Source organism: Glycine max, chromosome 15 (assembly GCF_000004515.6).
Source record: "Glycine max cultivar Williams 82 chromosome 15, Glycine_max_v4.0, whole genome shotgun sequence".
In the NCBI taxonomy this organism is placed as follows: Eukaryota; Viridiplantae; Streptophyta; class Magnoliopsida; order Fabales; family Fabaceae; genus Glycine; species Glycine max.
In genome coordinates, this window is record NC_038251.2 from 15,252,130 (window position 1) to 15,396,308 (window position 144,179).

At 32.6% G+C, this 144,179-nt stretch overlaps 3 protein-coding genes and 2 pseudogenes across 6 annotated transcripts; 1 reads left to right on the top strand and 4 right to left on the bottom strand.

The window, feature by feature from the left end:
* Positions 1–4,720: 4,720 nt before the first annotated feature.
* On the bottom strand, positions 4,721–18,180 carry LOC100802309 (receptor-like serine/threonine-protein kinase ALE2). 4 transcript variants are annotated; one of them, XR_001385128.3, is made up of 23 exons: positions 17,453–18,180; positions 16,046–16,171; positions 15,777–15,902; positions 15,443–15,703; positions 15,223–15,351; positions 14,976–15,101; positions 14,728–14,853; positions 14,490–14,630; positions 14,115–14,201; positions 13,113–13,241; positions 12,856–12,984; positions 12,009–12,194; positions 11,841–11,912; positions 11,641–11,742; positions 11,433–11,540; positions 10,936–11,307; positions 10,566–10,856; positions 9,787–10,176; positions 9,452–9,695; positions 7,828–8,768; positions 7,192–7,285; positions 6,214–6,342; positions 4,721–6,133 (listed from the first exon to the last, which is right to left on the bottom strand). XR_001385128.3 is itself a non-coding variant. In XM_006597755.4 (20 exons), the coding sequence occupies exons 1-20, from the start codon at positions 17,559–17,561 to the stop codon at positions 8,123–8,125; spliced, it is 3,876 nt and encodes a 1,291-aa protein (XP_006597818.1). In that variant the 5' UTR covers positions 17,562–18,180; the 3' UTR covers positions 7,647–8,122. The 4 variants fall into 4 exon arrangements, 2 of the variants coding, with proteins under 2 accessions (XP_006597818.1, XP_006597817.1); XR_001385129.3 differs by lacking the exon at positions 6,214–6,342 and having other exon boundaries at positions 4,909–6,133; XM_006597755.4 differs by lacking the exons at positions 4,721–6,133; positions 6,214–6,342; positions 7,192–7,285 and having other exon boundaries at positions 7,647–8,768; positions 16,046–16,147.
* A 25,345-nt stretch (positions 18,181–43,525) lies between these two features.
* On the top strand, positions 43,526–44,921 carry LOC102670321 (pathogen-associated molecular patterns-induced protein A70). Its single transcript, XM_006598333.4, has one exon. The coding sequence runs from the start codon at positions 43,897–43,899 to the stop codon at positions 44,710–44,712; it is 816 nt and encodes a 271-aa protein (XP_006598396.1). The 5' UTR covers positions 43,526–43,896; the 3' UTR covers positions 44,713–44,921.
* A 1,229-nt stretch (positions 44,922–46,150) lies between these two features.
* Positions 46,151–50,200, bottom strand: LOC100306708 (putative translation machinery-associated protein). The gene is made up of 7 exons (NM_001248332.2): positions 49,881–50,200; positions 49,663–49,749; positions 49,400–49,452; positions 49,209–49,290; positions 48,825–48,892; positions 47,799–47,882; positions 46,151–46,416 (listed from the first exon to the last, which is right to left on the bottom strand). The coding sequence occupies exons 1-7, from the start codon at positions 50,026–50,028 to the stop codon at positions 46,360–46,362; spliced, it is 579 nt and encodes a 192-aa protein (NP_001235261.2). The 5' UTR covers positions 50,029–50,200; the 3' UTR covers positions 46,151–46,359.
* A 1,064-nt stretch (positions 50,201–51,264) lies between these two features.
* LOC100802837 (cytokinin dehydrogenase 2-like) lies at positions 51,265–86,015 on the bottom strand (annotated as a pseudogene).
* Positions 86,016–99,852: 13,837 nt separating this feature from the next.
* LOC100803897 (cytokinin dehydrogenase 2-like) lies at positions 99,853–113,590 on the bottom strand (annotated as a pseudogene).
* Positions 113,591–144,179: the final 30,589 nt, after the last annotated feature.

Consider the following 144,179-nt stretch of genomic DNA (forward strand, 5'->3'; position numbering starts at 1 on the left):
CTAGGGTTGAGCTTTGAGTTTAGGGTTTAGGGATTATTTTAGTGGTTATGGTTGAGTTAATGGTTTAGTTTAGTCGTTAGGGTTTAATATATATGTTGGTATGTTATTGAGAGTTTTAGAAATGGTAGATATGTATGGGTAGGGTTAGTGGTTAGGGTTTATTCTAGTGCCTAAGGTTGAGTTTTGGGCTTAGTTTAGTTGTTAGGGTTTATTTTATTGGTTAGGTTTGAGGTTTTGGTTTAGTTGACTTGTTAGGTTTTAATATATATGGTGGTATGTTATTGAGTTTTAGAAATGATATATATGTAGTGGTTAGGATTGAGGCTAGGGTTTAGTTTAGTTCGTAGGGTTTATTTTTAGAGGTTAAGGTTGAGCTTAGGGTTTGGTCTAGTGATTAGGGTTTAGGTTAGGGGTTAGTTTAGATGTTAGGGTTTAATATATATGGTTGTTTGTTATTGGTAGTTTTACAAATTATAAATCTGTAGATATTGCTTAGGGTTTAGTTTATGTAGTGCGTAGGCGTTATTGTTTAGGGTAGTGCGATTAGGGGTTATAATCTAGGGCCGAGGAGTTAGGGTTATGTAGGTTTATAATTATTTGAATAGTGAATTTGACAAAAAAAAACATGTTCGTCATGATTTGCAGATCATGGTTAGAACTAGAGGTTTAGGTCGTGCATTAGGTAGGGTTATAGCCGGAGCCCTGGGTAGACAGGATGATCATCATGCAGATGATATTCCCCAGGGGCGTAGGCCTTCCACATCCGCATGTAGGCAACGGGAAGCTGCCCCTGTTGCTGAGGATGTTCCAGAGATCACTGAGGACATACCTGCACATGGTGCAGAGGGATTAGCTGGTGATGGTGCTAAAGGATCAGCTGCTGATGATTCTGAGGGATTCCCAAGTGGGCCACATGACTCATTAGTGCTGACTTCGTTTGTTGAGCATGTTATACATAACATATGGATTGGAAAGGTATTATAATTTTTACGTAAAGTTATTTGTTAATTATTTGTTATTGTTGAGTTGTTTGTGATAATTAATTTTTGATATACTGTAATTTGGAATCATCTGTGCTTCAATTCAAGAACGTCCTGAATTGAAGTTGGTCTCCCACGGAAGCAAGGTTAAGAAATTTGGGAGGCCAGCTCCTTAGATTGAAGGGTTAGTCGTTGCCACAGGATTAACTCCTTTGATCGTGTGTTCAGTAGTCACCAGCGATACGAGAGTTATATCCGCTTTTGTCGAGAGGTGGCACAAGAAGACTAGAAACTTCTATCTTTCAGTAGGAGAGCTGACCATCACACTGGATGATGTGGCGTCACTCCTCCATCTGTCGATCACAAGTGCCTTCCACAGCTTCGAGCCTCTACATGTGGACGTTCATCATGTTGGTGGAGTTGCTTGAGGTCTCGGGTGAGGAGGCTAGAGCTAAGATTGTACAGTGTCATGGGGCATATATACGCCTGTCATGACTACGTGATATCTATCAGAGGAGATGCAAGGCCCGATAGTGGATTGTTGCAACTCGTGCTTATCTCTTACACTTGGTTGGTTGCACTCTTTTTGCTAACAAGAGTGCAACACATGTTCATGTAGTTCATTTGGACGCTTTTCAAGACTTGACTCAGAGTGGGAGCTATGCCTGGGGAGCTGCCGCGCTGGTGTATATGTATGAGCAGTTAAATGAAGCTTCTCAGAGCACTAGACGACAGATTGCTGGGTACCTTACTTTATTACAAGTAAATATTGTGTTTGTAATATGTTAAATTGGATTATGATGTAAATATGTTTTTTTATGTGTATTTGACATTGATTTGATGTTCATCTCATGTATGTAGTATTGGATATATGAGCACTTTCTCAATGTGCATGACAGTGTCATTGATGATGGCTATGATGAGACGTCTCCACGTGCCTGCCGGTGGCTTACTACGAAGGCTTATATGAAGGGATTAATAGCATCGCCGTACCAGACACGTTTAGATGCTTTGACGATCACTGACATGTGCTAGATGCCTTATGGTTACCACCGAGGAGTTAGGGCGTTTGACCTCATTTCATGCTTCCAGGGTCAGCTTAGATGGGGTCCTATTGTGGTCACACTTCGACCAGAGAGAGGGTGGTGTGACAGTTCAGCTACGTTCAGACCATCCCTCCACCGCCTATTAGTGCCACCTTGTCATATGAGGATATCGACGACAAGTGGATGCACTACTCAGACCATCTAGTAGTTGCGGGTCAGATTTGTCTTGTGCCTGGACAGGTTTCGGGAGATTACATGGAGTGATTCTTCCTAATATCTCATCCGTTCATGACACCCACACAGGCAGGTGATCAGCCCAGACATCCACTTGTCCCATAACATGAGGCATACATGGAGCCAGATATCCCGGAGGTCCCTGTGACAGTAGAAGGTAGACCGTCACAGGCATCTAATCCCCCCAGACATGCAGTGGTAAGATTAGTTGCTTTAATGTTTTATAAAATGTTAGGGTGTGTTTGGTTTACATTTTCATTTTCTGTTTTCATTTTCTGTTTTCATTTTCCGAAAACTGTTTTCATTTTCAAAAGATTAAAATTCTGAAAACATGTTTGGTTTGACTTCTTAGTTTCTGCTTTCAAGAAATAGAAACACTGAAAATGCGTTTTCAAAAGGAAATGTATTTTTAGATTTGCTTAAAATTACATTCTTTGCCACCGCGTTTTCATTTTAACCAAAATGAGGTTCCTGGTTTCAACTGAAAACGAGATTTTATTGTTTCCAGTTTTTGGTTCGTTTGGGAAAATATTTTCATTGAAAATGAAAATAGAAATCCAACCAAACACTTTTCCATCACCATTTTCTATTTCTAGTGAAAATGAAAACAGAAAACAACCAAACCAAACACCTCCTTATTCATTTTAAATGTTATATTAAATGTGTTTTTATGAATGCCATAGGATGCTTGTGAAGCGATCGCAAAAAGGTTGAAGCGTGTGCTCAACCTAAGGATGATCACTTAAGGCACAGAGTTACATGAGATCATGGAAGACTGCCTCAGGATCGCTAGGGGTGTCACCTCAGATGGAAATGTGTATGTTAGGGCGCGACGAAAACAGTGCACAGATCATTCATAGATCATGTTTATGTCTTGTATTTGACAAAACTTTTGTATTTGTTAAATTATTTTGGTTATAACTTTTATTGAAAGTATTTGTTACATTATTTTATTTTTTGTGCACTCTATATCACACACCTTCCAGAATTGATAAATTTAATAAATAATAATATGATGATAAAATTATCTTAAAAAGAAATATAAAAAATATAATGTAAAAAAGTATATAATAGAAATAAAATAAAATAAAAAGAGGTGTATGGTCCTCGAATGGGTAAACCTAACATGATATGTATCATTACTTTTCTTTGGTTACATTTTCTCGTGGTGACTAAATTATTAAATGCAACCTAACATGATATTAAATACATTTCTTGAAAGCAAGTTCATGTGAAACATGCGAGCTTAATGCACTCATGAGTCATTAACCTTTAAGTAACCCTTTAATTAATACAAGGCAAGGTAAATTCGTGTTAAACTATCCTTGAGATGAAATTTAGTTTGTTAAGTAAATATTTAAAAGAGACAGTCTAATCCGCATTGAATCATGGGTAAAACAAATAGTGAAAATAATTACTGAACAAGTACTGAACAAATAGTGAACAATTTAGTTGAAAAACTAGTGAACAACTTATCGAATTCAAACATTACATTAACTTCAACATGCTGGAAAGAAATAAAATTTGCATGAAAAACTCAGAAATAAAACTTATATTCAATCATGTCGTGACATAGACACGTCATCTTCCATTTCCATTACCTGTTTAGTAAAAACAACTAAAATTTCTATTGGCCCAAACTGTTTCCAATAGTTAGATTGTACTAAGACCTTCAGCACGTCATCGTTAGTTTTCAGCTCAATAATTTCAAATCTGATAATTTTGTCTGAATACTCAAAATGACCTGGTTGTCGAAAAAACAACCGCCTTACCATTTGTGATTCATGAATACCATGAGGGGGAATCCCTTGAGGTGCAACTTGCTTTATCAAATCCTGAAGGAATGTCAAATTTTTTTTGGATTTTTTTCCTGTGAACGCGTAACCTACAAAGTTGTTTTGGCGTGGCATGTTCCACCTCCCGTTGTAATATAGAAGCGCTTCATGAGTATGGGTCATAGTGCCTTGAAGTAAGTTTAATATTCCATCTGGTGTTCTACCAATGGTGCATAATAACTCAATCGGACCAACACATGAAAATTGATGATTACACATTAACATTGTGTTGACATCGTCATCATTTTTCAATTGCATACATTGAAAGAGAATTTGGTTACCTATATCTGGGAATGACTGCCGGTAGTAAATTTCATCCAAAAATTGTTTGTCGGTTAGGTGAAGGGTATTGTGTATTCTGGTTTTTAGCTTTGCAAAATCACAAGTGTTTGGTACTCAAATGGGTACTGGAGTGAAAGTTTGAAAGTAAACACCATTATCGTTGTGAATAATCGACCCATTTAGAAAAATGAAACCTAAACTTGAGTTCACAATCGTCTAACTGCCGGTTTCTCCTCAAAATGACATACTTTGTTGTAAAAATTGGGAGAGAATGTGTGATTTTTTAGCGTGTTGCAGTGTCTCATATATATAGATGGTTTTCACTAACATTGTTTCACTTTTTTTTTAAAAAAAATAGAGACGCATGTAGATGTTTCGTGTTTATGTTTCCAACTAAACCAATATGGTGTCAAGCTGTATCATGCATCAGAATGTGTTGTCAATTCTGACAACGATGTATCATACATGCGTAATTGATTTTAGTTGCACCAACTAATTTATTTCTTAATGCAACAATTACTTAATAATTAAGGATAAACGTCTGACAACAAATAATATCACATAATGAATAAAATTAGATAAACAAGTGTCATAGTCCATAACAACGATGCATGTTCAGTCTTCATTTAGGTTGACATAGTCTCTTTTCAACATCATGAAGCTTGTGTACTACTGCATTCTACTAATATTGGCCAAGGTGAACAAGCCATTTGAAACTTCTGAAGGCACTCAGCGAACTGCTATTCGGAAGGACAATCAACCAGACTACCCTAGGCATCCATGACATACTCCCAATCATTTTTCTGACCGATTAAAAATTTGCACTTGGCCGTCACGTTCTTATCAATGTGAAACCTGCACAACAAGTTTGTACACTCGGGGAATACAGTTTTCACTGCATTCATCAATGCTAGGTCTCTGTCAGTGACAATAAGTACAAGGAGGCAATCGCGTCTTAAAAATAGACTTCGACATCGTTCCAAAGCCCATACAACATTATTAACACGTTCACCCTCCAGATATGCAAACCCAACAGAGAATGTCATTCTCGCTGGTGTCACCCCAGCAAAGTCAAGTAATAGGAGTCTGTACCTGTTTGTTTTGTAGGCATTGTTTATCAAAAACACCAAATGACATGCATTGCATAACTTCACTGCATCTAGGTGACACCAAAACAGATCACGCACCACAAATTCATCCTTTAATCTATGCCAATGAATATATTGATCACGTTCAAAAAGCTTCATTAGATGTTGCATTTCATTATCACTTCCTCTAATGGAAGAGCAATATGCACTTCTTGCATTGTATATTTGTTTGTTGTGGTGCAACTGTTGGCATTATGCTCCTTCAACGTTTGCAGGATGTTTCTTGGTTTCACCATTGACTTTGTCATATCAACAATAATATTCTTCTCATCCTTAGTCAGTTGCCCAACGTATGGATGTCCAACTAAGGACTTGGCCAATTCATGATTGTGAATCCTACAAATCAACTTCACCATCCAACCTTCCCCTCCAATCATTGGTTTCCCACTAAGCTTGAAGGGATAACCACATTTCCTACTCCCAGTGTCTCTTCTAAAAAATTCTTTCTTCCTACACTTATACTGACTGCTCCTTTCACAACCAATTAACACAAATGAACTTCTTCCTCTACTACCAGTATGTGTATCAGACCTCATAATGATTGCAACTCTGTTTTCATGGGCAACCGATCGAGCCCACTGCAAGACATCTTCTCGGGTACCAAAGACCTACAACGCAACCCCGACAATTTATTTTTTATACAAAACATACATTCAATCAAATGACTCAAACTAATGAACATTATTACCTGAGAAATATTAAAAGCATCCGAACAATCAACATGTGGTTCATTCACACTATATTCTTGTTCATTTTCATAATCCATATCAACTTTTTCAGACATTATATTGTCATACGTCCATTGATCTTCGTCCATCTTAACAAATCAAAAAATTATACATCATACACAAGTCTACATAATCTTTTAGTGCACACCATATTAGCAAAACTAAAATTAGTCCCTCATAGTACTTTATATTTAGCCCTTAACATCATAATTTGATAAATATCATAAAAAAATAATAACTACATACATATTACCAACTAATACAACTACATTCAAAATTTATAACTAAATAATTTACTAAATAGAAATTTTGGAACTAAACAATTTCAATTTTGACTTATACTATATTTAATTTGTAATAACTAACTAATTTTTAATTTCTACAAGAAATTACACAATACGGACTACAAAAACACAATAATAATAAATTTTACGAAACATCTAATTTAACATAAAAATACTTCAAATAAATACAAATTTTGCACCCTAATTCACAATAAAAATATATAAAACTATAACTAACAACTAATTTAACATTTTGCTACTACAACAAAATATAATTATTATACCTAAATTATTTAATCTTTTACATAAACTATAGATAATTTGTAATAAATCAATTATCCACAATTTTAAAAATATGTAATAAAAATTTAACATACTAATAATATTATTAAATCTAAATTATTCACAAATTTAAAAATAATCTAAAAAAAATTATAATATAAAAGCTTACGGAAGAAGTTCTTCCCTATGACTTACACGGAAGAATTTCTTCCATAAGAAGTAAATTACTAAATACGGATGAAGTTCATCCGTAAAAATCATACGGAAGAACTACTTCCGTATGATTCTTACGGATTAACTTAATGTTATAACTTATGAATTTAACATATCTACTAGAATACCAGTTATCCAGAAAAGTCAGAAAATGTGTACCTCCGTCGAAATAAAAACACCACCAGTAAGAGTTTCACCGAACCGAACCGCTACCTCTCTCAACACTTACGAAAACCACCACCAACGACAGAAACTGGACCGCAATGAAAAAAACAAAGCTTTAAACGCAAAAGAAAATGCATAACCGGTGCCAATTTAAAGAAAAAACAGGGAGGGGCAGAATTAGAATTTTCAAAAAGTGCTGGGTGCACCAATAATATTGCTGAGTGCACCTAGCAACACCCTTTTAAAAAGCCTTAACTTAACCTCCTTAATAAACAGATTAGGCCTGTCAGCACAATTCCTCCACAGGAAGCCTGGAATAGTCTAATTTACTTATTTTTGTTATTTTGCCCCATTTCTAAGTTGCTTAGTTCTTACACTATTGTCATTTATGTTATATACATCCGATTCCAAAACTATCATCATAAAGATATTTTCAAAAATGAGTGGCCTGCGTAAATTCAGATTTGTATTCGTAATATATCTTGTTCTATACAACTAATTAACCAGATTCCATTCCATCCCCTCCTCCTCTAAATGCATGAGACTTTGACAATTTGAACATTACATTATTGATGCTGCAACTGCATAGACTATATCTTGTATGTTTGTATTTGCAATTGGAGGTCTTACTAAAGGTCATCTTCAGTCATCTTCTATTTTCAAGCTAGATTTGCATTGCTTCCCCTCTTCAAAGTGTTAGTACCAGTTACATACACATGATCTTGCAGGTTAGCAGAAAAAAGCATGTCAAAACCTATTTACAACTTGCTTGTATTCTCTTGTCAAACTTCAAATGGCTCAGGCAGAGAGGTGCAATGCCTCTAGCAGAGTTGTGAACTGCACATTAACAAAGTGAGGGAGAGCAATATGCACAGAAGAAAGTTCAAAAATTGCAATTTGGTTCAATGGAACCTGGTCATAAGACTCATAACTTAAACATAGTTCCATGTTCACTGACACTACCCCCAGAAAGCTTTCTAATTATCTGCCACAACCGCTTGCTTCTTCCAGTATTTAGAGGACCTGAATAAGAATGCCTTCTAAATGATCCGGACACTCGCCTTCCATATCTCGCTGATGAGCTGAATAACTCTGATGCTAACAACCCATTTTCAATATCAACTCCAGAATCATAGTTAGTGGCTGAGAATTGGCCTTGTAAATTATCTGATAGTTGTCTAGAATGACTCAAATCAACAGAGCTAGAGCTTGAACCTGTTTCTCTTGCCTCATCACATTCATTGCACACAAGTTTTAGAGCCTGAACAACCTCCCCCATGAAAGGACGGTCCGACACCTCTGGTTGTACACACATTGAAGCAATGGCTGCAACTTTAGCCACACTATCAGAAGGCACATCAGGTCCAAGAGATGGATCTATCATTGCTTCCAATCCTTCTTCGCTTGAGAGTAGTGGACGAGCCCATGCAACGAGATTTTCTTGACCAGGAGGTTGTGACATGTCCACCGGTTTTCTTCCAGTCAAAAGCTCAAGGAGGACAACACCATAACTGTAAACATCGCTCTTCACAAGAAGATGTCCAGTCATTGCATACTCTGGGGCCACATAACTGAATAGTTTTTCAAATATGAAAGAAAATATATATCAGGGAGGGCATAATAGTAAAACAACAAAGAATTACAATAGTTTTGAAACAATAATTAGTTCAGATATTTCCATGGATTGAAACTTTTAAAGAGTTGGTTATAATGACAGTGGCTGTATAAAAAAATTGGACAGAAGTTAGATAAAAGAATTAGGGATTAAATGTCATTATGCATTCTCTCAACTTTTCTTTTGTTTTTGTTCTTCTGAAACAAACTTATGCTGGAGCGGTTAGTGTGTTAGTCAATTTTGGGAGGGGATGATTATTTTGGCACAACTTAATATTAGTCACTTTGCTTATTGGATAATCTAGAAGCAGCATATAGGTAGGCTTCCAGTTCCACAATAAATTACCAGACACAGCACTGGCATCTGTCAAGGTTAAAAAATAATCTCAATCAAAATTATTTCAGACAGTATACAAGTTGTAGATTCTTAATATAAATGACTACAGAAGCAAATGTCTTTAGACATGATTAAGAAATCATTTTATTTGACTAAACTGATAGAGTTTCTAGTTTTAACTTGACTGATCAACCTCTACAAATTTATTATGTTGGAGCAATTAGAAAAACTTAAAGGGTACTGAGGTGAAGAGATGACTTGTAGATAAAACTTTCCAAAATAGAAACAGGAAAGAACTATTACCCGAAAGTTCCCATCACTCGTGTTGATATGTGTCTGTTCCCCTCATCAGCTGCTGTTCGGGCCAATCCAAAATCGGATACTTTTGGTGTAAAATCATTTTCCAGCAAAATATTGCTAGACTTGAAGTCCCTATGTATGACATGGGGACTTGAATCTTCATGCAGATAAGCCAGTCCACGAGCAGAACCAAGAGCTATCTTTAACCGAGCACTCCAATCAAGTGGGCTGTTTTCCTTGTCAGCTCCTACCAGAAGACCAAATATAAGAAAACCATTATCTTAAAGCACTAAACAATTGGAATGGTACTCGAGACTGAATCAAGAAAAGTTAGGTACCATGTAAATGGGATTCCACACTGCCATTTGGAATGAGTTCATAAACTAAACAGCGGAAGCTGACCTCTGCGCATATACCAATCAACTTAACCAAGTTTCTATGGTGAAGGCGGCTAAGCATCTCAACTTCAGATAGGAATTCACGGTTGCCTTGATGATCCTCTCTTTTTAGAACCTTGACAGCAACTTTTGTCCCATCTTCAAGTATACCGCTATAAACAAGCCCAAAACCACCTTCTCCAAGTACTCTGGAAGCATGGAAATTATCCGTGGCTTTCTCAATGTCATTCATGCTTAAAGTCTTAGCAGATCCTGTGTAAGCAGCAATGCTAGATCGAAATGATGTCGAAGCTGAAGCAAGCCCACCGCCAACTACTGATCCAGCAGCACCTGTAGATTCCGTATGTATGTTTCTTAATCAAAAAGGTTGATAAAGGATAAAACAATCAAACTGGCAAGGAATTGGGTGATATGGAAACACCCAAAATTATGAGTCATCAATTATTTAATTTCAACTATTGCGACTGAACTTATTTGTTTAACTTACTGCAACTTCTTTTCTTTTTCTTCATAGATTTCTGCCAACCATTGTTTTCCTAATGCTATTACATGAGATAAATACTAAAAATATGGTCTATAATTTGTAAATACAGAGTGTTTTCTCTTTCTCTTTTTGGGTTAAAATATAATGCCATTTAAAATGATCAACCAAGACAGCGTTTCTTATAGGGAAAAATGCACTAGTTTACTAGATTATAAGACACTTCCATTTGTATTACCTGGTGCTTTGGTAAGAGGAGGTAAAATCCGTGGGGTTGAAGGTGTTTGACTCACATGATCTCTGTACTTGAACGATGCCAAAGCAGCAGCAAAGCATAAAGCAACTACTAGAAAAACTGAAAGAGCAATGACAGCAATTATGCCCTTGCTAAGTCCACCTCTATGCTGTCTCTTTGATATGTCAACCCCAAGGGGCTTTATTGTCCTACCATTATTGCCACCACCCGAATACGGACCACCATCGATTATGGAAATGCTTGAAGGAGGTAAAGGAGGAGATGGAGGCAAACCTATATTGAGAGGACCCAAATAAAATTTCTAACCGAAAAAGTCATGAAAAGGATCAAGACATTCAAAATTTATATATACCTGGATAGGTCACATACAACACGACATAATCACCAAAGTAAGAAGTCTTTATAACCACTTGTTTATGCCAAAATCTCTCAGAAGTTAAAAAGGCTGTAGTGTTATCAAATTCTTCCCCAAGTGGTACCAAGTCAATGAATACAATAGTTTTATCAGGTTGCTGGTTTGCTGCATCAGCTCCCATAATGCGAACTTGACTTTGCTTCATGAAAACCCCAGTGGCAATTTCAGAAGCAAACTCTGAAACCAAAGGGAAGAAAGTATACAGAGAAACACTAAGGCGAAGACCAACTTTCATGGGCCACACACATTTGCAAGGTGCTCCAGGTGGAGTACTTGTATAGGGTTCTGAGCAAACCACTGATATACAATCTAAAAAATGAAGAATGGACATGTATATTTCAGTTTGATGAATACAGTCAGAAAAAGTACATATATTAGCTGAAATAACTCCTTTACTACAGAAAAAACAAATAAAACACTGACTACTGACTAACCTTCATTTGGAGGTGGGGGTGGCAGTGCTTGAAAACGAGGCCGGACTGGCTTCTTAGGGATCTTGGAAGAAGGCCGAGAAGGAGACACTTTAGGAGGATGCAATGGAACTTGCAATAACAAATACAATGAATATAAGTAGATGATAATAAAAGAAAACAAGATTTTCTAAAATACTTGTAATGACTATGGAAGTTTAGCCTGTATTACTTTTGGTTGAGTGGGGGGATATGTTGAATATCGGAGAAGGAGCAGGTGAAACCTGGTTCACAGGTGACTGAATATGGAGGGAAGATGGGGAAACCGAGGAACCTATTAGGCAGAAAAGTTTCAGTAATCAAAATTCCCTTATTTATTTATCAGTCAAATAGAAGCAACATCTTATAAGCTCACCAAACTTTTATAGGTACCTGTGTTCATTGGTGGTGGAGCATGATGTCTTTGCCCACTTGTTGGCAGCGGCGAGGGAGGATTTGATCCATCTGCATAAAATAACCAAGAAAAAAGTAATAAATTCAACTGCAGTGAAAATCTTAATTTTTGCGGAACAATTCAATAGATCGGTTAATAAACCTAACCTTGGTGTTTTGAAGTGGAAGGAGAAACAAAATGTGATGATGCAGGAGCAGGGCTGGTGACTGTGTTCCTTGTATAGTGATGCTTATAGAATGTGGTTGAAGGTGAAGATGCAGGAGGATGATCTTTGTTGAAAGGAGATTTGGGAGATGAAATCAGTGGCTCAGGAGCATGGTGAAATTGTCTTTCTTTGTGTGCACAAGAAGGAGATACAGAATAAAAGAAAATAGATAAGTTAACTCAGTATGTATGTATACATAAGTATAATGGTTTAGTGAGTCTTTCAATAATTTTAATATTTACATTCCTTACTCGTACGTTTTCCATGGGCTAAAACTTTAGGCTTTGTATAGTAAATAATTGAACATGATACAAAAGAATGGTGTGCATAATATCATTTTAAATATGCTCAAATTACATTTCCAAAAGAATTCAAGCATGATGTCAACTCTGTATTTGTTATATTTGAAAAGTAATTCCTGTGCCTTTGCCAAAAGAACTTGATACTTTTCTGAGAGTTGGTTTTTCACATGATATTAGAGCCTTTATGACAAAGTGGTCTTGAGTTCGAAATTGGCATCTCCATTCAATATGACCATGTAGAATTTCAATACAAGGTAAAATCTTCTTGTGTATTGTCCACTCTTCAAGCCAAATGAATTCTCATATGCAGGAAAGTGTTAGAGATATAAAATCTTTCTTGGTCCTTCACCAGCTTTGGTTTTTGGGAGAGTAGATCTTTGACAGTATTCTTAGGGAAATCTTTTAATTTCATGCTGTTAGTACAATCATCAATTCTCTAGTTAAGAATTTGCAACTCATCAAAAGTAGTTTAATGTTACAGTATACCTTGAGCAGGGGAATGTACTATAGCTGGTAGTGGCTTTGGTATTTTGTACGGAGGTGCAGAAACTGGTTCTCCACCTTTTGTCCAATTGAAGCTTCTAGAAGGTGTTAATGCAGGAGAGACAACAGGTGCTGCATCAAATGTTTTGTGCCAATTAAGTTTCCATCAATTGAAGAATTATTGATGCTGTTAGCACAATGAGCAATCCTTTAGTTAAGAATTTTCAACTCATCAAAAGTATTTTGATGTTACCATATACCTTGAGCATGGGAATGTACTATAGTTGGTGGTGGCTTTGGTGTTTCATACACAGGTGCAGAAACTGGTTCTCCACTTTTTTTCCAACCAAAGCTTCTGGAAGGAGTCAATGCAGGAGAGACAACAGGTGCTGCACCACATTTGTTTTGCTAATTAAATTAATTAATGCACAATAGCATTAACAAGAAATCATAGTAATCAGATGCAGATGTTAAACACTCCAGAATGAAAGTTTCAGGAGAACATTTATATACTGAAAAAAAATCAATAATTTTTTTGAAGAGTTTCTTGGTAAAAGATATTTCATTGTTAAGCTACATGCTGATAGTTGTAACTACACTAAATTTATTTTATGACTACATATTCTTTTGAATGTTTAGTAGCAACTTTGTGGATTTAGCTCCTTGAGAGTGAGGAAGTAAAGGAGAATCCACCCTTGATTTGAATTGAAGTATCCCATAATTTAATCCACTTTAAAATTGAGGTTGAATGCACCCTTTTTTTAACCTTTGGAGATCCAAATCCCAATGTTATCATGATTAATTCTATTGAATATCTTGCATCATTTTATTATCAGTTAAGCATCCTCATGATCATTCTTTATTATTCCACGTTGCATGTAGCAAAAATTAGGCGTGTTAAGAAAACATTAGATGAGTCATGATTGTCATTTTTAATCTCAATTCAATTGTTGAGATATATAATCTACATTTCCTAACTCATTGTCAAATTATTATGTGACACTAAACTGAGAGATATAACATCTCTTTGTGGATCATCAACAGCAATAGTAATTCAACAGCAACAAAGTATACAATTGTACATAGGATTGGGTTTTAAACCTTCATCATTTGAAGTGCAGAACGACTATAGATGTGGAATTAAAAAGATTAAACGAATTAACTGAAAAAAACTACTACTACTGTAACTTGTTTTAAAATAAAACAACAAAATCAACTGGGGTAAGGGGGATGATACAACAAAATCCTTTCTCAATTTGCACCTGGTGATTTGGGTGGAGATGCTGCTGGTATGACATGGTGGGCCAATGGTGGATCTACTGGAAATGGACTTGGTGGTGTAACTGATGCTGTATGGATACAATTAAAGAAAAATCAAGGAGACAAGTAAAAGGGATGATCTGATAAAATCAATACTAGATATTTTAACTTTCTCCCTTCTTTCATCAAAATAATGTAAAAAGGCTTTATGTGGAAGGAGTTTTTTTTTTCCCGGTAAAATAGGTGGCATATTGGATGAATATTTTCCATTTTCCATGAGAGATGCAATAGATTTTGTGCTTTCATGAAAAAAGAGAGTTTATAACCATAATAGTTGAATTCTAGAGATGATTAGATAATAAGATTATATAACATACGTGGCATTTCTGGTGCTGGGGTGTGACTGTGACCATTATTTGCAGTTCTATTTTGAACATCAGGTGGGGAATTTCCATGATGAGTTGGTTGACTGACTGATGAATATTTTGGCAAATTTGCAGGAGGCATTGCAACTGGGGCTGTTCAAAATGCCATAGAAAAACAGATATTTGAAATTAACATCAGCTAGAAATAGCAATAAATAAAAAACAGTTATAAAACATCATGTAGAATTACCTTGGGAAACTGGCTCCAATGTGTGACCAGGGTTGATATTCCTTCTGGGGTCAATTGGAGGCAAACTTCCATGTTCAGTTGGCTGACTCACTGGTGAATGTTCGGGAAAACTGAATACTATAGGGGCTGTTCAAAATGCATTAGAAGTGCACACTTCAGTCTCAATACCAACTGGAAGTTGGTGAAGAAAAAAAAGTAAATTTCAAAAGTAAGAAATCAGGTGACAAATTTTTACTTTCATCACATGCCTGGTGAAATTGGCTCTGGTATGTGACCATTATTTTCACCCTCTCTATGAGGCAAACTTCCATTTTCAGTGGCTTGGCTTACTGGTGAAATTTTGGGCAATTTGGTAGAAGGCATTGGAACTAGTGCTGTTCAAATATTCAATAGAAGAGCATATTTTAGGTCAATACCAACTGGAAACTGGATATGATGAAATGGAAAACCATCCTTAAGATTTCCAACAACATAACAAGACTTTCTATCTCATACCTGGCAAAGCTGGTTCTGGCTTGTGACTCTTATTCCTCTCATCAATCTTAGGAGGCAAGCTTCCATGTTCAATTGGTTGGCTGATAGGTGAAGTTTTTGGCAAATTGCCAGAAGGTATTGGAATTGGAGCTGTTCAAGAAACATTAGAAGAGCTGAATTTGGATTATAATCAAGAGGAAGGTCCCCCCCCCCATGAAAAGAAACTTCTCAGTCATGTTACCTGGAGCAATTGGTGTGGATACAGGAGGCCTAATAGCAGGTGTTGTTTTGCTTTGAGACGGACTTGGTTGTATGGATGGTGGCACATTCCCTTCAGCAGTTGATGGTGCATGAGCATCATTATATGGTGCCGGTGGTGATGATGCTATGGTGCTTGTACTAGGACTAGGAGATATAGATGGTTCAAATCCTTTTATCTTCTGAGGAGTTGGAGCTGATGTAAGAGGTGGTAATGTAGTAACTAGAGGGGGCAAGAATGACACTGGATGGTGCAAACCCAAGTTTTTGATCAGATAATCCCAATATGGACCAATGGACTAAAGGAGTGAAATTACCATTTGGTACTTCTGGAGGGATTGGTGCAACAGTTCTCCATGGTTCTCTTGGGTGTAAAGTACCAGGTGATTCACTGGGGGAAGGATCCACAGGTATTATTTCAGGAGATGGGGATATACCAAACCCTGAAAGAAGGAAAAAACTATTGAATACGAGCAAAAACTAGTAGGGACAGGACACTGAATAATCAAGTTCAAAAAGCTCAAAATTCAAACTCATTCTGTATGATATTGAGATTTAATTTTAGATTAGATTAGATTACATATACCGTTTGTATCTGAAGGTGATTTTGGAGGACTGCTTTCCCATGACAATCCATGATGGATGGGAGCAGGTGCTTCTCCACTAGGATGAATGATTGGAAGGAATCCTGGAGATGGAGATATAGCAGACCCTTGAAGAAGAAATTATCAGTTGGGAAGCCAAAAGTTCCATGTGAGAAAAGGAAAAATTATCATTTTTTTTATCAGCAAGATCAATCAGGCTGATTAGTTAGGCAAGCATATGGGCTCATATCAGCAATTTCTTACTGCAAAATTTAACATTTTGGAATATTGATATTTCTCTTCTGGTTGAGTTTGTACTTTACAGTGTATTTGGACAACTAAATTTAAAGTAAAAATAATGGATTGTGGTTCAATTGAGAGGTGAAAGAATTCAGCAATCATTTTTCTACTTCTACAAATTTAAATATTGAAGACCACTTATTTTGTTTGTAAAACAAGAAGACCTGCAAGAGGATCACTATGAAGAAAGTGATCCCAACTAGGTTGGCACCTCAATCCCCATCAATCATCTGCAGAACACCTAAGTTTTATTGAAAAAACATAGAAGAATAAAGAAGACAAAAAGCATGGGGGACCAGACCAAATCCATGTGTAAACATAAGAGTTATCTAAATCTGAAATTGGGGAGACCCGGCCTATTATGGAAAAAAAAATCCTCTCTAATAATATTGAAGACCACTAGATTCTTAGGGAACAACACTAGTAGCTTCCTACAATGGGTATTTAAGGGGGGATAAAAAATCAATCTACATGCAGAAAGTACCTCAACTAGAAGAACCTGTTACGCTTTAAAATGAGTATGGGGATTACAAGAAATCAATGAACATGCAAAAAGTACCTTCACTAGAAGAAACTCTCAGGCTTTAAATGATTATGTGAATGACAAGTTACATATTTCTTAAACCGGTAAAACTTATATGCATCCATTTAAATGCTTATTACACAGAAAAAAAAAAGTAACTATAAGCTCAATCAGTTGTAAGCAGCCAATGTAAATTGATTGTAATGGCCACAAGAATGGAGGGTGAACGAACGTGTTCAAAAACCACCAGCAACTTGCCTTTTTGTTTAATATATTCAAACCAAAATTAGATTTTGTAAGCAATGCAAGAGGACAACAGAAAGGATACCAAATGCCACCTTTGGTTATACTAGCTCCAATTATAAAGATCCAAACCAATAGTTTGATTGCAACTCAGGTATGATGTTTAGGCTCTATATGATACGATTGTTATTATTATCATTAATATTACTATAACAACTCAAAAACCACGTAGGCTGATCCAAATCGTATTCTTCTAGCCTAAGCATAAGTTTTATCATAACCTGTGGCAAAAATTTCTGACGAGATTAACTTCAACATAGAGTTCTGAGTATTAAGTACCTACCTTCAGATCCATGGAATGCAACAGCAAAGCCAATGATGCAGAGCTTCACCAGCTGCAAAATCAGTGATAAAACCACCCTCATCTCCACACCAATTTCCAAACACAACATCTTCAGAAGTGAGTCAACAGAACAACAGTACAATAAATAGGAGCAAAAAAAATTACACCTTTGGAAGCTTATTACTTGAAGCAAGAACAAATAGAGGTTAAATTGAAGAAGACCCACATATAGTGACACCAAAGCAATGAGAAGAGCCTTTGGTGAAAAGGGCAAGAGCCAGAACAAGTGTGCCTTGAGAACAACAACTTGAGCTCATGAATTGTGAGGAACAGAACTCAGAGTCTTCTTCCATGGCAGGGGTACGAATGAATTAACTAGAAAAAACTAGAAAGAAAGTTGAACTCTTTCCACTGGAGTTGGTATCTAGATCAAGTATAATAAAACTGATGCAAAGCAATAAAAATATTCACTTTGTGTATTCCAAAATCCACACACAAAAGAAAGAGAGAGGCAGTTGGGGTGGGACAGAGAGGCTCAGGAACAGAACAGAACAGAACAGCTTCATTTTTTGTGTTAAAGAAAAACGTGTACTTTTTTTTTGTTTACCAATTTTAATTATTCAGTGGGAAATAAAAGTCAGATTTAAGTGTTGTTGTCAACAGAGGATAATTACCAAACTTTACTTTGATTTCAGTTTCAATGGAGGTTGCCTAGTTGCTTTTCCTCTTCCCTTTGGACAGCTCTTGTTGGCCATCTTGAGAAAGTGATTTATTGATTTGATGATGATGATATTAAATAATAATAATAATAATAATAATAATAATAATAATAATAATGATAATGTGTGTCATGTGGCAAAATCTTGTTCTGGTCTCACTTGAATCTCCTTCACATGATCTCATGTTAATTAGATCTCATGTTAATTAGATCTCATGTTAATTAGTGCTGAATTGACTTCTCCAACACACAATAAATTGTCATTAATTAGGTTGATATTATTATGTTAAATTTTAAATTGCAGGTTGTTTAGGGAAAAAGTAAAGGATCCAGTGTCCAACTCATGATTTTGTGTAAACAGATTTGTAAGGCCAGGATTTGAATCACATGGATTTGCTGTAATAAGGGACTAATTCATCTCCATCCCCCACATTCATTTTGATTTTTTTTTTTTTTTAACAAGTTAAGATAGTGGTCAAGAGGACATTGGAGATAAGGGGAAAATATGGCCACCATGAGATTCCATCTAATGGACAAAAAACTGAACTTTACTTTAGGACCATTTTAATCAATTCCTGAGAATGGGGCAGTACATGTGTAGTCACGTAGAAATCCTTTGTTACACGCTCTGTGGGATGAAAATTTGATTCATATCTGCATGAATAATTATTAAGTATCTATAAATTTCATGAGTATCCATGCGTGTTTTTTAAAATATAATTTTTAAGAAATAAAGAAATAAAAATATATAATTTTGAATCTTGTATTTATATTATAAATAATTTAGAGTAACTTTTATATATATATATATACATATATATATATATATATATATATATATATAGGTAAGGATATTTAATTAATTTCAAATTGTGAATATCCACATATATGAATACTTTATTATCTATTCTCATCCTGTTAAAAAATTTGTTGAAAAATCTATTTATTTTATTGCTAGTAATCATTAAGCTATCAACTTTCAATCTATAATGAGTTTTGGCCGCAGCTTAATATAAACTTTTTTTTCAGGTTGATTATGAATTTTCTGTTTAGGAGTGTGATTTTTTCCCCATCTCTTTTGATAGCTCATATTGCACCATCCAATGACCTTTTCAAGTTGATTTTTTTTTTTTTTTTTTTTACATAAACCTTTTCAATATGATTATTGCCTAACTACTTGCCCGTTTACTCTTATCGAGCACTGCAATTGAAATTCATACACATAAACCTTTCTTGGCTAATTCGATGAGATTATCATATTAAGGGATTCGGTCCGGTAAAGGCTAGAGTAATTATTAAGTTTTGAAATCAAATGATATATTATATACAATAAATGTCAAGGGGTAAATAACTTCAATTGATGTATTGTAGCTTTTTTTTTAAAACTTATTGTAATTTTTTTAAAACAAAAACATCTACACGTCATAAAATGAATTCAAGTTTTATATTTTTTTCCCACCAATTTTCGTTTAATGGACGGTTTACAAACATTAACGTAAATTATGATCAAGGTGATACGTTCCGTTCCGATTTCAAAATGAAATAATAGTATTTGCTTTTCCTAACTATTTTTTTCAAAAGATAAAGAAAGCTTCTGATAAGGGAATCAGTGCAATAAATTCCTGTCCCCAAACCACGCATTCTTGAGAGGTGCTTATGATAATCGATTAACCAAAAAAACAAAATCAATTGGAAAAAAAAGGGGGACTGAAAGAAGACAAAAAAATCATTGTTATTTGTTATTGATGGTATAGGAAATGAAACAAAGTGGTGCATCATGAGAGACACATTAATCTCATAGAGTGGGGGGGTCCAAAAAGAGTGAAATAATTAAGGGCCTCTTGGCAAGGGTAGAATAGATTGGTTGACCAGCAGTAAGTGATGGTTTTCTTGGATTGTAGTGCAAAGACAATGGCCTCAAGATGGTGGTGGCGGTGGGTGTACAATCCTTTGCTGTCTACATGCACCATTGCAACATAACAGTATTGAAAGTGGTAGGGTCCAATTTTTTAATTTTTTTTTAAATCACATGTATCAACAATTATTCTCAAGTTACATAGAATTGATTCTTATGAACTATAAATTCTTCCTATATATATTTAATACTACACATTTTCTTTTTGAAACTTGTCACTCCAAGCATTAATTTATGTAAGTGGAACTCAGTGCGCAGATGCGGTTTCGTGCTGACAAAGACAAGGCTTCTTAATTAGGGGCGCCAACACTACTTGATGCAACTCATTTTTGAAGCTGCATATGGCAATTGAAAATGGAGATATATATAGGAGGGTTTTGTTTCTTAAAAGCATAATACAAGACCTAAAGTAAGTTTTTGAACCCAAAATTCCTTTTTTTTTATCGTTTGGATGTTCTTTTATATAAAATGTAAAGTTTTCTTCTCATTTTTTGCAATTTCTTTTATTTAAATAATTATTTCAACATTTATCATGAAGATTATCCATCATCGAGGCATAAAAACCAATCTTTCTTTTTTGAAAGTTAAAGGCGTCCTCCAAATACTTTTCCCCCTTGAATGTACATCAGCTATATGGAATGTTTTTATTAATAATACATAATTTTGGAATATCAAAACTCAATTTTACAAGCCAACAATTAGTTTAGTTGACACTTATCTTAGTGTCCTTTTGTTTTAAAACAAGATAAAATTGAATTTGAATTATTAAATATAATTATTATGTGTCCAAATTAATTTCAATTATAAATTTAATATGATTAATCATCTTTAATATGATCTTTTCTCTCAACTATTTTTTCTTTAATTGCAAAATTTAAATTCAGACTTATTTAAGGGATTTAAGATCAATTTCACTCATATCAAAGTAATATTAGTAGAGAAATTACTTTTTTAATCATCTTAATTTGAATATTTAACTCTTTGATTAAATTCTAAAATATTCTTACAAATTTTAATCATTTGAGCTGGTTATTAAAATAATCATCAACATTTAGTCACACTTAAAATTCTTTTTCCCTCTAAAAATATTGATCCTAAAAGTAAAATTAAATAAGCATACCTTTAATATATTAGAAGATTAATATTTTCCTAAGTATAATTATCATGGCAATTTCAAATACTTTTCAATTTTGAACTGTTATACCTTGAACTAGTTAAATTTACACCATGGCCCAAGAATGCCAAGATAGTGAAAACTACCTAACCTGCTTCACAACCACCAACGGCCTCCTTCACGTATCAAAATGGTATTGATGTCAAGACCATGAAGTCAAACAAACTAGAATTGCCTGCTAATTAATCTACACAAAGTATGTAGTGACTCACAACACACAAAGTGGAATAAATCCATATATGAAGTATAAAAGAGTTAGCTGGGACCTCATTCAATAGTATAATCTCATACAAAAGACCATTCTCAAATTCCTCGTCATCAATCCCATTTTGCAAATCAGAAAAAATGTCACGTGGTATGAGGAAATGGACAAGCAACGAAGAATATAACCACGTACACACATAATATGGTCTACTTAGTCTTTGAAAATACTTTTTATTTTTTATTGTCTTAATATATATAGATCACATATCATATGAGAATGATTAATCTCAATCGTTAGATTAAAATAAAAGGTTAAAATTAAAATATTTTAAATTTAAATTAAAAATTCATTTAACCCTAAAATTTCTATAAGATTTATCAAACAAAAAATTAAATATCTTAAAAATTTAATTTACGTCAAGATATCATCACCACAATCATTATCATCGCTATTATCACTACCACTATGATCACGCAATGACCACCGTCGTTGCCATCAACATGATGGTCGTTGTTGTCACCGCCACCATCGCGGTGATGACAGTAATGATGACAACAATCATGTTGGTAGTACCAGCCATTAATGATCAAGGTGGTGGTTGTAGTGACTGTCATGATAATTGTGAGGAAACGATCATGATAGTAATGATGATCATAGTGATAATATGATTGAGATATTTTAAGACGTCGTTGATAATATGTTTTCTTGGCATCCCTTTGTTTTCTTGTCACTCACTCCACCCTCTTACTCCTTTTGGTCCACTCTATTTTTTCTCCTTTGGAACAATATATATCCATTATCATTGTTTTAGCATATACTTCTTTGATGACCATCAATAGGCATTGCCTTTGCCTCTAGGTAGAGCTCAACCTGATGCACTTTTGTCCTACAAGGTAAAAATCATGTTACCAAAGGAAGAAGGGGACCAATATAAAAGAGTTTCATCCAATGCTTCAAACCATGTGCTAGATCGAAAATGAGTTGTTAACTCATTTATTACATAATTCTTATTATTGCATATATAGCTTAAGGATCTTCCCTTTTGCTAAGGCTGAAAGACGCGCTTTTGAAGAACATTCTCACGGTTGTTGAGTTGGCTCCTTCCTACAAAGCTGAATTCCGAAGAAACCTAGAGAAAATATATTAAACTATATATAATTGGTGGCCCAGCAGCTCAATGGTGTCTTGCATCTTAAAAGTTTATACGTACATCAGTACATGTGCATAATAGTTTTTAAATTGTATATGAAACATTAATAATTTAAAACATGCGTTTTGCATATTTATGATTTTATATATTTATTACAGAATAATGTTTTAAATTCAACCAAGCAGAATGCATTAATATGAAGTAGTTAGAAAAAAAATGTATTAATAGCATCTAAAATTAATTAGTTCGATGATAGGCTGCAAATTATTTACAAACATCCACATGTGATAGTTAATCTAAGTTATAGTTTGAGCATCTCTTAACCAGATTCCTAAGGTGTTCCCAAGCTTTATAAAGTGATTCTTCAATAGCATTTATCAAGAAGCATTTTGCTAGTGATATCACATGATTTTACATGTATTTACATATGAATCAAGTGCTTTTTTTTTTTACCTAGGCCATGTGTTAAAATGTATATATGCTCTCTGTTGAATTTAATATAGCTACATTTTCGGCACTTGAATTTGAACCTATTGATTAGGTAAATCAGTTCCTACCAAGTACTACCAACTGATCTATTTGTTCGGTGGTTTATTATATGTTCATTTGATTTAACTTAATTAATAACCTATTTAATCTAAAACTGAATTTCGGATGAATAATGGTAAAAAGAAAAATTCAAGAGAACAAGTAAGAAAAGCTATATTTTCAGGAAGTAATTAGTATATATTTTGTTTTTACCATGATATTCATATTTATACACATTAGAGGCGTAAGGATTTAGGAATGAAAGGTGATAGGTGGACTACAAGGTAATTAGGATTTTTGATATTATCGATATACATCTCAATCGTTGGCATCGTGTGTATTTTGTTCGGGTAGTATGCAGTCATGTAGATGGACGATATCAATTGAATAGTACGATGAGCTCGGGGCAGTGCTGTAAATTGCATATTTATGAAAAGGAAATTGCTGTTTTGTACGAAAAGGTTTTCGTGAAACTTGCACAAACGTGTATTTTTTCAAAACCATTTTATATATTTTTTAAAAATTTCAATCAGTATTTACTCTTAAAAAAATAACAATCATCCACGTAACCGTTCGTGTGTTTCGTGCGCTTTTTGTATCGTGCTAAATAGCACTAATGTTATGAAAATTGTGAACGAATATCGTAATTTGCAAGTTCTTTTCAGCCGAAAGAAAGCCTAGCCCAAACAAATATTGAAGGTAACTAGTGGATCTCTTTGGGGAATTACTTCCTGCACCTCTTAAAAGATGTCAACAGACAAAAATATCCCTCAGCCCTAGCACTTCCTCTTCCCTTCCAATTCCTGCAATGCCCAAGAACCCCTCGTCCTTCTCTTCTTCTAACTTCACCCATCTTCCTTGTTCTCCTTTCCCTTCTAATATTTATGCCTTCCAAGCATTGCGAGAACAACCATCAAGTTTTAGATTGAATGTTCTAAAATGTATATTGTGTTCCAAATTACACAATATGGAACTATACCACAACATTTCCAGATCACCTATTTCAAAGTAATGCATTCCAAAACACTTAATACAGAACAATACTAACGTCATTCTGGAATCACTAATCGAAGAGAAAATCATTTGGCTTACAAATTACACAATCTAGAAACAAAAGGAAAAAAAAAACACCTTACGGATTAAAAAAATTATTTAGTACGGGTAGGTGATAATTGCTAAATATGAGTTATTTTGATAGTAAAAATATATTGAAAATATCTTTAAAAATATTTATTTAGCAGTTATCTTTGGCTTAAATATTAAGATTTGATATTTTTCTTATTTATGGTTTGCAAATATGAAAAGGAGAGATTAAAGGAGAAAACCATCGAAAAAATATCCAAAATATCAGGGAGTCTCATGAAGATATGATTATAAGCAAAACAAATCCAAAAGATATCAAAAATATCAAAAAGAAAGATTTTTAGCATCAGGCCCAAATCCACTACAACAACTATAAAAAGGAGTCAAGTCAAGCAGAAGAAAACACCACAGAGCCCCTCTCCTAGGGGTTTCATCTACTCTCTTTCTTTTAATCTCACCCCTTCCCCTATTCCCACCTAACATCTCTTAGTAGTGGAATCCGGGAAAAGAACAGGAAAGGTGATTTCTTCATATTTTTGACCAGGAACTGGGCCTACACAAGAATATTTTTTTTGTAGGACGATAGTCTTGAAAAGACAGATTGCCTATCTTCTCTTTAATCTCCTGGGAGGCCTAAAAGCTAAGCGATGTATGATGTACTCACTATTTATCAATGCAAAGGTGTTTTCTAATCTATTATCTTTTCTGCTTTTATCTTGCATTATTCATCTTTATATTCTGTTAGGGGTTAGATGCTCGGGAGAGAGTAACTTCTAAATAAGATTTAAAGAAGGTATGCATTGGTTTTAGGGGTTAGACGCTCGGAAGAGGGTAACTTCTAATAGAACAAAAAAGAAAGGATTTCATAGGAAAGTCATTGCTAGGAATATAATGATAATTTTATGCCCATGCATTCTTGCAAACATCTAGAATTCATACTTCATACATTTTATTTGTTGAGTCTTTGCAAAGGGATTTGAAAGATAGATAAATAAAATAGGTTTGTCATCGTGAGGAATTAGGGGCAAGTAATTGAACAGGCCAGATTCCAACCTTATCAAATTCTGATTTTATTTTTCTTATCTTATCTTTTCTTATCTTTATCTTAATCTTTTATTTTTCTTATTTTTTACTTTTATTTTCTTTATCTCTTGTCTTTATCATCTTTTAATCTTTTATTTTCATCTTTGAATCTTTATCTTATCTATTATATTTTCTTATCTTTATTTTAAATTCTTTATCTATTGCTTTTAATTTGGGTTTGCATTAATCTAAGTACAAACAAAGTCTTTAAGAATTCGACACTAGGACTTCCGAGTACTTTACTACTTGTGACAATTTGGGTTGCCGGGGAAACAAGGTAGGCCAGGTCCCAACCTTATCCAATCCTGATTTTATTTTATTTTTATCTTCTATTTTTATCCTTTATTTTTCTTATCTTATCTTATCTTATCTTATATTATCTTTTCTTAATCTTTTATTTTCTCTTATCTTTTACTTTTCTTATCTTCTATTTTTATCTTTAAATCTTTTAATTTAAACCTTTTATTTTTTTATCTTTTATTTTTATCTTTAAATTTTTATCTTATCTAATATCTTTCTTTAAAATTCTTATCTCTTGCTTGTAAATTGAGTTTGCATTAATCTAAGTACAAACAAAGTCTCTGTGGATTTGACACTCGGACTTTCGAGTACTTTACTATTTGTGACAAATTTGGTACACTTGCCAACGAGTTAACAATAGGTTCTTCATCAACCATTGCATAGTGCTAGTAGTGGAGTTGGGCAATGTAGTTGTTGTTTGGGTTTTAAAAAATATTGACAAAGGGTGAGGGAAAAGAGGCGCAACATAAAGTGGTAATAAGGTGATATTGTTATGTTTTGTAGGCGCAGGAAGCAAAGGTCATATCTATCTTGAAAATAATGTTTTGTAATTTGGGCTCTAGTCAGGCCTATGGCCATTTTCAATTGGGTGTTACTATTAACCCTAACAAAATTGCTCTTGGCCCCTACCATTCAAGAGCAATTACAAAACTATACTTTCCTACCCCACCGTACACTCACACTCCTGTTAATGGATTGACAAGTGTACTAATTCGTCCTAAGTAGAAAAGTTAAAACGGAAGTCTGAGTATCGAATACACAGAGACTTTGTTTGCATTTAGGTAGATAAATATTTTATTAATAAAAGAAGTTAAAGAAAATTGTTTTGAAAAGGTTATGAGAAAGACAAATTTAATTTGACGGAAAATTAAATCAAACAAAAGGAGAAATTAAACAAGAATTTAAATTGATTAATTAAAGACAAAAAGGAAACGAAAAACCAATTATTATAGAAGTTAAATTTAGAAGATGAGAATGTTACAAACTTAGCTTACCAAAGTTGTCATTTGATGTAATGTTAATGATTTTTCTCTATTTATAAATATTTCAATTTATACCTGCATCGACTAATATACTCTAACTTTGGTCTCTCGCATGAAAGAACTTAATTTATCTATTTTCTCTTCCAAATCCCTTTTCAGAGCTCAAATAGTAAATTACATCAAGAATAGAAATGTGTAATAGGTTAAACAAAAATCAACATATCCTTAGTGATGACTTTATTTAGATATCATTTCCCATTTCTATTAGAGAATAATGTTTCCCAATGCTACCCTTAAAACTTACCATGCAAGTGGGTGATCAAGCGACAACCAATAATATTAAGCACAAGAAAAGATAATGCAAATGTAATATTTATAAATAGATAGGAAGATAAATTACATCAAGAGTAGTTGGTTACCAAGTTCCCAACAAGGGGGGTTTAGCCTCTCATTGTCATGGAGGCTTTACAATTGCAAGAGGAGAATATTTAGTAAAGGGGAAGAAGATAAGAAAGGAAATGGAGGGAAGGAATGACTTCCAATGCTTGCTTCTCCTTCTTCTAGCCTTTGTCTTCTATAAGGAATTATATTCTCTTGGAATTTTTGTGTGTTTTTTCTTCTTCTCTCTTCTTCTTTTATAGGTGTAGATTAGCTTAGTTAAGTGGGCTTCTTGCGTTAAGTCCTCCTTTACTTTCCTGAATTAGCCAACTTTCTTGAATTAGCTTTACTTTCCTTAATTAGCTTGTTTTCCTTAATTAGCATGTTTTCCTTAATTATCCATGTTTTCCTTAATTATCCCTGTTTTCCTTTTTTGGGCTTTATTTTACTCATTAAGCATCATAAATTCACACTTCATCACTAGCATTAATGTCTGCTTGCACGAGAATCAACAATTCACAAAAATACTCATTAGTACATAGTTAGTCTCACTCATGCAATCGATTCACTCAAAATGTGATGCAACCAATTATTAACTCCCTACTTCTCTATCAAAATTAAAATTAAATGACTGAATTTAAACTACTAAAATTAAACTGTTGAAACTAAACTGTCCTAAATGCAAGAAATTAAAATGAACGAAAATGAAAACAAAACAAAATAAATAAAGACAAATAAAGAAAATTAAAGAAAAATCCTGATCAAAATGGGCTTCAATCCTGTGTGGGCCCTGGATCCCAAGCTTCCTGTGCAACAGTGATGTCCGCAACATAATCATCATTAGCTCCAGCATCTGTGGCATCATCATTACCAATACCAGAGGTATCACCCCCCCCCCCCCCCCCCGTTACTGAAGGAAGCTAGGCTCTTGGCCAAGAAACCTAAGATAGGAATGCCTGTGGTGTCTTCATTAGTTGTTGGAGAAATAGCTGGTGAAGGCTCTGCATCAAAAGGTATTGGCCGTGGTGGAGGCTCTGCAACATGGAGATGAGTTGTTTCAGCTAAGAAGAAGAGGGAGAGGACTTGTCGGCGGTAGCTGGAGAAGGGATCACTAGAGGTGGAGCGTTTGGAGTGGCTCGGGCCCTGACCCGCCTTGGTCTCGAGAAGACATTGGAAGGGTCTACTGGATTCATAATTAGCTTGACCTCATCTTCTTATAGAAACACAAACTTTAGGTGTTGCCCAGCAAGGTCAACTTCTTACTGAATTTCCTCCACCTTAAAGCAAGTCTTGCTATCACTAGGATGCTTTATCACCTCAAACAAGTTGAAGGTGACTTTCTGGTCCTCCACACTCATCTATAAGTTGTCATTCCCCATGTCGACAACACATTTTGGAGTAAGTATGAATGGTCTGCCTAATATCAAGGGAATATCCAAATCCTCTTTTATGTCCATTATCACAAAGTCCACCGGAAAAATGAATTGGCGAACTTTAACCAGGACATCTTTAACTACACCATATGGTTTGATAATGGAGCGGTCTACTAGTTGAAGGGTCATTTTAGTAGGAGCAACCCTCAAATTTTTTATTCTTCGGCACATAGAGAGGGGCATCAAATTGATGCTTGCCCTTAGATCAACGAGAGCTTTACCCACTGATGCATCCCCAATAGAGCATGGGATGGTTACATTCCCTGGGTCTTTGAATTTTTGTGGTAATATTCTCTAGATCACAACACTGAAATTTAATTCTATCACGACGTTGTCATCGTTGGTATATTTCTCTTTCTTTGTGAGGAGGTCCTTCATAAATTTGGTATACAAAGGCATCTGCTGTAAGGCCTCTCTAAAGGGAATGGTGATTTCCAACTTATTGAAGATGTTAAGAAATCAAGTAAAATATCTCTCATTCTCTTTCTTTGAAGGCACCAAGGGATAGGGGATTTCTTTCACTGGACTGAGGGTATCTCTTTTCTAGCCTCCCTAGCTAACTGAATTTTGGTCTTAATGGGCAAGACCTCGTCACCTCTCTCCTTGCTCTCATTTTCTCTCCTTCCTCATTACTCACATCCTCCAATACTCCCTCGTCTCTTTTTTCTCTCTCTGTATTCTCCCTCATTTGACTCCTAGTGAAAATTACCTTGCACTCCTCCTTAGAATTCTTCTCTGTGTTGGCCACCAAACTTCTCGTGGACGTTTTAGCCAATTGCTTAGCTAATTGGCCCACTTGTACATATAGATTCTTGATGGCAGACTCAGTACTCTAGTGATTTGACAAAGAAACCTGCATAAACTGAGTTAAACTATCCTCCAGCTTAGTGGTCCTCTCATATAGATTAAGCCCTTGATTGGGAGGTCGAATAGATGGACCGCCTTTATCTTTGTTGAAGTTATTCCAAGATGGGATCTCCAACCTTGGACTTGATGTTGAGAGAAATTTCCCCCTTGATGGTATCCTGGAGGCCCTCCTTGATGGAACCATTGACAATGTGGATTGGTCATATAGTTGACCTTTTTAGATGCATCATCTTGAGCCATGCACATGCCTGACTCATAGGCCCCACCACAAATGTTGCATCCCCCAATTTGCATGACTATTGATGGATTGGCAAGTGCACCAATGCGTCTCAAGTAGTAAAGTTAAAATGAAAGTTCGAGTATTGAATCCACAAGGACTTTGCTTATACTTAGGTAGATGAATCTTTAATTAAGAAAAATATTTGGAAAGGTTGTAGAAAGCAGTAAATTAAATTGGTGAAAATTAAATCAAACAAGAAAAAGAATTAAACATGAATTTAAATTAATTAATTAAAGACAGAAAAGATGAGAAAATCCAATAATATTATATAAGGAAATTCAGAAGATGAAAATGTTGGGAACTTAGCCTAACAGAGCTACTCCTTGATGTAATATTAATGATTTTTCTTTATTTATAATTATTTCAATTTACACATGTATCTACTTGTATACTCTAACTTTGGTCCCCCGCACGAAAGAGTCTAATTTATCTATTTTCTCTTCCAAATTTCTTTGCAGAGCTAAAATAGTAAATTGCATTAAGAATAAAGATGTATAACAGACTAAAAAAATATCAATCTATCCCTAGTGATGACTTTATTTAGATACTTTTTCTCAGTTTTATTAGAAAATAACATTTTCCAATGCTACCCCTAAAACTTACCATGCAAATAGGTGATCAAGCCACAAGCATTAATATTAAGCACAAGAAAGGATAATGTAAAAGTAATATTCATAAATAGATAGAAAGAGAAATTATATCAAGAGTAGTTGGCGACCAAGTTCTCAACAAAGGGGGTTTAGCCTCTCATTATCATGGAGGCTTTACAATTACAAGAGGAAAATATTTAGTAAAGGGAAAAAAGATAAGAAAGGAAATAGAGGGAAGGAATGACTCTTATTGTTTGCTTCTCTTTCTTCTAGCCTTTGTCTTCTATAAGAAATTGTATTCTATTAGAATTTCCGTGTGTTTTCTCCTTCTTCTCTTTTCATCTTTTATAGGTGCAAATTAGCGGGGAAATAGTCTGATTTCTTTAATTAGTCATTCTTTCCTTAATTATTCTACTTTCCTACTTTCCTTAATTAGTCTTCTTTCCTTAATTATCCTTTATTTCCTCAATTAGTTTGCTTTCCTCAATTAGCTTGGTTTCCTTAATTAGCCTTCTTTCCTTAATTATCCCTTATTTCCTTAATTATTCCTGCATTTCTGGACTTTATTTTACTCACTAAGCTTCATAAATCCATCACTTTTAATATTCTCTACACAAAAACTTAAATGATGTTAATTTAACAATTATGTGCTCAAAAAGGAAAAATTAGAAGAGAAAAATTACAAATTCCTCTATAATTTAACCCCAAAATATACCCATAATTAGCAGTTGTCAATGATTGAAGAATGGGCAGGTTGCACTGCATGCAACTATTGAGGAAACTTGCTCAACGTCTCTGTGAGGGTCTCTATTTGCTTGGCTAGGAGCTTGTTTTAGGATAGTTGTGCGTCTTGTGATGTGAGCTTAAGAAGACTCTTCTTTGTAGGTGTGTAGGCTCGATCACGAAGGATGACATGGTCACTGGCTGCCATGTTTTCAATAAACTCCATAGCTTTATCAGATGTCTTCAATTTGATCTTCCCACCAACGGAGTCATCAAGTAATTACTTTGAATGGGGTTGCAAGCCATCAATTAATATATTGAGCTGAACCAGCTCGCTAAACCCATGTGTAGGAGTCTTTTGGAGTAGACCATGGAAGTGGTTAAGAGCTTCACTCAGTAATTCATTGGGGAATTGATGGAATGAAGAGATCTCCATCTTCCCCTCAACAGTCTTGGACTCTGGAAAATATTTGTTCAAAAATTTCTCCACCACCTCTTCCCATGTCCGCAAGCTATTTTTCTTGAATGAGTGTAGTCATCTTTTTGCTTCACCAGCCAAGGAGAAGGAGAACAAGTTAAGGCGGATGACATCTTCAGGAACTCCTACTATCTTCACCGTATTGCAAATCTCTATATATGTAGCAAGGTGGGCATATGGATCTTCATTGGGTAGCCCATGAAAGAGATTTCCTTGAATCAACTGGATGAGGAAATATAGATAAGTGATGTTGGCAGCTTGAACTTTGGGCTGGGCTATGCTTGTGAAATATTGAGGTGTAAAGGTACTAGAGAAGTCCTCTAAAGTGATCCTCTATGGCTGATCCTCTACCATGATGTGTTCTACAAAGTTAGGATGTGGAGAAGAAGATGATACTGAGGATGATGGTTTTCGATTCTCTTATTGTTCCCTCTTTCTTCATGCAACGTTGTTTCTTCTACACGTTGCTTCAATCTCTAGATCCAATAGAACAAGATTGTTTCCACACATACAAGAAAGAGACTACCGTGCACGTTATCACAGAAAATAAAAATTAAAACTAAAAATTAAAATTAAGAGTGAATAAAGAAAATTTGAAAATTGAATTATTTTTTTCTTTTAATTTTTTTGAAAAATTAAGGAAAAATAAAAATTAAAAATAGAATATCCAAAATTATCAAGTACAAAGAACATATTCTCCGGTAATGGCGCCAAAAACTTGTTGATGGATTGGCAAGTGTACCAATTCTTCTCAAGTAAGTTAAAACAAAAGTCCGAATGTCGAATTCACAGGGACTTTGTTTGTAATTAGGTAGATGAATATTTTATTAATAAAAGAAGTTAAAGAAAATTATTTTGAAAAGGTTATAAGAAAAACATAAATTTAAATTGACAAAAAATTAAATCAAACAAAAGGAGAAATTAAAAAAGAATTTAAACTGATTAATTAAAGACAGAAAGGAAAAGAAAAGCCAATTATTATAGAAGTTAAATTCACAATATGAGAATGTTGGGAACTTAACCTACTAGAGCTACATTTTGATGTAATATTAAGGATTTTTCTCTATTTACAAATATTTCAATTTACACCTGCATCTACTAATATATTCTAACTTTGGTCTCGTGCATGGAAGAGCCTAATTTATCTATTTTTTCTCCCAAATCCCTTTGCATAGCTCAAATAGTAAATTGCATTAAGAATAGAGATGTATAACAAGCTAAACAAAAATCAACATATCCCTTGTGATGACTTTATTTAGATATCATTTCCCAGTTCTATTAGAGAATAACATTTTCCAACGCCATCCCTAAAACTTACCATGCAAATGGGAGATCAAACCATAATCAATAATATTAAGCACAAGAAAAGATAATTCAAATGTAATATTCATAAATAGATAGGAAAATAGATTACATCAAGAGTAGTTGACTGTCAAGTTCTCAACTAAGGGTGTTTAGTCTCTCATTGTCATGAAGACTTTACAATTGCAAAAGAGGAATATTTAGTAAAGGGAACAAAAATAAGAAAGGGAATGGAAGGAGGGAATGACTCTCAATGCTTGTTTCTCCTTCTTCTAGCCTTTTCATTTTATAAGGAATTGCATTCTTTTGAAATTTCTGTGTGTTTTTATTCTTCTTTTATTTTCTTCTTTTTTAGGTGCAAATTAACTTAGCTAAGCGGGCTTGTCACGCTAAGCCCACCTTTACTTTCCTGAATTAACATGCTTTGCTTAATTAGTCATGCTTTCCTTAATTAGGCTACTTTCTTTAATTATCTATGTTTTCCTTTTTTGGGCTTTGTCTTACTCACAGAGTATCATAAATTCATAACTTTTAATATTTTCTGCACAAAAACTTAAATAATGTTAATTTAACAATTATTTGATCAAAAATAAAGAATTAGGAGAAAAAAATTACAAATTCCTATATAATTTAACCCTAAAATATACTCATAATTAGCAGTTATCAAATTGCTAGGTATGTTTTTTTTGTTTTCGTGATCAAACAGAATCATGATTCCATTGTGAAATTTCGCTCAACGAAATCGTGATTCCAGTGTGCAAAATTTTACACTTACATTGTACATTTTTTTCTTTGAAAAAAAATACTAAACGAAAGTGTGATTTTGTTGTATACACGTTTGTATAATGGAATCACAATTTCACAACACCATCATGTTTTAACCCCTTTGCATAACAGAATCATGATTTTGTTGTGTATATTTTCCCTCCTGAAAAGTATTACAACATCATGTTTTCGCTACACAAAAGGGGGTGTGAATTTTTTGCCAACAGCCCATTTTGTGCAATGGAAACACAATGTTGTAATGCTTTTGAGAGAGAGAGATAACCTTGAAATTTTGAAGAATTATATAGGCTAACAGTAACTCCCTTTTTAATTTAGCAGTATTTGGGGTCGTAGATAAAGAAAGGACAAAGGAAGAGTGACATTTTCCTCCAGCTAACCCTTCTTCTAACCCCACATCTCTTGTGATCTTATCCACATTTTCAATTTTATGTCTGTTTTTGGTCTAAGATTTCTTATATATATTTAGAGGTAAAGTTCTCTTAATTCTTGGCATTCATTCCATTACAATAAATTTAAAATAGATATATTAAGTTTATATATTATAAAATATTTCATCTTCAAATTTATTATAAGGAAACAAGAGAGTTTAACTCAGTTGGTTGAGTAGGGTGCATGAGTTATTATAAATTCTTTGAGTCTTTGATTCCTACGGATAAAAAGAATTACATTGTACTCTTCATATTGAATTTTTTTCTGCACATAGTAAATCAATCTATTTTTTTATTGACCCTTGATTTGAATAACTTTTACCACTTAAATTTTTTTTATTGTTTTATTAATTGGATCCCCAAAAAATTAAGTGAATATCGGTTGAAAAAATATTATCTTAACTTTGAAAAAAGTTTTAGATATGATGTTGTTTTTCTTGATTTATTTTTTATAATATTTTTTGAGTCTAAACCACATGTATCTTTCACAGTAGACAATCATATTTGAATTGGATAGAACCACTATGGATAACAAAACTCTTCCTTCCAATATTTAGCGCAACTATGTACCTAGGACTTAACTTAAATTCAGGTCTTCTTATTAAGTTGAAACAATCTTGTGCCAGTTAATTGACGTGCACATTGACAATTTACTTTCACAATATAAAGTATTGAGAGAAGTGTTACAAAAATTAATACTTTAACATAAATATTAAACTATATATCAAAAGAATGTATTATGTATATTTGTCCTTAAATATAAGACTCTTTTTAATTAATTCACATACATTAAGAAAATTGGTTAATTTACTTAGTATCATTAAGGTTATGTTTAATAAAATTAACTTAAAAGGTAACTAGAAACTGAAAAACTAAGTGATAGTTAAAAGTTTTTAGGCTAACTTAATAAATTATAAGTATTTAATAAAACTAACTATTGAAATGTAAAATGACATAAATCAACATATTTATATGATTTTTATATAAATTTAAATTTTATTTTATGAATAAATATATATTTTAAGGTTGTTATAATTTTTGTTTTTAATTAATTTTAAACTATTATAATTTTTTAATTTATAGATAAATTATTTTCATAACATTTTAGTTTAAACTATTACAGTTTTTTCATATTATGAATTCTACTATGAATCTTATACTATATCTTGTAATATTTATAATCAAGTTTAAAATAAAGTTAAAAAAAACACTTATGTAGATATTATACTTCAATAGTTGGAAAATGTAAAATTACATAAATGATAAAAAATAATAAAATTTTATCTTCAATAAAAAAAGGACTAAAAGGGAAATCTAATAAATATTTAAGTAAAAAAAAGAATAAATATAAAAAATCTGGAAGTTAAAAGGTAAAAAATGTTACTTCAATTAACCTTTCAAAACATGATAGAAGCTCCTAAAAAAATTTATTTATCAAATAATCAAACAAATTTTTTAATTAGTAAAAACAATTAGAAACTAATTAAAATGACTTGTTAAATATAACATAAATTTCTTAATAATTTGTATTATCTTTTCTATAAAAAAATAATTTATATTATTTTATTAAAATTATCCTTAAAATTATTATTGAAACTTGTCATGACACTCTTTCCCCTAATTATTTCCTTCCTAATTAATTAACATGTGCAAATTATCCTTTTCAAACAAGTTTATCTTATTAATTTATAAAATTTATTGTAAAGTAATTAAGAATATTTTGATGAAAAATAATTAATATAAATATAACTTGAAAAGAGTATTATAAAACAACAAACAAATTTGAAAAAAAATCTTATATACAGGATAAAAGTAGTATTCGTAAAAAAAAACATAATCAAACTGTATAATTACAATTTTTCATTTTGACGACATAAAATGTTAATGATGCATGTTGTACACTCATTACATGTTGTACATATATACATGCTATATTATAATTTAAACAAGCATCACGTGGCTACATGTTAATGATGCATGTTGAACACTAGCATCACGTGGGTTGATTTTCTACCAAAGAAACTTTTAATTAAGATTTTAGTGGGTAGAGACAATTGTGAGATGGTGGCAGTGTATGAACATAAATAATCAATTCCCATGTACGAATAAAACATTTCATTTCTTATATAATCTCTTGTATTTATATATAAAAAAATATCTTGCAATATATTCTTCTTAAAATGACGTTTATTTAATAAAAATAAATTAAGGTTACTTGCGATTTGAGAAGATGATCTACTGACTGCATGCTGTTGGCTTGGTACGCAGACAAAAACAAAATTGACGAAATATGGGTTTTTTTTTCTTCTTAATACGGAATTTAGTTGGGACATAAATAAAATTTAATTAAAAATAATTTCCGTTAAGAATCGAATTCAAATAATATACAAATTATTTAATATTAATTTCAGCATATTAATCACTTGTGTCAATTGATTGGTTAAATAATGATGTTTTAAAACCAAAGTAAATTAGTTGAAAAAATGAAGTAAATTAATATTATTTTTATGAAAAAATTTATTTTCATTATTTGTTACACATTGATGACAAATTATTAAAATTATGTTCAATAAAATTAGTTGAAAAACTAAAAATTATCTAGAATCTAAAAACAAGATTGAAAAGTTATTATGTTTGGTTTTTTAACTATCTAGTAAACAATTTGTTTAATAACATGACACTTGGAAGTAGTATTTTTTAAAGGTAGCTTTTAGCCTACCGTTTTTTATATATATTTTATTCTATTTTTTTCCTTAAATATATATTTATTTTTTAATATTTTTTATTTAAGTTAAAATTTTATTATTTTGATCATTTATATAATTTATATTTTTCATCTACTTCAACAGATAATTTTAGTAAATGCTTATGATTTTTAGCTAACTTATTCAAACATAGCATAAATTATAAGTACTCATTAAAATTAGTTATTGAAATAGTTGAAAAATATAAATTGACAAGCTACTAAAAACTATTAAAAAGTTTGTTTAGTAAATGCTTATGATTTATTTAAAAAGAATAATATTTTTTATAAATATATTAAGAATTAAAGGAAAAAATATATTAAAATGCTACAAGCTACTAAAAACTATTAAAAAGTTTGTTTATCAAACTAGTCGTTTAGTTAGTAAAAAAAGTTACAAATTAATTAAAATGTATTATCAAACATAATTTAATTTTTAAAATTAATTTAAATATTTTAAATTCTTATTTATTACTTATTAGTAATTCTAATAAATTTATTTTAAAGAAACATTTTAAATGATATTTGATGAAAAGAGATACACAAGAGAATCTGCTACATCTTAAATGACTTTTATCACATCTATTATAATATTAAATAGGGTTTTTTATAAGATACTTAATTCATCACAACTTAAAAATTATTAAATTAGTTAATTTTAATTAATAATATTATGAATTTAAATTTATTCTAAAAATAATCATAGATTTAAATAGTTTAAGTAGTCATTATTTAATAATGATATTTTTTAAATAAAGAAGAGTGACTTGTATGATTAATAGTTTAATGAATATAACTACTTTTATGGAAAATGAGTGAATATATCATTGATAAGCTTTATTTTAAATTAAAGATATAAAAAGAAGGGTTTTTTTAAAAAACTTGTTATTGCTACTTATTATTCACCTACTTTGAATTTTGATTGAAAAATCTATTTGGCTATCTTTGATAGGAATCTTCCAATCCAATTATATTTTTTTTATCTACAAGATTTGAATTTAAGATCTTAAAGAAATTTAATTCAGCTGACTAACAACTTATTGTTAGTAAAAGGATCTTGCTTTAAGAACATTGGTCAATAAATTAAATTTAAAAATTATACGAGAGAACATTTTTACGCACAAAAAAAAAATTGTTCCTTTCACTTTCTTAACAGTATCTCTTATAGCATTTGTCTAACAAAAATGACTTACATATTTGAGAATAAGTCTATATTTTTTTATAATTATGACAAGAAAAAATACTCATTTATTTCTCATGAAAGATCAGAAGTGGTAACATTTTTTATAGCTAAAAACACCATTGAAACTTGAAAGAGCATATAGGTATAGAATAACGCTCATAGGTCCCGTAAAAAACGCTAATAGGAAGATATTTTATTAAAGGATATATTTTTAATACTATCTATATCTATATCTAGCTATATCTATTATTAAAACAATGTTTTTCTGGACACTGTCAACTTATAAAAAAAATTCCTCCAAAATCTCTCTTTTTTTTTTTCTTTTTTTTCTTCAATAAGAACAAAATTGACTCCTCTAAATACAAATTTTAATTATTCCTTTTTAGATCTCGGTCACTTTCTCTTCTTTCTCCTTTCTTCGTCTTCACACCCTCTTCATTTTTCGCTTCCTCTACATGCTTGTGACTCCTCAAAAATATGTTTGCTCTCTTCTCCTCCTTATATAATTTATGATTTGCTTGGTCATGTTATATTTTTCAAATGGATAATTTGTTTTTTCTTAAATAGAAATCTAATTATTTTTTTATAATTTGTAATTAGTATATTTCACGTCGTAAGGATTTGAAATTTCTTGGTTTGGTCTAACATAAACACATTATTGCTCCAGAAACCCATTAACTCAATTCTTTCATTCATGATATTTCATTTTTTCTTATTTTTATAATTTTTTTCCATATAAGGGGACAGGGAATTTAACCGTTGTACTAGCTAAATAAATTGTTAGACATAATATCATTTCCATGGCAGTATGACACATTATAATTGATATAAGAAATACATGTAATTTGTAACTTGAAATACTCTTTTTTAACATATTTATTAGTATTAGTAGACCGTTTCGAGTACAAGAATGCTACTTGTATTTGAGTTATATGATGAATACTGTAATATGTGTTCTTTATAATTATTCATATCCATCTAATGTCTCTTCTCTTCCCTTTCCTTATTTTCTCTCTTTGAATTAATATTCAGGCTGCTTTGGAAGCCCCAATGGTTCTAAGTCTTAATTCCAGTAAATGTTTTCTCTCTTTTGTTCTAAAAATAAACAATCATTATGAAAAGATAGAGAATTATTTTATGTTCTCTGAGTGATTTTTAGAAAAGGCTATGAGTGAGGTTGTGTGTATTGATACAAAGAGAATAAGTGAGTGTTGTGTGAATTGTCTTTGTACGATGTATATGTTGGTTGTGATTGAGTGCTAAGTAGATTCAATGACAAAAGAGTGGCTATTGTATTTTTTTTTTAACCAGCCAAGAGTGGTTTTTGTATGTGCAGTTACCATGAAATAAGATGTCATTTTTTGTTTTGAGAGTATCTCATATTCATAATTTTAATGATAACTATGTTTAAATTAAGTTCAAATTATTGTCAATTCTGCATCTATTTAAATTACATTAACCTTGGCTAAGGTCAACTAATTTATCTCATATTTTAATTTTTCAAACATTTAAAAAAATATTTATCTTTTTAATCTAAGTATAATTTCAGTATTAAAAAAAAAAGCGGAACGACCCATGCGTATGCATGGTAACTAACTCGTCTATTATTAAAACAATGTTTTCTTGGCCACGTCAACTTCTTATAAAAAAGTTTCTCTTGAAAGTCTCTTTTACTTTTTTATTTTCTTTCTTATTTTTTTCTTCTTTCTATCAACAAAAGGAGAACAAAATTGGCTCATCTAAATTCAAATTTTGAAGGATAAATAGTCATTTTCATCTCTGACATATTTATTTCCGAAGGATGAAAATTTAAATTTTAATCCTAAAAGTAAAAAAATTGTGACAAATTCATCAATCCCCCTTCCCTTTTTTTTTATTATCACTAAGTGACAATGCTTCCATGCAAGTGTATATATCACATGTAATATTGAAGCATATCTTATATGTAATATTTTTAATATGATTTTTTAAAATATTACATGAATAATTGCTTTATCATTGTAATGTAGTTTCATGATGATCTTTTAAATGTAAAGACATTTTGTTCCCTAAAATATTTGTGAACATAATTAATCTTTTCTATATGATGTTTAATATACAAAATTCATTCTAAAACATGCATAGAAATGAATGTGACCCATTCTTATGCGTTGATTCGTAGTACTTTTGCAACAATAAAATATTGTTGTGAAAATAAATTTCATATTTTATTTATTCTAAAAATATAAATTGTCTACTAGACTTTAGAATAACAATTTATTATAATATAAATGGGCTAAGATTACAATTTTATGACTTGTTCAATTTAATTACATTTAAAATTAGACAAAAAATATTAAAAATATATTGCTATAAAATAATAACTATTTCAATAGACGGAGATGGAGACTAGGCAAGTGTACATGATATCATGTAAAGTCGAGGATGAATACAAAATTTTATCGTCATCAAGAGTCAAGAACGAGGACGAGGAATGACATACAATCTCATCTTGTTCCGTTATCATGTTTATCATAACTATCATTTATATATATATATATATATATATATATATATATATATATTAATAATTATATATAAAGATAAGATTAAATATTTTTATTCTTTATTTTTATTTTTTTGGGTTTAATTTTGTTTTTTAATTTTTTTTTAAAAAATATTTTGATTTCTTCTCATGTATTTTGTACTTACCAAATCTAGAGTTGGCTGATGTCAGGATAGACATAGCCTAGATGGGCTCCACAATTTCACATGTCGGATCGTAGGTATCCTTTGTTAAAAGAACACAAGATAAGGGAGACTTGTAAAACAAAGGACTCCAACCCTCAAATAAGTACGTGAGTGACTTGAGAATTAATCAAAAGGGGGAGATAAAACTTGGTATTTATAGCGTTGGATAGGAGTGAGTCCTTGACTATAAGGATTGTTACAATGACATAACAACTCTTATAGATAATTCGTTGTTTATAGATAATTAATTGTTAGTAGATAATTAGATACCTACATCTTGATAAGGGAATAATAACATTATCATTAGAATTCAAATATATGCAGATTTATATCTTCAGTTTAGTGGCCCAATAACTTAGCTGCTAAGGGAGTAGCGTCCAGGCTCTTGTAGTAGGACTGACAATGAGGATTGACATATATATTTTAATGTCACATCACTTGCTATGTCAATTTTGTGGATCCCAATACATTTTTATTAAATCAATTTATCATATGACATTGCCAAGCTGATGTTTTAAATCAATCTTGCAATTATTTTTCAATATATCTATTATGAATGCATTTTAATATGTTAATAGTTTTAGATCTTTACTTCATAGTTTAGCCTTTTGTAAGTAATATACTAGCAACATAAACAACGGCGTCTCTAACAACAATGACCTGAATAAATTAAACATGTATTTCATTATTTACAAGATTTTAAAACGTGAGTAAACATGAATATCACTCGTGCGAAGATATGGGTACTGTATTAGTTTTCTTAAGGAAGCATTCTTTATTTACGTAAAATAAATACATGAAAAATGAAATGATTTTTTCTATTGAAAAAGAATAACAACACTTTTTAAAGAAGTATTATTAGATGTTTTTAAACTAAAGTTATCACCTTGTTGTAAAAAAATTAATAGAAGGTTATCATCTTGCTAACATCTAGGCATACAATTCATATTAAGATCTCGATGCCCAATTCACACTCTATGGTAAGCACGAACATGCTAAACAAAGCATGATTGCACTCCCTTTTTAAGACGTAATCTTGATTTGAAGCATGACTATGCTTCGTGAAGCATGATGTCGTTCTCATTGTTCTTTAGGTCTACTAGGATTTGATTTTACAATTAGGGAGGCCTCCCACCTCATTGATTCATAAATTTGAGCACGCATAAATTCATAACACATATAACATTAGAAAACTCCACCGATCATACAAATACATATCTCAAACCATGATTAAATCTTAGGTGTAACATATTCACTCAAGATACAATAAAAAAAATGCTAAATAACCAATAAGAATTAAGGAGGAGGAAAGCCCACCGAGAGTTGTAGATATAGTTCCTATTCATTTAAGACAAGGCAACCCTAATCATTCACAATCTCAATAATTATTAAAAACACGTGTGTGTGTGTGTGAATTAATATAGTTTTAGCAGCACACACGAAAGAGTGGTTGAAATATGGTCAACAGATAATACTACCGATGTTTAGTCTCTCTATAATAAAAACAAATCCTGATGACTAATTAAAGGTTAATTAGGAATGCATCCCACCGACCTTTGCGTCACATACTTTTGGAGTATGAAAGAATAATTTTATATTTTCTTGCAATATTCATAAATTCTTTTATTAAATTTGAAATAATAAAATAAATTTTATATTTAAAATCTTAATTGTTCATTTAATACTTACTTCATAAAATATTAAAGAAATTAATAAGAAGATATAATAAAAAGATATAGAATTACTTATTATCCTCCTATATTGTGATTTGAGCTTAAAAAGCAATCCAGGCATTTATGAAGCATATGTAACTGATGGTAATTATTGTTCAAGTTGGTAGAATTATAATTGGTATTCATCTCTTCAAGTATTTAGTACAGTGTTTTTAAAGTATGAATTCAAGATTTTAAAAATTTAATTTTTTTTTCTTCTTTTCTCCCTACTTAATCACAACCAAACAACCTCTCAATCAACAACATTCGACATCAAAGCACACACATCAACTTGTTATGATAAACACACAAACAACAAATTACAAGTAAGGAACCACAGAAACGAAAATCCACACCTGTCAAAGACTCGCAACACTCAACGTGGGAAGCGCCGACGAATTCACAGTTGATGGAGCGTGTCGTCAATTGTTCTTGATCCTGCCGTAGTCTCCGTTAATTAGGAAGGGGTTAAAGATTCTGTCAGAGATATTTTGTGAAATGATGAAAAAATACACATCGCATCATTAATGACATGTCAACATTCTATTAATCAGTGGTGCGAAAATTAAGTGAGGCTCAAAAGTGAGACTGATTATACGAAACACATATTACTTTTAAAAAAAAAAACTAAGCTTCAGTTAACATTAGAAAGATAATGTAGACTTGACTTCGCGAGAGAGTTTGATTAAGCACACTCCATTAACCGTATAAATAAAATAAACATACTTGCTATCAACCATAATTTTTGGAACCATGAATTTTAAGTTCATCTACCATTTTTTTTGTCTGCTTTTCTTTTCTTATAATATTACTCTATATATCTTTCTTTTTTCTTTTTTGTAAGGCAATGCTGGTTAATATTCTACTGCAAAACTAAAAATGTTAAACATAAAATGAAAGCTAATTTGGTAGAAACCCTTTATAATAAGTAAAGGTTGAATGTCCATTCTATTTTTAGAGTGCAATAGTTAAAAGAAGGAGATGGAATAGACAGAGAAACTAATAAAATAATAGAAAGGTATATAATACCTCTTTTGCAATGAAACTTTTGTCTCTGATTTTATGCATTAAATACAATGACATGGTTTTTTTATCAGATTAAATATAATGATATGTGGACAATATATATATATATATATATATATATATATATATATATATATATATATATATATATATATATATATATATATTCCTCTTTCTCTCTTCACGTGTAGATTAGATTAGAGTATCCTAAATCATTTTTGAATTTAGTATCTCTCTTCTCCAATGGGAGTATACACACTTATGCGTTATGCAAAACCATGTTTATCCATTTGTTTATAAATAGAAACCGATCACTCTCAAAATTAACACGTCACGCGATGTTGTCATTCCAGTAAAATAATATTCTGAGGGTTGATAACAAGCATATAATAAAGAATAACAACACGCACGCTTATGAAGCCCCTGACGTTTGAACAAACAGACCAAAAAGAAACAGCTGAAGGAAAGAAAACAAACGTCAACCATTACTCCACTCTATCTACAGACTCACACACACACCTTTTTATTTTATTTATACAAGACACACCCTCCATGAGAACCAGACACCATTAATTCCTAGTTTACCAATTCCCACACAGTACCAATATCTATCAACAACAACCGAAAACAAAAAGCGAACGTACACATGACTGAAACAGCAGAATCTTCAGCTTACGGTGTGATGGCAAGTTGGTTCACACCCTCGTGTCTATTCCTCTTCATCAACCTCGTCATCGGCACCATCGCCATCATCTCTCGTTTCGCCAACACGACCAAAAGACAACACCAACTCGTCCGTTCTCCCTCTTTGCTAGAAAGGCTTGCGTCTCTCAACCTTTGTTATCACAAACAATATGAACCAACAACAACAACATTGCTTCACAGCCATGTGAACCCGGTCCAGAGTCGGGATGAATCCAGACTTGATAGGGTTAGGTCTTTCAATCTCGATTTTTATAACGTGGATAATATTGAAAGACCTGACCCAATTGAAAATTCTGACTCACCCCAACTAGACCGGGTTCCTTCCTCATCTTTGGGTCAGGTCAAGTCTTTCAATCTTAATATCTATAAATCAGAGATTGAAAGACTTGACCTAGTCCATAGGCCTGACTCATCCCAAATAGGCCGGGTTTCCTCCACGTCTTTGTTGGACCGAGTCAGGTCATTTAATCTCAACTTTAATAAAGTTGAGATTGAAAAGTCTAGCCGGGTCCAACAGCAAGTGACCCGTGCTCCCTCGATACTCGAGCGGCTTAAGTCGTCCTTGTCATTTGACAGATCGATGTCAGTGACCGAGCCTGAATCCGAAGTTACAGGTGGTGGAGAGTTGGTGGAGGAAACTGAAGAAGAAGGGGTGGATGCAAAGGCTGATGATTTCATCAATAGGTTTAGGCAGCAACTGAGGTTGCAAAGGCTTGACTCTATTATACGTTACAGGGATATGCTCAAACGATACTAACAATAGTTCATTCCTTAATTCACCATCAGCTGCATGAACACGAGAGTTCGGCTAGCTAGGTTGTTGTTTGTTTGTAATGATATATGGTGTTTCGCAAGGCTTGACAAACCGTTGCTAGTTTTTTTTTTCTTTTTTCTTGTGATGCTGATTTGTTTGAACAATTGAACTAATTATAGTTCATAAAGTACAATTAATTAATTACATTCAAACACTGAAATTTTTTGTATTTTGCGTTACTTCTTACGGCGAAGGCATAAGGTTACTTACGTTAAATTTAGAGAAACTTTTACTTATAAATTTGTAGTTTGCGTTACTTTTTTACGGCAAAGGCATAAGGCATCTGGCGAGTCTTATGTCATTTTTTATGCATACAACATCATTTTATTCATTATAGTTTTATACGTATCGTACATTTTAACTTGCAAGTCACTTTTGCTGTTTGTGTGGAACGCTATCCGCTTTATAAGATATTGTAGATTATTGGCTTTTTACCATTTTCCACAATCCTTGATTGGTAACACTGGAATGAATATGGATAGATGTTACGGTCAAGGAAATAATGAATTGAGATGTGAAAAAAATTGAATAATTAATATGCATCGCAAACGACACGCGACATTCTTTTAAATTGCACAAATTTCTTAAACATTAACTCTTCCTCCTTGCATTGATAACATGGAATTTATATTTATTTATATGTACATCTAGGAATCTTCGACCTTGTTGGGGATCGATTGTAACTTACACTTACTTTACCGTGCATCTCATCACCTTAGGTCATTCATATTATTAAATACTGCATGACCACGTGTGAACACGCTGGGATTTTTTTCCATTCAAAACATACCCACAGAAAAGATTTAGTTTTCTTTCACAGATGCAAGAACGAATCACATGGTAAAAACCGTGTACAATCACATGCTTAAAAGGAGCTTTAAAATTGCATACCAATGTTAAACTTAAAATCAATCATTTCATGTTAATTTCCTAAATATTTATGCAACATCTGTCATTTTCTCTATCACATTCAACTATATAAAAAAAATACTAGTAACACTTAAACATATCTTTTTAAAGGTAAATCTATTTGAAATTATAATTTTGTTTATAAGTCTCACTTCTTATTTCATGAATCTCATTCATAATGTTATAATTTTCGATAAATTTTAATCCATAATAGAATGTGTTAAAAAGAATATGTTGGGTGAATTGTTAACACCCCCATTAACTAATTTTTCAGAGAATATACAAGATTTCCAAGACTTAATGTTAAACTCAAAACATAAATCATTCAAGCACTCTAATTCTGGTTTAATTTCTGGTTTTATGTTCAGACACTAAACCCTAGATTTAAGCTTGGCAATTAATGCAAGCAGAGACTAATTCCCGCAACTTAGCATCCTTTGATGACTTAAAAACCTCTTGAGAATACAAAATTGATGCAAACGAACCTTTTCTTCCTTTTGCCTCTACACACACCACTAATTGAATAATCGTTCAACTAAAAATACATATGTTGATGTTCACCAGGGCCACACTATGTTCTTTTTTGGGGGATATGGGAAGGGGAAAAAGTGGGATGGGGGGATTACAGTAATAAGCAGAGTCTAGTAATCTGTCCTTAGTTTTAATGCCAGTATATAAAAATCAAGCAGCTGGGACCTTTCTCCCATCTTCTATAAAGAAAATTGCTGCTTCTGGAACCTGCAAGAGGAAGATAGATTTTCAGTCACTCAAAAATTATGTCTTGGGGAAAGGAACTAAATGCGGACTTAGAGAGAACCAGTGACATGTATACTACAGATAAAACAGAGAGATAAGGATCAACACCTTGATCAATTAGACAAGGACCATGGAACACCTCACAGTCTCTTTTAGTTATAGATACATATTTATTTTCCCACATACTAGCATAACTATACACAGGTATCTTGTCTAACATGAGCATAGGAAATGTTTTATGTGGATTTTACCCTATTGTTTGGATGGACAAAAAGAAAATAGTGAAGAAAATTTTAATTTAAATCTTTCCCTTGTTTGATTTAAGAGAAAATAAAAAGAATAATAGAAAGGAAAGAAACCTCAAGGAAAAAAAAATTCTCCCAACTTTTTTCTTCACATAAAATTTTAAATTTTTTTCTCTTTCATTTCCTTTTGTCTCTAATCCAAAATACAAAGGGTTAGTCAAACTTTCAAGTATTTACTTCATTCCTATTCAATCTCATGGAAAATTGTATTTAATAGGAAATTGAATAAACCCAACTTGTTATTGCTTCTTTTCTTGGCAGGGAAGGAGAGGAGTTATGATGATGAGATCAGGGCACCTCCTACTGTTTTGAAATTGTTCATTATTCACAACATAGAAAGCATATGAAATGCATTTCAAAGGATTCATTGTATTAATATAAATTCAATTTTGTTTAGAGACTTGTATCATTTAAAATTGTCAAAACAACTGGGGTCCAGAAATAGACCTTAAAAATAGAAAACAAGTCCCACTATCAACAACTCTTCAAATAACAAAAGCAGGCCTAGCTTAGTCAATGACATTTATAGAAAAAAACAGATGCATCTTTACAAGCTAATATTTGCAAACTCCATTTTCATCATCAAAGTTACCATCAGTACCAAAAACAAAATACATGGCTATATCATGTAGCTTCTCTAAATGAGTTTACAGTGCAAACATGTTTATCACTACTAATAGATTCAACATAATCCAAAATTACTAAGAAACTTGGGTCACTAGGAGGAAAGGAAAGAAATGTTATGCAAGAAATATGTTCACTACATTCAGCAGTAGTATCCTAGATAAACGAAATGTTCCATAAGTGATATAAGCTGGGTGTCAAAGATAGGTAGCCATTTTGAACAACAAATTTACTTGCTGAGTTTCTATAACCAAATTAAAATATCTATCAGTCTCCCACAAATGAAGAAGCAAATAAGAATGGAAATTATATTACTGAAACTTGATAAGTCTAATATTCCTATTTAATTGCTTTTTTTCACTGCTGTCAGAAATACATACATATTAAATCAGATTACATTACAGTGCCAAACAACCAACAATAAAAATTACTTACATCAGGCCATGTATCTGTAATGAACTCCACGATGTCATAAGCTATATCCCCTTGAACATCAATTTGTTCTTTCTCACTTGGTCCCTGACACCAATCAACCCACAATAGTATAAGACATTATTTCTATATATAAAACAACTATACGTGGGTGTTTGGATCATAGCTGTCAAACAAAAATAGCAATGCAGAGGGGATGACCCTGAAAATGCTATAGTATGATAGAGGGTAGCAGGATAGCCGCTATTGTAACCAATTAGAATAAAAGAAATAAAGGGTAAAACTTAGAAGAGACTAGAGAGCACAAGACAGTGAGATGAAAGATTTGTTTCAGAGAGATTTTAAAAAAAAAAAACAGGGACAGAAAAACCAGGGCAGAAAAGGTCATGGTTAGCCAGAAACAGTGTCAGGGTTACCAGAAAATGGCCACAGAGGTCTCAGGGTCAGGGATGATCAGAAACTATGGATAGCAGAGGCTGGGGATGGCCAACTGTCACAGCAAGCAAGAAAATGCCGGAAATGTTGCTGGAGAAGGATGGGTGTTAGCCGGAAGAGAGAACAGTGGGTGCTACTTCATAACAGAGTGTGTGCAAGTGACTGAGAAAGAAGGGTTTCAGTTCTTATTCAAAGGAGGGAGGGGGGAAATCCCGAATTGACCACCTAAAACAGCTCTAAACAATCCTGTTTCATGGTTAAAATAAGCTTTTTTGTGACCCACTCCAATTACACCTGCTCCAGCCGCAACTTTCCATGATTTGGTCCACTATTGAGCAGTAACAGCTGCTACTTCAAACTGCAATGACGTTCAATTTTTGTAACATGCTCAAGCCGCACCCCCACAACACAATTCCCCCAAAACACTGCTATTTGCCACTATTGACAACTATGGTTTGGATTAGTTTATTTTGGGGTCCAAAAATGTTTTCTTTAGTAACTTCCTAACAAGTTTTTGAAAGGAAAAAAAAGTTATTTCCCAGGAAAAAGGATCACAACATGCATTCTATGAACACCATCTAAAAATCAGTAAACCTTGACAACGGAGGCTCCTGTAGCAAACTTTTTCCCGAGTTTCTTGGAAGCATCACTGAGCTTGACACCTGAAATGCAATAAAAGAAACCAAGTTAAAAACCAAACCACACCTATGTAATAATAATAATAATAACTAAAGGCTATGATTGTATTCATACTTAACAGAAAGGGATGAAATGAAGGAGAATGAAAAGATACTAGTAGCCATGTTCCGGATTTTTTAAATGAAACAGAAAAAATCTATTTTATCTCATACCATCCTATAAAATGAAAATTTTCCAACTGGTATGAGTCGTATGACAGGTTTATTGCATCCCATCTTTAGATTCCACTTGTCATTAGATATCCTAATAGCACCCAAGAGAATAAAAAATATAGCTCACCGAAAAGTTCCAGTCCCTTCACAGTGGTGATACACTTTCGCTTGTTACGTACAACCTTCTCAATAACAACCTCTTGCTTATCCTGAAAAGCAATACCACTTCTGATCACATCAAATGACTAGGAATTATAACATTTAAACTACAAACACATTCATTTGAGAGGGTTAAACTTAAAGAATTCAAAGACATGCCTTTTTCTTAATCTTCCCACCAGGAAGACGCTTCACCTCTTCTTGCTTCGGTGCTAAAACATCAAAATCATAATAAGGGTTACACAAACACACACTACCAGCTAATGATCACAGAAAATTCATACCATTTCAATGTCAAACAACATATTTAAATAAAATGTAAAACACTAACATATCAATTCCGAAATTTATGAAATTTCCACCTCTTCAATCCATTCACATTAAAGAAAAATTAAATATATGTTTTTTAAAAAAGAAAAAACCTGAGGAAGCAGCTCCATCGCCAGCTCCTGATATACCGGTACTTTGTAGTTTGTCAGCAACTTTATCAGCTTCCTTCTCATTTGCCTCTGCGCAAAAAATTAAACAATAATAATCCGCGTTTAAAAAGCAAGATTAAATCCTAATGATCGAAATAATAATAGAGTAAATTTGAGGATATTGAATTTTTCTTAAGAAAAAAGAAAAAAGAAAAAGTTACCTTTGAGAAGATCAGGGTATAGGTCAGGGACGTTTTGGATCAACCAGGGTTTGCATTTCTCGAAATCGGATCCGAATTCGCAGTATTCGGGGGGCAAGCTGCACACCCCGCAGTATAGAACCCGAACCGGTTGGGGTTTCTCTGCCATTGCTGTTTATGCACCGAGCTTTGAATCAAACCCTGCTTCACTTGTTCAGTTTTCTTAGGAACGAGAACAGGAACAAAACGGTGCGTTTTCGCAACGCAGCACTAGAGACAAAAGGGTGATGCGTTCGGAAGCGCGGTGGAGGGAGGGCTTTGATGGGATGATTGCTTGATACGGTGTCGTTTTGGGAACCTCTCTAATTAAGGTGAAGGGATTTTGTATCTTAATTATGTGAATTGATATTGTTTGGTTATTAGAATATTTTGGATTGTTAAATAATGGCTAAATGACCTATTTTGGTCCCTAAAAGATACATTTAGAGTCAATTTTGTCCTTGAAAAATGAAAATCACCAATTACAAATATGTAAATGAATGTTGTAACAATTTAATCTTGTTAATCTATGATTGTTTGAGTTAATGTTAATGTCCACGAGGTACATCATTTGAAATGTTTTCTTTTTTTTAACCCCTTAAGCTTACCATTCACTGAAGGTCATTGTTACCATTCACAATTGCGGAGAAAACCTTGGTTTTTCCTCCTTCTCGCGTTTTGCTTGGTTATTGGTGAACGACGATGATGTCCTTGCAAATAGTGGTGATGCATTTTTGGCCGTCGTGCGAAGAGGAAAGACAACGATTTCTTGCTCAATGTACAAACAATGATGGTGTAGTGGCTGGAAATCTTGCTACGAGTAATAAGTGAAAAAAGAAGAAAGTGTTGATGGGATTGGTGAAAAATCTATTGAGGTGTGCATCCTTTGTTTGATATTCCTTTTTCTTTTTTTAAATTTAATTCAAAACAAATATCATTAAATAGTTGATTTCGATTTTGTTTTACTTTTTTTACAAAAATGAGTCTATCAAATAAATTTTAAATTAAACATGCATTGGCCTTTGCCACCCTTTCTCATAACAAAAAATAATTAAATTAAGCATGCATTCCTTTAAGAGCTACCAAAGCATCCTGCGGCCATTTTTTCTTTCTAGATCTGCCATTGTTCGTGAGTCATAAGAATATTTGAACATTCAACATTAATGACAAAATATAAAATAATCAATTACATAATAAGTTTTTTTGGGTGCAAAATTAAGTTTATTTCAATTCAAGGTCTGTTTAGTACAGAATTACATAATAATTTTTTTTTTCAGAATTACATAATCAATTACAGAATTACATTTTTATTTCAAGAATTTCCAAATGAGAGATTTCACTTGTAAATTGAAACCTAGCACATTATTTACTGCAAAATCCCATGTCCAGGTGACAATATTTTTTAGGGATCAAATTCAGCTTTTCTATCTACAAAAAGTTTCCATTTTGTTCCAAAATGTTCCACCCACTGTTGATATGTTTTGTTACCGGTTTAGATATTCCGTGATCTTAATACCAGCATCCTTGCAAAACTGTAGTATTTGTTTGTTTTGAGCCTGTAATTTCTCCACCACGTCAAACGTTGTAGCAACACACAAAATATCTATAACGTAGAAAACATCTTCGTCTGGTGTAACTGGTGTCATCCTATCGTCCCACCTGCAAAGCATAATGTTGATTCAATTTAATCCTTAAGTAGGTATAAATTAAGCTATTTATATAAGCAAATAAATTGGAATAGAAACATCCAAGATTAAGACTAGTTTGTTTAAGCTTATTTTTTTAAAATAAGTGTTTTTTAAATAAAATAAATATTTTTATGGTTTCAATGTGTTTGCCTAAATTGTTTTACTTAAAAATAAACAGTTTTTTGTTTTTTTTTCAAGAAACAAATTGTATCATTTTATTAAAAAAAACGTTCATATAAAAAAATTTGTTTTATTTTATTTAAAATTTAAACAAACTCTCCCCTAATATAACTACAAAAAATGAATTATTGACTAAATTTAATAACCAAAATAAGGTTTGGCTCTAGTTATTATGGCCCAATTCCTACTTTCGGCCGATGGAGTATTATTAGTCAGAACTAAAATCAGCCTCCAAATTTCTTAAACCAAAAATATGTCAAGCAACCTTCAAATTGTTATATAAAATCAGTGGGATTCACCCTGGAATCTACTTACCTTGCAACATAACTATGAAATGATTCACATCATAATGTCATTCTTAGGACAGTTGTTATTCATACTCCCTCTTTTAATAATATACTTTCATTTATTTATTTTTATCAGAAAAAAATCTTTTATAATTTATACTTCTGTAGAAGTTCTGTTAAATACCACATGCCAAATTTGAATCCACAAACCACAAACCCCAGCAATTGTGTTAGTGCTCAGTGAGTCTATTTTCAATCTTTTTTTTTTTTATTCTAGAAGGTTGCCTTTTTTTTGGGTACATAAACTCTAGAAGGTTGCTTTAACTTTGAATAGAATACAATGTTGTAACATTAATATTAGAAAAATTTAAGTCCCATGTCATCTAGAAAATACTTTATCTTGATATTATTTTCATTGACGTGAGAATTGAGTTTTTTTTTTCAATAACTAATTTTAGAGTTGTAAAAATTTAAGTGACCATTTTTTAAAAAAAATACATGTAAATTATTTTGTTATCAAATTTATTTTTTTCTTGTAGTGTGTGTTCTCTCAAAAATTAATGTGGTTAAAAAACAATAATTTCTCTTATTCGTTATGCTTTTCTTTAAGTGATGTGTCATTTTTTTTAATATTGAAAACACTAGAAAGGATAATTGAAGGATATAGGTGATTTAGATGATAATTTGACACTCATAAAAATTTAAATAATCTAATAAACTTACTTGTTTCTTCGGTTCGTTGGGTAGACTAGAAAACTCCGGCCAGTAATATTTTGCTTAAGAACAATGTCGTTGAAAACACCTTTATCAAAATCCGACATTCGAGATCTTGGAACCCATAGGTTCAGCCAAGGGTGTGGAACTTCCCAAAGTCCTTCTGACCTCAGCATTTGCTCCAAAGGATAAACTCTGTTCACAAACTCCTCATATGACGCATCTTTTTCGAACACAAATGTAGGTACAAAGTTTAACCCTTTCAGCAAATATGCAACTTCCTATTCAAGAAACAAGAAAATAATCAATTTAGTAAAAAAAACGAATTATAGATAAATTATTTAATAAATGGGTTCCAAACAATTTGAGTGAGTTTGAGATATGTTTCCATATTGATGTAAAATATTGGTTCACCCATAATTAACTCTGCATGAAAACTTAATCAGACATTCTAACTAGTTATTTTTAGTACAATTTTTTTATTCAAACTATTTTTTTTATTCACAGGATTTAAACTTGAGATATTTTTAAAAGATACAAACCTAATTCTTTTCAGATGAACAACATGTTGGTACATTATGGTATCTCTAATTTGGATTCGTGAAAACAATTTTCTTTTCAATAAGGAGGATTAATTTCATCTTTAACGTATGATGAATATATAACAATATAGAGTATCATATCCTCTATATTTCTTAAATAAATTCATTATTTATCTTGTCGTTAAAAAAATAAGAACAAAAATAAACGAAGTTTCTACCAAGATGACAAAAACAACATTTGTTTCAAGTTACCTCATTGACATATGCTTGAGAGTTGTTGTAATAGTATTTGGTAAGCTCCACGATGTAGATAATGTAAAAACTTTAAAGGGTTTTCTAGATTATCAATTATAGGAAATAATATGATTTTGAAACCTATGATTCTCACAAATAATAAATAAACATATAATGCGTATCTTTCTCCATAGGAAGACTTCTCTCCGGTGTACTTTGATTTTCTTGAAAGAGGAGAGAAACAAGATTTTACTTCTTTAGACTATCCTTTCTATCTCTCTACATTTGTGATGACTATGGGTGAGAAAGAACACTTTTCTATTAGGAAGGGGACCTTATTTTACGTTAGTGAATATTAACCCTCTTTTATAACCACTACTCCTATCAAGAAGCTGTTACCTCTAGAAACTTCTCCTATTTAATCCAATTACAATTTAGTCATTAATTATTTATTTATTAGTCCCTACATAAGTCACATGTCTCTCACATGAGACATTAATTCTAACATTCTTCCACTTGGCTCATGTGACATTATTAAACATTATGAACTAAATAAATAAATAGATTAAACTAACATAATGCACATTAAAAAATGATTAAATTGTTCTATACATCGGGTACATCATAATTTTATGATTAAAAATATGAACCAATTTGAGTCATGGCGGTTGTACATCACCTAATCGACATAGTCCCTTCCATGTACTACAAATTAGTCTTCTCCTTAATATGACTATTAGTTAGGAGTACATAATTGATCCAACATAATATCTTTATTCAAGACAAACCTGTTAACACTACTCTAACACAAACATGCATGCAGACATAGAGAACAGGTAATCAGAAACATATCATAAATGAGCTCAGAGTGTCAGTAAAAAATACATGAGGTAAATTACACTTAATGATCATCAATAACAATAATACCCATATTTTCAACATGTTCTATAAATGTCTTGGGCGGTAATCCCTTTGTCAAAGGGTCAATTATCATAAAGTTTGTGCTAATATGTTCTATTGATATTCTTTGTTTTTGAACTTCTTCCTTTATGACAAAGTACTTCAATTTCATATGCTTAGCACCCTTAGAGTACTTGTCGTTCTTAGAGAAAACACGGTTGCAGAGTTATATCAATACATTTTCAGTGGCCTAGCAATATTGTTGACAATTCCAAGCCCTGAAATAAAGTTCCGCAGCCAATTAGCCTGAATTGTAGCCTCAAAACATGCTACAAATTTAGCTTCAATGGTAAATGCAACATCAACTAATGCATATGGAATTGCTTCCATTTGTTTTCATTCCATATCATTTCTAGGACATTGTGCAAGACTAAATTTGTCTCCTTTCTAAATTGGAATAGGTGATGCTAATCACATTTCCATCCTGAATCTTTCTAGTACTTTATTGATATATGCTTTCTGAGATAAGCCTAACAATCATTGTGATCTATTACGGAATATTTCTATCCCTATCACATAGTTTACCTCACCCATATCTTTCATTTCAAAGTTGTTAGAGAGAAATTTCTTAGTCTCATGAAGAAGACCAAGATCATTAGTTGTTAGCAAGATATCATCAACATACAGAGTTGGAAAAATAACCTTAATTACTCTATTGACCTTCAGATATATACATCGATCAACAATATTTCCTTAAATTCAAAGCAAACAATGGTATCATTAAACTTCAAATACCATTGGCGGGAAGCTTGCTTAAGACCGTATATTGATTTATTTAATTTGCACACTATGTGTTCCTTTCCTTCAACTGAGAACCCCATTGGTTGGTCCATATAAACATTCTCCTCTAAATCTCCATTAAGAAAGGCAGTTTTCACATCCATATGATGTAGCTCTAAGTCATAATGGGCTACTAATGCCATGATAATCCTGAAAGAATCCTTTCGTGAGACCGGTGAAAACGTCTCTTTATAATCGATGTCATCTTTCTAAGTAAATCCCTTAGCAACAAGTCTAGTCTTATAACATTCAAGGTTGTCATGAGAGTCACGTTTATTCTTGAAGACCCACTTACAACCAACTCTTTTACAACCCTTTGGTAATTCTACAAGGTTCCAAACACCATTATGTTTCATGGAATTTATCTCTTATTTCATAGCATTTAACCACTTCTCAGAATTATCACAGCTTATAGCTTGTGAAAATGAAACTGGATCATTATCATTAATGCTTAAGTATGTTTCTGTTTCATGTAGGTATACCACATAGTCATTTGAAATAGTTGATTTCCTTTCTCTTTGAGACCTTCTTAATGCTACTTCCTACGGTTCTTCCACAATGGGTTCATTATGTATCATGGGCTCATTATTGTGTTGTGCTTCTTCATTATTGTTTGTAACAATAACTGAATGAGCAATCACCTTACTGCTAGAGGCACAAGCTAAAGGGACTTGCACTCTAACTTCTTTAATTTTCACTTCTTGTGGAACTGTACTCCCACTGATTTCACCATTTTCAATGAACCTTGCATTTCCAGTTTCGTCAATTCTCATACTATGATTAGGACAATAAAACATATATCCCTTTGACTTTTCTGGATAACCAATGAAATACCCACTGATTGTTCTTGCATCCAATTTTCTTTCTTGCAGATTATAAATCCTTATTTCTGTCTAGTAACCCCAAACATGCAGGTGCCTTATACTAGGTATCCTATTTGTCCACAGTTCAAAAGGTTTCTTTGGAACTAACTTACTAGGAACCATATTCAACAAATACATGATAGTTTTCAAAGCATACATCCACAAAGATACGGGTAAAGTTGAATTGATTAACATATTCCTAACCATATCCATTAAAGTTCTGTTACACCTTTTTGATACACCATTTTGTTGTGGTGTACTAGGCATTGTGTATTGCGCACAAATGCCATGTTTCTGAAGAAGCTTAACAAATGGACCTGGGTGTTGCCCAGTTTCATCGTATCTTCCGTAATACTCACCACCTCTATCAGATCTAATAATTTTCACCTTTCTATCTAATTGTCTTTCTACTTCATTCAAGTAAATTTCTAAGGCATTTACTGAGATTTCTCATGTAGTAAGTAGACATAACCGTAACGTGAATAATCATCAATAAAGGTGATAAAGTATCTTTCCCTTCCGAAAGAACTAACATCAAAAGGTCCACAAATATCAGCATGCACAATTTCAAGAAGTTGAGTGCTTCTTGTAGCTTCTTTCTTTGTATGTTTTGTTTGTTTTCCCTTGATACAATCCACACAAATATTTAGATCCGTAAAATCTAGACCAGGAAGAATTTCATTCTTTATTAATTTTTCCATCCTTTCTCTAGAAATGTGACCTAAACGTTTATGTCACAAGAAAGTAGATCGTTCATTAACTAAACTACGTTTAGTGCCAACATTATGATGCAGAGTTAAAACAGTTTCAACATACAAACCATCTAATTTCAATCTATATAAACCATCACAAAGAACACCAGTACCAATGAGATGATTATGCTTAAATAAACTGAAACATCCATTACCAAAATTAAAAGAATATCCAGTAACATCATGTTTAGATAATGAAACTAAGTTCCTAGATAAACTAGGTACATAAAGAGTTTCCAGTAAATCTAAATGATGTCCAGTGTCAAGTTTTAAACGATAAGTCTCGACCACTTCCACTGGAGCTTTCACTCTATTCCCTACGAAGACGAACTTCTCATTTGGGCTTATGGTTTGGATTGTAAGGAATCCCTACATAGTGTTAGAAACATGAGTCGTACATCCAGAATCAATCCACCATGTATTATGGGGAACTTCAGTTAAGTTTGATTCAAAACATACAAGAGCATTAAGCTCACCTTTCTTTTCGAACCAAGACTTACGCTTTGGGCAATCCTTTTGGAAGTGTCTAGATTTTCCACAAAAATGACAATTATTGTTCTTTTATGCCTTCTTCTGGATTTGCACAAGACCGTCATTGAATCAATCAACCATGTATTTTGGGAAACTTCAGTTAAGTTTGATTCAAAACATATAAGAGCCTTAAGCTCACATTTCTTTTCAAACCAAGACTTACGCTTTGGGCAATCCTTCTGGAAGTATCCAGATTTTCTACAAAAATAACAATTATTGCTCTTTGATGCCTTCTTCTGGATTTGCATAGGACCGTCATTGATCTTTAATGGCCCTTTGCCTTTATCATGCTTCTTCACAAATCTTTTTCCAGCTCCTTGATTCCCTCGGTGGCTTACATAATGGACTGAGTGACTTCCTTGATTCTTTAGCCTTGTTTCTTCCTGAACTAACATACTGTGCAATTCATACACATTCTATTTATCTTTCATGGTATTATAGCTAATTTGGAATGGGCCATACTCAGATGGTAATGAGTTTAGAATAAACTGAACAAGAAAGTTCTCATTCACAGCCATTCCCAAGGTCTTAAGTCTTGCTGCAATGTTTGTTATCTCAATGACATGTTCATGCATAGTATGCGAACCATCAAACTTCATGGTGGTCAGTGTACTCATTAATGTTCAGTAAGAGACTTATCAGCTGTTTGAGAGCGCTCTCCCACTAATCTCATAAACTCTTTAGCATTATCAGTCTTAGAGAGAGTTGTCTTAATACTGTCTGCAACAGTCATCCTCATGAACATTAGGCTGAGTCTGTTAGATCTTTCCCAAGCTTTATAATGAGTTTTCTCTTCATTGCTACTAGCATCAGTTATAGCAGCAGACTTTTCTTCCAACATAGCAAGATCAAAATCCAAAACACCGAGGTGAAATTGGACTTGCTCATTCCAGTCAGAGAAGTTAAGCCCATTAAAATTGACACAAATCATACATGAGAATTCAGTGAATTGGGAACATGTATTGCATAATAAAATTCATATGAGTGTTTTGAGACATAAAACACATGTCATACATATGATTTATTCAGATCACGGTCAATGTATATTGATGCTCTCCTTTGGGTGATACACCAACACAACATACAAACATGATGATGCTAATAAAATTCTTAACATTATTTGGCAATTAAATATGTACCAATTAGTAGTATCTATTTCCTTTGGGTATATAAATAAAACTAATGATATACACAAATCGCCTACAATTATATTTATTAATTATAAGAACAACTAATCAACCTTTGGGCGATCCATAAATGCCTTATAACAATGAATTTCAATGTACCTATAAACCAATAATCATATAATTTAGCATTCATTATTCTATGAGTAATTGAAATAATCATTAATTTGGAATTAAATAACCTTATAGACTTGGTCACTTTGGTGACTAACAAATCTATCATATATTTAATTCAAACCAAATATATATGGCCTGCACATACTTATTGCTATTTACAATTCATAGTCATTCTATTAATTTCATTTCAGACCATAAAATAATATTCACATTTATTTGTGTTTTGCATTCAAACGCATTCAAGCAAATATGTAGCATATACATATTTATTGCTACCGACAATTTCAAAGCATTCACATTAATTTAATTCTAAGACATAAACTTTCAATCATTTAATTACGTTTAACAATAATATTCGGGAAAAAGAAAATGAACAGGTGGGATTGAGAATAGCAAAATAGGGTTTGCAAATAGCAATTTGAAAAGGAATTTGAAAATGAATCCTTACTCCTGCAACAGAAACGTACATGCCGCGACAAAGAGAAAGAGAAGACGGTGCTTTTCGTTCAAGGAAAAGAAAATAAAGAAAAAGGAGTTGCTACGTGCACCCAGCATTATTGCTGGGGCACCCAACAAACAGTGAAGTGGCAAAATTGCCCTTCAATAATTCTTCTTCCGGAAGAAGTATTTCCGGAAACTTTTCGGAAAAAGGTTTTCCAGAAAGTTTCCGGAAAAAAACATCTTCCGGAAGAAGAATTTGTGAATTCCGGAAGTACCCACAAACTACTTCCGGAAGAACGTCATCCGGAAGTTTCCGGAAGAACCTTCTTCTGGAAGTTAACTTTTTTTTTAAAAAAATTTATTTGATAATATAATTTACTTTTAATGGATAAACTAAATTATAAAATAATTAATATTATTATACATAAATAATTAAATAATTAGTGAACGTATGTAACGAAATAAGAATTTTCATTTTATAATAATAAGTAAAAATAAAATAATATTTAATGCGTATGTAATAACGATTTTGCCCTTGTGTAATTTTCTTTAAATTAACGCGTACACGCTTCTTTCTACTGCGCTTTCGCTTTCTTCGCTTCTTTTTACTGCCTTTCGCTTTCTTCTCTGCTTTGTTTCTTCCGGTTGCTTGCTGTTCTTTCGGTGGTCCCTTTTGCAGTTTCCATTGGTGGTCCCGTGAAGTATTTGGAGATTCGGTGGTCCCGTGTTCGGTATTTGAAGTTTTGTTAGTGGCTGTTCTTCCTATTTTGTCGGAGGTACGCTTTTATGGGTATTTTTTTTCTTTTCCGGCTAGTTTTTAGAAAAGAAAAACAGTAAAAAAAAGTGTATCCGGAAGAAATTTTAGGCACTGAGGCCTATTCCGGAAGAAGTTCTTCCGGAAAACACTTCCGGAAGCACTGCTTCCGGAATGGGTAACTTCCGGAAGACCTTCTTCCGAAAGTTATTGAGGCCCATTCCGGAAGAAGTGCTTCCGAAAGTGTTTTCCGGAAACACTTCTTCCGGAATGGGCTCAGTAACTTCCGGAAGACTGTTTTCCAGAAGCACTTCTTCCGGAATAGGCCTCAGTAACTTCCGGAATGTTAAATTATTAGCATTTTTTTTATTTCTGTTTTATAATTTATATATATATATATATATATATATATATATATATATATATATATATATATATTTTTTTTAATATATTTATATATATATGGAAATGTCGGAAGTGACACTATAAGTATATATATATATATATATATATATATATATATATACATTAAAATTTTAATATATATATATACATTAAAATTTATAACAATAAAATTCATATATATATATATATATATATATATATATATATATATTTCTGTTTTATAATTTTTTTTATTTCTGTTTTATATATGTTGTGGATTATTGATTTAATTAGGTATAATGGTATAATATTAAATGATTTAGGTAACTTAAATGTATAATGGTACAAAAATGTTTTATTAGTTGTTTATTATAGTGATAAGTTTAGTTTAAGTAAATAATGTAGTTATAAATTTAGAATATATTTGTATTAGTTGTTAGTTAATAAGTAGTCAATTTATCGATGTGGTTATATGATAATTTTAATATAGTCGTGTATGATGCATATGTGCTATTAATATGTTTGTTATTTAAGGTGTAGTAAATTTTTGGATGTGGTTATATGATAATTTGAATGTACTTGTGTATGATGCATATGTCCTTAAGATGGACGAAGATCAATGGAGGTATGACTTTGCGATGTCACAAGAAGTTCATATGGATTATGATTATGATAATCAAGAAGAATGTGGAGTGAATGAACCACATGTCGATTGTTCAAATGCTTTTAATACATCTCAGGTAATTATAGATAATTTGAGTCATTGGTTGAATTGATGGTTTGTATGAAAATTAATATGTTAGGGTTGCGTTTTAGGTATTCCCTACTCGAGATGATGTTTTGCAATGGGCTCGAACAGTTGCCCATGAAAATGGATTTGTTGCAGTGATTATGAGATCTGACACAGAGATCGGTAGCAGGGGAAGAAGTTCATTTGTGTTAATTGGGTGTGAAAGGAGTGGTACGTACAAGTGTAGAAATAAAGAATTCGTTAGAAAAGACACCGGGAGTAGGAAATGTGGTTGTCCCTTCAGGCTTTGTGGGAAACCAGTGCATGGAGGGGAAGGTTGGATTGTGAAGTTGATCTGTGGGATTCATAATCATGAATTGGCGAAGTCCTTAGTTGGACATCCATACGCCGGGCGATTGACTAAGGAAGAAAAGAAAATTATTGCTGATATGACAAAGTCGATGGTGAAACCGAAAAACATCTTGCTAACGTTGAAGGAACACAATGCCGACAGTTACACCACGATAAAGCAAATTTACAATGCAAGAAGTGCATATCGTTCTTCAATAAGAGGAGCTGATACCAAAATGCAGCATCTGATGAAGCTTCTCGAACGTGATCAATACATTCATTGGCATAGATTGAAGGATGAAGTTGTGGTGCGTGATCTGTTTTGGTGTCACCCAGATGCAGTAAAGTTATGCAATGCATGTCATCTGGTGTTTTTTATAGACAGTACCTACAAAACAAACAGGTACAGACTCCCACTACTTGACTTTGTTGGAGTGACACCAACGGCGATGACATTCTCTGCTGGGTTTGCATATCTGGAGGCTGAGCGTGTTAATAATATTGTATGGGCTTTGGAACGATTTCGAGGCCTATTTTTAAGACACGATTGCCTCCCTCTTGTTATTGTCACTGATAGAGACCTAGCACTGATGAATGCAGTGAAAACTGTGTTTCCCGAGTCTACTAATTTGTTGTGCAGGTTTCATATCGATAAGAATGTGAAGGCGAAGTTCAAATCTTTAATCGGGGAAAAAAATGCGTGGGACTATGTAATGGATAGCTGGGGTACTTTGGTTGATTGTCCGTCCGAATACGAGTTCCATGAGTCACATAAAAAGTTTCAAGTTGCTTGTTCGCCTTGGCCGATGTTCGTTGACTATGTTAACGACACATGGATTATCCCCCACAAGGAAAAATTTATTACAGCATGGACGAATAAGGTCATGCACCTAGGCAACACAACAACAAACAGGTATTAACAACTGATTTTATTTGTAAGTAACGATTAGTATTAAATGGTATTTAATTGTTGTATATTTTCATGTTTGTTGTGTATTTTAAATGTAGGGTTGAATCAGCTCATTGGGCTCTCAAAAGAGTACTACAAAATAGCGTTGGAGACTTATGTAGTGTTTGGGATGCCATGAACAACATGATCACGCTGCAACACGTCGAAATTAAAGCATCCTTTGAAACCAGTACGCATGTGGTTGGCCATGTATATAAAAAAACCTTATACAAGAGGCTTCTTGGGATGGTTTCGAGGGATGCTTTAAATCAGATTGCTTCTGAGATTGACCGTCTACGTTATCTCGGCAACAATCTCTCTTCTTGTGGTTGTGTGATGAGAAGCACGCACGGGCTTCCTTGTGCATGTGAGCTTTCTAGGTATACTGCTGGCAGCATCCCATTGGAGTCAGTCCATCTTTTTTGGAGGAGACTTTGCTTTTCAGACCAAGGGTTATGTGAGACGGAAGTCACCATCAAGGAAGAAATAGAGGTCATATCTAAAAGGTTTGATGAACTTGATGTGGCTGGCAAAGTAACTCTGAAGAGTAAACTTCGAGAAATTGCATACCCTGATCATAACTCTATGTGCCCTCCTCCGTCAAAGGTGAACACTAAAGGTGCACCGAAGAAACCGATGAAAAGAAGTCAAACATCCACAAAGCGTGATCCGTCTTACTGGGAGTATGTTGATGCTTTTCATTCTGTTCAAAGCAGCAACTCTCCAGTGAAACGAAGTGCATCATGTTCTCAACCGCGTCAGCCAACAAGGATCATCCCGATGTAGGATCAATTTGCGTCATTCTTTCAAGGTTTCATTCGTGACGTTGTGGATGTGAAAGCGGACGGTAACTGTGGATATCGGTCCATTGTCGCTTTATGAGGTATGGGGGAAGATTCGTGGCCGTTAGTGCGTAATGAATTGCTTAAAGAACTTGGGAGGTGGTCGCATGAGTACATGAACCTCTTCGGTGGCACAGAGAGATTTGAACAATTAAAGTTGTCCCTACTTGTTGATGGCTTTTCAAAGGTATGTTTTTAGGTTAATTTTTTTTAATAACAATGTTTAAATTACTTACATGTGTATGTTTGGTTCATTCAGGTTAGTGTGGACAAGTGGATGGATATAACAGACATGGGATATGTGATTGCTTCACGGTATAACGTAATCCTTGTATTGTTGTCCCAACAACAAAGCATGACATTTTTCCCTCTTAGAAGTCAACCACCACCTGACTCTTCTGGCCACCGCATCATATGTGTCGGTGGCGTGTTTGGAAATCATTTTGTTCAGGTACATTGAATATAGTTAGTGTAACAATTATGCAATGACTTCGCTGGTTCGTTTGGCACGGTCAGCGCATGATATAATGTTTGTTCATGTACAACAGGTTTATTTGAAAGACCATTGTCCGTTGCCGCCTCCAGCGCTGTTGTGGTCAAGCAATTGTTATTCTCAGGCAAAGCAGTGGGCAATTCCACATATTAGTAGAATGCAGCAATACACAAGCTTGATGTCATTCAAAACACACTATGTAGACCTAAATGAAGACTAAACATGCATTGTTTATGTAATTGTATTCATTATGCGATATAATTTGTTGTAACCCGTTACTAACCAATTAATATTATCAAGTACTCGTTTGGTTAAGCAAGGAAATTGTTGGTCCAACAAAAATCATTTACGCGTGCAGCATACATCATTGTCATAATTGACAACACATAATGACATGCATGCGTATTACAGTTTGAGCGCGACAACACATTGGCTGACTTCAGTACACATATTGAAACTAGCAGTCGTTCGACAACACATTGGCTGACTTGACTACACATAAGCGACAACACATTGGCTGACTTGACTACACATTTACGCGTGTCTATTTTTTTGTAAACAAAGTTAAACAAAGGCTCGGTCACAACCATCTATATATATGGCAGACTAGGCTACTAAATCACACATTATCTTGCTTTCAAATAATCTCCCAACTGATACATAAACTATGACATTTCTAGGAGAAACTAGCAGTCAGACGATTGTCAACTCAAGGTTGGCTTTCATTTATCCAAATGGATCGATTATTCACAATGATACTGGGGTTTACTTCCAAACTTCAACTCCGGTGCCCATTCGAGTACCAAATAGGTGTGATTTTGCAAGCCTAAAAACCAGAATACACAATACCCTTCAGCTATCCGACAAACAATTTTTGGATGAAATTCACTACTGGAAGCCATTCACCGATACAGGTAACCAAATTCGCTTTGAGTGTATGAAATTGATAAATGATGACGATGTCAACACAATGTTAATGTGCAATGATCAATTTTCTTGTGTTGGTCCGATTGAGTTATTATGCACCGTTGGAAGAACAGCAGATGGAATAATAAACTTACTTGAACGCACTATGCCTCGTATTCATGACGCGATCCTGTATTACAACGGGAAATGGAACATGCCACCGCAGAACAAATTTGTTGGATGCGCGTTCACAGGAAAAAATCCTAAGAAATTTCAAATTCCTTCAACATGTACCATCGATGAACTGAAGAATTTAATCAAGCAAGTTGCACCTAAAGGGATTCCCCCTCTTGGAATTCACGAATCACAAACGGTAAGACGATTGTTTTTCCGCCAACCAGCTCGATTTGAGTATTTAGATACGGTTATAAAATATGAAATAAATGAGCTGATCACCAACGAAGAACTGCTGAAGGTGTTAGTACAATCTAACTACTGGAAAAAATATAGACCAATAGAAATTTTAGCTGTCTTTACTAAATATGTTGAAGACGAGGTCAGTGGGACGTCGCTAAACAATTGAATGTGATGTTTAATTTTTTGTTTTTTCGTTGATGTAACCTTTATTTGTTTACGGCGTGTTTAATTCCCATAATAAAGTTGAATGTCTTGTTTCAGTGGTCCAAAAAATTAATTGTTAAAAGGGTTGATTTCCTACTTTTTTGGATTTTGAGGCTTTGTTTTGACGTGTTAGTTGACGGAACCGGGGAACGGGACTATTTTTTTTGGGTTCTTTGACGTCCAAACATGAGAAATGGCCGCCCTCCATTGTCTCAGGGCACTGGCACACCCACGCAAAAAAATCCCAAACATGGGTACTTAAACATGGAAAAAGGGTTGATTTCCTACTTTTTTGGATTTTGAGGCTTTGTTTTGACGTGTTAGTTGACGGAACCGGGGAACGGGACTATTTTTTTTGGGTTCTTTGACGTCCAAACATGAGAAATGGCTGCCCTCCATTGTCTCAGGGCACTGGCACACCCACACAAAAAAATCCCAAACATGGGTAGTTGAACATGGAAAAAGGGTTCATTTCCTACTTTTTTGGATTTTGAGGCTTTGTTTTGACGTGTTAGTTGACAGAACCGGGGAACGGGACTATTATTTTTGGGTTCTTTGACGTCCAGACATGAGAAATGGCCGCCCTCCATTGTCTCAGGGCACTGGCACACCCACGCAAAAAAATTCCAAACATGGGTACTTGAACATGGAAAAAGGGTTCATTTCCTACTTTTTTGGATTTTGAGGCTTTGTTTTAACGTGTTAGTTGACGGAACCGGGGAACGGGACTATTTTTTTTGGGTTCTTTGATGTCCAAACATGAGAAATGGCCGCCCTCCATTGTCTCAGGGCACTGGCACACCCACGCAAAAAAATCCCAAACATGGGTACTTGAACATGGAAAAAGGGTTCATTTCCTACTTTTTTGGATTTTGAGGCTTTGTTTTGACGTGTTAGTTGACGGAACCGGGGAACGGGACTATTTTTTTTTGGGTTCTTTGACGTCCAAACATGAGAAATGACCGCCCTCCATTGTCTCAGGGCACTGGCACACCCACACAAAAAATTCCCAAACATGGGTACTTGAACATGGAAAAAAGGGTTCATTTATGTAATTCTTACAAACAAAACTCATGATTCTAAAAACTTATGTTTTTTATGTAATTCTTACAAACATGGAAAAAGGGTTCATTTATGTAATTCTTACAAACATGGGTACTTGAACATGGAAAAAGGATTCACTTATAAATTATTAATCATTTTAAAAACTTTTATTTTTTATGTAATTCTTACAAACAAAACTCATGATTCTAGGTTCCCTTTTTTTAAAAATAAATTTAAAAGAATCGTAAACTTCGCTTAAGGACCACAAACAATCGGAATAACAAACTATATTATAAAATAATAAACTGTGCAAAACACGTCAACTATATTAAACAAAAACTGTAATAATTACAAATATTCTTGTCAACTACAACACAACAAAATAAATACAATGATCAATGGTCCGTGCGGCGTCTCTGACGAGCCCTGACCGTCCCGTCAGCACTGGGTCCCCCTCTCGCGATCGTCAGACAGTCCTGCATAATGTCATATAACTCTGTGCCTGCAGTGACTATCCTAAGGTTGAGCACACGCTCCAACCTCTGTGCAATCGCCTCATATCCCTCGTAATCATCCTGTCAAAATCATTAAAAACATTTATTATGAAATTCAAAATAAACAACAACTCATAAAACAGTTAACGCGCAAATAATCTTACCACATGTGGAGGGGGGTCAAATGCCACTGGAACCTGGGGGCTGGGCAGCTATATGTAGTCCTCAGGGTCTGCAACTGGTGCATCCCTCTGCTGGTCAGCTGCCTGGGTCGGTGTCATGAAAGGGTGAGATATGCGGAAAAACCACTCAATGTAATCCGCAGATACCTGCCCAGGCACTAGACAATGCTGACCCGCAGGTAGTAAGTGATCCGCAAACTCCATCCACCTGTCATCTATCTGATCGTGTGACAATCGTGCACTAACAGGCGGCGGAGGGATGCTCTGGATGTAACCGAACTGGCGTACCACCCTCTCCGGTCGAACTGTGACGATCATAGGACCCCATCTGAGCTGACCCTGGAACGATGAAATCTCCTGAAACGCCCTAACACCCCGATGCTCCGTGTACGGCAACCAGGACACATCTGTGACGGTCAAACCATCACAACGTGCCCTGTAGGGTGCTCCTGTGATGCCCTTCATGTGCGCCTTCGACGTCAACCACCGGGAAGCACGTGGGGACGTCTCCTGGTATGTATCGTCAGTCACGCACTGGTGCACACTAGGGAAGTGCTCATAGATCCAGCACTACACAATAATTGAGGTTAACATAACATAAAAACATGTTTAAATCATAATCGAACCTAACATATTAATAAACACAAAATTTACATGAAGTAGCGTCAAGTACCCCGCAAGCTGTCGGGTGGTGGTCCTACAAGCCTCATCTAACTGGTCATACATATGAACCAGCACCGCAACCCCCCAAGCGTAACCACCACTATGAGCAAGGTCCCGGAAAGCGTCAAGGTGGACCACATGCACGTATGTTGCACTCTTATTAGCAAAAAGAGTGCAACCAACAAGGTGCAGTAGATAAGCGCGAGCAGCGACAATCCACCGCCGGGCCTGACATCTGGCCTCATATATGTCTCGAACCCACCCTAATCGTACATATGCTCCACGTGTGAGTGTTGTCTCCGCTCTGACCTCCTCCACAGACACTTCCAGCAACTCCGTAAGCAAGAATCTGGCCTCCTCCGTAGAAAGGGCGTGGAAACTGTGCAAGGCGCCAGTGATGGGCAAATGTAGGATTGACGACACATCATCCAATGTGATCGTCAGCTCTCCTACAGGAAGGTGGAAGGTGCTAGTCTCACTGTGCCACCTCTCCACAAATGCGGATATAAGTCCAGGATCGCCAGTAATAACTGAACAATCTATCAGTGGACTTAATCCTGTGGCAGCCACCAGGCCTTCAATCTCAGGCACTGCCTCCCAATCAGTGTCACCTTCCTCCCATGTGACACTAACTTCAAATCAGGACGTTCCTGATTTGAAGTACAAATTATACAATTATTAAAAAAAATTAATCATAAACAAATAAATAAACAATGACAAATAATTAACAAATTAAAATACCTGTCCACTCCACACGGCATGTGCAACATGCTCGACAAATGATGTGAGCACTGACGGGTCTCGTGGACCACCAGGGAATCCCTCTGCAGCATCATCACCATCTGACCCCTCACCACTATCAGCACCCTGTGCGTCCACACGCATCTCAGGTGCCTCTGTAGGCTGCTCAGGGACATCATCAGTCATGTCAGCGACGTCCTCAGCCATATCACGTCCCTCCGCAGTCATCTGATGAACGCGTAGCCTACGGGCTGAGGCAGTAGGCCTACGCCTCTCAGGAACATCAGCAGCATCCTCATCAGCAGGTCTATCTTTGCCTACAACTCTACCTATCGCACGATCTAAACCTCGTGTTCTGGCCATGATCTGCAAATCATGTCGAACACGTATTTTTTTCGATCAAAATATACACAATTTTCTTTATAAAAAAAACAACTTTATTTATAAACAAATAAGACTAACTTAAATCAAATTATTTTAAAACATACACAACATAATTTTTTTTTAAAAATTAAACTTCATTTATAAAAAAAACACTACTAATGTAAAAAAAATTTATTAATAAACATCCACAACTTAATTTTAAAAACAAAATTAAACAACTTCATTAAAAAAAAACACAACTAAATTATTTAGTAAACATCCACAAGTTAATTTTTTTTTTTAAAAATAAACAACTTCATTTATAAAAAAAACACAACTAATATAAAAATAATTCATTACTAAACATCCACAACTTAATTTTTAAAAAAAAATTAAACAACATCATTTATAAAAAAAACACAACTAATGTAAAAAAAATTAATTAGTAAACATCCAACTCTTAATTTTAAAAAAAAATAAGAAACTTTATTACTTAAAAAAACACAACTAAATTACTTAGTAAACATCCACAAGTTAATTTTTTTAAAAAAAATTAAACAACTTCATTTATAAAAAAAAACACAACTAATATAAAAATAATTCATTACTAAACATCCACAACTTAATTTTTTTTAAAAAATTAAACAACTAATGTAAAAAAAATTATTTAGTAAACATCCACAATTTTTTTAGAAAATAAAATACTTTATTTATAATAAAAAAACTAATTAATTTAAAAAAAAATAGTATTTTTATAAAACTTCCAAAACACACAACTTTAATTATAAAAATAGACAACTTCATTTTTAAAGAAAAAACACTAATTTAAAAAAATCAACAATAAACAAAAACAAACACAACCACTTTTATAAAAAAAAAATTTACAAATTAATATTTAATAAAAATACACAATGTAAATTATAAAAAAAACATGACATCAAAAACCCAAATCTCATTTTTCATAAAATCTATAAAACAAAATAATCAACAGAAATATAATAATTCATTTAAAAAAAAACAAAAATAATTTTTGTTTTAAAAAAAAAGAAAAAAAAACCACTTTCCGGAAGAAGTGTTCTTCCGGAATAATTCCGGAAGAAGTGTTCTTCCGGAAACTTCTTCCGGAAATCTCAAACGTTTCTGGAAGAACCCTTCTTCCGGAAAGTTTCCGGAATAAGGGTTCTTCCGGAAAACGTTTGGTTTCTTCCGGAAGAACACTTCTTCCGGAAAGTTTCCAGAAAATGTTCTTTCGGAAGTTCCGGAAGAACCCATAACGGGTCTTCCGGAAGCCTCGCCGTCAGCCCCCTTTCCCCATTTTTTCCGACACCTCCTGCTCTCGTCTTCTACCCTATGGTTCTGCTAACCTAAGGTTCTTTTAATCTAGCCTAATGCTACAACTACACAGTGCATAATAAAACCAAATGGAAGGTTAACAAAACTTATCTCGAACGGCAATGGCGTCCAGGCGAAAGAAGTAGCAGCTGGGCTCGCGGTGGCTTGCGGTGGAAGAGAATGCTCCCGGAAGAGGAAAGAAAAGAAACAAAAGCAGAAGCAGAAAGTGAATCCGGGAGAAAAGAGGAAGTGTTTTAAAATTTTTTAATGAAGGGCAAACTTGACCTTTCAATAAATTGCTGGGTGCACCAGCAATAATGCTGGGTGCATCTAGCATATCCCTAAAGAAAACAACCTATAGACTTTCTACCCACTTTCTTTCTTTGTGCATAATTGCAAATGGATTCCGAAAGACAATTTTAATAATCATACAATTTCATTCGTGCAGCCGATAAAAAATCCTAAATTTTATAATTAGGGTTCATAAAATTTGGAGAAAAACATCATCAATGAAGAATAATATAATTTCATAAAATCTTGCTCTAATACCATATGTAAAAACTTTAAAAGATTTTTTAAATTATCAATTATAGGAAATAATAAGATCTTACCTATGATTCTCATAAACAATAAATAAGGAAGACAAGATCAAAGATTTCACTTCCTTAGATTTTTACATCACATCTCTACGTTTCTGATGACTATAGGTGAGAGAGAACAATTTTTTGTCATGATCCCTTATTTCAGGTTAGTGGGTATTAACCCCTTTTATAATCACTACTCCTATCCATCATGTAAGAGTTATCTTTATAAATTTCTCTTATTTAACCCAATTACAATTTAATCCTTAATTATTAATTATTTATTTATTAATTCTTACATAAGTCGCATATCTCTTACATTATATATTAATTCGGTAAGATAATGCCATATTGAGAGTTAGCAGGAAAGTTACCTTTGATGATCACAAGCTGGAAAAAAGAGAAGATCTAGTGGTGGCTGATTCGATAGAAGTATAGCTTCTACATAATCCGCTGTAGTAATGTCATTCCTTTCACTGAATGATATTAAATGTTCTTGGTCTATTGAAAATGCGGTGAAGTTGTTGTATAGCAGGCGGAGCCACTTTACCTGAAAACTCCCCACATAACAAACTTTGTTAAAAGTAAATAAATAAATATCTTTTAAGTTAGTTAATTAGTTTGGTAGAACTTCTGTAAAAAGAAAAATAATAATTTGGTACAACTTTAAAAGTAATGGAATTGTATAGTGTCTAAGACTAAATTTATTGAAAACAATTATTTGTAATATGTATGTTTCAAATAAATGACATCCATACAATTATAGATTAAATATGATTTTAGTATATCTATAATTTGAGTGAGTTTTAATTTCGATTTATATGAAATGAGTTTGATTTTAGTCCTATAAAATATTATTTTTATTTTCACCCTTACAAAATCTATATGAAATAGGGGAAACTACTAATACTGCCCTAGTAGGTGCAGGTCCTAAAAGTATTCTTGCTCTTGTTATCACCCCAAATTGACCTAATCCTCCAAGAGTAGCATAAAATGCCTCCGAGTTCTTCTCCTTAGAGCAAGTCACAAGGTCTCCTTTCCCTGTATATAAAAGCCACATATATAGATGTATTAATGTTTATACGAGGAAAACAAACATTAGATACTAAAATATAAAAAAAATATTTACAAAGACGCAAACAAACAGCAAAAATGTTTACAATCAAAACGAGCGAAATAAACCTTTTATTTTATAGGTATAATTAGATTTTTTTAATAAGATAGGTACAATAAGACATTTAAGCATAAGACCTGATAAATTTTAATATACCATGTATCAGTTTATTTATACTTAAAATATCAATTTTTTTTATATTTTATGGGTATAATTAGATGTTTTTTTTAATAAGATAGGTACAATAAGACATTTAAGCATAAGACCTGATAAATTTTAATATACCATGTATAAGTTTATTTACACTTAAAATATCAATTTTTTAATTATAACGTATCTTGAGTAAAAAGTTAATGATTAATCTTGAAGATCGAGATTCATTTAATACATTGATTTTTTCTAACAAATATTTTTCCATATGCCCAAGTTAGAGATAGAATTCTCAACCACATGCTTAAGAGACAAAATTATTTATCAATTATGTCACATCATATTAATAAAATAAAAAATTTTAAAATAAGTATTTTTTTTAAAAAAATACTTATTTAATAAGCATATAGGATTTACTTTTAAAAATAAGTAGAAAACTATTTTTTTAAGCATAAACAATTTTAAAAAACACACTAGCTCAATATTCATTGTAAAATTGTATATATTGTATTATATGTTTGGTAATTATACAACATTGACTAGATAAAAAAAATGTAATTAGCACTTTTTAAACAAATATCATTAACTTTAACTATATATTAATTAGTTTTCTTTTTCTGTCAGAAAACTTTATTTATGATTCATATAATATTTAAACCTTCTTTTTTTACCCATTAATCTCCAATGGAAGGTTTAAATATTACAAGAATCATAAACAAAATAAAAATTTATATGAATTACAAACAAAAAAATATATATTTCTAGGGTGAAAAAGCATTAAAACTTTTTTGAAAATTAATAATATATAATAATATGTTTATTACATTCATTTAATAATACATTTACTATATATTTAGTATTAAATTAATAAATATAAATTAGTATGTTAATGTAGTGATAATTTATATTTATAAACGCTTTTTTTGCAACGAAAAAAAGATATATTATTAAAACCAGTTCAAAAGCACAAGGGGTGCCTATTTATATTTATAAAGTTATATCATAGTAAAAATTATAAATTATTATATCAATATAAATAATAAATTTATATTTTAAAAATTTATATCATAGTATAAACTATAATTTTTTTCTATTGATATAAATACTAATTATAAATAGAATAACAATTTATATTTCTGTAAAAGTATATGATCATAAATGCGTCGGATTTCATATGTAATTCTTTAAGAGCTGGTGTAGTAGGTATTTCTTTTTCTATACTAGAAGCTTTTAAGTCTCTGACTTTTTGTATGTCAACAAAAAAATGTAATAAATATACTATTATTATACTAAATATATATAGTAAACATGTCAATGAATGTAATAAATATATTATTTTGATATACATAATAATAAGTTTACTACATATAATAATGATATTTTTTTTTTCAATTTTCTCCACAATATTAATAAGAATTTGGGAGACTAAAATTTTATAATTATAAAATCTAAGAGAATTTTGGTGTAGATCCCATATTAGATCACTTTTTTGGTAGACCCCACAACGACATGTAAGATTGATGATCTCTCATTATCTCTATGATTTTTTTTTTCTTTAGTGATAATTCTCATTTTGAAATTTTAGATAATTTTTAGTAGGTTCTATATTGACCCTACTTTTAAATATTTAAAAAATTAAATATGATTTTTTAGTATAATTTTTAGTAGTGGATGCCAATTGATTAATTTTTTTGTCCTTTATTGTCATTTTTACAAATCAGTCTTTCTTTTTTTTATTTCTGGATTTTTTTTCCTCCCTCTCTTGTGCCATTCCCCTCTTCCTTCTCTCTTCTTCTTTTTCTTCCTTCTTCTCCCTCCCCTCTTTGCGATTCCAAGTATTATGGTTTGTTCTTTTTCTTCCTTTCTTGTCCTTTGATCTTTATGGTCTCTGTTTTTTTTTTTACTTCTTGTTTTTGGTTTTTCTGGTTTTATTTCTTGTTGATCATTCTCCTCTTCTGTTGGTGCTACCCGCATGATGTTGTTGATCATTTTTAGCTTTTGAGTAAAAGTTTTTTTTTGAATCATGTGCATCTTCAAGGTTCTTATACAAGAACTCATACTCTACTATGGAGATCTATACTACTCCTTTATTGGAAGATTCATGAAAGATCAGATCTTGAGCTCAAGATTCTTATTTAAGATTTAACACTAAAATTATTTTAATAGACTAAAGTTGTACATGTCGAATCCGTCAGCATGACATTATCATGTTAAATGTCACATATTTCGTGAAATATTTTAGACTAACATACTTTGTTAAATATTTGATAGATAATTAAAAGTATAACTTGAATATAAATATAAGATACTTAAGAAAATCAATTAGTACAATTAGAAACTAGATGAAAAATCATACAATTATAATTTCCAAGAAATAAAATATGCAATTAAGCCCTTCACATCGGAGATGGTTATGAAATAAATTAATTGATAAATTACCGGATAAAATTGAGTGAGTCATACCTGTAACAACATCTAATTGAAGAACATTAGAGATCTGAGGTCCGAATCGAAAGGCCATGCCACCCATCCCAGCATTAGATAGTGTGCCCCCAATCGTGGCGTACATATAATCGGTCAAAGATAAAGGTGTGAGTCCGCGTTGAAGGGCTGCATGGAACACATCAATCCACATTTGCCCTCCTCCTACATCAACATAACAAACCAATGGACTTTTTCCATCACAGGCAGACACCAAAATCCCTGACCCATTTTGAGAACTATTGAGGTTAGTCATATTCAACACCACCCCATTTCGTGTCATGGCTTGTCCATGAACAGAGTGGGCTTTCCCTCTAGGGGCTATGGTGAATGGGGGTGGGAAGAGAGTTTGAGAAATTTATCAAGGCCAAGATGTCACTAACAGAAGATGGATTGAAAACTGCCACTGGGGTTTTGTGAACTATGTGGCCATAATCTAGTGGAAGGGTTTGAGGGTTACGACTAAGCTTTATGGCTGACTAAGCTTTATGGCTAGTTCTTTGGATGCTTGGAATGCTGACCATGATCATGGTTGTGCTTGTGTGAGAACTATGCTAGATAGCAACAGCACAGCCATAGCTTGGGAAAATACTAAATTCCTCCGTGCCATTTTATTTTCATGAGAGAAGATAAGTTAATTTGGTAATTTGCAATGGCTTTGAGTTAACATGTATATATAAAGTAGAGTAAAATAGAAACTACAAATAAAAAAAAAAAGTAGAGAGTGAAACAGGAAGTACTATCAATTTTAATTATTTATTATTAGAGCATTTAAAAGTAGGTTCTAATGCGATTTTTTTAATCAGTCAAAAGGAATATATTAAATAGGGTCAAGGGATACCCAATCCATGTTAAAAACATTCAATGCCATTGTCCACTAGCCTACATTTGTATCAAAACCATCAAATAGCTATATTCACACCTACACCGTTTTTTCAACAAACTAGTTCCTTGTAACTTCAAACATACTATGTGATTTGTTAACCATTAATAAAAGGAGAAGGAGAAATCATTCATCCTACTAGACACCATTATAACTCTATAAATGGGATTTGTCCTTAAAAATCAAAACTAATTATTAGAATGCTTGGTCAACAAAATATTTACTAAATGGATATTTGTGTCACAAATGAATATAGGAGATCCCACTTTAAATAGTACCTTATACTTTTTGTTTGTCATGTAACAAGAGGTGTCACCTCAATATGCTCCATCCTGGTATTTAATATTTGTTCAATGATTAGATCTAATGATAGATTTTCACTTATTTAGATGTAAAATACTTGTAAAATTAAACGTTTACCTTTACAATAACTTATTTTGATTTCAAACAATCATACTTGTGTTATATTGATGAAGCTACTTATAATAAGTATAAATATATAATTAATTATGAAAAAGGGATATCTGTTACTAATGAAGAATGAAGTGATAGGAGTATGCATTTTTATTTCTTTGGTAACGAAAAATGAAATAATAAAGGTGTGCTTGGTTTGCATTTTCATTTTTTGTTTTTATTTCCTGTTTTCATTTTCAAAATATTAAAATTCTGAAAATATGTTTGGTTTGACTTCTTGTTTTCTGCTTTCAAGAAATAAAAACACTGAAAATACGTTTATAAAAGAAAATGTATTTTTAGATTTGCTTAAAATTACATTTCTTGCCCCCGCATTTTCATTTTACCCAAAATGAAGTTCTTGGTTTCAACTGAAAACGAGATTTTATTGTTTCTAGTTTTTGGTTCGTTTGAGAAAATATTTTCACTAAAAATGTTTTCAAAAATTCAACCAAACGCATTTCTATCACCATTTTTTATTTCCAGTGAAAATGAAAACATAAAACAGTCAAACCAAACACCCCCTAAGAGTATGTATTTTAGTATTGTTATAATATACTACAAATCATGATAGATAAAAATTGTTATATTTATATTATATATTCGTGCTATAATAAAGGAGATTCATTTAGTCATAATATTACTTTATCTAAACTATTATTATTATTATTATTATTATTATTATTATTATTATTATTATTATTATTTATTTTTTTATACGTAGGAATTGATTCAAGAAATTTATAACAACTCACATTTTACTCAACCAATTGAATTAGACTCTTGTGATAAAATATATTATTTTATTAAGGAAATATATTTTTAAAATAAAGGAAAATAAAAATTACAGATGTAACAGTGTTTCGATTATTGTTTAACCTTTTACTATATAATTGTATTTCACTATAAGCTTTGTAATTATAATGTACTCTTTAATTTTTATTTATATTTTATAATCTTAACTAAAAATTGAAATAAATATTAACAAAGTATATAGGAATAAAAACATAATATGAGTGATTTTATTTAATTTTTTAAAAGTGTTTTTTAATTAAATAAGCAATTTTTAGTTTTTTTATTTTATAATTAAAATAGATATTTTGGGTCAGATTGAGCGAAGTTAAATTGAGTGAAAATATGTCATCAAATTTAGTCATTAAACAGATATTTAGCGTCGACCGAACATAATGGAGCTTATCGAGGTGACTCCTTCTGTTATACATTACTAGAAATCGTAGTTTTTACATCGGTCGAAAATGGCATTTTACATCATTTTTGGACCGTTTTTTAATATGATGTCGTTGAAAGTTAAAAGTTTCGACATTGTTCCTCAATCGACCGTTGTAGAAATACAATATTTTCTACATCGGTGTTATCCTGACCACCGATGTATAAATTATACCTTATAAGTCGGTGTTGTATTCATCAACGATGTAAAAAATGTGTGTTTTAACATCAGTGGTGACGTAAGCACCGATGTTAAATGTTGAATAGCTTGTGTGTTTTAACATCGTTGGTGACGTAAGCACCGATGTTAAATGTTGAATAACCTGCAAACAATTAAAATTTAGGTTAATTAATAATAAAAAATTATATTATCAATATTAGTAATAATCAATAAATATTATTATATAATATTAAAGTCAGTATTTATAAATACAAGCAGTTAGCAACTCAGCATTATCATTATCATTCAACACTAGAGGAAAAGTAAAATTCTATTTTTATTTATCATGTCGTAAATTGTTTGAACTATCAGGACTAAAAGTATTGCATAGCTATCTATGTTAAATATTATTATCGACTAAGCCAATCAGAGAATTAACATAAAAAACATCTTGGACCTGGCCCAACTGATGACTGGTAGACATAATTCTCCCAGTAGCAAACTACTAAGGCCTTTTAAGTTGTATCAAGATTACTAATAGACTAACATAATCAGAAGTGACACTTGGAATGAGTCCAGACAACCATTTGCAAACTACAAACCAAAAGCCTGATTTGAACCAAAATTGAATCTAATGAACCTACTTATAGGTTTAGATGGACAAACCTCTTCATCTCCATGTTGTGGTTCTAATCGTTAGAAATTTACAGTGCGAATGTCCACTCGGGTAGGGGTTCCAATTTTCAATCGATCAATTTCAAAACCAAGTCGTTGTAAGTTTTATGTTAATCCAAGTGAAGTAGACTCGCCATCTCTTCTTGCAGTCATAGAAGTTCTACCGACCCAAATTTTACCACTCATAAAAGTCCCTGTGGTGAGAATAACACAGGGAGCATAGAATTTCATTCCAAAGAATATACAAACATTTTTCACGTTATCATTCTTCCCTAGTAAAATATTTGTGACCATAGTCTCTTGAATAGAAAGGTTTAGAGTGCTGCAAAAAATAAAGTTCCAAACAAAACATGATGGGAAGTAACAAACATGACAAATGCATATAACATGTGAAAAAAGATCATATAGGACCAAAATAGATTTGCAGAGATCAGGGACCTGGAGTTCAAATTGCTACCCTCCCCCACCAGCATTATTACTTGTTACAAACTTTTAAATTAAAAGGTTATCTCTTATATGTTAAGATATTAGGTTATTAGTCCTTTATTTGGGGGCTTGGGCTTGTACTAATATATAAATATTATTATATAATAATAAAATCAATATTTATAATTACAATATTATATATGTTACTAATAATCAAACAGTAAACTAAAGGATGTCGATACCTTCCGAAGCTTTTCAAGAGCAGGAATAGCATCATCTTGAAGTTTCATGCTAACAGCAACTTCTACAGCAGACTTGCTGATTGCAAATTTTTCCTACAGTTAACATTTAAAGGTAAAGTTAATAAGGTTTCAAATCCAGGGGAAAAAGTAAGACAAAAGATGGTTAACATGATCTTACAACTACTTTTGAAACATCTTCAAGATTGGAAGCAAGTGTTTCCCATTGAATGGTGGGGAGTGATAAACATTCTTCATCCTTATCATTTGGAATTGAATCTGATGTGATAATTTCCCTGTACAATCTGTGACTCCGACCTTTTGAAATTGTATCGTACCTATAACTAAAATAGACATGTTAGCAATGACAATTTTAAGGTTTTGAGAATCTTCAAAATTATTTACATCAGACAAAACTAAAACAGCCAAAGGCATTATAAAAAAAGAGAGAGAAACACCAAAGATGATTAGTAACATAGACTAAGAGTGTTTCTAGTCATGAGATGCAAAAGTATTCATATATTAATATATCAAATTAAATAAACAAAACAGAAAAAATTAATACCTGAGCTATAACTTCACAAAGAGCTTTTAGTAGTAATAAATGATCTAACGGATCAAGTTCCTTGTACTTAGAATTATATTACCTTGTAATTGTCTTGTCCAGTAGATATTAAAGTCAAAGGTCCACTTGGTGGAGCTGTAGTGGTCCAAACTACTCCATGACTCCGGTCCAGTAACTTGCACACAAAGTTCTGAGTCTGCACTCGACAAAAAGAGATTATACTCATTACAATACTTTTCATCTAACTAACTGGACCTTACTGATCCATCCATTTCAATTGAATGAAGAGTTTAATGTCTTAGTGATTTCCATATCAAAAGTTAATTATTTGGTAAAATATATGGTCCAATCCAGCTAACCAGTGGTTAAGAAATTAAACAAAAAAATTATGAAAAATAACATAGGAGTGCAATTCAAAATCATTGCAAGCATATTTTTATGCATTTAATTATTTTAAAAAAATTTAAATAGTATTCTTATTAAAGATATTGGTTAGCATTTGTGTATCAATAAACAAAACAGAGTATAATCAACTAAACTGGCAAAATTAAAAAGAATTAGTGAGATAATTCTATTGAGCTACACATGTTCAGTGCCAAAAACCAAATCAAAACCAATTAAGAATCAATAAATTAATACTACTAATAATCAGATATGGACTTATGGGAAAATAAAAGTGATATATTAGATAGATAATATATACGTATGCTAGGCATATATATGTGTGCTAGTGTCACTATTAGCTAAGTTATAAAATCAAGCTATATAATATATACTTATATATTAGATAGATAAAGTAAATTAATATTAAACCTACAGTTTAGCGTCTTCCCATCCATGAACTTGGCTATCTTTGTTGTGACATGAATATTGGTACTTGTCATCCACCTACACATAATTAAATTCCACCAAACCATTATCCCCAAAATAATAACATACAATAATAATAATTCCTCCATCTCTCGTTATCTTTCTTAAAGTAATATATACTTTTAGTAAATAAAATTTGACTGCACTTTAATAAAATTAAAAAGACAATATAAAAGGAAATAAATTAAAAAGACAAGTGGCAATTACCTTTACAAACACTAATTATAAATCGGGACTCCTAAGGATGAAAAAGAAGGAGAAAACTGCATAGAATTGCTACACTGGAAACAACCACAGCAGTGAATGAGGAATAGGATGTAATTAATCTTAGAAATCAAATCATGCTTCAAATGAATGTAATTAATATTTTTGTTGATATTAATATATCAAAGCATTTTTAAGGGGAAAGCTAAAAAAAAGCACGGCTTCAACAAAGTATAGATGGAGGGTAATAAGCCTTTGAAAGTATATGTCAAGAGAAATAAGAAATAGGAGAATATTTCTTGAAGGGAAACTCTTGTGTGCTGAGTGTCTATAGTCCTGTATAGCAAATCTAGTCAAACAAAACCATAAGGGTCACACTCAATATAGCACGTAAACAGCTGAAAAGAAAGCCATGCCAGCAACAGGTCCAAATCATTGTTGGAAATCAAATGAAAAAATAGATACATTTCTAGAATATAGTATTATTCTAGTTCAAGTCAAATTATTAAAACGATAAACAATGCCACATATCAGGTTGATGTTGCAAGAAATAAGGCATTTGCATTGCATGAAGTGCAGCCCTGGCCATTAAAACTGTAATTATTAAAACTAGTGCAGCCACATATCAGGCTAATATAGTCAAGTACATACTGCATAGTCTCCTGTAATTATTAAAACTGTAAACCATACCCTGGCTATGTCTTGCTGATAATTTGTAAGATAACTAGTGGCCAATGATGCATGAAGTGCAGCCCCATAGGGAAGTCCATCTTCATTGATTACAAGGTAGGGTGAAAGTAATGGTGCACCTCTGCATCCTGTTGGAGGATATAAAGGTTTCTCTTCATCATGGAAATTGACATTTGCTTTGCACCTTTGCACAACAGCTTGACCCATGATAACCTGCATATATATAATATATGAATCAGCCTTAAACATGAAGGCCACAAGGCAACACAACAATCTCATTCTTGCAGTTATAAGTCATTATTTTTTCCCACCCCTAGTACACTATCTTGTAATCCATATACTCGATGGTTTTCAATTCCATATGGTGCTCATTCAAGCTCAACTTTCCAGCCAAACTAATCACTCAGTTTCTTGCATAAAATATAATAATGCTCTTACTTGGCATATAATTAATAATGATTCTTGGAAGTTGGAACTATAGTTATGTTCAATTATCTCTACCATAGAAAAGCTTTAACAAGTTATACATTTCAAGCAAATAAAACAGGCAAAAGGTTTCCATGAATAGGCTCCAATCAAAGGTTGTGCTCATAGTTTCATTTTAGTTCATTTTCTTTTTGATAGTCACATATAATTTATTTTAAGTAAACATGTAGAAGACAAGACTAAATTGTCACTAACACTGTCATCAACTCATATTACAAATGCCCAATGGGATAAACACATATTTATATGAGCCCAAATTATCAATATATCATTCAGAAAGAAGACAACCAAAGCTAAAAAAGAACATTTCATCCCTGCTTCCTATGATACTCTTAAACAGAACACCCAAGAAACTTGTTTACCCATTACCACTTAACAAAATAAAAAACACATACATATCAAAAATAGAAACTCCATAGTTGACATCATTATCATGATACCTAAGTAGAAACATACAATGAAAAGATAATAACTAAAGCAAGCATGCAAGACAAGTTCATTTAAATGGTTGAATTGCATATCCCATAAAAACCAACTTGGGCTCCTCCATCGGAGAATCCGGCAACGCCGCTGCCTTTTGCGGCTTCTTTGCCGACAACTCCTTCTTGTCCTTCAATCACCGGTGACAGAACCACATCTGCAACTGCCAATCCGACAATTCCAACTTCTCCGACAACTCCACCCTCATAGTCTCCAACGAGTAATTCTCAACTAAAAACCAAAAACAAAAAAATTGAACAATAAAAAAGCCTAGAAATTGAACAAGAAAAAAATAAAATAAAAAAGGTTAACGATAACAAACCAGCATAAGCTTTCTCGAGTGTTTCAAGTTGAAACGGCGTCTTCATTTGACGTTTGGCCTTGCTTAGACACTCACTCGAATTCTCGATTTTGCTATTACTTTCATTGTAGTAGTTGTTGTTGTTATCATTGTTGTTTTCTTCCTTCTTCACATTGTTGTTCTCTGCCTCAGCTGAAACAGTAGATTTTCTTGTCCCCTCCACACAGTTTCAAATGAAATTTTACCACTAACTATTTCCAATTCAAAATTGCTCATCATAGAAAAATAAGTGACATGTTTAAAATAGAATACATACGATGAATAATTGACTTCAATAAATATCCTCTTCAATGATTTTCCACCCTTGAAATACTCTCTAATGGAATCTCTAATGGAAGATATAGTTGTCACAACTCCTTTGACATCTAAAAAAAATATTAAAACATAAATAATTAAAATAATTAAGAAAAAAATCAAGCATATGAAAATTAAAGTCATTATTGAATAACTGAATAATATTAAAAAAATCATACCTATTAGATAATCTCTCTTAATATTCAAGGGTACAAGCTTACATGGAAACCATTCAACTGCAAATAAAGTACAACTTTTGTTAAAAATATAAAACCATTCAACTACACCTAATAGCTTGAATTTAAAGAAGAGTTGGTTCTTAACTTGGCTTGAGAGCCTTTGTCACCAAGTGGTCAGAAGTCTAATCCTTGTTGCTCCACTGCAGCTCCACCACCAAATTGCTAAGTTTCAATACCACGTTAAGGACCAACTCCCCTACAAGCTTAAGCTTACATCGAAGCCCAGAAATTAATGGTTATATATATACCATTTTCTCACTCAATAGCTTTAAAGCCTAAAAGAATATATAGTAGAATTGGCTATGATACATGAAAAGCCTAAAATGTATTATGTATCATATGTAAAACTAAACTACAGAGAACAAAATTATTTGGACAACTCACCACCCATCCAAAGCCCTGTAGCACTGCACCTTACCTTCTGCACTAATGCTTCAAAATAGCCAAAATGTATGTCAATAGCTAGGTAAAACAATACATTCCATAAATTATCTAGTTCGTATTAAACAATACCTTCCATTATTCATAAATTCTAATTCTGTATTGCTTTGGCTTCATTCAAGGATCTGTAAGGTCCAATTATATTTTGGTAAGGCATACATCACAACCAAAGTAACTTGGGGCAATATTAACCATGATTAATTGTGTTCTTTCAAAGGATGTGAGGATTTCTTAAGACACTCCAAATTAAACACGGAAAAGAAAGATATTTAACATCTCACCTCAGCATAATCAATCATTCCACCAGCATTTGAATACATTGGACGACCAAATTAAACACAAGAAAAAAAGATATGTTACAAAGTAATACATTGGACGACCAAATTTCTCAACTTCTTTGAATGCACTTGACCAGCTTCTGCTGATGATTTAGCTCTTAACAATGATTTATTTATTGATAGTGCCTGAAAGGATTGAAAGAAATCATTGTTTCCTAGCTGTAGTAAGAAGCAAAAGTATACTAACAATTTATTAAGGATTAGTACAGCTTAAAGTGAAGAGGCTAACATAAGAAAAACTTTGTAACATAAATTTTACATTATCATTCACAAATACTTCAAAATTAAATATCATTGCTGGCTTTAATTAATTACACAATATTTGAATAAAAATACCTTTTCCCTCTCTTCAGGTGAAAGATACACATTACGTGAACTCATTGCTAGATCATCATTATCACGTGTTATTTCAACACCTATCACTTTTATGGAGAAATCAAGATCTCAAACATATAAAGAATCAATCAGTCAAACTACATGGAACAACATCAAATAGATCTAGTACTAATAGACATTAAACAGAAATGTAAGCGTTAGTGAAAATAATAGCCCTAGTGATAACATAATGCAAAGCAAGGAAAGAGAAAGAAAGACTGAGTAGAAAAGATTGGGAAAGAGGCAGCAGACCCCTCAAATTGTTCTTCCTTTTTTGCCTTCTCAGTATTCCTCTTTAACTCTAGGTGCTATAGATCTCTATTTATTGCCATACTAAACCAACAATATGGAATTAATCTGTTCATCCCAACATGCAGCTATACTTACCACCTAAACCAAAATAATAGAACCTACATATTAGAAAATATTAATAGCTAAAAGGAAAGTTTTTTTCTTGAACTTAATGACAACACTCCCACCGAACACGATTTCAGATTTTTACAGAAAAGGTTTGCATCTACAAATAAAATAATAAACTGATATAATTACTCAATTAGACAAGATAAGCATTATGCAAGTGAATAAAGAGTAATTAAATACAGTGATTGCAACAATTTCATAAACTATAGAGAATAAAATTATCTTTGATTCATAATATTTCAACAAGTAGAAAAAATTGGATTACGTATAAAATTAACATAATATTCATAATATTCCAACACATGTGGTAATGACAATGTGAAGATTTTAAAAAATAGGAAAATTGGATTGAGTATAAAATTAACATACTACAATCGAAATCAGCTCTTGAGCCTTCATAATTAAGCTCTTTTATTAGCTGCAATGTTACATACAACTCACAATGTCAAGATTCACATAAACTCAAGAAATGTCCAGAAATTCTCAGAAAGCAACATCCTTATAGTTTTATAGTTTCAATTTTATAGTTAAAAAATAAAGGAAGATGAAGATAAAATCATAATACCTTATGACTTGAACTAGTATATCAATAATGCTGATAGGAAAATTATAATCTCCAGTAATTAAGCCAACTATTAGCTAAACAGACCATAATATTTTGATTTCATTGGATCTTTATTGACCACAACTATAAAGAGTACTCTACCTTGCCATCATATTATTGCTACAACAATACTTCTAGAGCAATATATGTCGGAGTTCCCACATTTGGCTTAGGTTGTGAATGAAGCACCGAAGACTGCCAATAACAAAATCTATTAGATTTGTAGGATATAGTAATTGATAAAAACAATTCAAATTTTTTAAAATATGTAAAACTAAGTTCCATTCCTTATATTCACCCCACACCCCAACCAACCTGCCAACTTAATGAACTTAGCATTCTCCTAATCCTCTTCTCAGTAGTTTTCCTCTTCTTATAAACATACACTTTCCAAATCCTGAGCGTTTCAAAATTCAAGCCTACATTCTGGTCTAGCACTCTATCACTTAGACTTGGGATATGCCCAATTCTAATGAATGGATTAAGCACAAACTTAATTAGTAATTCAAATAATCAAATAATTCACAATCATAATCATGCACAATTGTCCCTTCCAATAACAAAAATGAATAAAACCACCTTTTAGTAACTCAAGGAGATAGTTACCCAAGTTCAATATAGTAGTGTCTATATTAGTAGAACAAAATAGCTTCATAAGAAAACTAAAGAACAACCTTATGGAGATCAGTTACCATTGCATGACAATAGCTGACCCCAGATATGAGTTGCCGAAAGAAAAAACGAGCCTGTGGCATAGTAATGGGTTAATATTACACATGAAATAGAGACCTAGCACAAGAAAATGGAAACAAATTGTATAAGAACCTCATCCTCATTAAAATGCCCTGCATTGCAGATTGAGAGTTTGTGATCAATTCCCATTATCTCAGCACGAGTAGTCTCCTTGGCATTCAACAAATATTGTATTCCATTCCCAATCTTCAACCTATAATCACTCAATTAGTACCATTGGCATCATAATGAATTCAAGAGACACCACAATATCTGATAACATCAATCAATCACAATTTTCTTGATAATAATGATAATGAATTGGTGATAAGAGAGTGACCTCTTAAGGGCTTGGTTGCACTCCATGGCGAGAGCCTCAAGGTCTTTGATTTTGTGTGAGAGAATGGTGTGGAGATCGCATGCTTGCTCCTCTAACGCATTCCTTAGAAGCTCAGCCTCTGTAGAGCCCCTTTCCATGTCCTTCGCATTGAATGTATCCACCTCCATGCGCAGTTTCAGCTCCTTGTTCTCCTCATAGATCCACTTCCTCTTCTCTTCCTTTGCCTCTACCTACTTGTCCTTCTCCACTAGAACCCTCTCTGACTGCTCGATCCATGACAATAACTCCTCGTCCTCGATCTTTCTATGGAAATTCTTCATGCCATCCTCCAGTATTGCCTTCTCCTTCTCCAGCGCATCTTTCAAAGACGGCAGGAACAAGAGCCGACCGAGCTCCGCCTCGAGTTCAACAGCGCTGCGATGCATGGACTAGAGGTGGTCCTTGGCGGTGACCTTTTATGTGGTGGAGCTTCTCCTTGATGTTGCGGTCGAGGTCCTCAACAATGTCGTCCTCGTTGTGGATGAAGTGCATGTAGTTGTTGATAGTGTATTGGTAGAAAGAGTTGTTTTGTTTAGGGGAAGAAGAAAGGTGGATGTGGAATTTGGCGATATGTTCGAGGCAGTGGATAAGAGTGAGGAATGTTGGCCATAGGTAAGGAACAGGGGAACGAAGAGTTGATTTGTTGAGTTTGAAAAGATAATTGAGGCATTTAAGGAAGAGAGGGAGATTGTCTTCGAGTTTGGAGGAAGGGAAGTCGAGGAGTGTGAGAAGGAATTTTAGGGTTTCGAACAGGCGCATTTGTGTGTGTAGTGGTTAGTGAGAGGGGAAGTTGAACAGATGCGTTTGTTTTTATTTAATTAAAAATAGTGGAAAATATTTTAAGACAGTTGACAACCTTTTAAGACAATTTTCACAAAATCGTCGTAAAGATGTTGCATTTAGTTATAAAAATGTCACCATGTTTCTATCTAAGTCGATTTTTATCAATTGACGTAAAATCAACATCGTAAAAAGTGGTTTTTGTAGTAGTGTGCATCAACATAAATATGTCTCATGAGTGCAAAATATGTCATAAATATTTGTGTAACATTTTCATAAACATAAATCATTATCTTTTGCATGCTTAACACTTGTCTTTTCCACTTTTTTTGTCATACAACAAAAATTGACCTCAAACTTTTAAGAAGCATCCATTTGTCCTTATACTATGACCTCGTACTTATATACTCCTCTGGTCTGAAAGGTAACTACAACTTATTGAGAATAGAAGTGATAAAACCTACCACTAATAAGGGTACCTCAGAAATCTTTTGCACGCACCTTTTTCAATAAAACCTTTAGTCATCCCTAAGTATCTAGAGGGATTACTATCTTCTTTCCTCCACAAAAGATTTCTCAACATGCATATATAAAACATGGTATATCCTCATTGCGTCATGAATGAATTCATGACAGAAAATGCCATGTTTGTGTAGCTAGAGGTCTTGTACTTAACATATGCATGGCCTTTCTTAGTGTGCTTGACCTTAGAGCTTAGCCAACAAGAGTGGTGCTTAGCGCATAAGAGTGGTCCTTAACATACAAGAGTGGCAGTTAGTGCCATTTTATAAAGGCTATAAACTTACTCTCTAGAAGTCCCACACTTAGCGTATGTTGGGGTGCACTTAGCGTGACTGCTAAATAAATTAGGATATCTTCTCTACTAGAGCCATACTCAACACACCACGGTGGGAACATAGTGTGGATGCTTTAATCTTTTTACCGCCTCTTCAACCCACTCATTTCTAAATGTGACATCCTATATATAGGACGCCACAAAGATTAACCTTTTCTATGGAATCAACTTTATTGAGAACTTTACTTCGCTTTCTAGAGGTAAGGTGGTGACTTCATCGGAAAACACATCTAAATTCTCTAATAATGCATATAGTTGCAAGTTCAACCTCAACTTATATTTTTTAAGGAAATTAATAAAATAAAACTTTTTCCACTTTCCACTATGCTTTGGGAGACTTGAGAAATGCTAGAGAAGATAAAAGAAATTGGCTTTAGGGTGGAGGAAATATCTTAGGAAAATTATATAATATTACTAAAACAAAAACATAATTTGATTGGAAAAAAGTGAATCGATGTCAAGGATAATATCTAGTCCAGTCAAATTATAGTCATACTATCAAATACACACTACTAGAAGGAAGACTTTCAATGTCGATTCCAAAACACATTCGAAGACGGTTTCAGAACCGTCTTTGAAGCCACCGTTGTGGAAAATATTTACTTTCCACGGCGGTTATCCAATCATCTTAGTATCGAAGATTTCTAAGACTGTTTAGTAGAAAAACCGTATTAGAATGTTTTTTTTAAAAATAGAGGTAAAAACCGCTTAGAATGTAGACTTTTTAAGAGAGTTTTTCAAAGAACTGTCTTAGAAGATCTTTTATAAAAAAAGAATTTTAAAAAAATGAGGATTTTAAGACGATTTTACAAAGAATCGTCTTAGAATGTTTTTTTTAAATAAAAATAAAAATTAATTAGAAATTAACTACAACTACTATTATAATTGCATCTCCTTTTTTAAAATATCTACTATTCATGGTGCATAATCTCATTCACATGCATATTAATAAAATGCTCTACCAAATTCAAAGAGAACCTATTTTCTACAAAGAAGGATAAAAAATATTTTTTTATTGAAAAAGAGAACCTATTATTTACAAAGAAGGATAAAAAATATTTAAAATAGTCACTGAGTTAATATTTTAAAGTAGAATTGCATGTCACCCTATGCATGGATCTCTTCATTTGCAAGATAGGAAATAAGTAAGAAAAAAATTCATCACATACCTTGTAGAAGATAGCATCAGCTACAAAAAAAGTAAGCGAAGCCAAACAAAACATAAGCACATTAGATTTGAAAAAGTAATAAAAACCAAGAAATAAAACTTATAGAAGAAAAATGAGGCATAAATTTCAAAACTGTAGATTTTTTCTTTGTCTTGTAGAATAGTAGTGCAAATATACCCTTAGCAAGGTGGTATTTAGTAGTAATAAAAACCTTGTAGAATACTTAATTTACATAAGTAAATTGCTAAATAATTATGGGATGAAGTACGTACTTAAGAAAAATTATTTAGTCTAAGATAGGAATCATTTGACCATCTGTAACATTAAAAAATAGACATTATTAAAATACATTAAAGAGATAATGGATATACTTGGGTACCAACCATCACGAACACATCCTTTTTTTGAAGACCAACAATGCTAATATTCATAATATATCCTGATCTAAAATCAACATTAGTATTTACACCAATGCCTTCACCCCATACATCATTTGACCTCATTCTTCATTTGTCCTACAATGGGTAAGTTGAACAAGATTTCAAAATAGCAAACTATGATAATCATGAAACTTAAAAACTAAAAAGAGACAACTTCTGAAATTGATGTTTGAGTTGTACAATTGCAAATGGATTCATGAACCAAAAAATTACAGAACTATATTCCTCAATTTAGATACATGGAACTAACATCATAAGAAATGACAGAGCTTGAGTCCTTTGCTTTGGCATATGCTATCAGGGGTGTTAGATACATGGAACTATGGAAGGAATTTGTTACTCCATTGTTTTCTTCTTGGGCTGCATAATGAACTTTGTTACTTCATATGTGTTTGCATCTAACTTCTAGCCACACAATACCTTGAGACCTGTATTTGTTTGCATAGAACCAAAGTGAGTTATAGTTACAATTACAAATAAATAAAAAAATCAACTCAAATTCAATGGGAATTACTAATTAGTACTACGTACACTCTCTTAGATAAGTGAGCAATAATCTTCACCAGATTGCTACCAAATTATTTTTTAAGAATAAATGACTAGATACCTTATGTGAGAGTATTGTAGCACTACTCAAGGCACCAACCACGCAGGGGACAACAATGGCGGTACTATAGCAATACTCAAGATCTTCGTCGGTAACTTCAACAATGCCATCATGCTCAACCTCATCAACACCATGGCAGGTTCCCCCAGTGTCACCGGCTGCCTCGGCCTTGACGTTGGAGAGCTCTCCGCATTCGTCGTGTTCACCCTCACTCCCGACCGGATATACGGTCCTCTCCCTGAATCTCTCTATGATTTGAAGAACCTTAGGTTCTCGACTGCAACTTCATCATCATGGGATGATGGACAGTAGGGATTACATCGTCAGGACTGTCCACGCTGCAGGCCACCATTGACTTCCTTAGCACCACCAGCAAAAACGCCACCAGTGACACCAAGTTTTGCTATTCTTCACCATTGGCGCCTCTTTGGCCCTTCCCGATAGCACTGCATTCGCCACCATTGGTCACCACCACTTGCCTTGTCATCCTTATCTTTTTTCAAACACACACATGTTTTATCTCTCTATTAGAGTGCACAAGTGGAGAGAGAAATTTTTATTTGGTTTTGGTTTATTGGGGAATGGAGAGAGACGATCTGCTTAACCATAACATGCTAAACATGTAGATGAATGAGAACCAATAAAGGGACATTGGGAAGAGGAAAAAGGGTATTAGGAAGAGGAGAGAGCACGTGAGAGGAGAGGAACGACCCACATTCAAAAGTTAAAATTGCACAAATTTGGTTTTTACGAAACCATCTTTGAATAATGTAAAACAAAGACGGTTTCGTGAAAACCATTTTTGTTTTACATTATTCAAAGATGGTTTCGCGAAAGCTGTCTTTGAAATGTTGACAATATTTACAAAATTACCACTGCTATACAAACGACGACGGTTTTTCGATAACCATAGTTGAGATTGTGTCATAAAAAGGAGTTTTTTTAGTAGTGACACAAGGAAAATCCTATCTTGGAGTAAAAGATAGAAATCTATGTAATCATGAGAAACAAGGATATAATCCTTAGCAAGAGTAGATACATTGAACAAAAGAAGTAATGGTTTGATAGACAATTTTAGGTGAAGCACACAATCTTAAGAAATAAAAGATGGGTCACTTCTAAGTTATACAAAACAACTAAAATGTCTTGATTTATAAAACATATACCTTGAATCAAGTTGCCAACCCCTTTAGTCTTTTCACCACTCAAGGTGAAGACTTTTCCTTAAATTTGGAGGACTAAAAGGAAAATTCATAAAATGAAAAAGTTGTTTTCTTCCAACATGTCGAAATCTAAGCCCAAGCTCTACAGCGGATCAATTCAACAACTACATTAAAATCTGGTTATTTCCCTTTGAAAACTATGCTTTTTCTTTATGTCCACAGGGATGACGTCACTATACTCCAAACTACTTTCCAAACTTTCAATGTGCCCGAGCCACCCAAGGTGAATTATGTTGTTCCAAATTTTAACATGGGTCCTGATGTATCACCCATTGAACCCCTGCCCATCTGTTGCAATTGTACCAAATACTCATAGCAAAGTTATAAGTGGAAAACAAGTGATTCAAGTCTTCCTCCTCAATATTACATAATAGACACAACAAATTAGTTCCTTATATTCCTCCTTAAAATGAGTTTTGAAGGCAATTTTCCCCTTAGCTAGTGCCAAAGAAATACAAACACTATTTGAGGCAATTGGATTTTCCACGTATGAGAGAAAGAATGTGAAACTTTCTTGTGGATTAGAATGAGTAGCTTGTGTGCCTCCTTGACCGAGTATGCACCTGAGGGATCACCTTTTTAAACTAATATGTCCTCCCCAACTTGATTCAGTATTGCATAATTAATGTCACTCAATAACTTGCCCAATATAGACAACTCCCAGATAAACCATGGTCTTCACCACCTAAGATGCCACTCCCAACTACCTTCCACCCATTCCCTTACTTCCCCAACAACACTTATTTACCCTCTTACCACATACTTCAACTAAATCCCTCCACCAAATGGTCTCTTCCTTGATTGATGCATTATACACCAACTTAGACACCCCCTATACTTAGATGTTAAAACTTTTACCAATAGCCCCTCACAATTATTTTGCACTCTCTATCTCCATTTACCAAGAAGGGCATGATTAAATGCCTTTATATGTTTAACTTCAGGGTCTGCTTTGTCTTTTGGTACACATACATCTTCCAAACTCACCCAAACAACCTTCCCTCACTTCTTTTCTCACCCCTAAAGAAAATTTCGTTGAATAAAATAATCTTATCAACCACACAAGAAGGTATCTTAAAGAAAGAAGAATAAACAAAGGTAAAGATGATAATACCGAGTTGATAAGAATCATCCTACCTCCAAAGGAAAGACTTTTTTGTTTCCAACACGGTAACTTACTCCTTAGTTTGTCTAGCATTGGTTCCCACATTGACTTTCTCCTTGGATTAGCTGCAATAGGGATACAAAGATAGGTAAATGGTATAAAAGTCACTTTACAATTAAGTAAGGTGGCATACCTATATAAAGAGCTTTCATCCAGACCAACACCACTAATTTTCTTTTTAAAAAATTAACTTCCAATCCGAAAGCAAGTTCAAAGCATCTCAAGATACTCTTTAAGCAAATAAAATTGCTCATGGAAGCCTTAGGGAAGAAGAATGAATCATCTGCAAATTGCAAAAGAGAAACTTTCACTAGATCTTTCCCTACCTTATAACCGAAATACTTTTTAGTTAAACCCACTAGCCTTATAAGACTGTAAGACCCTCCACCGTTAAAAGGAAAAGAAATGGTGCAATTGGATCACCTTGTTTTAGTCCTTTAAGTGGTTTGAATTCATTGGAAGGACTACCATTGACCAAGACGGACACCGAGGAAGAGTTCAAACCCCATTTGATCCAACTAATCTACTTCTCGCAAAACCTCATCTTTCTCAACATATAGAAAAGAAACTCCCAAGAAACGAAATCATATGCTTTTTCAAAATTAACTTTAAAGATCAAACATTCCTTCTTTTTCCTTTTAGCTTCATTCACTATTTCATTTGCCAGAAGAACACCATCCAACATACACCGGCCACCCATACAAGCACATTGAGCTTCATCAACAAGTTTTGACATGACACTCTTCAACCTCTTGGCCAAGATTTAAGCTATTACTTTATATAAGCAACCAACAAGTGAAATTGGTCTATATTGTTGGACAAGTGGCCTCAATAACTTAAGATGGGGGTGAATTAAGTTTTAAAATTTTCCGATTAACAAATTTTAGTTCCCTTTTAAATGATATATGATAGGCTCAGAATATAGAAGAAGAAGAAGAAGCAATCAATTTAATAATGTTCTTTTAAATGCGCAAGACAAAGTAAAATGCAATAAAATAACTGAGATAAGGAAAGAGAAAAATGCAAACTCCATTTATACGGGTTCGGCCACTTCCCGTGCCTAGGTCCAGTCCTCAAACAATCCACTTGCGATTTTCATTTATACGGGTTCGGCCACTCCATTTTACAACTTCTGAACCACCTAGGGATTCCTCTCCCTTGAGTTCAGGATTCTCACAATCCAAGAGACAAACAGTCTCTTAATCATAACAATTCTTTTCAGAAAGTACAAAAGTTTTTCTCTCTTTTAGAGAAGATGATACAAGTTGAAGATCTTAGAAGAAAACTCAATTGATTTGCAAGTATTTGGCCAATGATTTATTTATGAGAGAATAAAACAATAAGGTTCTGAAAAGCTTTGAAGATTTTCGTAAATAAGTCACATATTTATAGACCCTTGGTGGCTTTTCAAAAACTTTAGAAGAGATGCGACTTTTCAGAATATTTTTCAAAAATTCTTTCACTGGTAATCAATTACAGATTCTTGGTAATCGATTACTCAGTTATACATTGAAGGGTCATAACTTTTCAATTTGAATTTCTGAAGTTTCGTTACTGGTAATCGATTACAAGAAAGTGGTAATCAATTACAACATTTAAATTTCAAATTTCAAACATCTTTTTGAAAAGCCTCTATTGTAATCTATCTCTGGTAATCGATTACTAGTGGAAAAAAATATTTATTTGTACGTATAAAAACTATTTCAAGGCTTTTTATAAAATCATTTGGAAATCAAGTTTTGAGGCCAAACCTTCTTTTACCAATATGAGATTCTTTTAACAAAATAAAGTAAGTCTTGTCTTTTTCTTGATCTTGAATTTAGACTTGAAGTAATCTTGTGTTGCTTATATCTTGACATCATCAAAATCTTCATACACATACATTCACATATATTCTCCATGCCCTTAAGGATTAATTTTCTTTGGAATGAAAGTGATAAAAGATGAGTTACCACCTCTTGGAATTGAACCATTCTCCCAAAACTCCTCCAACTAGCCCAAAAAATATTGAATCATAAAGCTCCAACATTTTTTTATAAAAGAAAAATTAAAACCACCTTGGCTCAAGCTTTTGTCACCCCTACAATCCCACACCACTTCCTTCACCTCCTCCAAACTAAATTAAGTACACGACATCTTATTATCTTCAACCCCTATACTTGAAAATTTAACACCATCTAACTTTGGTCGAGTACTAATTTCCTCCACTGAAAAATATGGAGCTCCTTTTTTGACCAAGCAAGCATTTTCAACCCATGACCCTCCTAACTCCAAGCTCTTAAGTTCTCACATCTTTTTTATCCATCTTTCCAAGGAGTTGAAATACTTAGTATTACCATCCCCTTCCTTCAGCCACTTAGCTCTTGATTGTTGGTGAATAATAGATTCTAGTCTTCTAGATAATCTCAAAATATCCCCTAAGTGCTTCCTCCTCCTCATAAGCTCCATCTCCTCCAAGCCCTCCTCTTCATCTTTCAAATCCAACACTCGAATCTTCTTTACCAATTCCAAAGCTTGCTTTTCTATCTCCCCAAAATGTTCTTTATGCCAATCCCTTAAATCCCTCTTAAGTAGCTTTAATTTCTCTTTAAGAGCAAATTCTTTCTTCCTTTGTACTTTGTATGAACACCACCATTTCTCTACCATTTCTAAGAAACCTTTTTCCGAGAACCAACAATTTAGAGTTTTAAATGGCTTGGGCTCCCAATCTATGATAAAAATTTTCATCACAATAAGGCAACGATCTGAAAAACTCCTATTAAGGATGTATTGTATGCTGCCCAGCCATATATCAATCCATGTATCAGAGACAAGGATGCGATCTAGTCTACTATTAGAATGACCATGCAACCTATACCTAGTATACTTTCTTCCCACCGTTGGGAGATCCTCCACCCCCATATCAAAGATGAATTTGTTGAACATATCCATATCCCTAGCACCCACCCCAATTTGTTTCTTACATCCCTTTTTTCCTCCTTTCTTTTTACTGAATTAAAATCGCCAAGGATATACCAACTTTCCCCCCTCCCCAACGACCTTTTTGGGACACAAGATGAGTGAATAGGCAATTTAGTCCCTGAGATTATACCCATTTTGCATATTAGTCCTTAACTTAATATTAAATTCAAAATAGTCCATATCTTTGCATAAGTGTTGCAAAACAGTCATTCCGTTAAATTTTAAAGTAACGCCGTTAGTGAGGTCAATTTTAGTGCCACGTGAACTATCCAACGTGGCACTAAAGGATGACGTGACATGACACGTGGACGTGCCTCCTAAAAGATGCCACGTCATTTAATGATAACAAAATGAGTAAATAGGCAATTTAGTCCCTGACTTTGTACCCCTGTTGCATATTAGTCCCTAACTTAATGAAAAATTCAAAATAGTCCCTATCATTTGCATAAGTGTTGCAAAATAGTCCCTAACTTAAAAGATGCCAGAAATCATGCTTAAAGTGTCCATGCATTGCAAAGGTTGTGCCTTGCACGATTTCTGGCGGCGCAGATTCCTCCTTGGATTCCTTGTCATCTTTTGATTCCTCTGGTTTTTTCTCTTCTTCTTTCTTTTCTTCTTCATTTGCGTTTTTCTCCTCCACTATATTTTCCTTTGGTTTTTTCTCTTCCTATTCAAAACACACAAAAAAAAAAAATCAGAACCCAAAATGATACATTGATGGTAATTGAAGAAAAAAAAAGAGGAAAAGAGAATGGTTATGCAGACCTCGCCCATTGGTGTTAACGACTACAAAGATAAGGTTGTTGCTGTGGATTTTTGGTTCTTTTTATTTGTGCAAGTGTGTGTGGGTTCTTTTTCGTATATATGCCTCAATTGGTTCAGAACCATCAAATTTGAAGAAGCCACTTATTCTATCATCATCAAATGACGTGGCACTAAAATTGACCTCACTAACAGCGTTACTTTAAAATTTAACGGAATGACTATTTTGCAATACTTATGCAAAAGATAGGGACTATTTTGAATTTTTCATTAAGTTAGGGACTAATATGCAACGGGGGTACAAATTCAGGGACTAAATTGCCTATTTACTCGTTTTGTTATCATCAAATGACATGACATCTTTTAAGAAGCACGTCCACGTGTCATGCCACGTCATCCTTTAGTGTCACGTTGGATAGTCCACGTGGCACTAAAATTGACCTCACTAATGGCGTTACTTTAAAATTTAACGGAAGAACTATTTTGCAACACTTATGCAAAGATAAGGACTATTTTGAATTTAATATTAAGTTAGGGACTAATATGCAAAATGGATACAATCTCAGGGACTAAATTGTCTATTCACTCAACACAAGATCCTCCTATACTTTCCCTTTTTCCTCCACATCACACGATGCATAGACATTAGTAATAACACATTGAAAAATACCATCCTTCCAAATTTTTTTAAAGCCAATAAAGCTCTTCCTGTAGGCCATCTAACACTGTCCATGTTTCTTTTTTTCATAAACAAAGAATTCCTCTAACTGCATTACTTGTTGGAACCTCCCTCCCATCTACTTCGAAATTCCCACTAATGATTGACATAGGAAATTGGACACTTTCTCCAATTTAGTTTGTTGTAGAAAAATGAAATTCACCTTCTCCTTTATTATCAAATCTCTCGTACTTCTCAGTTTTACCTTTCCTCCTAACCCCCTTACATTGTGACTAAGAATTATCAGTGGCAATAATGGTCTTCACCTCAAAATTATGATTATTTGTTCTTGATTTGTCCTCTTTATTCCTCATTTCCATTTCAACGGTTCATAAATTTCCCTAGCCTCCTTTTCAATATTTTATATTACTAGCAGTTCATTGCCACAAATTCTATAACTCCTCTTGTCTTTTATAACAATTATGTCACCCTTTTTTTTTGTCTTAGAGCAATATGGAATACGTACTACCTTTTCCTTCTTTCTTCCTCCAAGATTGTCCTCCCATGCATGCAGTTGATTAACTGCCCTGTTATTTTCCTAAATACCCTCCTTCGTGACCCCCTTATTTCTTTCTGTCTGCTTTCTTCTTTCAATTGGGCTCAAACACAACTGAGGATTCTCAATTTTCTTTCCTTTGCACGACCCATGACTCAAATCTGTCTGCACCCCATGATCTTCAGATTCTCCTTTACTATTACCACCCTCTTTTTTGTGACCCCCTTTTATCTGTTTTTTGCAGCCACGATAGTATCATTTGGGCTTAAGTAATTGGCCCAATTTACTACCCAACACTTTATTTTTTGTAGCAGTTCCCCTATGTTTGCCCTCATCTTTTCTCCCAAAATTTGACCCCACGATATCCTTTTCACCTTTCTCGCTCTTCTTTTGTGCCTCTCTCCCTCTTTGACCTAGTCGTTCTGAAGTTGAGGTCTTCAATGCCTTTGGCTCATTTGACCTATCTCCTCCTAGTCTCTTATCCTTTAGGCTATCTTTGTTGCCCAAATTTCCTTTTGTGTGCAAAATATCTTTTATTGTTATGTCTCCACCTTCAACATGATGTTCCCTTTCTTTTGTTCTTTCACAATGCCTTTTTGTCCTTTCCTCATTTAATGTAGCTTGACACACCTCTGTACACCTTTTTTCAGCCCCCTTTGAATTTGAAAAAGCTAGTTAGCGGTGATCATCGTTGGGACCACCTCTTCCTCTGAGCCAAGACCTTCTTCCCATTCCACACCATGTACTAAACAATCAGAAACACTAGACTCCCTTTGCATCACAGAAGAACAACATCTTGGTCCATGAATCGTTCTTCCCTATGTAAACAAGAGTACAATTGTAAATCGCCCATCTCCTCCACCATCCTAATAGAGCATACTCTGTCGTTGATTTTTATATTTTGATGTTTTGAGATCATGCTCACTCAAGGAGTGTGGACCTGAACTCGAGCAAAGTCAAGCCTTGAGAAATTTGTCGCTCTCGCATCTATTGCCACCATATTTCCCACAAAAAAGGAATCGGTTTTCAAAACATTTCGATCTCTAGACACTCAAAGGGACCTCATTGATCCTAAGCCACATAAGTCTATGCCCTGAAATCTCTTCCGGTGACCACTTTACTACCGATTTGAAATATTCTACAAACCATTCTGATTTCAAAACATCTTCTAATCTCGCTCCCTCTTTTGGAGTGATAAGTGCCAAGTTATCTCCTAAATGCTTGAGACACAACAAATGAGTATCTTCCACCATGAGCAGTTCATGATCATTTTGAAGACCCTGGGAATTCCAAAGTTTAGCCACCAAGCTTCTACTAAGCCCAAGTGTCTTTATAACATATTCCCCTTTTGTGAGTCTTCCTTTTCCTTGTGACTGTTTGTTTTTTATTCCCCCAAGATGTTGGTTCCACCTTCCTCTAATTTGTTTCCTCCTGTATTCCATATTGGCCCCCTAGTTTGTGAAAGAACCAATACATTACCTCTATTCTCTCCCATTCCTTGGCACCCTATTCTAGCAACCTTTGTTCACCCCTTACTTTTATTTCTATTATTGATTATTGAACATTACAATTTAATGATAAAATAATTTCATAAATTTAACGATAGGATCAATTTGTTATAATTTTTATTTATTTAGAGACTAAATTTGAATCTTTCATCTTTAAAGGATTAAAATTGATATTTTTTTTACTTTTTTTTCTACATAACCGTTGACATTGAGTGAGAAAGACAAAAAAAAGTTGATCAAAATATTTTAAAAAGGCAAGGACAATTATATTAAAATTATAAACTATTATTTCTTTAGTATATTAAAATTAAATTTTATGCTGCATTAAATAATATATATGTGGCCTTTCTTTGATAACATATTTTCAAATTACTAAATATTTACTAATTTATACTACCTCTATTCTTATATATATAAGACACTTTTAACTCACTCACGCTCTTTAAAAAAATTAATTAATTTAATTAATCATATTAAATTTATCAATAATTTATACTATTCTTTCAAAATTACACTTAATTTCTCTCTTCATTTAATTGTTTGTTATGTAATTAATTAATGTGGCTTCCTCTACTCTCCAATCCCAAAAGAGAGATAGTATAATTAATTAAGGATATTATAGAAAACAAATAACAAATCCACCAGGTTTTATAAAAAGAGACAAACAATAAAATAAATAAAAAATCTTAGGGAAAGACGTACGTACTAATTAAAATAAAACTAATATATTTGTTAATATGATTATTTTACCCAAGTAATGTCTTATCTTTTGAATTTATAGTACATGTTAATCTCTTAAATAATAGACCACGCAATTATTTACGAACACATTTAATATTTAATTAAGTTTATATAATAATACTATAATAAATTTCTCTACAACTTATACATGGTTTTGAATCGTATAATGACTCATCTTGGCCCAAATGTTGGATTAACTCAAATTACATATGTCGACTGTTGCTTTAAAATAATACTTGTATAAGAATAGGTATATCCTACGCAGGATTAAGAGCAGAGGTAAGTCCGGATATGAAATCAAATTCCATTAAATACTATCAAAACATCGTAGACCATTTTTTTTTTTTTTAATTTCTAGATCTTCCGTTGTTCGTGAGTCATGAAAAATTAATAACGGAAGTTAAAATAATCAATTACACAATAAATTCATTGAAATTCAACATTTAAATAGATTTCTGTATATATAAAACTAAATAACTTTTATTTCATAAATTTCTAAACAAGAGATTTCACTTGTAAATTAAAACCTATCGCATTGTTTATTGGAAAATCACTTGTCCAGGTGACAATTTTCCTTTGGGATCAAATTCCGCTTTTCTATCTGCAAAAACTTTCCATTTTTGAGCCAAAGTGTTCCACCCATTGTTCATATATTTTGTTACCGGTAAGATATTCCGTAATCTTAATACCAGCATCCATACAAAACTGTAGTATTTGTTGGTTTTGAACCTGTAATTTCTCCACCATATCAGACATTGAAGCTGTACACAAAAGACTTACAACGTAGAAAATATCTTCGTCTGGTGTAATTGCTGACATCTTATCATCCCACCTGAGAATTATTAAATTTAACCTTCACACATGTATAAAGCCATGTGCATATGCAAATAAATTCACCTATGTGTTGAAAAAAAAAATCACCTATCAAATCTTATGAGTCATGTCGCTATCTTAAAACAAAAAAAATTAATGAATTGACGACCAAATTTAATGATAAAAATATAATTTTGTTATTATTATTTTTTATATGTAAAAATCGAATTCAAGTATAAATTTTTCTTTTTTTATTATAATTTGTGCACATTGCCTCAAACAACGAAACTAAACCTCTTGGTAGTCATTCATTTTAGAGTTACAAAAGTCTTTGTATGAAATTCTTAAAAATTACATATAAATTATTTCATGGCTATTTTTTTTAGTGTGTTTCTAATTTTTTGTTCTCATAATGAAAAATAATATGTGGTTAAAAATTAATATTTTCTTTTATTTGTTATGCTTTTTTTTAGTGATGTGTCATTTTTCTGTATTGTAACTAGAATGGAGAAATAAAGATTACAGGTGATTTAGTTAATAAATTGTCACTTCGTAAAATTTAAATAATCTAATAAACTCACTTGTTTCGGTTCATTGGGTAGACTAAAGAAATTCCAGCAGTAATATTTTGCTTAAGAATAATATCCTTGAAGACACCATCATTGAAATCCGAGATTCGAGATCTTGGAACCCAGATGTTCAACCATGGATGAGGAACTTCCCAAAGTCCTTTTGACCTAAGAACTAGCTCATCAGCATGAATTCTGTTCAAGAACTCTTCGTAGGATGCATCTTTTTCAAACATAAATGTAGGCACGAAATTTAACCCTTTCACCAGATTCGCAAGATCCTATCAAGAAACAATAATTATTAAGGTGAAACTTTAAACAAGAACAACACAATTAACACTTATAGTACTGCATCTCAGTTTTGTTTAAATTGATAAATTTATTTAAAAAAAAAGGGTCCTCCCTATCAATTTGAGTGAGTTTATAGAAGGACGGATCCAAAAAATCTATTGAAGGAAGGTCTGATTTTTTTTTCTTTTTTCTTATAATTGTTTAAATATCTAAATTCTAATAATTAATATTAATTTTTTTAAAAATATTTGCTATTTTTTTTCTTAAAATTGAAACTTTTTTTTAAATAAACATGACATTAACAATTTATGTAATAACAAGAGACACATCTAGTTGTTACATACTTTTACATTAGCTATAATTAATAACAATAGACACAATTAAGGTTACACAAACTAATCTTAATCATTATTTTAATAACAACATACACAATTAATTTGATACTAGCCAACTCAATAATATATACTATGTATACACATGAGAAGTCCCTCCCTACCCCTTCCCTATCTGTCTCCGAATTTAATGGATATGCATATTGTCCGTGTATCTCTTACACTAACTAATTAAAAATTATGTTTAGTATTGAATGAACTTATATATCCTATTTTTATGTCACAATTAGATTACCCTTAATTTGTATTACTTTAATAAATTCATTTATCTAATGGATAAAAAATAAAAAATAAAAAAATAAAAGATGTTCGTGAAATTAGATGACAAAAGCAACATTTAATTTATTTCAAGTTTCCTCATTGATGAATGCTAGCTTGAGAGATGTTGTCATAGTATTTGACAAGCTCTAAGATGTAGACAATGCCATATTGAGTTACCAGGGAAGTTATCCTTTGTTGATCAGAAGATGCATAAAAGGAAAGATCTAGTGGTGGCTGATTCAATAGAAGCACACCTTCTACATAATCTGCTGCAATAATCTCATTCCTTTCACTAAACGTGATTAAATGTCGTTATTGGTCTCTAGCAAATGCAGTGAAGTTGTTATAAAGCAGGTGAAGCCATTTCACCTGCAAACGCCCGCGAAATAAAATAAACTTTGTTAAATGTAAATTAATATTGAGTTAAAAAGTGCATCCATTAGTTTTTGGTACAACTTTAAAAATTATGGAATTATAATTTATCAAGTGCTTAAGAGTTTATAGGAAGGTTCCTTAATTAATAAAAAAAGAGTTTATAGGAAGGTATGATATTTTATATGCTTCAATCTAAGAATTTTTATCAGGGTTAAAATCAAAATTCACTCGTCCAAACATATATTAAAACCTATAAATATTAATCATATTACTTGTTATTACGGACATAGACGTTGTTATAAAAATAGAAGTTCGAGAAGAATTTCAAAAGTATTCAATAAAGAAAATCTGTATGAATGATGGGAAAATGATACTTGCCCTAGTAGGTGCAGGTCCTAGAGGTATTCTTGCTCTTGTTATCACCCCAAATTGACCTAATCCTCCAAGAACAGCGTAATATATCTCTGAGTTCTTCATAGAGCAAGTCACAAGGTCTCCTTTTCCTATATAAAAGCCACATTTATATATGTGGAAAACAAAGATATATACATTCCATGTGTTTACTAATTTAGAGGAGGTGGCAACAAAAATAGGGAAGATAATTATTTATTTCCATGTGACCTGAAGCACTAATGATAATAATTTTAAAATTTATATGAGCATCAAAATTAATAACTTTTTTTTGAAAGATCAAAATCAAATAAAGTTACATTATTCAACCATTAATTAAACTAAGAAGAATGATCACAAATTTCAAAAGGAATTCATAAATTCAAAAGTTTAATTTCTTTTGAATTTATTGTCAATCATTGTTATCTCTCTCGCGTAATTGCCCCTTAAAATTATTCTTAAGAAACTAGTATTTTGTATGAGTTGATTGATGCATTATCTTATTTCTTCACTAAATTGATTCAATACAAGAAAATATGGTAATTTATGTTTTATTTTAAAAAAAGAACATAGAGATTATTATCTTTGGAATAATCAAGAATATAATAGTTGACTTAAATTGTTGACTTTGAAAACAGTTTTTTTTTTTAATTTTTTTCTATTTCTTTAGAGATGCATGAAAAAATCATAAGACATACAATATAGCAAGAAATTAACATGGAGGCATGCTAATTAACTAATATTTGACTGACTAGAGGATCTTGATCGACAAGCCAGTTCCATTGCATTTCATTCCCACAGTCTTATTTTGATTTTTTGACTGTGGAAGAATATATATATATATATATATATATATATATATATATATATATATATATATATATATATATATATATATATATATATATACGGAGAAATCAGTCGCCAATTATATTTAACTGTTTCTTTCATATTTTTAGTTATAGTTTCAGATTTATATATGCTCTCTTACACTTTCAAATTTTATGAGCAAATACCTAACTTCTTAAGACTTTCCTTGCTTTCAATTTAATAACAAGGTCAAATTGGCAATGCTTTCTTTAATAATATGATTTGCCTTTTCCAAAAAAATTAACACGGTCAAATTGCCCTTTAAAAAAGAGAACAATGAAAAGCTATGATTAACATATGCTATACATGTATAAGATACTATACGTAATACGTATTTAATGCGGTGAAACAATTATTTTAAAAATTATCAAAACATAATAAATACGTATATAATTACAATTCTACAATTTCAAGTTAACACAAATTTCATGGACATTACTAAAAATAAATTATAAACCATTTTCATTATAAATGAACTTTCAATTATCTACAAATAGAAATAGTGCTACCAATCTTAATTATTCTTTTCTTGAAATAATCTATATAAGCACAATTTTAATTTTTGATTGATCATCGAACAATATTTCTATATTTATATTTATATATTTGTGCATCACTTAAATATATTTGTAAAAGAGTATTGGGTTTACAATTTACAATTTTTAATATGTTCTTAAATTTTATATATAAGTACATATTAGTAGATATCTATATAAATGTTATTGATTAAAAGATAAAATAAAAAATAATTTCCTAATTTTGCTTTTTCACAAATTTATAATGATCTGTTGTATTGATCGGTTTCTGTGACAAATGTTTGGTTGTGGATGATGACAAAAGACTATTGTAGAAAGTATAGTGTATAGTGTTTAAGCGTATTTGTGTATTATAGTGACATGTGATAGATGGAGACTGTGATCATCTAAACACAACTGATATCTATAATTTAAATTTGAGAATTTTGAAATAATATGCACCAGTAGATTCAGGTGCTTAATGATGATGACCGGTAAGGATTGCTTTATATATATAGATCATGAATAAAAATTAAATTAAATCATTCAATCTTTAAAATGAAAAAAATGTCTTTCTATTGAGTAAAATAATCAAAATGTTATTTTACAGAAAAAAATCAATTCCTTTCCATTTCAATAAAATGATAAATACAATGAGTTACATCATTGAAAGTATAAGCATGCATGAGGGAAAGTTATGGGCTACTTTATTAGCATGTCTTCTAACGCATTTGATAGAAAACAAAGAATAGTTTCTTATGGCATTCTTTATTTGATCAATAGTTAGAGAAATCCCCAGCCTCATTGCTGATCTGATCTACCACCACCATATGCTATCTAATTCAATAACAGTTTGAGTTAAATTCAATTCAACAAGCCATAACAGCGACGGCAAAGTAGCATTTGCCTCAGCTTCTCGAACATCAAGTGTAGCCAGTATTGCGCTTCAGTGTTAAAAATTCCTATAATTAAGGTTGGTTCACATTGCAAATTCAATTACATGGAAAATTTAAAAGTACATTCCAAGGCATACATAAAAAGTTGTGGAGCACTTTAAGGGTTTGAAATTGATTTCTTTGACCTTGAGACTTACACACTCTACTTAGAAAATTAAATATTTGAGTTATAAGAAGTTTTGTGAATACGCCTCTCTCCTATAGATAAGGAGACTTGTGAAGAGTTGGAGTATCTCATTCAAAGAGAAGCAAAGCTAATGACAGTGAGAAATAGAGTTATTGTATTCTTTTTTGAGAGAAAGAAAGTTCTAGTTTTGACTTTCTTGGTGAGAGTTGAGAGGAATTGTAAATCATCCAGGGCGAGGTTGAGAGATATTTTTTTGTATTGAGAGAGTAATTATAATCCTACTTTTAAATAGTAAAGATACTTACTGTCTTGATCCCCTAATTTTTACCTTTCACATTAAAAGGGTTGTTCACGTTAAAAATTCTTGGTATCATTTTTTTACTTTATTTTTATTTTTCGTTTTCACCAAGTGTCTATTTTGAGTTTATAGAAAAGAAAATAGTACTGGTGTTTTCTAACATTCAGGACCATCATGGTCGCCAATAATATATAAATTGTTAACCAATGCTTTAATTTTATTTAAAAATAGTTATCTCATTAAGTAAAAAGGTATGTTTATAAAAGAAAAATTAAATATGTAAAATTAATTTAATCCAATTCAATTATTTTAATAATGACTTACAAATGTTTTGTAAAAACAATTCTCAAGAAAGTGCTTGACCTAGCTCTTGATTTTATGGAGAGAAAAAAAGTTGGGCCAAATTAGTATCAACAACAATATTAACACAAAGGGAGTTGCTACGTACACCCAGCATTATTGCTGGGGCACCCAGCAAACAGTGAAGTGGCGAAACTGCCCTTCAGCAATTCTTCTTCCGGAAGAAGTCTTTTTCCGGAAATTTTTCGGAAGAACCTTCTTCCGGAAGAAGAATTTGTGACTTCCGGAAGTACCCAGAAACTACTTCCGGAAGAACGTCATCCGGAATGTTTCCGGAAGAATCTTTCCGGAAGTTAGTTTTTTTTTAAAAAAATATTTTATTTTGTAATAATTTACTTTTAATGTTAAATATAATAAAAAAATGATTATTATTTTATAACAAAATGAAGAAAAAAGAATTTTCATTTTATAATAATAAGTAAAAATAAAATAATATTTAATGCGTATGTAATGACGATTTTGTCCTTGTGTAATTTTCTTTAAATTAACGCGTTCACGCTTCTTTTTTTACTGCGTTTTCTTCTCTGCTTTGTTTCTTCCGTTTTGGTTGCTTGCTGTTGTTTCGGTGGTGGTCCCTTTTGCAGTTTCCATTGGTGGTCCCGTGAAGTATTTGAAGATTTGGTGGTCCCGTGTTCCGTATTTGAAGTTTTGTTAGTGGCTGCTCTTCCTATTTCGTCGGAGGTACGCATTTATGAGTATTTTTTTCGTTTTCCGGCTAGTTTTTAGAGAAGAAAAACAGTAAAAAAAAACTGTATCCGGAAGAAATTTTAGGCACAGCAGGAGGAAGGTCCGGAATGACCACATCCGAAAGACATTCTTCCGGATGTGGTCCCGTGAAGTATTTGAAGATTTGGTGGTCCCGTGTTCCGTATTTGAAGTTTTGTTAGTGGCTGCTCTTCCTATTTCGTCGGAGGTACGCATTTATAACTACATCTCAAGTATTTGAAGAATTATTAGCATTTTTTTTATTTCTGTTTTATAATTAATATATATATATATATATATATATATATATTTCTGTTTTATAATTTTTTTTATTTCTGTTTTATATATGTTGTGGATTATTGATTTAATTAGGTATAATGGTATAATATTAAATGATTTAGGTAACTTAAATGTATAATGGTACAAAAATGTTTTATTAGTTGTTTATTACAGTGATAAGTTTAGTTTAAGTAAATAATGTAGTTATAAATTTAGAATATATTTGTATTAGTTGTTAGTTAATAAGTAGTCAATTTATGGATGTGGTTATATGATAATTTGAATATAGTTGTGTATGATGCATATGTGCTATTAATATGTTTGTTATTTAAGGTGTAGTAAATTTTTGGATGTGGTTATATGATAATTTGAATGTACTTGTGTATGATGCATATGTCCTTAAGATGGACGAAAATCAATGGAGGTATGACTTTGCGATGTCACAAGAAGTTCATATGGATTATGATTATGATAATCAAGAAAAATGTGGGGTGAATGAACCACATGTCGATTGTTCAAATGCTTTTAATACATCTCAGGTAATCTTAGATAATTTGAGTCATTTGGTTGAATTGATGGTTTGTATGAAAATTAATATGTTAGGGTTGCGTTGTAGGTATTCGCTACTCGAGATGATGTTTTGCAATGGGCTCGAGCAGTTGCCCATGAAAATGGATTTGTTGCAGTGATTATAAGATCTGACACAGAGACCGGTAGTAGAGGAAGAAGTTCATTTGTCTTAATTGGGTGTGAAAGAAGTGGTACGTACAAGTGTAGAAATAAAGAATTCGTTAGAAAAGACACCGGGAGTAGGAAATGTGGTTGTCCCATCAGGCTTCGTGAGAAACCAGTGCATGGAGGGGAAGGTTGGATGGTGAAGTTGATCTGTGGGATTCATAATCATGAAATGGCGAAGTCCTTAGTTGGACATCCATACGCCGGGCGATTGACTAAGGAAGAAAAGAAAATTATTGCTGATATGACAAAGTCGATGGTGAAACCGAAAAACATCTTGCTAACGTTGAAGGAACACAATGCCGACAGTTGCACCACGATAAAGCAAATTTACAATGCAAGAAGTGCATATCGTTCTTCAATAAGAGGAGCTGATACCGAAATACAGCATCTGATGAAGCTTCTCGAACGTGATCAATAAATTCATTGGCATAGATTGAAGGATGAAGTTGTGGTGCGTGATCTGTTTTGGTGTCACCCAGATGCAGTAAAGTTATGCAATGAATGTCATCTGGTGTTTTTTATATACAGTACCTACAAAACAAACAGGTACAGACTCCCACTACTTGACTTTGTTGGAGTGACACCAACGACGATGACATTCTCTGCTGGGTTTGCATATCTGGAGGCTGAGCGTGTTAATAATATTGTATGGGCTTTGGAACGATTTCGAGGCCTATTTTTAAGACACGATCGCCTCCCTCTTGTTATTGTCACTGACAAAGACCTAGCACTGATGAATGCAGTGAAAATTGTGTTTCCCGAGTCTACTAATTTGTTGTGCAGGTTTCATATCGATAAGAATGTGAAGGCGAAGTGCAAATCTTTAATCGGGGAAAAAAATGCGTGGGACTATGTAATGGATAGCTGGGGTACTTTGGTTGATTGTCCGTCCGAACACGAGTTCCATGAGTCACATCAGAAGTTTCAAGTTGCTTGTTCGCCTTGGCCGATGTTCATTGACTATGTTAACGACACATGGATTATCCCCCACAAGGAAAAATTTATTACAGCATGGACGAATAAGGTCATGCACCTAGGCAACACAACAACAAACAGGTATTAAGAACTGATTTTATTTGTTAGTAACGATTAGTATTAAATGGTATTTAATTGTTGTATATTTTCATGTTTGTTGTGTATTTTAAATGTAGGGTTGAATCAGTTCATTGGGCTCACAAAAGAGTACTACAAAATAGTGTTGGAGACCTATGTAGTGTTTGGGATGCCATGAACAACATGATCACGCTGCAACACGTCGAAATTAAAGCATCCTTTGAAACCAGTACGCATGTGGTTGGCCATGTATATAAAAAAACCTTATACAAGAGGCTTCTTGGGATGGTTTCAAGGGATGCTTTAAATCAGATTGCTTCTGAGGTTGACCGTCTACGTTATCTCGGCAACAATCTCTCTTCTTGTGGTTGTGTGATGAGAAGCACGCACGGTCTTCCTTGTGCATGTGAGCTTTCTAGGTATACTGCTGGCAGCATCCCATTGGAGTCAGTCCATCTTTTTTGGAGGAGACTTTGCTTTTCAGACCAAGGGTTATGTGAGACGGAAGTCACCATCAAGGAAGAGATAGAGATCATATCTAAAAGGTTTGATGAACTTGATGTGGCTGGCAAAGTAACTCTGAAGAGTAAACTTCGAGAAATTGCATACCCTGATCATAACTCTATGTGCCCTCCTCCGTCAAAGGTCAACACTAAAGGTGCACCGAAGAAACCGATGAAAAGAAGTCAAAGATCCACAAAGCGTGATCCGTCTTACTGGGAGTATGTTGATGCTTTTCATTCTGTTCAAAGCAGCAACTCTCCAGTGAAACGAAGTGCATCATGTTCTTAACCGCCTCAACCAACAAGGATCATCCTGATGTTGGATCAATTTGCGTCATTCTTTCAAGGTTTCATTCGTGACGTTGTGGATGTGAAAGCAGACGGTAACTGTGGATATCGGTCCATTGCCACTTTATTAGGTATGGGGGAAGATTCGTGGCCGTTAGTGCGTAATGAATTGATTAAAGAACTTGGCAGGTGGTCGCATGAGTACATGAACCTCTTCTGTGGCACAGAGAGATTTGAACAATTAAAGTTGTCCCTACTTGTTGATGGCTTTTCAAAGGTATGTTTTTAGGTTATTTTTTTTAATAAGAATGTTTAAATTACTTACATGTGTATGTTTGGTTCATTCAGATTAGTGTGGACAAGTGGATGGATATAACGGACATAGGATATGTGATTGCTTCACGGTATAACGTAATCCTTGTATCGTTGTCCCAACAACAAAGCATGACATTTTTCCCTCTTAGAAGTCAACCACCACCTGACTCTTCTGGCCACCGCATCATATGTGTCGGTCACGTGTTTGGAAATCATTTTGTTCAGGTACATTGAATATAGTTAGTATAACAATTATGCAATGACTTCGCTGGTTCGTTTGGCACAGTCAGCGCATGATATAATGTTTGTTCGTGTACAACAGGTTTATTTGAAAGACCATTGTCCCTTGCCGCCTCCAGCGCTGTTGTGGTCAAGCAATTGTTATTCTCAGGCAAAGCAGTGGGCAATTCCATATATTAGTAGAATGCAACAATACACAAGCTTGATGTCATTCAAAACACACTATGTAGACCTAAATGAAGACTAAACATGCATTGTTTATGTAATTGTATTCATTATGCGATATAATTTGTTGTAACCCGTTACTGACCAATTAATATTATCAAGTACTCGTTTGGTTAAGCAAGGAAATTGTTGGTCCAACAAAAATCATTTACGCGTGCAGCATACATCATTGTCATAATTGACAACACATAATGACATGCATGCGTATTACAGTTTGAGCCCGACAACACATTGGCTGACTTCAGTACACATTCTGAAACTAGCAGTCGGTCGACAACACATTGGCTGACTTGACTACACATTGGCGACAACACATTGGCTGACTTGACTACACATTTACGCGTGTCTATTTTTTTGTAAACAAAGTTAAACAATGGCTCGGTCACAACCATCTATATATATGACAGACTGGGCTACTAAATCACACATTATCTTGCTTTCAAATAATCTCCCAACTGATACACAAACTATGACATTTTTAGGAGAAACTAGCAGTCAGACGATTGTCAACTCAAGGTTGGCTTTCATTTATCCAAATGGATCGATTATTCACAATGATACTGGGGTTTACTTCCAAACTTCAACTCCGATGCCCATTCGAGTACCAAATAGGTGTGATTTTGCAAGCCTAAAAACCAAAATACACAATACCCTTCAGCTATCCGACAAACAATTTTTGGATGAAATTCACTACCGAAAGTCATTCACCGATACAGGTAACCAAATTCGCTTTGAGAGTATGAAATTGATAAATGATGACGATGTCAACACAATGTTAATCTGTAATGATCAATTTTCTTGTGTTGGTCCGATTGAGTTATTATGCACCGTTGGAAGAACACCAGATGGAATAATAAACTTACTTGAACGCACTATGCCTCGTATTCATGACGCGATCCTGTATTACAACGGAAAATGGAACATGCCACCGCAGAACAAATTTGTTGGATGCGCGTTCACAGGAAAAAATCCTAAGAAATTTCAAATTCCTTCAACATGTACCATCGATGAACTGAAGAATTTAATCAAGCAAGTTGCACCTAAAGGGATTCCCCCTCTTGGAATTCACGAATCACAAACGGTAAGACGATTGTTTTTCCGCCAACCAGCTCGGTTTGAGTATTCAGATACGGTTATAAAATATGAAATAAATGAGCTGGTCACCAACGAAGAACTGCTGAAGGTGTTAGTACAATCTAACTACTGGAAAAAATATGGACCAATAGAAATTTTAGCTGTCTTTACTAAATATGTTGTGAAAATCGAAGACGAGGTCACTAGGACGTCGCTAAACAACTGAATGTGATGTTTAATTGTTTGTTTTTTCGTTGATGTAACCTTTATCTGTTTACGGCGTGTTTAATTCCCATAATAAAGTTGAATGTGTTGTTTCAGTGGTCCATAAAATTAATTGTTAAAAGGGTCCAATTCCTATTTTTTTGGATTTTCAGGCTTGTTTTTACGTGTTAGTTGACGGAACCGGGGAACGCGACTATTTTTTTTGGGTTCTTTGACGTCCAAACATCAGAAATGGCCGCCCTCCATTGTCTCAGGGCACTGGCACACCCACGCAAAAAAATTCCAAACATGGGTACTTGAACATGGAAAAAGGGTCCATTTCCTATTTTTTGGATTTTCAGGCTTTGTTTTGACGTGTTAGTTGACGGAACCGGGGAACGCGACTATTTTTTTTGGGTTCTTTGACGTTCAAACATAAGAAATGGCCGCCCTTCATTGTCTCAGGGCATTGGCACACCCACGCAAAAAAATCCCAAATATGGGTACTTGAACATGGAAAAAGGGTCCATTTCCTATTTTTTTCGATTTTCAGGCTTTGTTTTGATGTGTTAGTTGATGGAACCGGGAAACGCGACTATTTTTTTTGGGTTCTTTGACGTCCAAACATGAGAAATGGCCACCCTCCATTGTCTCAGGGCACTGGCACACCCATGTAAAAAAATCCCAAACATGGGTACTTGAACATGGAAAAAGGGTCCATTTCCTTTTTTTTTGGATTTTCAGGCTTTGTTTTGACATGTTAGTTGACGGAACCGGGGAACGCGACTATTTTTTTGGGTTCTTTGACATCCAAACATGAGAAATGGCCGCCCTCCATTGTCTCAGGGCACTGGCACACCCACGCAAAAAAATCCCAAACATGGGTACTTGAACATGGAAAAAGGGTCCATTTCCTATTTTTTTGGATTTTCAGGTTTTGTTTTGACGTGTTAGTTGACGGAACCGGGGAACGCGACTATTTTTTTTGGGTTCTTTGACGTCCAAACATGAGAAATGGCTGCCCTCCATTGTCTCAGGGCACTGGCACACCCACGCAAAAAAATCCCAAACATGGGTACTTGAACATGGAAAAAGGGTCCATTTCCTATTTTTTTGGATTTTCAGGCTTTGTTTTGACGTGTTAGTTGACGGAACCGGGGAACGCGACTATTTTTTTTGGGTTCTTTGATTTCCAAACATGAGAAATGGCCGCCCTCCATTGTCTCAGGGCACTGGCACACCCACGCAAAAAAATCCCAAACATGGGTACTTGAAAATGGAAAAAGGGTCCATTTCCTATTTTTTTGGATTTTCAGGCTTTTTTTTGACGTGTTAGTTGACGGAACCGGGGAACGCGACTATTTTTTTTGGGTTCTTTGACGTCCAAACATGAGAAATGGCCGCCCTCCATTGTCTCACGCCACTGGCACACCCACGCAAAAAAATCCCAAACATGGGTACTTGAACATGGAAAAAGGGTCCATTTCCTATTTTTTTGGATTTTCAGGCTTTGTTTTGACATTTTAGTTGACGAAACCGGGGAATGCGACTATTGTTTTTGGGTTCTTTGACGTCCAAACATGAGAAATGGCCGCCCTCCATTGTCTCACGCCATTGGCTCACCCACGCAAAAAAATCCCAAACATGGGTACTTGAACATGGATTTTTTTTAAAGTCATCATTGTAGTATCTTATATGACGATTTCATTGTCATGTAAATTTTTTTTTATGATCGAATCATAATTTTTTATATATCATAATTACTTTAAAAATCTTACTAACACATAATTATGAATTATGAATGATTTTAAAAACATTTATTTTTTATGTAATTCTTACAAACAAAACTCATGATTCTAGGTTTACTTTTTTAAAAAATTAATTTAAAACACTCGTAAACTTCGCTTAATGACCACAAACAATCGAAATAATAAACCGTGCAAAACACGTCAACTATTAAACAAAAAACTGTTATAATTACAAATATTCATGTCAACTACAACACAAAAAATAAATACAATGATCAATGGTCCGTGCGGCGTCTCTGACGAGCCCTGACAGTCCCATCAGCACTGGGTCCCCCTCTCGCGATCGTCAGACAGTCCTGCATAATGTCATATAACTCTGTGCCTGCAGTGACTATCCTAAGGGTGAGCACACACTCCAACCTCTGGGCAATCGCCTCATATCCCTCATAATCATCCTGTCAAAATCATTAAAAACATTTATTATGAAATTTAAAATAAATAACAACTCATAAAACATTAAACGCACAAATAATCTTACCACATGTGGAGGGGGGTGAAATGCTACTGGAACCTGGGGGCTGGGCGGCTGTATGTAGTCCTCAGGGTCTGCGGCTGGTGCATCCCTCTGCTGGTCACCTGCCTGGGTCGGTATCATGAATGGGTGAGATATGCGGAAAAACCACTCCATGTAATCCGCAGATACCTGCCCAGGCACTAGACAAACCTGACCCGCAGGTAGTAAGTGATCCGCAAACTGCATCCACCTGTCATCTATCTGACCGTGTGATAATCATGCACTAACAGGCGGCGGAAGGATGCTCTGGATGTAACCGAACTGGCGTACCACCCTCTCCGGTCGAACTGTGACGACCATAGGACCCCATCTCAGCTGACCCTGGAAAGATGAAATCTCTTGAAACGCCCTAACCCCCTGATGCTTCGAAAACGGCAACCAGGACACATCTGTGACGGTCAAACCATCACAATGTGCCCTGTAGGGTGCTCCTGTGATTCCCTTCATGTGCGCCTTCGACGTCAACCACCGGGAAGCACGTGGGGACGTCTCCTGGTATGTATCGTCAGTCACGTACTGGTGCACACTAGGGAAGTGCTCATAGATCCAGCACTACACAATAATTGAGGTATAATAACATAAAAACATGTTTAAATCATAATCGAACGTAACATATTAATAAACACAAAATTTACCTGAAGTAGCGTCAAGTACCCCGCAAGCTGTCGGGTGGTGGTCCTACAAGCCTCATCTAACTGGTCATACATATGAACCAGCGCGGCAACTCCCCAAGCGTAACCACCACTATGAGCGAGGTCCCGGAAAGCGTCAAGTTGGACCACATGCACGTATGTTGCACTCTTATTAGCAAAAAGAGTGCAACCGACAAGGTGCAGCAGATAAGCGCGAGCTGCGACAATCCACCGCCGGGCCTGACATCTGGTCTCATATATGTCTTGAACCCATCCTAATCGTACATATGCTTCACGTGTGAGTGCTGTCTCCGCTCTGGCCTCCTCCGCAGACACTTCCAACAACTCCGTAAGCAAGAATCTGGCCTCCTCCGTAGAAAGGGCGTGGAAACTGTGCAAGGCGCCAGTGATGGGCAAATGTAGGATTGACGACACATCATCCAATGTGATCGTCAGCTCTCCTACAGGAAGGTGGAAGGTGCTAGTCTCACTATGCCACCTCTCCACAAATGCGGATATAAGTCCAGGATCGCCAGTAATAACTGAACAATCTATCAGTGGACTTAATCCAGTGGTAGCCACCAGGCCTTCAATCTCAGGCACTGGCCTCCCAATCAGTGTCATCTTCCTCCCATGTGACACTAATTTCAAATCAGGACGTTCCTGATTTGAAGTACAAATTATACAATTATTAAAAAAAATTAATCACAAACAAATAAATCAACAATGATAAATAATTCACAAATAAAAATATCTGTCCACTCCAGACGGCATGTGCAACATGCTCGACAAATGATGTGAGCACTGACGGGTCTCGTGGACCACCAGGGAATCCCTCAGCAGCATCATCACCATCTGACCCCTCACTACTATCAGCACCCTATGCGTCCGCACGCATCTCAGGTGCCTCCATAGCCTGCTCAAGGACATCGTCAGTCATGTCAGCGACGTCCTCAGCCATATCACGTCCCTTCGTAGTCATCTGATGAACGCGTAGCCTACGGGCTGAGGCAGTAGGCCTACGCCTCTCAGGAACATCAGCAGCATCCTCATCAGCAGGTCTATCTCTGCCTACAACTCTACCTATCGCACGACTTAAACCTCGTGTTCTGGGCATGATCTGCAAATCATGTCGAACACGTATTTTTTTCGGTCAAAATATACGCAATTTTCTTTATAAAAAAACAACTTTATTTATAAACAAATAAGACTAACTTAAATCAAATTATTTTAAAACATACACAACATAATTTTTTTAAAAAAATTAAACTAAACAACTTCATTTATAAAAAAAAAAACAACTAATGTAAAAAAAATTTATTAATAAATATGCACAACTTAATTTTAAAAATATATTAAACAACTTCATTAAAAAAAAAACACAACTAAATTATTTAGTAAACATCCACAAGTTAATTTTTTTTTAAAAAAAATAAACAACTTCATTTATTAAAAAAACACAACTAATATAAAAATAATTCATTTCTAAACATCCACAACTTAATTTTAAAAAAAAAAAATTAAACAACTTCATTTATAAAAAAAAAAACACAACTAATGTAAAAAAAAATAATTAGTAAACATCCAACTCTTAATTTAAAAAAAAATAAGAAACTTCATTTCTAAAAAAAAAAATACAACTAAATTACTTAGTAAACATCCACAAGTTAATTTTAAAAAAAAAAAAATAAACAACTTCATTTATAAAAAAAAACACAACTAATATAAAAATAATTCATTACTAAACATCCACAACTTAATTTTAAAAAAAAAAACAACTAATGTAAAAAAAATTATTTAGTAAACATCCACAATTTTTTTAGAAAATAAAATACTTCATTTATAATAAAAAAAACTAATTAATTAAAAAAATTAGTATTTTTATAAAACTTCCAAAACACACAACTTTAATTATAAAAATAGACAACTTCATTTTTAAAGAAAAAACACTAATTTAAAACAATAAACAATAAACAAAAACAAACACAACTACTTTTATAAAAAAAATTTACAAATTAATATTTAGTAAAAATACACAATTTAAATTATAAAAAAAACATGACATCAAAAACCCAAACCTCATTTTTCATAAAATCTATAAAACAAAATAATCAACAGAAATATAATAATTTATTTAAAAAAAAACAAAAGAATTTTTGTTTTTTTTTTTTTAAAAAAAAAACACTTTCCAGAAGAAGTGTTCTTCCGAAATAATTCCAGAAGAACACTTCTTCCGGAAACTTCTTCCGGAAATCCCAAACGTTTTCCGGAAGAACCCTTCTTCCGGAATGTTTATTGGAGGATCTCAGATGTAAAGATGATGAAGTTTCTACCACCCATTATTCCTCTAGTGTGATAAAATTACTAGTTTGATTACTCAGGAAAAGTCTCATTGCAAACAACACACAAAGGTTTATTGGCTAAAGGATGGCGACATGAATATTCTTCCACTCTTATGCAAGTGCCAGGAAGAAGTTCAATTCCATCTCCTTATGACCGGATTCAATTCAGAATAAAGTCACTTTCATTATTTTCAACTGCAAAAAGGTTTAGAAAATAATTCTTGGCAACATTACGAATCTCCTTATTACTAGAAAAGGACGATCCTTCTCCAGTCATACAGAGATTTGTAATGTTACTAAGAATTATTTTCTAAACCTTTTTGCAGATGAAAATAATAAAAGTGACTCTATTCTAAATTATATCTCTTCTCGCATTTCTCCCGATGATGACCTTAAACTAACCTCTCCTTTTACCATTGACGAGTTTAAAGATGCTCTTTTCCAAATGGATTCCAATAAATCCCCTGGACCTGATGGCCTTAACCCAACTTTTTATAAGAAATTCTGGAACTTGTTGGGACCAGAAATTTTCTCTACTGCTACTTTCTAGCTTGAAAATAATACCTTCCCTTCTCAAATTAATTCCTCTACCATAGCCCTTATTACCAAATCAAACAACCCAAAAACCATGAAGGATTCCATACCCATCTCCTTTCGTAATATCCTTTACAAATTCATTTCCAAAACTCTTGCAAATCTCTTAAAACCTTTTCTTGAGAAATGCGTTTCCAAGGAGCAATCTAATTTTGTTGAAGGGCATTCCATCCTAGATAATGCCCTTATTGCTTTAGAGATTATTCACCACATGAGATCCAAGACTAAAGGTAAAATTGGTGAAATGGCTTTGAAAATTGACATCAGTAAAGCCTTTGACAAAGTGCAATAGAGTTACCTTCTTAGTATGATGTCCAAGATGCGATTTCACAACAAGAGGATTAACTAGATAAAGCTTTGTAGGGAAACTGTGGATTATTCAATTAAGGTCAATGGAGATCCTGTAGGACCTATTTCTCCCATGAGAGGGGTTAGATAGGGTGATCCACTATCCCTTACCTCTTCATTTTATGTACTAAGGGTCTTACATCTATCCTTAAAGTAAGTAGAGAGTAAAGGTGATATTTATGGCATCAAGGTGTGCAGAGGGCCCTTTCCCCCTCACATCTCTTATTTGCTTATAATTGTTTTCTGTTTTGTAGGGTTGATGAGAAGGAATCCACTAAAAAAATATTTTGGATATTTATGGGAAAGTTTCAAGTCAACTCATAAATTTTCAAAAATAAAAAAAATTTCTTTAGCACCAACACCCTTCATCCTCACAGGCAACATATCTCCTTTTTTTTGGGTGTTACCAATCAGATGGGCAAGGGCAAATATCTTGATCTCCCTTCTAATATAGGAAGAAGTAAGAAATTAATATTTGACTTTTTGAAGGAAATACTTTGGAAAAGAATCAACCATTGATACACTAAGCATCTATCAAAAGCTGGTAAAGAAATTTTTATCAAATCCTACGCTGAAGCGCTAGTCCATCTAATTGCATGAGTGTTTTCTTGTTACCAGCTTCCTTAGAAGACCAACTCCAGAAAATGATGAGTTCATTTCAGTGGGGTAATAAAAGTGACTCATCCAGAGGAATCAATTGGCTCAACTGGGAGAAATTAACTATGAAGAAAGATTTTGGCTTAGGTTTCCACCATCTCCATGGATTTAATCTTGCAATGCTAGGGAAGCAAGCATGGAAATTTACCCCAAACGAAGATGCTATAATTACTAAGGTTTTAAAAACAAAATATTTTCACAATGGAAGATTTTTGGATACCCCTTTAAGGAATAATCCAAGTTATGTTTGGAAAGAAGATGCTATAGTTACTAAGGTTTTCAAAGCAAAATATTTTCTCAATGGAAGATTTTTGGATACCCCTTTAAGGAATAATCCAAGATATGTTTGGCGTAGCATTCATGCTTCATAGGTATTGATCAAGAATGGTTTGAAATGGAGAGTAGGAAATGGTCACTTGATAAACGTGTGGAATCAACCTTGGCTCAAACATGGCAGCAATTCTCATGTCACGACCCCAACACCAAGTGGGCTTGAGAATCATACAGTTGCCTCACTTATTCATCATGAGAATTCATCTTGGCGTAGCATTCAAAGCAAAATATTTTCTCAATGGAAGATTTTTGGATACCCCTTTAAGGAATAATCCAAGATATGTTTGGCGTAGCATTCATGCTTCATAAGTATTGATCAAGAATGGTTTGAAATGGAGAGTAGGAAATGGTCACTTGATAAACGTGTGGAATCAACCTTGGCTCAAACATGGCAGCAATTCTCATGTCACGACCCCAACACCAAGTGGGCTTGAGAATCATACAGTTGCCTCACTTATTCATCATGAGAATTCATCTTGGCGTAGCATTCAAAGCAAAATATTTTCTCAATGGAAGATTTTTGGATACCCCTTTAAGGAATAATCCAAGATATGTTTGGCGTAGCATTCATGCTTCATAAGTATTGATCAAGAATGGTTTGAAATGGAGAGTAGGAAATGGTCACTTGATAAACGTGTGGAATCAACCTTGGCTCAAACATGGCAGCAATTCTCATGTCACGACCCCAACACCAAGTGGGCTTGAGAATCATACAGTTGCCTCACTTATTCATCATGAGAATTCATCTTGGCGTTTGGATTTGCTACGACAAATATTAAATACAACTGATTTTCTTGCTATCCAATTCATTCCTTTTTTAAATGTTGCCTCTAATGATAATTTAATTTGGAGTTTCAGCAATAATGGTGTATACTCAGTGTGCACAGCTTATCACAATCTCATGGAGTCCATGTTGCAGAATGAACATCTCAAAGTTGAAGCAAATTGGCATCTCAAAGTATCTTTTCGGGATGTGTTCTTGGTGCAAAAAGCCTTAATACTCTGGTGTTCAGCTAGCTGGAATCACTTAAGCCGGATCAACAACAGATCTTTTGCACGACCTTATGGTGTATCTGGTATCGGTGAAACCAATGGATATGGGAGAACTTGAACCCACAACCAACAACATCTTTTCACTTAGCTCTGCAATCTCACCACGAATGGTCTACTACTTGTGTCCTCAACAGAACAGACCATGATTTTATGCAGCAAAAACCACCTTCCTCCTGGACTAAACCTCCACCAGGATTTCTCAAGATCAACATTGATGTTGCGGTCTTCATAGATGAAAACAAATTCAGTGTAGACATCTGTATCCGAGACGCACTGGACCATTTTGTTTCTGTGAAATTACTCCATTTTGAAGGCTCTCCAGAACCTAGAGAAGCTGAGGTATTGCAGGGATTACTTTGGGCTCATGAACTTGGTCTTCAAAATATTATGTTTGAGCTTGATTGCAAATCTGCTGTGGATGGAATTTGTGAAAGATCCACTGGTAATTCAGACTTCAATGTTCTCTTAGCACAATGTAGATCTTTATTTTCTAATTTTTCAAACTCAATGGTGAGTTTCATTAGGAGATCAGCAAATATTGTTGCTCATTGTTCGGCAAGGGCGTCAATATCTTATGCTCGTATCCAATCTTTGATCATTTTTCAAATTGAATCTTTCATCAAAATGAGTTAATCTTGTTCCTTTTAAAAGAAAAAGGATATTTCCCATCAAGCACTTCTAATAGCATGTTGATGTATAGGTTTTAGCCAATTCTTTATATGAATAAAATTACCAGCTTTTACCCAAAAAAATATTAGACTATAACAGAATGCATATGTATCTCATATTTGCTCCTGAATCTCTACTACATGGACATCTAGTATCCATTCTAAGCTCAAGAAAGTACTGTAAGGGTAGATGGTTAGGGTCAGATAAGTGAACATCTCATTGGTTTCCTTCAACTGAGCACTCTCAACTAGAATGGTGTTCTCCAGTGACTGACTAGTTGAGGATGTCAAGCTTTGAAGTACGCCCGATGTCAAGGAATCAACATGAGTCATTGAGGTTTGCACAACAATGATGGGTTTAATAGGTTTTTCTTAGTGCTAGAACTGGACCATTTTATCAAAATAGGTTTTTCAAAAATCTTTAATTTGACTTTTATACTAAACATGTCAGGTTAGACTAACCTTCACTAGACTAGGCCGAAGGTCCTTACCTAATTGTCTATGTACTTTTAGTCAAATTTGGTTAAAATATTTCTACCAATGCAAAAAAAAAACAAAAAACTTTTTACCTAAAATAATCAATGTAAAAAAAAAAACATTTTCTTCATCGATTACAAATATAATTAATATAGAAAGTCAAAAATACTACTATAGGAAAAATGGACATATGAAACAACCCTTGCCATGTAAATACTTCTCAAAAGAAGTTATTTATGTATTTACTTCAAGAGTGTTGCTAGGTGCACCAGCAACATATGAAACAACCCTTGTCATGTAAATACTTCTCAAAAGAAGTTATTTATGTATTTACTTCAAGAGTGTTGCTAGGTGCATCCAGCATTCTTTGAAAATGGTAAAATTGCCCCTGCTATTTTCTCCCCTTCATAAGTCTTAAAAATCAATTTACAAATCAACTTGATCCGTAAAAGACTTACGGATCAACCCGTAAAAGACTTACGGATCAACTTGATCCGTAAGGGGTATTTCTGTCTTTTCATGGTTAATGCTGGGTGTACCTAGCAGCACTCTTACTTCAAAATCCCCATTTTTGTCAAATAGTCCCAAACTGGCCTGGCTGCCATTGATAATGAAACGAAATGCATGGTTTTGGTTATTAAACAGTTCGATCAAGTTGTTTCACAGTTGCTGTTGCAAAAAGTCAGACTGGCTGCTGAATTATTGCACATGCCAAGGCCATCATAGTTTGGTATGTATGTTTTAGGAGAAGCTTGGACTATATAGCCACCCTAGCGAGCTAGCTTGTTGCTTGCCATCAAGCGTCGCCACTGATAACGATCAAACTAAAGATCCTTTACAATCAAAATTAAATACAAGGATCGAATGATCTTAGGTATAAAAACATATTTATTTTGCCATAAAAAAAGAAAATTATAACTACAGCTCCGTATGAAGGTTTTGATGAGAACTTCCTAAAATCTGTTCAATATTCTATTGATCACCTGTATCTTATTAGTCCCCTGAATAATTTGTTGTTAGGCCTAATTAAACTTACAAGTTTGGAATTACATCCACCAAGAGTAAAAAAAATGTTTATCATTCATTAAGTTTGTGTACTTTTTTCTTTTTGCACAGCAAAAGAATACTTGTATTAAAGAGCAGAGACAGACATAAGCAATGTCACATCGGACTTAAGTAATTTTTTAAAAAAAGTTTTAAGCAATTCACTCCCCTTTTAAATATATTTTCCAAAAATGTTTTTTTTCAAAAAATACGGTCCCCTACTGCCGGTTCGGGAAAAATCACCCAGCCTCCAAGTCTCCAACAAAACCTCAAACAACCTAATACTCTTGAAGAAAGATTCGGATTATCAACAAATTATATTCTAGTGAGTGAGTAGTGAGGAATTAAATATGGTTTCAGGTATGATACATATCTACTTGATTAGCATTTTTGCATAAGAATGATGTCTTTCTCTTTACATTTCTTTCTTTTTTACTCGTTCCCTGTGCAATTTTTATGGTAAAAAAAAAAAAAAGAGATCAGTACGTAACAAGGTCGACTTTTTTTTACCTAAATAATATAAATAATTAAATATTTACTCAAATAATATAAGTAAAACAAAAATTCACACTATAACAACTGTGTCTTTTGATTTTTCATTTAAATAAAAATAAGAATAAAAAAATACATCATTAGTTTTCTCACTATATAAAGAAACTTTAAACATGAACAGTTTTTTCTCTGGCTAAGAATCCTAACAGAGTCACCGAAGGAGTTCTAGAGAGCATCAAAAACACTATCATTGTTAACGAAGAACACTTTAGCGACTCGAGAAAAGGAATGAGTTATTCACGCTTGGAAATTAAAATGAACATATATAGGGATCTCTAGATGATCAATATTTACTGTTATTTTGGGTTGTTTTGTGAAATGTAATTTTATTCTTATGTTTTAAATCGCAGATTGATTGTGTTTGACAGACTAATTGGTGTTCTAATATAAAATTGTTGTGAAATTGATGTATTCTTGTGCTGAGTGAGAATCCTACAAAATTGAACATTTTCTAATTGATGAATTAAGTAATGAAGAATTTGTTGTAAGAAAAGTGTGCACTTTCTATTCTTATTGTATGATTTTCTTTAAATATTTATAATATTTTTTTCCTTTTTGTCAATGATAAATTCTATCAAATTATATTTTATTCTTGAAATAATTCTAAAAAATTATTTGTGATTAATTTTCATGATAATAGTGCGGTGCACGAAATCAAGTTGTTGTTTCTGATTGGTAAATTTTCATGGCTTCATTAGAATGCATTTAGAATATATATATATATATATATTGACACCAAAAGATACAAAAAGGTTGTCCTTGGGCAGATCATTTCCATCCATTTATAACTGCATTCTATCCCATCTATATCCCATATTGGGGAGAAGTGTATCATAGTGGAGTTGGTAAACGGAATTACCGGACCCCAAACAAGAGAGCTCATTGGAGATATTGATATTTTATTTTTATTTTTATATTCAATATGTTTCTTACTTTTAATATATATATATATTGACACCAAAAGATACAAAAAGGTTGTCCTTGGGCAGATCATTTCAATCCATTTATAACTGCGTTCTATCCCATCTATATCCCATATTGGGGAGAAGTGTATCGTAGTGGAGTTGGTAAACGGAATTACCGGACCCCAAACAAGAGAGCTCATTGGAGATATTGATATTTTATTTTTATTTTTATATTCAATATGTTTATTACTTTTATATATTTGTATATCTTTAATACGTTTAATCACTCAAATCATATATATACATACAATTACTTTTATATATATATATATATATATATATATATATATATATATATATAGTATTTCATGTATTTATATAGTGGTGCGTTATATATATTTGTTACATATAAATATATTTATAAGTTTTAAAGTTTGATATATTTTATTATTATAATTACATGTTTATCCATTTGTTAAGTATATTTTGTAATTAGTTAATTTGTGAGATGTTAAATTATGGACAAAGGATTTGATTATTAGTTGTGAATTATACAATAATTCGACTGGTGTTTATCTTGAGAAAAATGTTTATGCATGATGTGTTAAAACAAAAGTGTAGGGTTTCAAGTTAGAAATATGAAGTGTTAAATTGTAGTGTAATTTGAAAATAAGTGTCAAGTCGTGGATATTGTATAATTCATGAGTAGTGTCTGTTGTTTTAGGGATTTGACTTGAATCAGGAAGGTGAGACCCTAACAGATTCTTCGGAGTTTAGGCTTTGGGGGTCAATACACTCGATTTGAGTACTACTTTAAGTCTATGTTGATCCTATTTGGTTGGAGCATTCTAGCAAAACAAAGTGACCATGATTGGTCACCTTATGATTTTACTTAGTGAGAGTGATCTGACATACTCATTGTGTAGTGTGTTTTGTTATGTACTACTAAGCGTCCTCATGTTGTTGTTCATTGACATGATACCACATTACATATAGGTTTGAGTCTTAGTATAATTGTTGCATAACGTATGTAAATTGTTTACTATGAAATTGCGAGTGTTGTTACATCTTGAGTCGAGTGTTGATTCACGTGTAATGTGATTGGTGATTAAAAAATAACTTTAAATGATAAAATGGTGAAGTGACGTGGATTGTATTAAGTTCAACTATGTTATAAATATTTGTATAACGTATTTTGCTTATGTTTTTGTTCATCTGTATTTTATTTTAAAATGTGATAACTCACTCTCGATGTGTGTTTGTGTTTGGGTTAATTGTCATTTTATTTTAGGTGAGCCGACCTATGATGATGATCATGTTGGAGATGGAGAGGTTTAGCCTTTCTCAAGGAAATGCTTTAATAGATGTGACATCGGGGCATAAGGCTTTTATTTCACATGTTATAATTTCTTGAACAATGTAGTTGTTTTATGATTTCCGCGGTTAGTTGAATTCCTTTTCATAAACTTGGTCGGCCGTGTTTTGAGTCGATACAATTTGATTTTCTTATTTGGACTAGTTCCATTTCGATACTTGAGAAGTGAATATGAACTTTTTACCTTGAAAATATTTTTATATACTATGTGTTTGATGAACTTTTAATTAGTCTTGCATTTACATTTTGTTTATTACATATATGTGTGTGGGGTAGAAGGTGTTACACACACAAATAATATAGTTTCATGTTCATGTTGAGATGTCAGCTTCTAGGAAATCAAGTTCTAAACTACGTTATTTTTACACATGTTATGAAATCGATTCTCCAGAAATTGATTTCATAACGTGTGTTTTTATTTTGAAAACAATGTTATGCCTGGAATTGATTTTATAATTATACTTACCAAAATCTGGAGCTGGTCGACGACAGAGATTTAAAGAATACTTAAATCTATAGAGTTTGATTAAACAAGCGCATCGGATCAAGAATGATCACGAACTTGTAATTCAAGTTTTAAATATATTAAAGTTTTCATTATCTCCTAATGGATTAAATCGATTTCTACCCATTAAATTTATATCCATTTTTTGTTCCAATCTAATAAGTTCACTAAATTAGATTACTTATTGACTCATTTATTATAAATAAGTAATATAAATGTTACAATATAATATAATAAGTCCTAATATTAAATAATTAAAAACAATAAAATTCCTAACATAAATGCCTTTAAATCTCTCGATAATCTCAATGAATAATGAGGAATACTCCTCGTAATAATATCTCATTTTGAAGTTTTATTTAAACATTCAAATGATTTAAAATTTAACTCCATTAATTAAATTGAATACCCGTTCTAAAGAAATTAAACTGAATACAAGTATATAGTTTTAAATATATTTTAACTATAAATAATTTTGTTTAATATTGATTTTTTTTAAATGTATATTTTAGTCTTTTTCTTTTATGACCCAAAATTCAGAATTTATGATTGGTCAAAACTGGGAATATCTCTGTAATTTAAAACCTGTATCTCATTTACCCTTTAAACAAAGAATTATTTTATCACAATATACAATATTGTATTGATCAAAACATAAAATTTCAAAAGTTATACAATAATTATATGAATTTGAAATTAAAATTATAATTTGTTTAAAAAATATCATTGAAATTCCTAGCAACATTGTTAGATGGTTTTCAGAAGGTACTTTAATTGTAGTGATGAAATAAACAAAAAGGGAAGAATTAAAGAACATGCCAAGATATCATAAGGATTATTACCAGGTCCTTTAAACTTGGAGTCCTATATTTATATCAACATATATACATTTTCATATCTAGATTCAATCGTTCCTGCCAGATTATCAAGTTCCTTTTTCTACCAAAACATAATGAACTCAAAAGATTTAACACATTTGTTAATTATAAACTAACTCTTTGTAACATATCCTACAAATATGCATTTCATTACTCTAAGCTCCAATTTACCATTATCAACATGAGCATAATAAGTATTAAATAGGACTACCAAATATGCGCAAGCTATAAGAATAAAAATGTGTATCAAACCATACCTCGCTCTAGAGTCCTTAAATCAATTAGAGTTTATGAAAATCTAATCACCAAATAAAAAAAGTATTATCATTTAATCCAAAATTGCTTTGGAAGGTAAACTTTAATTTGTCGGTGTTTGGATCAACATTAATAAAATTAATTTTTAATAGAATTAATTTTGTAAAATTGATTTGAAGTGATATGATTTATATTTAAATATTTTTATCATAAAATTAAATTAAAAGAAAAATTTACTATAAAATTTTGAATTTAACACAAAAATTATTTAAAAATACGAATCAATTCTGAACTTAAAATTAATTCTAAACTCTACTTTAAACTAAAATCCAACATATGAAAATTTATCTAACATAAATTCAAAAACAATTTTCCAATGTAATGTAGAACCAAACACACATCTTTTTTGCAACATCACTTTGTTATAGTGTATATCACACCGTTGAGTTTAACTTTTCTAATTTCACACTCTCACTAAATACATCTCATATTCTGAAACAGTGAATGTGATTTGAACTAACTTCTACTCTAGGCTATCAATGGTCAATTTTATGATTAGTATTTGACATTCTCATTATATATTTTAAAAAATAAAAAATAATTGACTTAATTATAAAAATAGTCTTCTTATTTTTTTAACTAACTAAATTGATTCTTTTATATTTTAATTCACCGCTAGAGTCTCTCTTTTTTGTTCAAATTGACTATTTGTATTCTTAGAGCAAAAATTGATAGTTGATTATTAAGGAAAAATATTAACGGTCACGTGTCATTATTTAATTAATGACATGTTACAGGCAACTATCGATTACATAATGATATGTGATAATTAATATTTTTTTTTAACCGTCAACGTCTAATTATAGCAACGTTTAATTATAGTCATGGAGATTCAAATAGTTAATTTAAAGAAAAAAAATTCTAATAGTAAATTAAAATATAAGAGGATTAATTTAGTGAGTTAAAATAAATATAAGGACTTTTTTGCAATTAAATCAAAATAATTTAATATTATAAAAACTGTTTTGTACTATCTAGTCATTAAATTCTAACTTTTTTCTCTCCTTATTAATTTCTTTATAAAAAATAATGAAGAAGAAATTAATATATTTTGGTTTGATTTTAGTTTTTCATTTTCAAATTCAAAATAAATTTAAAAAAAATTAAAGGAAAGAAAAAAAAATAGTAAGTTACACTAACATCCACCGTGAAGTTTCATGAGATTACACAAAATTTTCATGTTTTCTTTACTTTTATATTAACTCCTTTAATTATTTGTAAAACATTACATTAATTAACGCCCCTTATACATTATATTAACTTCCTTAATTGTTTGAAATAATGAGTCCCTCTACCAGAGAGAGAAGTTGTTATAAACATTAAAAATGAAAAAGAATTTATGTAGTCTCACCAAACCTTAAAATATATTACTTCTGAATTTATATATAAACAAAATTAATTACTTTATATTTATTAAGAAAGTTAATTGAAATCATTTAATTTTATTAATATCAAGTAAAGAATAAGATTATTTCTAAAATATCCTTAATTTGAATTTAATATCACAAATAAAATAAAGTTTTTGAAAATAAAGTTACAATTAAATAAATGATGTTTTAAGAATGATATGAGTAAAATTAATTAGATTTACTTTAAGTTAAAGATAAAAACTAACTATTTTACTTATATGAGTTTAGAGGGACAGTGTACATGTAATTTATTCAAAAACAAATGTTGGATTACATGTGTCTTGAAAACAGCTCTTAAAGGAAAAAGATTGTGATAATAGAGGTTCAAGGGCGGGGTGGCAATGACATATATTTTGGGAAAATTGGTCATGATCATACAATTGCAATGGATATTTATTGGGAGTGCAAAATCTAGGGGGCACAGGGCGATTTCATGAACAGAGGTTAGGAGTCAGATTTTATCGTGGACGTGGCTTCATGGGTCTTGGCTGTTGTGGCAGTAAGATGCATGCAATAGTTTTAGATGTTGGGTGGACAATTTCCGATAAGGTTTGAAAGGAAGTCTTGGGCAAGGATGCATGGTGTACGGTTGTTGCTATGTTGTCGTGAGTGTTGTTGGCAATTTGGATTCTGCGATGGAGGTTGAGATGTATTTCTGGGTTTTGTTAGAGATGTTATAATGACATTGTGTTATTAGCACATGTTGTGTTCAATGTTGTGGGCATGGCCCTTGGTTCTGCATAAATACGGATAGTAGATGTGAAGAACAACAACTGAACAAGATGTGGTACGGTTTGGGGTTGATGGTACTCTGAAATTTCAAAGATTTAATTTGTTACATAATTGTATTATGTGAATCGATTTATTTGCGCAATTGCCATCGTGAAAATAAAAGAATATTTTTTATAACATTTAAGGCTGTGTTGGGTTTACGGGTATAATTGTTGTGGCATTTGTTTTAATACAGATCTTATAAATGAAAATAAAATAAACGCAAAAGTAAGAATCTTGATCCTTTAATAAAATTATTTTTTATCAATGAAATTGGAAACCAAACATACACTAACTTATTCTTGATTTCTTGATCTTGAAAACACATTTAATTAAAAACTTCTGTTTTTCTAAAACTTCAAACAAAAAGAAATTAATTTACTTAAAGATTATTTCAATTCAAGGTGAGGTTTTTCAATTTAACCAACTAGTCTTGAATTTACGTAAAAAATATATAATTACTTTAAATAATTGAATAAAAAGTTTTGTTTTATATAATAATTATATTTAATTCAAATATGGTTATCATTAGATTTGGAGTCTTATGATAAAATGATAAAATGTGATTGAAAGAAAAAATTAATAGAAATAATTAATTATTCAAAATGGAATTACTAAAGATAGTTATTCGTAAAGTTGTTGAATATTGTATATCAATATTATTATGATAAAAAAAAATAATTCAAATAGGACTACTAAAGATAGATAGTCTTAAATAAAATATAACACTAATAATTTATTTTTTTATTTATCAAAATAGAAAATATTTTACAAAACAGTAAGATCCCTAACTCTATTTTTAAAAAAATTTCTCTTATTATTTTTTCTTTCTTTCTTCTCGTTTAATTTTCACTTTACAAATAATCATACCATTAATAAGAAAGACAAATGACGGCCTTTTATTTTGGAATATACTATCTGTAAGCCCATCCTTATCCCTTATTTTCTTCCTCAGCCCCACGCACGTTGCAAGTTCTTCTAAATCCAAAATCATCAACTGTTTGGTGATAACACTTGTTTCCTTCTAGTAATATATAAATAATGCTTCCTTCATATATTTATTATCCGTACAAAATACGACGGAAACAATTAGTCTTTGAATAAAATAAAAGCATAAACATAAATATAAATACAACAAAGTGAATAATCAATTTTGAATTTTGGCATTTTTTTATCTTTTAAAGTCATAACTCATAAAAACAATTAAATCAAACTTACCATATCATAAAACGTCTAGTATTTTTCTCCAGAAAAAAAAAATATAACGGCACTTTTCTGGTTTTGCAAATAATAACGTATAAGTTTGTAGCTTACTATAATTAAGATGACGAATTCTTTATTTACACAGCATTATATTTTAGGGTAGAATTCAAATCAAAGTAGTTTGAGTGAGTCCAGTGCATGTTCCTCCAGTACATAAACTATTTCAAAAACAATTACGTGGAGGGTTGATAAACAATATTTTTTTAATGTATATATATGTCTAATATAAATGCGAACATTTGGGAACATTATTGGAAGAAGACAAGACCAGAAAAAACATTCGATCTAAAAAACAATGCTTTTGCTTCGGGATCGTGCATGCCTGTGTTTGAAAACGAGACACCTGGAAAAAAACAACACAACAATCACGTTTGGATCAAACTTGAAATCTCTAGTGTCATTTCGGAGAGATTTGTTGCTCGATGCAATTAAGGAGATTTCAGTTGTCACCTTCTTGCCTAGGCAAGGGAACTGGGCAATGGGAAAACCGTGACTCCTAACTAATGGGCATTACCTTGGGAAATGACTACACAACAACGAAGGAATCTTTGGAAAGATATGATCATTAAACCCAAAGGAGATACAGTGAGGTTTTTTCTCTACAACGCGGACATGTTACCAATCTCTTTAACCCCAACAAAACAAGAATGAAATGAATATTCATGGTGAGGATTTTGGATTTTTGTGTCAAGTGATATATATATAGTAATGTTTTTTAATGCAAAAAACACGTTTCGCTTAGCTAGGCAAAAACTGAAAAATGTAATTAGTGAGTTTTTTTTTTCTTTCCATTTTTTGACAAATATTAATTTTGTTAGTGAAAGAAATTGAATTTATGATCTTTTTTATTTTTTCTTTTTCCTTAATCATTTAACTCATTTTATATCTTTTTAGTAGATTAATCTATGTTGAAGAATTTGACTAACCATCTCATAATATTAATGTAAAGTATTCATCGAATAATGATTAATCTATGTTAAAGAATTTGACTAATAAACTTTAGTAAAGTTTCATTTTTAATTATATTTATTTTTATTTATAAAACTTGAATTTGAGATCTTACTAAAAAATCAAATTGATCCATTTCACTTAGACAAATTATAAATTGGTAAATAAAATTAGTGACTAAATTTCTTATCAACTTTAACAAGATTGGCAAACATGGTTCTTGCATCTAGGCTAAGTGCATGATTAGATTTTAACTAGTTCAAATAAGGTGCGCGAATTTTAAACTAAATCTAATGATCCATCAACTCAATTTTGTAAAAGAAAGGATTTGAATGTTTTTACAAATTTCATTTGGCTCCAAACGTTCTTTTGGAACTAAAAAACAAACATGCAGTAAACCGATAATTCAGATTCACATTGACTACTAGCGTGATACATTTTATTTTTCCATTAACAAGTAAATTTTATAAAAAGATATTATATTTTTTAAAAAAAGTAACTCTTTTTTATAATTAATTTATAAAATATTTAAGAATTAAATAAATATAGAAATTTAAAAAAGTGAGAATAAATTTTAAACTTAAATATTTTTTTATTTCCTGTAAAAATGGTTAGTATAGTCTTAGTCTTTTAAAAGATTTTGTTAATTTTTTTGTATTTTTTTAAAAGAATGTCAGTTACCACTTAATAATATGACAAGCATTTAGTCATAATGTCTATGATCCTTGGCATGTAACATAACATGTCTATATATATCAAATCATTATTAAATGATGATAAGAAATTTTTTTAATTAAAAACAATTAAAAGCCTCAAAATGAAAAATCAATCATTTTTAATTATGAGACTTTAAACTATAATTTTAGTATGAAATTGAAGTACAAACTACACGCTGGTTAGACACGTTTCCATGACAAATACAGCTCCACGGATCCACGGACAAATGGCCCATCCCAACGGGCAGAGAAAGATAAGAAGATCTAGACATGGATTATGGTACCCATCTATGTACTTCCTATCTCCTAGCAATCCACTTGTGTGTATATATATATATATATATATATATATATATATATATATATATATATATATATATATATATGTGTGTGTGTGTGTGTGGGGTAAAATCAACTATTTTAAGTTTTTATAAATTATTTATTAATTTTGTCGATATCTATTAAAAAATCTAATTGATCAATTTTAATAAAATTTATTTCTCTTAATTATATTTTTTATTTACAAAATTCAAATTTAAAATATTACTTAAAAAATATTAATTCTAATATTACTTGAACTACTTCTAATTAAACACTCGAGTCAAATTGTGAAGATACACATTAACTGATGTGTTTAGTTCACTTTATTTATAAAATAAAAAATGAAGATTTTCTTATTTTTTAAGAAAATTTAAAAAATTATTTTCCCCAAAATTGATACATCTAAAATTATTTATACATATCACTTGAAAGAATTTTTTTTTCAATTATGTTATTAGAAAAATTTAACTCCTTTTTAAAAACTGAACTCTCTTCTTATTTTAAACGTCTTCCCTTTTAATAGTTTTATATATATATATATATATATATATATATATATATATATATATATATATATATATATATATATATTATTTAACCCATTTTAATATAAACGAGCCTCTAAGAGTCTTTTTTTTTCCTCTTTGTCGATGTAACCAATTTTGATGGCTTTAAACTTCCTAAGATAAATTAAAATTAAGATCATTAAGTTCCAAAGCCACGTAGTACGAGTGTACATGTTCTAAATTTCACTTCATCTTCTACAACCTGAAAACTGACAATTTAACGTTCAAAATTAACTCAAGAAGAAATTAAATGTTGAAAGAAAAGAAGAAAATAAATTATTAGGTAGTTCCTTTATGTTAATTTGCTCTCTAACAAACTCATCATTCACATTGAAAGGGAAGTATATATAATCACGAAATAAGAGGATAGAACAATATAATGAAGCATACGTTCAAACGAAGAGTTTTAATGTTTTAATAAACTTTTAAATATAAGCTCATGTGATTAAATGATCCTATAATAGATGAATCCAAACTAAACTCTCAGCTTAATCATTTTCTAAGTCTGAATGTAGAAATGTGTACAACAAGATAAATAAGAGATATATGTTTAATTTTACTTTTCATAGCTAAAGTATTATATGATCGTATAATTTTTGTACATCCATTTCCAATTGTGTTATAAACTTATAATTAGCTCCTAAGTATTTTTCTGTAACAATCGGATCCTTCATTAATGTATATCATCAATTTTCTATCATATTTTCATAACATGAACTGTGTTAAACTGATGTTGCATTGACATATTGATCTCACACGGATAGTTTGTAATGGTTGTCAAATGCAAAAATTGATGTGGCACTATCATAGCAAGCGAAGAAAATGCGGGTTAGAAATTAACACAAGTGTTGAAGGTGATGTTTATATCCATAACCTCATTATCTAATAGCGACATAAGAACTACTAAAACACTTAGCTTGTTTGATAAAAATAAAATAAATAATTTTTTCACTCTAATCTTGTAAGTTTGATTTTCTTTAAGGAAAAAATGAGTTATAAACATCTAAATTCTTATAGATATCCTTCCTCATATGAAGTATTTATACTAAACACAAACAAGTACAAAAATAAACACATTCAATTTATTAATTGCCACTTTATGCAAACACATCCTTTCTTTTAGACCCAACTCATGTTAACATTTTATTAAACAAAATTTGATAATTATATAAGAATTATAACAATATTTGTGTGAGAGAACAATCTTTTGAGGGTATAACTTCACATTCCAACGACCCCTTTCGGTACGATGCCTCTACATGCATTAATGATTTCCTAGGAACTGCCCCTAATAAAATTTCATAGCAAACATACAATGGCCAATAACATAATGGCTTCATTAATTTGTTGCAAGAATTACAACTTATCGGATTGTAAAGGGTTGGAAGCATATTGTCACTTTGTCAGTCCCAGTCGTGCTTGCTTCAAGGGCTACCCAACTTGTCCGTTACAATCATAGTGTTCAAAAAAAGTAGACAGAGTGATATGTATTGAGCGCTAATGATTACATGGTGTATTATTGGCCAGCAATACACCATTTCTTTTAACCTGTTTTGGTTTTGGTACATGCACATTAATTACTCTTCTTTCATTGTGTGCCAAGCGACAAAAAAGTTTAGAAGAGACCTGATATCATCTATAAACCGGCTCTGAAGCTAATGCTAGACGTGATATCACTTTAGAAAGCATTATTAACCTAAGGAAATCTTTGGACTATATTTTATTGAGCAGTGCTTTTCCCAGCCTAATCAATTCTCTCTTAAACAACTTATGTGCAATGTATTTGTGCTGTTTGCGAACTCCACTCGCCTTCTCCTATAGGCAAATGAAAGTGTTTCCAAAACATTATTGAAATATATATATATATATATATATATATATATATATATATATATATATATATATATATATATATATTAATAAACCAATCTTTATTAATCATAACAAATTATCTAATATATTTTTCAATAACTAGAATAATTTAATAAAATATATTAGTTATTTGATGAGTATCTTTAAATCACTTGCCCATCATCATTAAGATCATACATCTAGTTTAATCATTAAAAAAATCTATTAGAGAACTAGATCTAACATAATTGGTAAAAAACTGAATTTCTTAATTGTACATGTGGAAATCTACTTCCATTGATCTTTATACTTTGGAATATTAATCTCACTACTACGTAAGAGGACTTTAACATTGGTTCTGAAGGCGTGTCAATATCGATTCTTAGAATTGATGTTGCAACGACCGTCGTTGAAAGTAACCATTTTTAACATATATTTTAAAATTGATGTTGAAAATCATTATCTACATCGATTCTGGCTGAAACCGGTGTAAAAATGTGACAAAAAATTATATACATTGAATGTTTTCTACATCAATTATGAAAAAATCGATATTAAAAGTCATATACAACATTGGAGTTTTGCACTTTCTATATCAACATTGATGTTGTAAATGCATTTTTTACATCGATTTTAGACCAATCCATGTTTTTTTCAAAAAAATTAATATTTTATATGTTTTTGTAATTAAAAGAACAAGAATAAGCACAAGGTAGCCCTAGCTATATATATATATATATAAACAAACAAATTAAGAACAGTTAAAAATGTTAATGGATGTATGCATGTATGCAATTATGATCCAATGACGCATGCAATGCTTTTAGGGAATTTAGATCCAATAACACATGATATCAAATTATGATTTTTTTTCCAAATCTACCAGACAACTATATTTATCACTAATAAAACTCAGATTAAAAATAGATTAATTGGAGAATAGAACCTACCACCAACAAGTCATGTCAAAAACAAGTTCTAGTAATTGGCACTTCAATATAAATCTATCGTACGGGACCAAAAACATAACTTACAAAAAAATTCTTGCATTCAAGCTAGTTACCAACCCATTGAATGTGCTCACAAAGGCTTGATTGAAATATAACTATTGTTAGCAAGCTGGGAAGCACAACCTCTTTAATTTTAGAGACCTGAAAGGGTCATAGTCACATTAGATCATGAAGAAATTAAATTACTCAAAGAAAACATTGGTACTATTAATTGCAGTTACAAAGCACTCCAAAGGAAACATAATTTGAAATTATGAAATATGTGATTACCATAAATCATTATCCTCAAAAGAAATAAATTTAAACATAACACATTTTCTCTTGCTTTAGACTTGAAATACTAGTTTAAATAGTTAATTAGTGTTTCAAGTCTAAAGCAAGAGAAAATTCAAAGTTTTCAGACACAACAAACTCGTGAGTTTGGATGACTGAATGAGAAAAAGTTAATGCAATCATAGGAAAATGAATGCACTTTGCCCTTACCAAGTTGTTACTTCTGTTCTGGACACTCCATTGTAGCTAAAGGAACCACCTTGTTTACTCCTTTGCACTTTGCCCATTGTCAGCACAATGAGGCTAGTAGGCCAACATTGCCTTCTTAGAACATATGACAAGACATAGAAACAAAACAAACAAACACCAAACACAAGACAAAAAACTAAAGCATCTTTTAGTTCTAGAATTATATAACTAAGTAAAAAGAATGACAAAATTACACACCATGGGAAGCCAGTCCTCAAAGGCTATATATTCATATAATGACTAAACAAAGCTTACCAAGCTAACATCATGCAATTTGATATGAATTTTCCATACTAGGACAAACAAAGAGAAAAAGTAGTTGATATTAAAAATTGCATAATATATACATGAGTAGATGTACCTATAATAGTAGAAGCATCGACCAACATAACAGACATAAGGGGAGCCATATCAAAACCACTAGTCCTTTTGCTGCAAGTAAATTAAATTAGTTATTCAAACAATGGATGCTACTTTTCAAGCCAAGAACTTGTGTCAGTCAATAATTAAAGTAAAACACAACCACATTTAACAAAATTCTTAAAACAAGATGTTTTGAAATGATCAAGGAGTATAAAGGGGTGCCTTGTCACCTATAATATTTGAAATAATGATAGACGTCCCCATCATTTGGCCATATTAAGGTATTCTAATTGAATTATTTACTCACATTTAAATTATTAAGGATTAAGGATGTACCTGAACTGAAATAAAATGGATTTTTAGTTATCAATTTAAACTATTTCATTATTCCACATGCTTTCATAACATTATACTGGTTCTATTCCACTCGCATATTCACCAACCCTTTTATTTTATAAAACAAAATAGAATTCCCAACATTATACCTGTCAAAGTCACGACATTTGTGATAATCATCGTAATCTCTATTCTTTGTCCTTTCCCTTCTCTCACCATGATCCTTATGTCGATCTCTATGGTGGTAGTCCTTGTTGATGTAAGCTCCATTGGAGCTTGTAGGCCTTGGATCTTCTTCATCAATGGAGTCCTTTGCTTCTTGAATTTTAATGACAGTGGAATTGAGAAGAAGAAGAGTTGAGAGGAGACGCCACTTCAAGGAGAAGATGAGTCAAGAAGAAGCTCACCACCATAGGAAGCCATGGATAAGAGCTTGAAGGTAGGAGAAGAAGAATGGAGGGAGAAGGAGAGAGAAAGCACAAAATTTGTGCCTCAAAAGAGGTCTGAACTTTGAAGTGTAATTCTCAAATGATCAAAGTTGAAAAAAATGTACACACATGACCTCTGTTTATAACCTAAGTGTCACACTAAATTGGAGGGAACTTTGAATTTCAATTCAAATTTCACTTGAATTTGAAATTGAATTTGTGGAGCCAGATTTTGGAGCCATAATTTCACTAATTATGATTAGTGAATTTCAGTCATGGTTCGGTCCACTTATCCAAGATCAATTCTAAGATTCTCCACTAAGTGTACTTAGGTGTCACGAGACATGTAAAGCATGAAGGACATGCACAAAGTGTGGCTATATAATGTGGCAATGAGGTGTAGTAAATAAATGCTCACCTCCCCCTCTAAAATTTAATTGGATTGGGCTTCTACCAATTCAATTAAATTTATTTCCTAGCACACATCAAATATTCACTTAGTGCATGTGAAATTACAAAACTACCCCTAATACAAACTAGTCCAGGTGCCCTAAAATACAAGGACTGAAAAATTCTATATTGTTGGATAAAGTGGCCTCGGAATAATTAAGAAGGGGGGGTTGAATTAATTATTAGTGAACCTTTACTAATTAAAAAAAAACTTATCCTTCTTAATGTTACTAGATTCAATTAGGCTTTTACTACAAAGTTAAGAAAGTAAAGAACAAAAATAGAAACTTAACCAAAAGTAAAAGCGATAATTAAAGTGCACAACGGAAATTAAAGAGTGTAGGGAAGAAGAAGACAAACACAAGAGTTTTATACTAGTTTGGCAACAACCCGTGCCTACATCCAGTCCCCAAGCGACCTGCGATCCTTGAGATTTCTTTTCAACCTTATAAAATCCTTTACAAGCAAATATCCACAAGGGATGTACCCTCCTTTGTTCTCTTTGAACAACCAAGTGGATGTACCCTTCACTTGAATTGATCCACAAGAGATGTACCCTCTCTTGTTCTCAGTCACAACAACCCAAGTAGATGTACCCTCTACTTGTGCCACAAAGGATGTACCCTCCAATGTGTTAAGACAAAGTTCTCAGACGGTTAGTCCTTTGAAACATTGTGAAGGGGAAACAAAAGATATCTCAGGTGGTTAGTGCTTTGAAATCTTTTGTTTAAGGGAAAGGGAAGAATCAAAAGAATTCTCAGACTATGTCGTTTTGAATTCTTTGACAAGGGAGAAAGGAAACACAAAAGAATCCAGGCGGTTAGTCCTTCGTTCTTTTGGAAAAGGGAGAAGAGAGACACAAAAAGAATTCAGGCGGTTAGTCCTTGGCAAATTCTTTTTGACAAAGGGAGAGGAGAATGAAAATATATAGCACACTTTTGTTTTCTGCGAAAAAACAAAGTTTGGAAACCAGAAAACTCAGAAAGCTTTTGGAAAAGGAAGAAGAAGAAGAAGAAGTTCAAAAAGATGTTCAAAGAGATTCAAAAGTTGTAAAAGAATATATGAAAAAGTTATTAAAATGCAAGTCAAGGTCTTGCTTTTATAGACTCTTCATGTCTGGTCAAGAAAAACCATTGGAAGAGTTATAACCTTGAGAAAAACCTGAAAACCATTGGAAGAATTACATCTCTTGATTTTTATTCAAAACTTGTCACTAGTAATCGATTACCAAAACCATGTAATCGATTACACAAAGCATTTTATGAAAAGATGTAACTCTTCACAATTGAATTTGAATTTCAATATTCAGATATACTGGTAATCGATTACCAATATATTGTAATCGATTACACCATTTAAAAATAAATTGGAACGTTGCAAATTCAGTTAAAAGCTTTTGAAATCAAACTTTGCCACTGGTAATCGATTACAGGAAACTGGTAATCGATTACCAGAGAGTAAAAACTCTGGTAACTTAGAAAATTTTGAGAAAAACTTTTTTGAAAAACAAAACTGTGCTATGTTTGTTTTCTGAAAAATCTTTTCAATACTTCCCTTGTGAAGTCTTCTTGATTTCTTCTCTTGAATCTTGAATTCATCTTCTCTTGAATCATGAAATCAAACTTCCCTTGATTCTTGAATCTTTTTTATTTCTTCTCATGAAACTTGAAATTAAACTTGATCTTGAACATGTTGACTCAATCTTGAAATCATTCTTTGGGCTTTTTTTCATCATCTTTGGCATCATTAAAACTACTTGAATTAACTTGATTCATCATCATGAAGCTTGCTTCTACATATATTTCTAGGGTACCCTACCTACATTATGGAGCCCTAAATACAAGGACCAAATATAATGACATCATAATCTAATATGTACAAAGATAATTGGACCCAACCTTGACCCATGGGGTCAGAAATCTACCCTAAGATTCATGAGAACCCTAGAGCCTTCTTCAGCAGCTCTAGCCCAATCCTCTTGGAGTCTCTTGCTCATGGCTCTAGTGATTGGTCCCTTCCTAAGGAAGATTGCATCACTCGTCACGGTCCCTTTCCATCTCACCACCATCACAATGTCATTCCTTCTCCTTGTCCTTGCTCTTCTCCCTATCTTTGTCCCTTTCCCTACTTCTTGCTGAATCCTTATCCCTACTTCTCTCCCTTTCCTTATCCCTTCGCTTTTTCCCTTTTTCTCTCCTTGTCTCTCCTTTTTTCTCATTCCTTATCTCTGCATCCAGAGGAGTCTCTGTCATAATTGCGAGACCCATGCCGCCAACAGAAAATCAAAAGATTAACAGGGAGTAAACAAACTCTTATCTTTCAAACTTGATAATAGCAACAATGCATACATAAGTAAGGGGAAAAACAAGCATATGCTTCACAATCAACATCACACTGAGCATACAAGAACCAAACAACAGGCACCACACAAGCTTCAATCACAAACCAATATGCAAAGAATACATCACAATCACACATAAAATACTTGAAAAATAGCCAAATTCAATGTTCCCAATTTTTAGTAATTTATATTTTATATTACATTTAAAATCATATGATAAAGCATCCAATTTTAGCGATAACTTGTCAAGAAAAGACACAACTACATAATACACAAAGCATAAACCTTATCAGAACCTAATTATTTCTAATTACACAGAAAGGGGGAAATCAGAGAACAATATCTAACCCCAAATCTCCCAATAACCTACATAGCTCTAGTCAATTTTACATACAACAGTGGTGTTAAGATTCAAAAACAGGGGAAACAAAAAAACCTTGACCCGAAACCCTAGAGCTTAAGGAAAGAAAGAAAGCCAAAAAATTGGTATTGACAATCTGATTTGTTCAATAACCTTCAAAAGAAACAATCGTGTGTCAAAGGCAGAAATGGAAGAAATATGAACTTACATTTTTCTCAATGCCACATATGAGTTTAGCTCCTTGGTTTGCAAGAAGAATGTAAGTTAGCAAACATAAAGAGTTCGATGTGTGTTTACATGGACATGCAATGTATAACAAACAAGTGGATGGTCCTCAGAGAATCATACTATTTTTTTACCATCTGGAAATCAATTCAGTTGATGTCTTGACAATACCCACAAAGTAATTGGCATTGCTTGCAAACTATCTACAAAGTCTTATGTGTCAAACAAAATAAGCCAAAATGTCAATTCACAACATATATGATCTTGTGCTTCTTTCAAACTTTGAAAAGTTACACACCATTTTCAACATGAGCTAGTTTTGTATATTGTGATTGTTCATTTTAGAAATAATCTATTCAATTACAAAATTCAAACTTAGATTGTATCTCAGATATCCCAATTTGCTAAGCTTTATCTTATTTTTTCTCATTTTTAGGAAAAGAAATCTCTACTTCTATGAGCATTAAAAACTATTAGTGAAGTAGAAAGTATGACATCAATCCTACTCCTACAAGAGTAAAAACACTTTTAATACCAAAATTATAATAATAAACTCAAAACAGACTTCCAATTACATTTTATTCAAGTAGTCCAAAGCTACAACATGTGTTAGTGTTAGTGGTCATAGACTCGCAATGGAACAACAACACTATCGAAGGATTTGAAGTCGCAGAAGAGGGTTGAGGGTTCCTTGCAATCACGAAGGAGGGTTGAGGGTTGAATGAGTGAGTGAGCAAGTGAGCACAAGAACAAATGAATAAAAGAGGTTATGAATTTGTAAAAAACACAACACTGGTTTTTCTAAAAGCGATGTTATGTTTTGAGGTTAACATTGGTTTTTGAAAAACCAATGTTATTAACCATCAAACAACATCAATTTTAATAAAAATCGAGGTAATATCAAAACATAACATTGATTTTTAAAAAACTAATGTTAACTATCTTTATTTATTAATGAGTATGTCACCATGCTTTTTACATAGATTTTATTAAAAACATTTTTTCTACTAATATCTCATGACTTTTAGTTATGAGAATATCTTGTTTTTAGAAAGAAAGAAGAAATCGGTTACGAATAATTGAAAATATATTTGATGTTTCTTGTTAAATATTCTTTATTATTTAAAAATAAAAAATAAACAGTTTTGTACTATTATTTTTTTAAAACAGTCGTGAATAGTATTTGTCATTTTTAACAACCAACACAGTACACATTGCTTGCCTTGGCTAGTGAAGCCACGCCGTGAGTATTTATATAAATGTCAATATGAATACGAATACTTTGCATTGCAGCAGTTCCTTGTTTCTCCTTGTTAGGCAGGTGGGAACCGACCCCTAACCATATTCCTCCCCGTTAGTTAGTGCCCGTTAAATCAAACGCCACGCCACACACAGTATATATTTTTCTACAAATAAATAGTTATTTTTATATTTAAAGAACTTGTGCTCAATCATGTGTCAGAATTGGATCCAAGACTCCCTTGGACGACATTGTTCATGCTATGCGATCAAGTCACTCGAGAAAATCTGTGTATTCAGAAAAATTCATTTCTCTATATATCCCAACAGATGTAAATATTATGTTGCGGTTTCATCTTATATTAAAAAATATATTTTCTTATAGATGTATAGTATACATTTTATTTTATTTTTAAAAAAAAGTTCATTAAAGTTATGTTAATTTTTTTTAGTGTTTTAAAATGATTTGGTTTGATATTGAACACTCTTGGTTTCAAGGAACACAAGCAATAGCCAAAAAGAATGCAAAAATGGTGGTCTAACTTTTGGTTTGTGGTACTTGCATTTTTCCTCGTGATAACATTTTTTGTTTTCCCTAACATTATTCACTATAAAGTGATTAAAATTTATTAAAATCATTAATATAAGTAATTAATGGTAATTAACTAGGGAAAGATTAAGCTTAAAGGGCATCATAAAACGTCAGTTTAATCCAAAACAAAGCCAAATTGATTTTAAAATCCTAATCATTGTGGGATTAAATATTTAAAAGTAATTAAAATCCATTTACAGTTAAATATTAATCTTTGGGGAAATTTTAGTAGAAGGATTTTATTTGTACTAGTTTTGATAGTTAAAATGAAAATTCAAAATCTAAGGGGCGAATTTGTAATTTTGAAATTTGAAACTTGAAATATAATGTAAGATATTAAATTTAATTAATATACTTTAATTTAGTTCAAAGAGGAATAAAGTTGATTTTTGTAGCTTAAGATAGTGGATATACTAGAAAACAAGTCGTAATATATTAAACATAAGGGTAAAATAGTAATTTGTCCTAAAATATTATGGTTCCAAAAAAAATATACATTATGTAATGTTAATTTAATTATTGTTAGGACAAATGGTGACTTATGACCCTTAATTACTGTATATTTGTTAGGACAAAAAACAATTTATGACGCGATCCTTAATTATTTTGATTTAACAAACAAAGGAAACAAGTTGTTAAAAGATAAAAGAAGATGAAAACATTTTTGTTAGATTGAGGAAGATAATCGTCTTAGTAAGACGATATACAATAAACAGTGTTTTGTTAAAGAAAATGGTCCTGCTAGCATACATACGTTTGTATAGTCTTTCATGTTGTAAGAAACAAAACGCACATACAATCTAGAGCTTATCAAGGGTTTCGTGAAAGGCAAATAAAGACAGCTAATTGTCTATATAATAAAACGAGTCTACTTGCCCTAATAGAGTACAATAGTGTACTTGTTTGTGCACAAGGATATATATATGCTCCCGCGTAAGTTACTATAATAATGCGAATTTTTATACACTTTTTGGAGTGTATTTATACAACCAAACAATTGTTATAATTTTCTATAGACCGAATACAATTCCAATAAATTGATTGTATGTGAGTTACACCATTTACCTTGATTCAGAAGTATGACTATGCTAATAAATTAATTAAGTAGTGTTATTCAAAAGGATATGATATCAAAAGGGACGGGTTGTCTTTTAACGGGACTATGGTTTAATAAACACTGATGAGAATTTATACAAACGATCGTTAATTGACTGATGAAATGTCAATCATTTCATAATTGAGACAACACGCATCATCAATCAATTCTGTTTAATGGGATGAGAGTGACAAATGATACATAGTGTGGTATATAGTGATAAAATATGCTCTTCACATTGCCACTTTTTTTTAATAAATCAGCATCGAAAGATAGTCATAACAACAACTGGGGTTGGAGTGTCCGGTTCAGAGGATTTGGATCATTAGTTGTTACAATGTCACTAAACATCTGAACAGCGAGTGTGTGTGAGCTCCACTAAACATTACACAATGTGTCGATAGTGAAATAATAATAATAATAATACACTTGGTCTTTTTCTTAATATAAAACAAATTATAGTGTAATATATTATAGCTTATTTAAAAAATAAAAATGATAAAAAGAGTAATAAAAATGACAGCAAGCATTAATGTTCAGTTGAACCAACCAACAACAACGTGATGGGATGAAAATACAGAGATAGGAGACATCTATGCTCTCTGTCACATAGTACTTCCTCAAATTCCATGCACGTACGGCACTTAATATTGCTTATGCCACTATCCGCCAATCAAAGTGACATGGAACGATGATACGATGGTGTTTGTGTTTGGAGCAGTATGTGGAATTGAAAAGCTGTTTTTTTTTTGTGTTCGTTTCTTGGACCACGTGATCTGATTATTGCTTCTGTGTTCTGCCTGGCTTAGATCCCCATAAGATTTCCAATATCTTAACAAACTTCCTCGCATTCATGCACGCCAAATGCTGGCAAATACATGTAACCATAAACAGTCTTATTGTTGTTAAACATTAACACAAAACAAAATTTATCTACTGATAATTTAACATATTTTTATATTCTCATTCAATCATTAATTATTATATATAATAAATTTATTAATTTTTAAAATAATTATCTTACAAATTAAAAATAATATAAATAATGATTTCTAATTAATTAATAATATAAAATTATTTTATTTTATTTTCCTCTTATATGATTGAATCTTAAACGTGGCACCTCTCCTAATAGAGATTTGAATCTTAGGTCGTTATGAGAGACTAATTCTTCTCACTAGACTCAATTCCACTAATAAAAAAATAATTTTATATTT

Coding starts and splice junctions, on each gene's coding strand:
- LOC102670321 (XM_006598333.4), top strand. CDS start 43,897: ATGACTGAAACAGCAGAATCTTCAGCTTACGGTGTGATGGCAAGTTGG.
- LOC100306708 (NM_001248332.2), bottom strand. CDS start 50,028: ATGGCAGAGAAACCCCAACCGGTTCGGGTTCTATACTGCGGGGTGTGC. Junction 47,883..48,824: donor CAGGAGCCTCCGTTGTCAAG/GTTTACTGATTT, acceptor GATTGGTGTCAG/GGACCAAGTGAGAAAGAACA. Junction 46,417..47,798: donor TTACAGATACATGGCCTGAT/GTAAGTAATTTT, acceptor TTCCTCTTGCAG/GTTCCAGAAGCAGCAATTTT.
- LOC100802309 (XM_006597754.4), bottom strand. CDS start 17,561: ATGTTGTGTTTGGAAATTGGTGTGGAGATGAGGGTGGTTTTATCACTG. Junction 14,202..14,489: donor CCCAGCACCAGAAATGCCAC/GTATGTTATATA, acceptor GTATCCATACAG/CATCAGTTACACCACCAAGT. Junction 13,242..14,114: donor ATCTCCACCCAAATCACCAG/GTGCAAATTGAG, acceptor AATGTGGTGCAG/CACCTGTTGTCTCTCCTGCA.